Genomic DNA, 121,896 nt, shown 5'->3' with positions numbered 1-121,896 from the left:
ACAAAAAAGAGCTGAGAGAATTCATCACCAGCATACCTATGCCACAAGAAATATAAGAAAATATTTCAGGCACAAGGAAAGTGATGCTGTAGAGAAATCTTAATGTATACAAAGAAATTAAGAGCAATCGAGTGGTTAATATGTGGATAAACATGAAATGGTTTCTTTTTCTAATGAAAGAGATCTCTTTATAACAACTCAGGAAACAACAGATGTTGGCGAGGATGTGGGGAAAGAAGAACCCTCCTGCACTGCTGTGGAGAATGCAAACTGGTGCAGCTGCTCTGGAAAACAGTATGGAGGTTTCTCAAAAAAATAAAAATATAGAACTACCCTATGACCCAGCAATTGCACTACTAGGTATTTATCCAAAGGATACAGGTGTGCTGTTTCGAAGGGGCACGTACACCCCAATGTTAATAGCAGCACTATCAACAATAGCCGAAGTATGGAAAGAGCCCAAATGTCCATCGATGGATGAATGGATAAAGAAGATGTGGTATATATATACAATGGAGTATTACTCGGCAATCAAAAGGAATGAAATCTTGCCATTTGTAACTACGTGGATGGAACTGGAGGGTATTATGCTAAGCAAAATTAGTCAGTCATAGAAAGACAAATATGCTATGACTTCACTCATAGGAGGACTTTAAGAGACAAAACAGATGAACATAAGGGAAGGGAAGCAAAAATAAGACAAAAGCAGAAAGGGAGACAAATCTTAGGAGACTCTTAAATACAGAGAACAATCTGAGGGTTGCCGGTGAGGGATTGGGTGGGGGTGGGGGTTAAATGGGCAAGGGACATTAAGGAGGGCACCTGTTGGGATGAGCACTGAGTGTTCTATGTAGGCGATGAATCGCTAAATTCTATTCCTGAAATTATTATTATGCTACATGTTAACTAATTTGGATTCAAAAAGAAGGAAGAAAAAAAGAAAGGAAACATCAAAAAAGAGAGAAAAAAGATCTCTTTAACATTCGCTGTTTTAAAAATAATAATATTATGAGATTTATAACAATATAGTATGGGGTTGAATTATGGGCTTATCCCAACCACATTAAGGTAGAAGCAAAATGTTACAAAGGGGCTACATAATTCAAATTGCTAATAACAAAGCTTTATCCATCCCCTCACTTGCCCTCTCCCGCCATTGGTGCAGAACCACCAGGAAGCTTCTCGGGCAGCGGAGGTGAAGAGACTTTAGTTCTGGAGGAGGCAGGGCCACGCCATCCAGCACCGCCTTGCTCCACAAGAGCTGTGCCAGGGTGAGTCTCGGGATGCGATAGTTGGATGGATCTTCAGCCGTCAGGCATCGGCATCACGGCGAGGAAGGGGGCTCACTTACAACCTGCAGCCTTATCCTCTTTGGAGCCTCTGAACCTGGTGGAAAACACAGTTCCGAAATGAGAGACCAGTTCCGTGGAGGGTTTGCTCTGGAGAGGACAAGGAATGTGACGTCACCCAAGGGGTCGCCCAAATCTGGGACGTCTTGAGAAAGGGCTTCTCACCTGGTGTAATAGATCCAGGTGAGGCCATAGGTGAGAAGGAAGCCAGCCCCCATGAGGGCCCCTCTGAGCAGGGTGAGGACAAGAGGCCAGGTGTTCCACGGCTCCCCAGATATCGGGGGGCAGGAACAGGAGATTCCTGGGGCAAGAGGATGGGAGTGAGTTTCCTTAAGTCCACACCTTGGTCCTGTCCACAGCCCCACCTCGGAATGCAGGTGTCCTGCGTGCACTCACCCTGCACAATTAGGTTCAGGGAGACGTGGTTGGAGCCCCACGGGTGCTGAGCTCGGCAGGTGAATTCTCCTCCATCCCCCAAGACCAGCCGGGGCAGCACTAGGACCCCGGGATCTGAAGGCTGGGAGGGGCTCAGGGTCAGGCTTCCCCGGGACCAGCTCAGCCTGGCGGGGAAGTGGCTGTCAGTGTCACAGACCAGGCGTAGGGACTGGCCCTCCTCAACTCGCAGAGAGGTGGCATTGCCCAGGGCCTCTGGGACTGGGGGACAGATAGAGTCAGAAGGGCAGGAGTGGGAGCCCCTTCTCTCCCTCTGTCCTTCCACAGACACGGGGGGTGGAATATAGTGTCTCGCAGGCAAGTGTTCCAAGCTAAGGCAAGTAAGAGTGAAGACCCATCAGGGGAAGTGAGGACAGGTACCCGGTGACCCCAGGACAGGCAGATGGACCTCTGAGCAAGAGCTGGCCATGTCTAGACCTGGCAGAGAACATCCCAGGACGTGGACTTTGGTGCGTGATGCCGAGGAGGGGTGTGGACACAGGTAGGTCTGACCACTTGCAGGGAAGATTCGGAGGCTCACACACAGGTGATGCTCTCAGCCTTTCCTCTGAGGGCCACGGGGAGCCATGGGAGGGTTTTGAGCAGGGGAGGAACAGGGTCCGATCTAGGGCATGTAGAGACGCATTTGGGCCCAACTGCAGCGGGCAGGACGGGGAGGGGACAGAGACTGAACAGAGAAGGCCGGACCAGGGTGCAGGTGGTCTCACCGTGTCCAGGTAAGAGAGACAGAGGCCCGAGGCGGGGCTGCTGCTGTGGGGGTGGGGGAAGAGAGCCGCTGTGACATTTTCAGGAAGTCCAGTTTGCAAAACTCACTGAGTCATGGGGGGTGTTGGGCGAGGCACAGAAATGTCTAAAGTGACTTCCAGGATATTGACTCAGGTTGTTCAGGAGGAAGGCCCTCCCACCAGTGGCAGGGGAGTGCACTCAGGACGATCGGGACGGGACAGAGATCTGTGAGGGTCTTCAGGGCACCAGGGGACGGGCTTACCCACGGGGTCACGCAGGAAGCAGCCAGAGGCCCGGAGCCTGGCAACAGGAAGCTGTATTTAAGATGCCTTGTGGGACCAGTGCAATGTCATGGTCACAGGAGAAGCGGAGAATCAGGAAAAGGGAATGATGGCAAGGAGGGGAGAGAGGTCAGGGGAGAGGAGGCAGCCGTGGTGACAGCACATGGTGGAACAGGACTCACAGTGATTCTAGAGAGTCCGGCCGGGGGGCGGGACCAGGGAGGGGATAAGGAGCCATGGGCTTTCATTCCATCAGACCCTTACAACATTCCCTTATCTGACCTCTGAGACATCAGTTGTGCCCCAGGTCTCTCCCACCTGTGCTATTTCCCCTGAAGATGCGGATGATCAGGTTCTGCGGAACATCTGGAACAGGAACAAATAATTGGTCACCTGCAGTATTGTGAGGCGGTCACGAGAGGGGGGGGGCCCGGGTATTCTCTCCATTTGAACCTGTGCTTCCAAGAATACTCCCCAAGTATCCCACCCGAGCCCTGCCTCCCCCACCCCCAGCACCCACTGTCCTCGGGGACCCTGGCGTCCTGGCCTGGCACTCACAGGACACGTCGAGCTGGATGGTCCTCTCTGTGCTCACGTTAGCTCCAGGGAAGGTCACTCGACAGGTGAGGTCGGTGCCGTGGTCCTGGGGCCCCGGGGTGAGGGTGAGCACCGAGGAGAAGTGTGTCCCGTGGCCCAGGGAGGTGAGGGCATCCCCGATCCAGGAGAAGGTCGGCGGCGTCCCCCTCTTACAGGCCCAGGGCACGCTACAGGTGATCTTCTTGGGCTGGCCAGATTCTAGGGGCCCCTGGATGTGGATGTCAGGTGTCCGTTTGAGAGCTGAGGGAGAAAGAGAGACAGAGACCCAGGCCCTGCGTGTGCCCCCAGAAGCAGCCTCTACACCAGGCCAGCCGTTTCCTCCCAGCCAGGATGGAAATCAGGGGGTCCCCTCCCGGGCCTGCCCTGGGGCGCTCAGGACCCATGCATGTCCTCTCCTTGACCCCACTCCTTACCTGTCACACGCACAGAGAGCCGGTTCTGTAGGAAATTATATCTCACAGAAGGCCCTCTCTCCACCCTAAAGAAGTATGTCCCCGAGTCCCTTCTCCGTGCGTCTCTGATGTCCAGGGAGCAGTCGTAGTCCCGCGGGTTTCCAAGGAGGCGGAATCGACCCTGGGTCTCCTTCTGCACTTTTCGACTTGGGTTGTTTGTGGCCACTGGATCATCCTGTGCTACACTGGCCCCTTCCCGGAACCAGTAGCCATGCACAGGGTGAGAGTCATTCCAACTATTCAGGGGATAGAGGAAATTGCAGGGCACGGAGACGCACAGACCCTCCTGCACCACCAGTGACTCCAGAACCTGCAGCCAGTATCTCCTCTCCTGAGCCCGGGACCCTGCAGGGAATCGAGGGTCAGTAGCGGCCCCCGCCTGCCTGGCCCTCTCCCCTCCGCCCACTCACCTGCCCACAACAGGGGCAGCAGCAGAGGCAACAACATCTTAGAGACAGATGTCTGGGCTTCCTGTGGGTGGAGAAGGGAAGGCAGAGGGAGGCTGAGGGGGGCCCACGGGAAGCTGGGGAGGAGCACGAGGCCTCACGATTTCGCAAACGGGGAACTGCCGCTGCGGAGCTCACCTCCCATCTGCAAGGTGCTGGTGACCCCCCGCACTCTCTCCTGGAGACCCCCACAGGAGAGACCAGGAGCAGAACGCTTCCCTCCACCAACGGGGCCTGGACCAGGACCTCTGAGAGCATGTGAGGCATGGGACACGGTGAGTCTCCTAAGATCTTCCCATCTGAGGTGCTTGTCTGAGCAGTGTTGTCTACACCAGGGAGCTAGTCAACTGCTGTCTACACCTGGAGGGTCAGAGCCTCATCCAGACCCTCGAGTGGTCGGTCCTGTGAGGTGGAGGACTCTTGAGGTCTGTGAACATCCGCGGTAGAAGGAAAGAAGGGATGCTGGGTGAAGTGAAGGCAGGAACCATTCCTTCATTCATCCATTCCCCAAATGCTTAGTGAACATCTGTGTTGGGGGAGCTGGAAACACGACACATGAGTCTGACCAGGTCAATCCGGTGACAGGGTCCCCACCCATGGTACCACTTCCTCCCTAGACGACGGTGCTGTCCCCGTGGGGTGCAGAGCTGCAGGCATCTGTGACTTTGCTATGTGTCCTGGTGGCCTACTGGTTATTTTCTAAAAATCCAAGTGCAGGATTATTTTGGACTTGCGGTAAACAGGAACAACTCTTTTCAAGTTGCAGAACTTAAAGCGGTTCCCCTTAAGGAACCACCCCCCATTTCCCCCTCCCCCCAGCCCCGGAAACCACTGTTGTACTTCCTGTCTCCAGGAATTTGACTGCTTTAGAGACCTCGTATAAGTGGAATCATTTCAATCGGCCATAACGTCCTCAGGGTTCATCCGTGTGGCGGCATGTGTCAGAATTTCTGCCCTTTTTAAGGCTGAATAATATTCCGTGATGGGTTAGAACACATTTCGTTTATCTGTTCAGCTGTTGAGGGACACTTGGGCTGCTTTTTACCTGGCTATCGTGAATAATACTGCTACGAACATGGGTGTGTAAACATCTCTTGGCCCCTGCTCTCCATCCTGCATATGCACCCAGAGGTGGGGCCACTGGACCATATGGTAATTCTAATACTAATTACACACACGCACACACACACGCACACACACACAACACACACAGGGGAGGGGGAGGGGCAGATAGAGAAGGAGAGAGAGAGAGAGAGAGAGAGAGAATCCCAGGCAGGCTCTGCATTGTCAGCGTGGAGTCTGATGCAGGGCTCGATCCCACAAGCGTGAGATCATGACCTGAGCCAAAATCAAGAGTCAGACACTCGACTGACTGAATGAGCCCACCCCGGTGCCCCCGTGTTTAACTCGTGAAGGAAAGTCCAAAGAGTTTTCCACAAGGCTGCACCATTTTTCATTCCTGCAAGCCATGTGCATGGGTTCCCATGTGTCCACATCTTTGCCAACACTGGTTTCCTTCTTTCTTCTTCTTTTAAGTAGAACATCTGTCCTAACAGATGTGGTTTAGACTTGCGTCTCGCTAGTGACCAATGATGTTGATTATTTTTTTCATGTGCTCCTTGGGGGTTTGTGTGTCTTCTTTGCCGAAGTGTCTATTCAAGTCCTTTGAAAAATTTTTTAATGTGTATTTATTTTTGAGAGACAGAGACAGAGTGTGAGTGGATGAGGGGCAGAGAAAGAGGGGGAGACACAAAATCAGAAACAGGCTCCAGGCTCTGAGCTGTCAGCACAGAGCCCGACGCGGGGCTCGAACTCACAGACCGTGAGATCATGACCTGAGCTGGAGTCGGATGCTCAACCGACTGAGCCCCCCAGGCGCCCCGACTCAAGTCCTTCGGATGACAGAGATTTTGAAGTTGTGTTCATGGTTGTACCCTGGCACCCATGAAAATGCTGGCACGTAGCAGGTGTTCCACGATACTTCCAGACGAGTCTATGAGTGGGGCTCCTTGGTTAAGCCTCCAACTCTTGATCTTGGCTCGGGTCGTGATCTCACAGTTGGTGAGTTCGAGCCCTGCATCGGGTTCTGCGCTGATGGCGTGGAGCCTGCTTGGGATTCTGTCTTTCCTTCTCTCTGCCCTCCCCTGCTTGTGCTCTCTCCCTCTGTCTCTCAAAATAAATAAGTAAATAAACTTTAAAAAAGAAAAGAAACAAATATTTTTAAAAAATAAGTCTATGAGTAAATGACTGGCTATCACTCTTCCACTCAAAACCATACAACCACACATATGCACACAGGTGCGCACATATGCACACACACACACACACACACACACACACACACACAGGTGAGTGGCATTTAAGACTGATCCTGAAGGTAATTAGGACTTGGAGAGGCAGGAATGGGGAGGGAACGGCATTTCAGGAGAAGGAACAACATAGGCAAAGTCTCAGAGTCAGGAAAACCCTAACCCGGCTGGGTGTGGAGACGTTGTAAGATGCAGGGAGAGGTAGGGACCTGGGTGGAGAGTTCAGTGGGAAAGAGACCACATCAGGTCTTCAAATCTAGCCTGTTTGCCCCCCAGTTTGGACTGTGGAGAGGAATCCTAGGTCTTCATACTGTGGAGAAAGTGGATGATAATGGTGTCCCAAGACTCAGTGTTGAGGACGGAGGGGGAGGCAAGAGACAGGTGCATTAGAGGCCCGGGGAAAAGAGGAGGCCGCAGGAACAAGCAAGGTCAGGATGGGGAGGAGACGGGAGCTAGGATGAGCTTAGAGGAAGGATGGATAAGACCAGGTGATGTAGTGGACCAGGCAGAACAGAGGGAGGTCACGGTGGAGAACCACACCCCCAGTTCTGGCCTTAGAGATGAGACCATGCCAGCCATGTGAGGGAATCCCAGCAGAGAAGAAGGTTCAAGAGGAACGTGGCAGCTCAACCTCGGCCGTGCTGAGTGAAGCAATCCTGGGGCCATCCTGGAGGAGGTGATGGTGGGATGTTGGGTGGTGAGCTGCCCACGTCACTCACCTGAGGGATTAACTGGGGGTGGTGTTGGCCTCCTCCACGCCCCCTGCAGGCCTGGCTTCTCCTTCCTGAGGAATCTCAGTCTGAGAGAAGACACCGGGGCCTTTCGGTCTGGTCCTGGGAATGCAGGGCCAACTGATTCACTCCGGTTCCCAGTTAAGGGGCTGGAGGGCGGACGAGGTGGGAGAGTGCAGGTCTGGCCCCGTAGACAGCCGTGAGCACAGCAGGCGCAGCCCGTCCCGTCCTGGACACTGTGGAATCCTCACACCTGGTTGCCCTCCCCCCTGCCCTGCCCTCTGACCTGGTCAGTCCCTCCTGCGCTGGTTCTGGGACTCGGCCGCAATCCCCACCCTCCTCAGGCCTCCCCTCCCCCTGGGGCAGCGCTCACACGAGGACGATGAGGCGAAGGAGGATGGATTCCTGGATTCGTGAGCTTGACTGCTACACCGTGTCCTCTGCTCCCGGCTGGTCTCTGGACATCGGTCCCCCAGGCCCCCCTGCGTCACCGCTGTGGCACCCCATGTGCCTGAGCCGCACGCTGCCCCGTGCCCTGGCCTTCCGGCGGCTGGACAGCGGGCTCTGGGGCTGCCTGCTCGGGGACCAGTGAGCCAAATGGCATTGAGGGATTAGGGTCCACTGTGCAGCCCCTGGACACTCACCCGGCAGAGAGAGGCTCGGGGAGGCGGGCTGGGAGCCCACCGCACTCCGAGCTCAGCAGGGGTATTCCCCTTCATCTCTCTCCTGTGCCCGAGGCAGCTCCGGCACCCCAGGGTTCCAGGGCTTTGAGGAGCACAGGGTCAGCTCCCCGGGGCCCAGCTCAGCCTGACTGGGGGGGTTGCTGTTGACACAGACGAGGTGCAGGGACTGGTCCTCCAGGACTGAAAGAGATGAGCCATTCTCCAAGCGCTGTGGTGGCGGAGAAAAAGAGACTGAGGGTCAGAATTACAAAGAAATTGATACAGGTGGACACCGGCAGAGAGGGGCAGCCTCAGACACACAGACATGGCCCGAGATCGAGACTCTGGGAGTCTCCCTTTGGGAGAGGGATCCAGGGAGAGGCACTGAGCATAAGCCCAGAGGCTGCTCAGGCCCCTTCTTTCTCTGCACTTTATCTCTGACATAGCTTTATCTCTGCCCCGATGGACTCTGTCTGGCCGGCTTCAGGCCCCAGGAAGCACAGACAGAGGGTCCTGGGCCTTCAGGACACCCGTGCACGTGGTCATTCCTGCCCTAAATGCCGCGTCCTTCCATCAGGACCCACACTGACCCAGCAAACGCTGTCCTTTCTTCGGATTTCCACTTGATACCTGTTTACTGACTTAACAAGTCATCTCCAAGGGGACTCAGTCTTACATTTTTTTTTTTTACATTTATTTAGTTTTGAGAGACAGAGAGAGACAGAGCACGAGGCGGGGGGAGGGACAGCGAGAGAGAGGGGGACACAGAATCTGAAGCGGGCTCCAGGCTCTGAGCTGTCAGCACCGAGCCCGACGCGAGGCTTGAACTCACAAACCGTACCCCAAGGGGTACCCCAAGGGGTCTTACTCGTAGAAACTCATGGTCTGGTGGGGAACAAGGACCCAGGAACAGGAGCTCCCAACACCACCTGACTCATGTTGAGGTGGTGGGGACACTGGGCTGGGCAGCCTTGGAGCTGGCAATGTAAATGAGACTGGCAGATCCAGGAGGGCCTCCTGGAGGAGGCAGCTTCTGAAGTCAAGTGTGAGAGGCAAGCAGGGGCGGCAAAATGATGACAGGGCTGGGAAGGGCACGGCAAGAAGGAGGAACAGAGAGTGCAAAGACAACCAAGGACAGAACACGTCCAAAGAACATCTAAGAGGACCTACCGAATCGGCGCTAAGGAGTGTGGGATAGAGGAGGGCCTTCAGAGAGGACACCACAGGAGGAAAGGCAGACAGTTTATTTTTACAAACTCAAAGTGGTGTGTGTGGGGGGGTGGCACCTGGGCGGCTCAGTTGGTTAAGCCACTGACTTGGGCTCAGGTCATGATCTCGAAGTTTGTGCGTTCGAGCCCCACATCTGGCTCTGAGCTGACAGCTCGGAGCCTGCTTGGGATTCTCTCCCTCTCCCTCTCTGTCTGCCCCTCCCTCCCCCCCCCCCCCAGTAAATAAATAAACATTTTAAAAAGGTACAAACTGGGGTGCCTGGGTGGCTCAGTCGGTTAAGCATCCGACTTCGCCTCAGGTCATGATCTCACAGCTCATGAGTTCGAGCCCTGCATCAGGCTGTGTGCTGACAGCTCAGAGCCCGGAGCCTGCTTCGGATTCTGTGTCTCCCTCTCTCTCGGCCCCTCCACTACTTGCACTCTGTCTCTCTTTTTCTCTCAAAAATAAATAACCATTAAACGTTTTTTTAAACATAACATAAAATAAACATTAAAGGTTTTTTTATAAAGGTAAAAACTTCCAGTTATAAAATAAGTAAATCCTGGGGATGTAATGTACAACAAGGTGATTATAGTTAACAATACCGCCTTGTGCATATTAGAAAGTTGCCGAGAGAATAGATCTTGAAGCCCTCAAAACAAGAAACAAAAAATTGTAACTATGGACGATGATGTTCCCAGTTTTACCAAGGCGATCATTTTGCAACATATACAAATAGCCAATCGTGATGTTACACACCTGAAACTAGTAAGTTGTTATATGTCAAGTTGTTATGCCTCAATAAGAAAAAAATTGAACACGTGACCCAGCTACGTAACTTTCAGGAATTTATCCCAAAGGCATAGACACACACCTGAGAAAGTGGGTACGAGTACGAGATTATCGACTGCAGCGTTTCGGTTAATAGAATGAAAGGAACGCCGTGATGTCCCGTTAGTGGAAGGCGCACGCAGAAGCAGAACCCGCCCACGTGAAGGAACACTGCGCAGTCACAGAGCAGAAGGAGGACAGTCTGTGTTGCTGACGGCAAAGGGCCCCTTAGATCCTTAGCAAACACACTGAGGCTCAGAGCAGCCTCTGGACACGAGACACTTTCCGGGAGGGAACTGGACATCTGAGGCCGACTTTGCTGGGCGTTATGAATACGTGTCCGTGTGAATAGATTAGCTGTTCAAAAGCACTCAGATAAACGGTTGGCAGGAAAATAAAAGGTGAGGGCGTCCGGAGGTGCATGATAAGGGGCAGTTCTGCCGGGCGAGTGTCGCCCTGTTCTTGCTCTCCTGATAACAGGGGGGAGGGCAGAAGTGGGGGAGGGAGGGGAGAAGGGGACAGCTGCTCACAGGGCCATGGGGGCCGGGGAGGGGGAGGGCCCCTGGGGGACCCACAAGAGGGACCCGGCCCTGCCCTTGCTCCCTGCACCCTAGTAGAGCCCCTATCCTACCTGTGCCGTTTTCTTGGAAGACAGTGACGGTCAAGTTCCACGGAGAATCTGGGACAGAAAGACATGACAGATTGGCGTCAACGGAGAGGGCTGGTGGACATTGGCCCTCAGTCCCCACGGGAGCTGCAGAAATGGGAAGAGGGTGGAGATCCTCCCGACCCCCTCCCAGCCCACATGCCAGGACCCGACACCCAAGGTCCCAGGCCCTGACCCCCCAGCCAACTGCCCTCAGGACCCCATCAGGGATCCGGTGGCCCTGGCCCGGTTCTCACAGGACACGTTGAGGTGAATGGTCCTCATTGTGGTCACTCCGGTCCCAGGCAAGGTCACCTGACAGGTGAGGTCGGTGCCGTGGTCTTGCAGCCGTGGGGTGAGGGTGAGCACAGAGGAGAGGTGGGTCTTGGGGCCCAGGGCGGCGAGGGCCGCTGACGTCCAGGAGAAGATGGGGGGCGTGCCCCACGCACAGGCCCAGGGCACAGAGCAGGTCAGGTTACTGGGGCGTCCAGACTCCAGGGTCCCCGAGATAAGGATGTCAGGTGTCTGGGTCAGGGCTGGGGGGAGATGGGGAGACACGGGGATCAGGAGGAGGGTCCGAGGTGCAGCCTTGAGAGAAGCCTCAAGCTTTGGTCCAGCCCCTGCCTCTGAGCCCCAGCATGCACTACCCCCAGCCCCTCCCGGGTTGTCCTGGGACCCCCAACCTTCCCCTGTGGCCTCTCCCACAATCTGCTCCTTACCTGTCACACGCACGGAGAGCTGGTCCCGTGTGTAAGTATATCTCACAGAAGGCCCCCTCTCCACCCTAAAGACGTATGTCCCCGAGTCCCCTCTCCGTACATCTCTGATGTCCAGGGAGCAGTCGTAGTCCTGGGGGTTTCCCAGGAGGCGGAATCGGCCCTGGGACTCCTGCCGCACTTTTCCATCTGGGTTGTTTGTGGCCACTAGAACATCCTGTTGTACACCGGCCCCTTTCCGGAACCAGTAGCCGAGAGCTGGGGTAGACTCAGACCAGCCTTCCCGGGGATAGAAGCATCTGCAGGACACTCGCACACACAGGCCCTCCTGCCCCTTTGCGTCCTGCACTTGCAGCCTGTAATCCCCCTGTGGCCCCCTCCCGGCCCCCCTCTGGCCCTCGGCTCCCTCCCTCCCCCAGAGCAGGGCCAACAGCAGCAGAAGCATGTCTGGGCTTGGAGGTGCCGGGTCCCCGGGGAGCCTGTTTCTCCGGGTTTGTCTCTCAGAAGCTAAGAGCTGCAGGACTGAGAGGAGGCCCCGACAGGAAGGTGACAGTGATGTCAGAACAGTGGCCCTCGTCAGAGAAGGAACCTCGCACGCAGACGCTGTCAGGGCCGGGACAGCCCTTGGGAATCAGCCATCCACCACCACATCTCCACTGCTGGGGACCCTGGGCCTAGAGGCCAGAGAGGGTGAGAGCCTCGCCCAAATTCACACCCTGTGCAGGGCTCGAGCCCCATCTCCCGCCTTCCTGCCAATGCCCCTCCCTTCTGGGGTCATTTTTTTGCAAAGTGAAAAAGGGTTCCTTCCTTTGGGCCAGACCACCTGAATCACAGGCCGTACATGTCTGTGGAAGTCAGTGCTGCTGGTGGGGCGGGGCGGGGGGCATCAGGACCTGGGAGATGGGGGAGGCTAGAAGGGGGTGTGAGGAGGCCCACTGTCCTCCCTCCCTCGGAATCCACGTGGTGGGCATCCCTTCCCTGCTCACGAGGTCACACACTAGCCCCGGGCACGGCCTCAAGAGTCACTGTAAAACAGTAAGTGTCCAGCACCTGGAGCTCTCTGTGACAAGTAACTGTAATTCTGTGATTATATGTGCTTTGTGTGTTTCAAAATTCCATTTGTAGATGCCTACATATTACACTTGTATATTTGGGGTGTGTGTGAATTAAGCCTTTGATCTTTATGAAGTGCCCATTGTTTTTAATGTTTGTTTGTTTATTTATTTATTTATTTATTTATGTTTATTTTTGAGACAGAGAGAGACAGAGCATGAACGGGGGATGGTCAGAGAGAGAGGGAGACACAGAATCCGAAGCAGGCTCCAGGCTCTGAGCTGTCAGCACAGAGCCCGACGCGGGGCTCGAACTCACGGACCGTGAGATCATGACCTGAGCTGAAGTCGGACGCTCAACCGACTGAGCCACCCAGGTACCCCGAATGTTTATTTAGTTTTGAGAGAGAGGGTGCCCACACGAGAGGGGGAGGGGCAGAGAGAGAGGGGGGCAGAGGATCTGAAGCAGGCTGGAACTCACAAACCTTGAGATCATGACCTGAGCACAAGTAGGACGCTAAACTGACTGAGCCACGCAGGCGCCCTACAAAGTGCCCATTCTTAATGCCTTTTGCCTCAAAGACTCATTCATCTCATTTTAGGACACCAACACCAGCTTTCTTTTGTTTAGTGCTTGCGTGGTGCATGGTATCTCTTTCAACATCTTGTCATTTCAACCTTTCTGAATCTTTCCATTTTATTTTTTTAAGCTTATATATTTGAGAGGGAGAGAGAGAGAGAGAGAGATACCATGCAGGGCGGGGCAGGGAGAGAGGGAGAGAGAATGCCAAGCGGGCTCTGCCCTGTCAGCACAGAGCCTAATATGGGGCTTGAATTCATGAACCATGAGATCACAACTTAAGTCAATTTTGGAAGCTTAACCAACTGGGCCATCTAGGTACCCCTACATTTTATTTTATTTTATTTTATTTTATTTTATTTTATTTTATTTTATTTTATTTTATTTTATTTTATTTTATTTTTATAATTTTTTTTAACATTTATTCATTTTTGAGAGACAGAGAGGGATAGACCATGAGCAAGTGGAGGGGCAGAGAGAGAGGGAGACACAGAATCCAAAGCAGGCTCCAGGCTCCGAGCTGTCAGCACAGAACCTGATGCGGGACTTGAACTCACAGACTGCGAGATCATGACCTGAGCTGAAGTCAGATGCCCAACTGACTGAGCCACCCAGGCGCCCCTACATTTTTTTTTTAATTAATTTTTATTTTATTTGAGAGAGAGGGGATGCACAAGCAGGGGAGAGGGGCAGAGAGAGACAGAGAGAGAGAGAGAGAAAATCCCAAGCAGACTCCAGTGCAGAGCCCGACATGGGGCTCGAACTGATGAAACTGTGAGATCATGACCTGAACCGAAATAAGAGTTGGACGCTCAACTGACTGAGCCACCCAGGTGCCCCTGAATCCTTACATTTTAGTTGTGTTTCTCTAAACATGTGGAGGCAGTCTTTCATTAACTTATGTTGCCTTGCATTCTCCAAACACATAGGGAGAAGTCCATTTTCCTTCTGAGAGGAGATGGGGGGGGGGATTTGACCGGCCAGGACACACTACTTACTGTCCAGTGGGAAGCTGGACAAGACACCAGGACACTAGGAAACTAGAAGGAATTGGCAGAAGGGATACGACCAGGACTCTCAAGGTGACTACAGGAGTGGGGTCTTTAAAGGGACAATTTCAGATAAAATGAGGTCGCTAGGGTGGGCCCTAATCCAGTATATCTGGCGTCCTTATAAGAAGAAGAAATTGGGGCGCCTGGGTGGCTAGTCGGTTAAGCGTCTGACTTCAGCTCAGGTCATGATCTCACGGTTCGTGAGTTCGAGCCCCGCGTCGGGCTCTGTGCTGATGGCTCGGAGCCTGGAGCCTATTTCGGATTCTGCGTCTCCCTCTCTCTGCCCCTTCCCTGTTCACACTCTGTCTCTGTCTCTCCCAAAAATAAATAAACATTAAAAAAAATTTTTTTTAAGAAGAAGAAATTGAGGGGCACCTGGGTGGCTCAGTTGGTTGAGCCTCCGACTTCAGCTCCGGTCATGATCTCATGGTTCATGAGTTGGAGCCCTGCACTGGGCTCTGTGCTATCAGCAGAACCGGCTTCGAATCCTCTGTCCTTCTCTCTCTCTCTCTCTCTCTCTCTCTCTCTCTCTCTCTCTTTCTGCCTCTCCCCTGCTTGCACTCTCTCTCTCAAAAAAAAAAAAAAACACACATTAAAAAATGTTTAAAAAAATAAAAAGAAGAAGAAGAAATTGAGACACAGACACACAGAGGGAAGACCAGGTAAGTTCACAGGGAGAAGACGGCCATGTACAAGCCAAGGAGAGAGACCTCTGCTGACACGTGATCTCAGACTTCCAGGCTCCAGAACTAGGAGACAAACAATTCCTCACTTGTATGTCTTGATCTCTGAGTACTCGGTGTTGATGCCTTCCTGTTCCCGAGGCTTCAGCTTGGGAAATCGGAGGAAAGCATAGTGGAGTTCCTGTTCTTCTCCTGAAATGGGGCTAGTCCCAGCAGAAGCTGGGGGGTCTGCAGGGATGTCTGTCAAGACCCGGTGCCAATGCGCCTGAGTGGAAAGAAGAGGAGGAATTTGGAGCCAGTCAGCAGGGTCTGGGAGAAAGCAGCCAAGGGCCAGAAGGGGATGGGCCCTGATGGAATTTTTATCATTCACCCATTCATTTATTTTTGAATGTTTAATAATTAAGGTTGGCCAGTCCTTAGTCGGTGTTTATCTTAACTGCATTATGTTTAAAAAAAAATTTTTTTAATGTATTTATTTTTGAGGGAATGAGAGCAGGGGAGGGGCAGAGACAGAAGGGAACAGTGGGCTCCACACCGACAGCAGAGAGCCCAGTGAGGGGCTTGAACCCATGACCTGTGAGACCACAACCTGAACCAAAGTCAAAGTCAGGTGCTTAACCAACTGGGCCACCCAGGTCCCCTACTTTTTTTTTTTAAAGGCTGGGAGAAGATATTATTATCACATTCATCACACAAATAGTAAAACCAAGGCTAAGAGAGATTATATACATACATTGTCCTAAAGACACCTATCTATACAAATGCACCACTGGGGCTCCTGGGTGGCTCAGTCAGTTAAGCATCGGATCTTGATTTGGGCTCAGGTCATGATCTCAGGGTCGTGAGATGGAACCCAGTGTCAGCAGGCTTTGTGCTCAGCACAGAGCCTGCTTAAGATTCTTTCCCTCCCTCTCTCTCTCTCTGCCCTTCCCCTGATCACTCTCTCAAAATAAAGTAAAATAAAATAAAATAAAATAAAATTAAATTAAATTAAAATAAATTAAATTAAATTAAAATAAAATAAAATAAAATAAAATTAAAATAAAATTAAATTAAATTAAATTAAATTAAATTAAATTAAAATAAAATAAAATAAAATAAAATAAAATAAAATAAAATAAAATAAAGGCACCATTGAGCCAGGACTCAAAACCAATTCTTTCCAATGATAGTACCGTCCTTTGTCCAGCCAGTGTGTGAGGTGCAGTGTGTGGGGTGACAAAGCAGATAATAGTTCTTGGTACCACACAGCTTATGGTTTCCTAGGAGAGGCAATTACTAAACAAATAGAAAACAAATATGTTCCAAGTTCTACATCTGGGTTAGGAGACATTTAGAAATATGAAGCAAGGCAGGGATGACATATCCCGTTTCTGGACAAGCTCTAGAAGGTGGAGCAGAGGTCAGTTCCCGCAGTCAAGATGGCAACCAGACACCCTCGCCCACACCTGCTCCCTGCCCGTGACACCCCCAGGAGACAGCAGCAAGAAACAAGTTCTCACAGGGGCGCCTGGGTTACTCAGTCGGTTGGGCGTCCAGCTCTTGGTTTCGGCTCAGGTCATGATCTCGAAGTTCGTGAGTTCGAGCCTTGCATCTGGCTCCTCGCTGACAGTGCAGAGGCTGCTTGGGATTCACTCTCTCCCTCCCTCTATGCTCTTCCCCCACTTGCAAGCTCTAGCTCTCTTTCTCTCTCAAAAATAAATAAATAAGCTTAAGAAAAAAAAAAAGAAAGAAACAAGCCCTCACACAGGCGCTGAGAGAGGCAAAACGAGAAGTAATTCTCGGATTAAGAGGAAACTGTTGGGCATTTCTCTGGTCTCTGGGGACACAAGAGGGAATAAAACAATAGCTACAAAACAAACCGCTCTTAGGACTTACTCGCTAGAGGAGGTAACGACTCCGACTGTAGTAACGAACGCTGTGCTTACCCCGTGCCAGCTAGTGTTCTAGACACTTCTTGTAACTACCCTCTATACTCTTAACATTCCCATGTCACCAAAAATAAACGGAGGTGTGTGCCACTTGCCCAAGGTCACCCAGTTTGTCCGTAGGGAAAGATGGGATTTGAATGCAGGAGTCCAGCTCCAGAGTCCATACTTTGAACCACTATACTGTACTGACTACAAGAGACGTTCGCTTAAAGGAAAAAAATTGAGAATTTGAAGGTAAAGAAATGGAAGATATATGTCGTGATTCACAACAAGATGGGGATTTAGCTCATGTTAAGGGTTCCGTTCCCCAAGATCCACCAAGGAGAAACAAGACGGGGAATTACGTAAACTAAACTTTTAAAATGATACGGGGGGGGGGCGCACCTGGGTGGCTCAGTCAGTTAAGCGTCCAACTCTTGGTTTCGGCTCAGGTCAGGATCTCACAGTTCGTGGGATCGAGCCCCATGTTGGGCTCTGTGCTGACAGCATGGAGCTTGCTTGGGATTCTCTCTCTCTCCCTCTCTCTCTCTCTGCTTGTGCTCTCCCTCCCTTTTGAAGTAAATAAATAAACTTAGAAAAAAGATTTTGTGTGTACTTGTTCTACCAGTTATGGAGAGAAGAGTTTGAAATAATCAGCTACGATTGCCAGTATGTCTATTTCTCCTTGCTGTTCTATCAGTTTTCAAGTACACTTATTTTGATGAATGGTGCTCTGTTATGGAAGGAATACGTGTTTAGGATTTTTGTGTCTTTTCATGAAGTGATAGAAACCAGATAAATTAGTAAATATTGCATGATTCCTTTGTTTGTTTTTAGTTTTTTTTTTAATTTTTTTTCAACGTTTATTTATTTTTTGGGGGACAGAGAGAGACAGAGCATGAACGGGGGAGGGGCAGAGAGAGAGGGAGACACAGAATCGGAAACAGGCTCCGGGCTCTGAGCCATCAGCCCAGAGCCTGACGCGGGGCTCGAACTCACGAACCGTGAGATCGTGACCCGAGGTGAAGTCGGACGCTCAACCGACTGAGCCACCCAGGCGCCCCCTAGTTTGTTTTTTTTTAAATGTTTATTCACTATTGAGAGACAGAGAGGGAGCATGAGCAGGGGAGGGGCAGAGAGAGGAAGACACAGAATCCGAAGCAGGCTCCAGGTTCCAAGCTGTTAGCACAGAGCCTGACACGGGGCTAGAACTCACAAACCGCAAGATCATGACCTGAGCCGAAGTCGGACACATAACTGACTGAGCCACCCAGGTGCCCCTGCATGATTCCTTTTATATAAAGTCCCAGAAGGGACAAAAGTAATCCACAGTGATAAAAATCAATGATTTCTGGAAAGGTTGAACTGACTGGGCAGGGGAACAAAGGAATTTAGGGACATGATGGAAATGTTCTACATCTTTTTTTTTTAATGGTTTATTTCTTTTAAGTTTATTTATTTATTTTGAGAGAGAGCTAGAGAGAGAGCAGGGGAGGGGCAGAAAAAGAGAGAGTCAGAGAATCCCAAGCAGGTCATAGCACGGGGCTCAGACCCATGGGGCTCGAACCCATGAACTGTGAGATCATGCCCTGAGCCAACCCAAGAGTCAGACGCTTAACCACCTGAGCCTCCCAGGTGCCCTGGAAATGTTCCACATCTTGATCGAGAACATGGTTACATATGCTCTCAACATTCACGTTTGTCAAGGGGCACCTGGGTGGCGCAGTCGGTTAAGCGTCCGACTTCAGCCAGGTCACCATCTCGCGGTCCATGAGTTCAAGCCCCGCGTCGGGCTCTGGGCTGATGGCTCGGAGCCTGGAGCCTGTTTCCGATTCTGTGTCTCCCTCTCTCTCTGCCCCTCCCCCGTTCATGCTCTGTCTCTCTCTGTCCCAAAAATAAATAAAAACGTTGGGAAAAAAAATTAAAAAAAAAAACATTCACGTTTGTCAAAATTCACATTCAAATGGGTGCGTTTTATTATACGTAAAGTGCATATAATAAATGAGGTTGATATTTATCTACCATTGACAGTGGTAGATTTGAAGGATGCAAAATGGGAGTGATGCGCAAAGTGTGACTTCGGGGTGCCCCAGTCTCTACCCTAGGGCTCGAGTCACCACTTCCCTACTCAGTGGGTCTGACCCACACTAAGCTAGGGCCCTTACGCTTCTGGGTAACCAACGCCACAAGAAAAAGGCTAATATTCCAGGGGAATGCGATACTCTGACATAGGAGGCATAAATACCCCCCAACGAGCAACCGGATTATATCCACACTCCATCAGAAGCAGAAGGATTAGAGCAGTTGAATCAATAATTTAAAACTGGAACTGGAGCAAGTGTTGGATGTTAAGAGGGAAATGCTCGATTATTCGCTGAGGGCGGCTTCCAAAAGGCATAGGCTGGATAGGAGCTCGTGGTCTGACACTCACCCCAGAGCCTGAGTCACCGGCTGGCTTCAAATCCATGATTTGCACTGGCTGGGCTGCTCTCTTCCTGAGGGTCTTCACTCTAAGGGAACAGCCCCGCGACTTTCAGCCTGGTTATTTGGGGCGTGCAGCGGGCAGACCATCCCCTGCATCCCACGAAGAGCATAGAAGGAGGCAGGTGAGTGTGGGTCCAGTCTCCAAGTGCTTCCCCTAATCCAAGAGCTGGACCGGGGGCTGGGAAGAGAACCCAGGCTTGGCCCGATTGGCTACGGGATGCTTCACTCCACCACGCAGCCTCCTTTCCTGGCTCTTGGAGTTCCCAGCAGCCCGAGTTCCTCTAGCTCGGGCTCTCTAAGATTCCAGGACCTCATGCCCTTTCCACTCCAGGCCTCTCCCTCCATCCCTGGAGCCCACTCTCACCTGAAGATGAGACAAAGACAGAGAGAAAGTAGCAGGGTCATGATGCCCGCTCCCCCGACGACTCCCAGGACGCCACTGGCCCTGGGTTCTGGCTTATCTGCAGAAAATTTGAGTTCTGTGTAAGCTCCAGTTCCAATACATGACATCCTGTGTCCCCCCGCCACCCATCACATGGCATTCCATTGCCCTGTGGACGCTGGACCGGCCCCTTCCCCTAGCCTCAGGACTAAAGATCTTAAGCCTACAGCTGCTCCATTTGGGGCCTTAGGTGCCTTCCTGCCCCAGCCCCATCTCTCTGAAGCTCTTGGGGGCTGAATTTTGTCCCCTGCCAAATTCCTATGCTGAAGTCCCAGCCCTCTGGTACACCCCTCCACCCTCACAATGTGACTTTCCTTGCAACAGGGTCTTTACAAAGGTAATCAAGTTAAAATGGGATCGCTAGGGTGGGCCCTAACCCAATATGACTAGTGTCCTCATAAAATGGGGATATTTGGACACAGACGCGCACCCAAGAGGGTGCCAGGAAAACATGAAGGCGGAGAAGGGGTGATGCTTGCACAAGCTGAGGACCATCAAAGATTGCCAGCAAACACCAGAAGCCAGGGGGAGGCTGGAACAGTTCTCACAGTCTCAGAAGGAACTGATCTGTGGACACCTTGATTCTATCCAGAACTGGGAGAGAGTAAATCTCCACTGTTTGAACTGCCCAGTGTGAGGGACTTTGTCACAGCTTCCCTAGCAAGGGATGTAGTGCAAGGACCAAGCTCCTAGTCCTCCAGGTAACACCCCCCACCCACCGCCACCTTCCCACAGCCCCCAGACCTGGCCGCAGCACCAGGACGGCGGTGCTCTGGGCCCCGTGCTCATTCCGGGCCTCGCAGCTGAGTCTGAGGTCAGAGCCCAGCGGCCCCCTGAGGCTCAGGGAGCTGTTGGCCCAGGGCCCCTCGGAGCTGGAGGTGACGGTCAAGGAGGCGTCGCTGTGGTTCCCCTCCAGCAGCCCCTCCCCCAGCCGCCAGCGCAGGGTGGGGGCCGGCCGGGCTCGGGCGGAGCAGGTGCAGCCCAGCGCCTCGCCCTCCCAGGAGCAGGAGGGGCCGAGCAGCCGCGGGGGGCCTGTAGGGGGGGGAGGGGCAGGGTCAGCGGCGCCTCTGCTCCCCAGGCCCCGGGCGTCCCGCCCCCCCCCCGGGGGTCCCCACACTCACAGACCACAGAGAGACGCAGGGAGACGTGCTGGGAGCCCAGCGAGTTCTGAGCTCGGCAGGTGAGGACTCCTTCCTCCGCAGCCCCGACTTGAGGCAGCTCCAGGATGTGGGTCGTGCACATGGGGGTGGCATTCAGGGCAGGGGACCCCCGGAACCAGCTCAGCTCAGCGGGGGGGTTGCCGGCAGCAGCACAGAGCAGCCGCAGGTCCTGGCCCTCCCGGATGAGAAGGGACGAGGTGTTTTGCAGAGTCTCTAGGGCTTTGGGGGAGAGAGATGCAGAGAGGGAGAGAGGAGTTGGGTGAGGCCGGTGACTCTCTCCTCTTGTGATGTCCACACTCGCTCTGAGGAGGGGACTGGCAGAGTCCAGGCAGCAGGCCTGCAGTCGAGGCCAGGATGGTTTGCCCGGGAGCTGCCCCCACCGTCCAGCAGATGGAGGCCCGAGGGCTGACACAGGGGATACATATGGGGCACAAACATTAACTTCAGGGAGTCCAAGTTTGTGCAGGCCTCTGGCAGGCCCACCGCTCCCTTTGTCTGAACTCAGTGTCCGGCTTCTTGTGTGTGTCTCAGGCCTGTTCCTGGCCAGCAGAAGCTTGAGAGCCAAGTAGGGCTGTCCTGACAGAGCCCGGGTTTCCACCCCAGCCCCGGAGAAAAGAGGTTCTTTCCTACCTATTCTGTTTCCTTGGAAGATCCTGATGGCCGTGTTCTGTGGAGCATCTGGACAGAAGGATGAGGCTGCCTCGGCATTCATGGCAACGGAGGAGTGGGTGGTGGGCCGTTCCCCCAGGACCCGGGGCCACAGATAAGGGGATTCCCTTCCCGCTTAGCTACCAAGACCCCATTGTTAAACCACAGCCTAGCTCTGCCCTGGCCCCACCCCTCAGGCACCTGGGTGCTCCTGGCCCTCCACTCACAGGTGACATTGAGCTGGACGGTCCTTTCCACCATCACACCAATTGCAGGGAATTGCACTTGACAGGTGAGGTTGGTGCCGTGGTCCTGGGACCGTGGGGTGAGGGTGAGCACTGAGGAGAGACGCGTCCTGGGACCCAGGGAGGTGAAGGCGGCTGACGTCCAGGAGAAGATGGGGGGCATTCCCCGCTCACAGGCCCAGGGCACAGAGCAGTTCAGGTCCCCGGGGCGGCCGGACTCCAGGGTCCCCGGGGTAAGGATGTGAGGTGTGTGGGTCAGAGCTGGTGAGGACAGACACAATGTTGGGGCCCCTCGGTGTTTTGTCAGCCCTCCCCGGTGTCTTGTCATGCCCGTCTCCACTCCACACCACCCCCAAAAGGCACAGAACCTTCATTTTTCCATCTCTGACGCCCCACACCCTGGGGTCTTTCCCTGGGCCCCTCCCATACCTGTCACATTCAGAGAAAGCATATTATATAGATAGGAGTGTGTTTCGACATGTAAGAAGTAAGTCCCACTGTCCCCCATGTTGACATCTGTGATGTACAGGGAGCAGTCCTCGGTCTGGGGGTCCCCAAGGAGGAAGAACCGGCCCTGGGTCCTCTCATGCAGCTTCCTGTCTGGTTTGTTTGTGGCCACTGGAGGATCGTAGTAAACATCTGCCCCTTTCTGGAACCAAGATATGGAGATGAATCCAAAGCTAAACCAGGGCAAAAAAAATTTGCAGCGCACGTGGACACACAAGCCCTCCTGGACAGTCACGGACTCCTGTAGCTCCAGCTGGTGGCCCAGAACCCGAAGCAGGGGCCCTGGAGAGAGAGGGAAAGACTCAGCTCGGAGCTTCGATGCCTCCCCCAAATGGGGTTCCCTCTCCCCTCGGTTCACTCACCTCCACACAGCAGCAGCAGCAGCCACAGCGGCATCCCTCTGTCATGCCCTGGGACAGTTTGCCTTCTGTGGCCCCTCTGACAGAGAAAGGAATCCGTGGGCTGTGGGAGGACAGAGGAAGTTCAGACAGGAAGCCTGTGGTAGGTACAAGAGGCCACAAACCTAGAAAAGGGAACTTCAGACTCACAGTCAGCTGTGATTAATCTTTGAGATAATCTGGTCCCCTTTCTGCGTGGGGCAGGCGGGTCCTGAGACTCAGAGGAGGCAAGGGTCTTGCTCAAGTAAGGCAGTAAGGAAGGACAGGAGCCCCCAAGCCCTGCCTCCTGGGCTCATGCCCAGTTGTCTGTAGCCGAGAGCTGTTAACTGGACAGAAAGCTGGTCCTGAAGTCAGGTGCGGCCGCTCACCGCTTGGAAATAAATAATAGTCATGTAAACCAGTATAACTAAAACGAACATAATACTGCATGTTAACTATACTGGAATTAAAAGAAAAGAAAAAAAAATCAATACTCGAGAGACGAGTCGATGGTGCTTTATTCAGGAAGCTGGCAACCTGGGAAGACGGCACAGGAAAAGGGAGGGGAGCTGAGTGCAGGAGAAGCAGGTGCCCAAGTGGTTGGTCATGGACCTGATACATGACCCTGAACAGACTGGCTGGCATCCACGGCAGCTGTCTTCGAATGGAGTCCCGCCTCTCTTCTGGGAAAGTCTGGTCCTTCACTCCTCAAGGTCAGTGAGCTGCAAACCTCAAAGAAAGCAAGCTAGTTCTGGTACAGATAAAGGGTCTGAAGTCAGCAAGCAAGGAGTGCATTAGCTTGAAGCAAGTTCACCCTTCCAGCAGGTCGGAGTGTTGTTACAATCCCACCTGGCCAGCCCCTCCGGAGAGTCAGAGCCTCGGGACCCTCATGGAGGTGCCCTCCTCGGGATGGGTCTCAGGCTAGCCTACATAGTGTCAGAGGTATGAAAGAGTCCTCATCTGGACAAGTAACACACACCCTCACTTAAATCGTTCATTCATTCATTCACTCACAAACTATCATAGAAAAAAAAAAGGACAGATTTGAATCAGTCCTGACCCTCAACTAGTTCAAGCAGTGGGGGAAGACAGACAAGCTTGAGCTTTATATGAAGGCAATGGGGAGCCATGGAAGGTTCTTGAGCAGGAAAGGGGCAGGATCATATAGTAATCAACATGGTCCCTCTGAGGCCAGTGTAGGGAAGAGCCGGAAGGGAGAGGCTGGAGGCCAAAAGGTCAGAGAGGAAACTGTTGTGACTTTGGGGAAAAGGAAAACCCAAGCCCACGTGGAGACAGCAGCCTTGGTAATGGAAGCAAGAGTGATTTAAGACACTTTCAGGAACTGAAAATGAAAGACAGGTGCGGTGGGTGGGGGAGGGACTACTGGAGTGACTCCCGGAGCCCCACCCCAACTTCACCCTGACTTGGAGCTCTGAGACCCCACCTCTGCCCTGAGCAGCAGAAACTCCACTTGCATCACTGCCCCAGAGCAGAGTCTTTCTTCCCTACCTGCGCCATTTCCTACCAGGGCCCAACAGCGAGATTCGTATCAATATTTGGACCAGAGAATGACAACATGTTCTAATTCAATGGTGGGAAGGGGCTGGTTTTAATCCTTTGTTTGGATCCACAGAGGGGTGGTGAGGGGAGGCTGTCCGTGGGCTTTCTTCTCCTTCCTCAAGCCAGGTCTCTGGCCAGGCATCAAGTCACATGGGCCCTCGGGGACCCAGGTGTCCTGACCAGCAACAGTAGTAGGTGCTGAGCCAGGTGGTGGCTGGAGCTTAGCTAAGCGAGATACCTAAGTAGGCAATTGAAGCAACAATGAGTCAAAATGAAAGGTAACAACAAGGCCTTTAATCACACACTGCGATGGTATATCGTACAAGCAAGAAGATAAATCAGAGAAAGCACCCCCCGCTTTCCATTTCCTCCCCCCCCCCCAGAGAAAGGTGGTTGGGTGCTAAAGGGAAAAAAATATGATTGTCAAGGAAAAAATTATTTGTGACACTTATTAAGGAAAGGTAAAGACTGTATTTGGGGCCACAGGAACCACCACAATGGGGTGTGGCAGGAGGGGAGAGAGGCCAGTACCCCACTCTGAATACAGTAAGGAAAAGTGGGAATTTATCACCAAGGAGTAGGGGGTGGGTCAGTGGAAGGAGAATTACTGAGAGGAAATGACTGCAAGGGATGGGGGTGGGGAGCTAGGGGTGGAAAGTGCAGAGTCTGGGTGGGGAAAGTGTCTTCAAGTTTTCCTCCTCCTTCCCCCATCAGGAGGCCTCAGTAGAGGCACCTGAAGAACCCAGATAAAGAGAGGTAGGAATGAAGGCAGCTGGCCTAGGGTGCAAAGCATATGACCAACCAGAGATGTCTGAGTCCTTGATGGGAGGAACTCCCTTCTGGGATTTTGATGCACTGGCTGTCACCAAGTCTGGAGTGGGGAGGGCAGCTTCCCAGCCCCCCACCCCCACCCGCAGGGGTCTGCCCTCCAGGGAAAGCCTTCATATTTGCCTATGATCAGGCCTGGAAAATCACATACATGCTTTAACCATGGGTTGACCTTCTTAGATGGTTCTGTCCATCACAGACCTAGGGAGGTCACCTGATGTGTAGTGCTGGGGTTGTGATCTTGGGATCTGAAGACATGAATGAGTACTCAGGGGTGGGGGTCTTGGGGTCTGGGGAGGAGAGAATCATCCTCTTATGCAAGCTTCTGGCAAAGTGCTAATTATATTCTGAATTGACTCTGCACTACATGTTAGAAGGGTGTAGGCTTGGGGTATCTGGTACAAGCTGGAGAAGAGAAAAAGACTCAGACCCTGGAGTGTGATCCTGGGTACAACCTCTACAGTGTCCTCTCCTTCTATGAGCCTCAGGGCTCTGTACATCTTCCCCACCCTCTAGATAAGGAGATGAGTTCCCATCTCTGGGGTTCTTTCCTGGGGAGCTTTGGCTGTTTGTCATGTTCAGAGACAGTCTCATATATTGGAAGCCATATTTCTCTATCCTTTCCTTTTTTTTTTTTTTTTTTTTTTTAGTAATCTCTACACAGGGGTGGCTGGGTGGCTCAGTCAGTTAAGCATCTGACTCTTAATTTCCGCTCAGGTCATGATCTCACAGTTCATGAGTTCCAACCCCCTCATTGGGCTCCTCACTAAGAGTGCGGATTAAAGAAGTAATCTCTACACCCAACATGAGGCTCAAACCCACAATCCCGAGATCAAGAGTTGTATGCTCCACTAACTGAGCCAGCCAGGCGCCCCCATATTTCTGTATCCTAAACTATTTCCACTCGTCTGAATTTGGGGAAATCTGATGCTCAGAGACCAACTGGGGGCCCCTCCCAGAGGAGGTTCTCACTTTTTGGTTTTGATAGGGTCTGTGGCCAGAGAAGGATTATGATGTTTTTCGGATCTGAAGGTGGGTGTGGATGGGTCAAAGTCGGTCCAGAATGGGATAGGAGGCACAGGCCTCCTTCACTGTCACTGATGGAAGGATACAAATCATACTTACACCATCCTCCGGGGACCATGGTAGCAAGCAGAGTGTCTGACCACAGCCCCACTCAGACCTCTTCCTCAGACCTCTCTTGCCCTCACAGTTGTGGCCACCACAGCAGCATTGGCATCTCTGGGATGCAGAGAATAGTCTAGATAGATTCCCTTAACACTTTATGATTATCCTCTCCCAGCTTGGAGGGGGAGGCATCTGAGGGATGGTAGAAGGGAGGGATGCTTTCTGGATTCAATGGATGGTTTCTGTCCCCAGCTTCTCCCTTCAACAGGGAGACCTCTCTCTCCCTCAGGCCACTGCAGAGGAAGTGAAAGTGGAGCCCTTAACTCTCTGAACCACATTGTGTGTGTGGGGGGGGGCAGGGGGTTTCCTTCCTCCTGTGCCCCAGAACCCTGCCTCTCAACTTCTGAAGACCAGTCCACTTCCTTCAAGAGAGATGTGGAGTTTAAATGTCTGTTTTCCCCAGATAGGTTTCTGGGAGACCCTCTTTTTTTTTTTTAATGTTTAGTTTTGAAAGAGAGAGAGCTTGAACAGGTTAGAGAGAGGGAGACAGAGGATCTGAAGCAGGCTCTATGCTGCCAGCAGAGAGCCTGATGTGGGGTTCAAACCCACAGATAATGAGATCATGACCTGATATGAAGTCAGATGCTTAACCGACTGAGCCTTCCAGGTGCCCCCCTTGGAGACCCTCTTATGAAGATGGAGGAACAGAACACCAAGACACTCCTGAGAACAAATCCTCTCCATGTCGGACCCACCCTGGAGACCTCAGGAAGTACTGGCTGAACTGTTGAATTCGTCTGCAGGGATAGAGGTTGGGACTGAGTCTGGAGCCCTGACTCCAGCTCCAGACTTGAATCTGTAGCCTGGGTTCAGGGTGAGGTAGAACTTGTGACTGGGTCTTTACCTCTTCTCACATTTCCCTTGAGCTCTGCACATCTCCCCTTTCCCCCCACACTCTTCCAGGTGCCACAATTCCTCTCCTCCATGGAGGCTCACTTAGCCTCCCAGTCTCCCATGGACAGTGCTCCATCTCTGAGGTCACAGAACTCTTCCCAATCTAAGCAAGGTCCCACATGTGCCTAAACACTTTGAATGTCTTCCTTGGCTCCCAAAGACAATGCCTCAGTCAGCTCCTGATATCCCATTCCTTCATTTATCTGACAGACACAGAGGCATATTTTTAAACCATCTTTCAGGATTTGGGACACAGCTAGAATCAGGAAAGGGTGGTGAGTCTTGTTCTTAGAGTCCTCCAGAGCTCCATTTGGGTATTGGCCAGAGACTGAGTGAGAGAGACAGAGAGAGAGAGAGAGAGAGAGAGAGAAAAGAAGAAGAAGAAGAAGAAGAAGAAGAAGAAGAAGAAGAAGAAGAAGAAGAAGGAGGAGGAGGAGGAGGAGGAGGGGGAGGAGGAGGAGGAAGAGGAGGAGGAAAGAGGGACATGTGGAGAGGAAGAGGGAGAGAGAGACAGGAGGGGGGAGGGAAAGAGAAGGGAGGAGGGGAAGGGGGAAGAAGAGATCAGCTTATTGGGGAGAGAATCCCTTCCTGTCTGTAAGAGGTGAGGAAGAGAATAAAGGTTTATCCCAGACGAGGAGGGATCTCTGAAGAGATTGGGGGTGGAGTTGGCCCCTAGAGGCAAGAAACCAAGGGCATGTGAGCAGTCCCACACGAAGGGTATGACTGACCCTAAGGCCTTACTTTTCCGGCGGTGTCAAGGAGTCTAGGAAGGGCAAAGCTAGACTGGAGCGGGGGTGGTGGGCACCTATCCCGTTCAAATCCTGTCCGCAAGCCTCTCAATTCTCCCAGCACCTGCCCACCGGGGAGCGCGCTCTCCCGCCCAGACAAAGCTGGATGTGGCGCTGTTCGTGGTGCTGAAGCAGGATTCGGTCCCGAGTTCAGGAATATCTGGGCGGTGTGGAAGGGTCTCAGTCCAGGAAAGCTGCTGAGTCAGGACTGGGCCCACCTAGGAGTGAGAAAACCAGGGAGGAGCCGGCCCCTCTCCCTCCTCCTTATGTGCCCCGGAGAATGTCTAGTGGGCTCTGCCAAGCCGCTGAAATCGAAGCTCCTAGCAGCCCATCTCTAGACATCGTGTTCTGTGAGAAAAATAAAGGCCCCTTGGGGCGCCTGGGTGGCTCAGTCGGTTAAGCGGCCAACTTTGGCTCAGGGCATGATCTCAGGATTCATGGGTCCGAGCCCCGCGTCTGGCTCTGTGCTGATAGCTCGGAGCCTGCTTCAGAGTCTGTGTCTTTCTCTCTCTCTTCCCCTCCCCTGTTCATCTCCCCCCCCCCCGCCCCCTCAAAAATAAATAAACATAAAAAAAGAAAGAAAAGTAAAACCTTATTTATTAAGGTTCCTGAAAGTCTGCCTCGTAATTTAGAGCAAAATGCATTCCTCATTGATACATTATGTGGAAAGTGGAGATGATTCTTCCAATTCTATTTGAAGCCAACATGACATGTTCCAATGCATTTAAATCTGCAGACACCCCATAAGAGTGCCTGGTATGATGGACTTTTTTTCACTTTTGCTAATTCAAGATTAGAAAAGTAGTTTTATATTTATATTTTCTTTATTTTGCGTTGGTGTGATTATAAACAACTTTTCCCATCCATTTCTTTTTTAAATTTTTTTGTGTTTATTTATTTTTGAGAGAGACGGAGAGAGACAGAGCACGAGCAGGAGAGGGCAGAGAGAGGGAGACACAGCATCTGAAACAGGCTCCAGGCTCTGAGCTGTCAGCACAGAGCCTGACGTAGGGCTCAAACTCACAAACTATGAGATCATGACCTGAGCTGAAGTTGGACGCTTAACCAACTGAGCCACCCAGGCGCACCGCCCCCCCCATAGACTATTTTTTAGAACTATTTTTTAGAACTATTTTTAATTTTACAGAAAATTGAGCAGATGGTACAGAGAGTTCCCATATATATCCACGTCTCATCACGGTCTCCCCTATTACTAATATCTTGCATTAGCATAATACATTTGTTACAATTAAGGACTCAATATTGATACATCATTATCAACTAAAGTCCATAGTTCAAACTAAGGTTCTGTTAGTGTATTGTACAGTCTTATGGGTTTGGACAAAAGCATAATATCATGTATCCACCATTACCCTATCTTACATACATGTTATCATATACGCATGACATATACTCATCATATATAACATGCAAATATATTTGTGTATAATAAATACATTTTGTATAGTGTATTTATATATAGTACCCAGGTTTTAATAAGTTTCGATAAATGTATTCACCCCCCCCATCAAGATGTAGAATATTTTCATCTCTACACACATTTCCATCATACTGCTCCCTCCCTGAGGCAGCCTTTACTGATTTCTATCGCCATAGCTTAGTTTGGGTCACACTAGGACTTCATAAGATGGAATCATATTGTAGACTCTTTTACATCTGGCTTCTTGTAATGCCTGCATGCTATCGTATACATCAGGGGGTCACTTGTTTTATTGCTGAGTAGTATCTCAGGAGCAGGGAACCCAGAATCTGCTGCTTCCTATGTCTGCCCTCAAGTTCTAGAGAACTGTTCCCGGAGCTTCTGCATACCTTGTACGGTCCATCCTGCTCCTCTGGGGCCTCAGCAGGCATGTCCTCTGGGCTTTATCTCTCAGTCTCTCTTGCTGACAGCTCCACTTCCCCCAGGCCGGGTGAGCATCTGGTGGCTCCCATCAGAGCTGCTGGGAAGAGTCTGGCTGGGGTGTGAAGAGACCTGCAGCCTCGGTGATGTGGTCTGACCTGGGGGTTCTGCAGAGACACCAAAAAGTCCTGGAGAGGCAACACCCACATGGTCTCCACGTAAAATTTGCGGGCACCCTCAGGTAAAGGTCATTGTGCTAGACAGTGAGAGTAGTCAAGGCTCAAACTCAGAAAAATCAAACTCTACTACTAAGAAAAAGAAAGAAAAAAGAAAGAAAATACCAGGAGATTTGGACTAAGCTTAATGAAATTTATGATGACGACGAGTGTTGTGATGTAGTAACTCAGGTTAAGGAGGCAGCTCAATGAGACAACAATCAAGAGGGGCTTCCTGGAGGAAGAGGGACTTAAGCAGAGTAAGATGGACAAGTAGAAGTGTACATCTGATGATTCTGGAGTAGAAAAGCATGCTAGGAAGAAGGAAGAACAGAGCAAAGACAGCTGTGGATCGAAATGGCCTTGGATTTTCAGGTTGTGGAAATTAATCCTGTAAGGCAAGAGGGAAGGAGTGTGTGTGGAAATGTGGAGGGCAGAGGTGAAAAGAGGAAAACTTGGCAGGATATAAATATAAGCATAAATATAAATATGTGTGTTTATACACACATACATTGTGTATTATATATACGTTATATATAATCTCAGAGTTGGGAATGACAGCATTAGAAGTTGACTTATAAACTAAACTACAGGGGTACCTGGGGGGCTCAGTCAGTTAAGCATTCAACTCTTGATTTCAGCTCAGGTCACGATCTCACAGTTAGTGGGTTTGAGCCCCACATCGGGCTCTGTGCTGACAGCTCAGAGCCTGGAACCTGCTTCGGATTCTGTGTCTCCCTGTCTCTCTGCCCCTCGCCTGCTCACACTCTGTCTCAATCTCTCAAAAATAAATAAACATTAAAAAAAATTCAACAAGTCTTTCTTGGGGGCCTCCTGGCTCGCTCAGTCGGTGGAGCGTGCAACTCTTGATCTTGGGGTTGTGAGGTCTAGCACCATGTTGGGTGTAGAGATTACTTAAAAATAAAATCCTTCACTTTTTTTTCCTTGGGCACATCATAGGAACCTAATATTTGTTGAATGAATGAAATAGAATATTTTTCTCCAGTGACAGCTCATTCTTATTACGTAAAAGCACTGTTTCGAACATTTTGAATATGATCATTGTAGAGGCTGCTTTTAGGCAACAGCAACAGAATAGAGAAAGGGCCCACAGAGACCAACAGAGCATCAACTGAAAACAACCAGGCCCACCAGGCTGATGGGGTTTGGCAGTGGTGGTGTGGGTCCAGAGCTGATGGCCAAGAAAGAATTCTTGAGACGTCCTTGGTGCAAAAAGGTGACTTATTAAAGGACAGGACCCTTGGGCAGAAAGAGCCACACTGGGATTGTGAAGAGTGACTGATTATATACTATGGAATTGGGGGAGGGAAGACAAAAGGGAGGCCTCCAGGACTTTCATGTGCTAAAGAGGACTCCTAAGATAAGGGAGGCCTTGCTATTGTTAAGCTAAGGTTGTTTTCCCTCCTGTAGGACGTTAACTTTTGGACAGTAGGGGGTTCCTGGAGAAATGTTCTACTCTGTATCTGCCTCAAGTATTTGTCAATGGGCTGTAGGTTATGAGGAAATCTAATTTTACCTCCCATTTCCTTCTTGCCTTTGTTCCCCACATCACTATGGAGAGGAGGGTGATGTTGGGGCTCCAGGGAACTGAGTCTATGGGTTTCTGGAAGATTGCCTTTTTCTTGTAATTTACTAAGACATAGGTAAACTGACGGAGACTCCTGTCCTGCATGACTGTGCTCTCTATCAGTTAACCATTCATTTCCTCCTTTCCTTTGTTCTTGGGCAGCCGGGAGTCCCTGAGGGATATCACACATATCCCACCTGGCAGGGTGTTTGTGGGGTGAAGGCTTGCCTTCTGCTCCCACATCAAGGTGACCCACCTCAAAATATCCATAGGCCCTAACTAATCAATGGGTTACTTACAACCAGGCACAGTTACCAAATACCAAAAGGGGTTTCCCCCTTAAAATTCTTTTTTAATGTTTATTATTTTTGAGAGAGAGAGAGACAGAGAGCAAGCAGGGGAGGGGCAGAGAGAGAGAGGGAGACACAGAATCGGAAGCAGGCTCCAGGCTCTGAGCTGCCAGCACAGAGCCTGACGCGGGGCTCGAACTCACGAGCCGGGAGATCATGACCTGAGCCTCTCAACCGACTGAGCCACCCAGACGCCCCAAGGGTCTTACCCCTTTAAATACAGCCCCCTCCCACTACCTCCCTGCAGACAGTGTCTCCCTCACTGTCTTTCCCCAGTCCCCTTCTGGTGTATTCATTAAACTTCTATTTCCTTTGTTCTGCCTTGGGTGGATTCTTTCACTACCCATGCCGCCGCCGGCTCTCACACAAATCGGGTTAGGTACCCCGCCAAAAGCACAACTTTATGAAACAAGAAACTGAAGAACAGAGGGGTTAACTAACTTGCCCAAATCTGAACAGCTGGCTTCAAACCCAGGGAGTCCAGCTCCAGAACCTTTGTACTGAATTATTATACATACATTATACATAATACATAAATGATGTGGAAATGTTGGGGTTTGGAGCTGATCACCAAGAATTCTTGAGATGTCTTTGGGGCACAAAAGGGTTTTTATATTAAAGCACGGGGACAGGACCCAAGGGCAGAAAGAGCTGCATTGGGGTTGTGAGGAGTGACTGATTACATACTTGGGAATTGGGAGAAGTAAAGATTGGGGAAGTTTCCAAAAGGATTTTCATATGCTAAAGAAGATGTGCGGGATCCCGGAAGTCTTAGCTACCGGCAAGCTAAGATTGTTTTTCCCTCTAGCAAAGCAGTAACATTAAAACAGTCGGGAGTTCCTAGAGGAACATCCTATTCACCTGTCTCAAGTATCTGTCAATGGGCTGCAGGTTATAAGGAAATTTAATTTTATCTACTTTTCCTCCTGCCTTTGTTCCCCACAACAGCAAATGCCTACAGAACTTTGTAAATAAATAATTAGAAAATGGGGACTGAGAAACAGAAAGAGAGGAATTCCTTCTGAACACTAGGTCTGGCTTTGTCTCTCTCTTTCTGTCTCTACCATTTTCTTACCACAGCTGCAGCGCACTGGGGAATGGCTCCTCTCTGTCAGTCCTGAAGGGCCAGTCCCTGTGTTTGGTCTCCGTGATTGTCAGCAACTCCTGCCAGACTAAGCTGGACCCTTGAGAAGCAAGCCCCCAGCCTACCCAGTCCTCAGAGCCTGGGGTCCCAGCTGCCTCCAGGGGAATCTGGTGACGGATGGAGAGTTTGAGTGCCAGACTCAACACCCTCTGGGATCCCATTTGCCTCTCACCATTAGCATCTCTGTTGCAGGGTGAGTTGTGGTAGGGAAGAGGGAGCAGAACACCTGGATTTTGAGCATTTATTTTTCATTTTTTAAAGCTTTCTTTAAAATTGTTTATTTCTTAAGATTTTATTTTTAAGTTGGGGCGCCTGGGTGGCGCAGTCGGTTGAGCGTCCGACTTCAGCCAGGTCACGATCTCGCGGTCCGTGAGTTCGAGCCCCGCGTCGGGCTCTGGGCTGATGGCTCAGAGCCTGGAGCCTGTCTCCGATTCTGTGTCTCCCTCTCTCTCTGCCCCTCCCCCGTTCATGCTCTGTCTCTCTCTGTCCCAAAAATAAATAAACGTTGAAAAAAAAAAAAAGATTTTATTTTTAAGTAAACTCTACACCCAGTGTGGGACTGCAACTCACAACCCAGAGATCAAGAGTCGCATGCTCCACCAACTGAGCCAGCCAGGCACCTCCTGAGTGTGGAGTTTTAAATCAGTGTGAAAATACAAAGAAAAGGCATTTTTCGGGATATACAATGCCAGTTTCTCGTAGAAATACATATACAAACAAGTAAGTAATACATCTGCCAAGGTGGGATGGATCCCAAGACTTGGTGAGGTTGCAAACGCCCTCCCTGGCTGTACGGAATGGAAGTCTTTGGAAAATGGCGGCCTCCGGTATCATAATCCTCATGGACGCGGCCATGTCCTTCCCTTGACAACCGCTGTAAGAAGACGACCCGCCGAATAGACTGTAGTACGCCATGATAACTACTGGCAGGGCGTGGCCTCACGGCTTCTACTGAGCCTGCGCACCATTCAATCCCCGGCGCGCCAAGAAACGCCCACGGGAATCGAACCCAGGCCGGAAGTGGCCCAGCGCGGCCATTTCGCTTAGGTTGTTAACTGGGTCTAACCTGTCCGTCGCCTGCGTGGGACGCTGCGGTGATTTAGGATGTCAGCAGTGGACGTCCTGTGGGGCCAATGAGGGGAACTCGGCTTGCGGTGAGTGTGACGGGCTCGGGGGACGAGTGGCGAGGGTCTGCGAGTGATGGGGTCTTTAGTGACGGGAGCTGTGGGGTAGGCGGCGGCTGCTAATCTCAGTTGGGTGATTGGCTCGGTCATTGTCAGTCTTTGCGTGTTTTCCGTGTGTGTAAGTATTTGGGGGGAACTTAGATTCCAAGTGTGTTTTAATACCAACTTTTATACTGTTGGTCCTTGACAGTCGTTCATTTGAGGACGGCGAACTGGCTTCTTGGACGGGCCTCAGGTGGCACTGGGGACGCTGGGGGAGTGACTCCCTGGAGGCAGTGATTGATGCAGGGGCAAGCGGCTTCAGGGATTGGGGGACTTGGAGGGTCCCATTGTAACATCGGGGACCAGTGTACTTGGGGACCTATAGAAACCAGTAGAGTGGGGCGCTGAGGGTAGCTTATGGGACCCTATCGACTGGAGGCCTAGGGAATGTTATGGGGGTTTCCAAGGTTTCTCCTTAGGGCCCTGTGGACGTGATCAGGGTCAGAAATTGGCAGTGGAACAGATGGATGAGGATCTCCTGTTGGGATGCATTAATTGGAAGCCGGTGTTGGGGATTATTCCGGGTCCTGTGCAACTCAGTCCCTGGGAGAGAGACATTTCTTGGCAGCCTGTGGAGCCTGGCTGTGACCGTGTTGTGTCGGGGGAGGCATTAGGCGACCTTCTGGCCATCCTGTGGTTCACTCTTCGGGGATTTCTGGAGGTCCTTGCTGTCATGACTGCATTTGGGTGTGGCGTTGGAAGGCAATTTATTATGTATTGTCAAGACATGGTAGGTGATCGGGGTCCTGATGCATGTCTGCAGGTTTTGGGGTGAAGGTAGGGGTGAAGTGCAGTAAACTTACTTTATTTTGGGAGGGAGAGGTAGAGAGCAAGCAGGGGAGGGGCGGAGAGAGAATCCCAAGCAGGCTCTGCTCGGTCAGCGTGTAGCCGGATGCTGGGCTCGAACGCAAAAACATTGAGATCATGACCTGAACCGAAACCCAAGAGTCAGGCGCTTAACCGCCTGAGCCACTCAGGCGCCCCATAAGTACAATAAATTTAAGTCTTATCTTTGTTAGAAAAGTCCGGGCTGGGGCGCCTGGGTGGCGCAGTCGGTTAAGCATCCGACTTCAGCCAGGTCACGATCTCGCGGTCCGGGAGTTCGAGCCCCGCGTCGGGCTCTGGGCTGATGGCTCGGAGCCTGGAGCCTGTTTCCGATTCTGTGTCTCCCTCTCTCTCTGCCCCTCCCCCGTTCATGCTCTGTCTCTCTCTGTCCCAAATAAATAAATAAACGTTGAAAAAAAAAATTAAAAAAAAAAAAAAAAAAAGAAAAGTCCGGGCTGTCTAGGGTGTTATGGATGGGCACGGAAATGTCCAGAAGCTTAGACACACCAGCGTGGCTGGCTCAAAGCCTCAGCTCTCTGAAGGCAACGGGAGCTAGAGATGGATGGTGTTTATGGAAGCTGACCGCGTAGGGGACCACGTGGGACAGAGGCAGCTGTGTGCAATTTAGGAGGCACAAGAGAGGGGCACCTGGGGCGCTCAGTCGGCTAAGCATCTGACTTCGGCTCGGGTCATTATCTCACGGTTGGTGAGTTTGAGCCCCGAGTCGGCCTCTGTGCTGACAGCTCGGAGCCTGGATCCTGCTTCGGATTCTGTGTCTCCCTCTCTCTCTGCCCCCTTCCCCGCTCACTCTCTGCCTCCCTCTCTCTCTCAAATATAAATAAACATTGAAAAATATATGTTAGGGGCGCCTGGGTGGCGCAGTCGGTTAAGCGTCCGACTTCAGCCAGGTCACGATCTCACGGTCCGTGAGTTCGAGCCCCGCGTCGGGCTCTGGGCTGATGGCTCGGAGCCTGGACCCTGTTTCCGATTCTGTGTCTCCCTCTCTCTCTGCCCCTCCTCCGTTCATGCTCTGTCTCTCTCTGTCCCAAAAATAAATAAACGTTGAAAAAAAATTTTTTTAAAAAAAGAAAAATATATGTTAAAAAAAAAAAAAAGGAGGCGGAGGAAAGTCTGGTTCTCTTTCGTTCCTTCTGCGGACTGAGTGACCGCAAGGCAAATTATGTAACGGCACTCAGCATCAGTTTCCTCATCCACAAAATGGGTATAATCGTGATGGTAGTGTTTAGTTGACAGGGTTACATGCAAGTAGAACCAGGTACCTGATAACCTTACTTGCTGATTTTTTTTTTAATATTTTTTTAATCTTTATTTATTTTTGAGAGACAAAGAGAGACAGAGCATGAGCGGGGGAGGGGCAGAGAGAGAGGGAGACACAGAATCAGAAACAGGCTCCAGGCTCCGAGCTGTCAGCACAGACCCTGATGCGGGGCTCGAACTCACGGACCGCGAGATCGTGACCTGGCTGAAGTCGGACGCTTAACCGACTGCGCCATCCAGGCGCCCCTTACTTGCTGATTTTTATCCAGCGTTCACCGCATGCCGCGCAGGTGCTGGAGGCGTCGTAAGCCTCATCAGCATGTACCAGTTTCCCGTCGCCTGTGATAAAAACTTGCATTTCCATTTTGGAAATTGCAGTTAAAGTAACATCTTCATATTCTCACAGCTAAAAGGTGGCAGAGCTACAATTCAACCGTCCTCTAGAGCAAACTCTTACTGTGATTAGGATCTTGGGGCGCCTGGGTGGCTCAGTCGGTTAAGCGTCCGACTTCGGCTCAGGTCATGATCTCGCGGTCCGGGAGTTCGAGCCCCGCGTCGGGCTCTGTGCTGACAGATCAGAGCCTGGAGCCTGCTTCCGATTCTGTGTCTCCCTCTCTCTCTGACTCTCCCCCCATTCATGCTCTGTCTCTCTCTGTCTCAAAAATAAACGTTAAAAAAAAAAAAAACCTGGGATCTTCTGAGCTTTTATTCCATAGCAGTGGGGTTTTGGAGTGGTGGTGGGGGTTCAGAGCTGACGGCCAAGAAATCTTCAGCGGCGCCTGCGTGGCTCATTTGGTTGAGCGTCTGACTTCGGCTCAGGTCGTGGTCTCCCGGTTTCCCGCGTCGGGCTCAGTGCTGACAGCTCAAAGCCTGCAGCCTGCTGCGGATTCTGTGTCTCCCTCTTTCTCTCTCTCTGCCCCTCCCCCACTGGTGCGTGCATGCACGTGTTCTCTCTCTCTCTCTCTCTCTCTCTCAAAAATAAACGTTAAAAAAAAAATCTTGAGACAGATGTCTTTGATACACAATGGTGATTTTATTAAAGCATGGGAACAGGACCCGTGGGCAGAAAGAGCCTCACTGGGGCTGTGACAGGTGACTGGTTATATACTATGGAGTTGGGGGAGGGAAAGGCAAAAGGGAGGTTTCCAAAAACGATTTTCATGTGCTAAAGAAAAGAAGACTCATAAGATACTAGAAGCCTAGCTGTTGTTAAGCTAAAGTTGTTTTTTCTCTAGCAAAGCATTAACATTAAGACTGTAGGGAGTTCTGGGAGGAATGTTTCACTCTGGCCTCTATGCACTGCAGGTTATAAGGAAATTTAATCTTATTTACCGTTTCCTTCTTGCCTTTGTTCCCCACATCTTTATGCAGGGGAGGGTGATGTTAAGGCTCCAGGAGACTGAGTCTGGGTTTCTGGAGGTTAGGCTATTGATAAAATTGTCTTTTTCTTGTAATTTACCAAGACTTCTGTAAACCCACGGGATTCCTGTCCTGCTTGACTGTGACCTTGGTCAGTTAACCAGGTCAGTTAACCATTCGTTTTCCCTTTTCCTTTGTTCTTGGGCAGCCACGAGTGCCTGAGGGATATCACATGTATCCCACCTGGTGGGGTGGGGGTTGCGGATGTTAGCTTGCCTTATGATCCCACATCAATAGTATCTAGCATAGGGGCACCTGGGTGGCTCAGTCAGTTAAGCGTGGCTCAGGTCATGATCCCAGGGTCGTGGGATCGAGCCCCGCATCAGGCTCTGTGCTGACAGCTTGGAGCCTGCTTGGGATTCTGTTTCTCTCTCTTTCTCAAAATAAATAAATAAACATTAAAAAAAAAATTGTGTCTAGCACAGTGGCCTTCCCCGAAGGACTCTCGAAAATACTTGCATGGAGCAAATGTTCGATGAATGACTGTGTGGGTGTTCCCTCTCCAGGACTTCCCGGTGGCTCTGCAGAGCCCCCGGATCAGACCACACCAGTGACACTGTTGGTCTCCTTAGAAGCCCAGCCAGACTCTCCCCCGCGGCTCTGACTGAAGCCTCCAGATGCCCACCCAGCTTTGGGCTCCCGGGAAGAAAGGACTTGCCCACAAGAGAGACCGAGAAGTGAAGCCCAGAGGAGACATGACTGCTGGCGAGGATTTGTCCCAGAGGTCCCAGGCCCTGGGTTCAGAGGAGCAGGATGGACCATGCGAGGTAAGCAGGAGCCACTCCAGGGACAGTTTCCAGAAATTGAGGGCCGATACAGAAAGCAGCAGATTCTGGACTTTGTGTCGCTCAGACCATGTGCCTCCGCCTGCAGAGAGCGGGCCGCGGGGGCTGATGTCCCCTCGTTCACAGGCCGTCTGTATCGTAGAGGAAACCAAACCGGGCTGATGGAGGGGAGGCTTGGCCCTGGGGCAGAGGAAGAGGAAAAGGTAGCTCCTGATGCGGGTGAGAAGCCCCAGCCACTGGCAGGGAAATGCGAAACTTCATCCACCACTGGGTGTGTCCGCATGTTCTCAGCCGCTTGCCCCCTACCTGACTTGTCTTTACCTGCTGGCAGGGGTTTGCTTGGTTTCCCGTCTCCGCACGGGTCACAGGAACATAGGATACTGGAGCGAGAACTGCCTTCGAAGGACACGTGTGGGTTTTCCTGTTTTCAAGGTGAATAAAAATGCCAGAGAATAGTGTTTCTAAGTTGCCCCAGATATTAATATTTAATATATGGAAATAAGAAAGAAAGATTCTTGGGTATACTCAGGACTTCCTAAATTACAAGTTAGTCTGTGTATTTAAAGACATTGGGTGTGTTTTTTCTTTTTAATTTTTTTTTTAACGTTTATTTATTTTTGAGACAGACAGAGCATGAACGGGGGAGGGTCAGAGAGAGAGGGAGACACAGAATCCGAAACAGGCTCCAGGCTCTGAGCCATCAGCCCAGAGCCCGACGCGGGGCTTGAACTCACGGACCGCGAGATCATGACCTGAGCCGAAGTCGGCCGCTTAACCAGCTGAGCCACCCAGGCGCCCCATGACATTGTGTGTTTTAAAACAGTAATGGATGGCCATAATAATAAACCGTGTGTCACTGCCTTGTGATGGGTTTATAATCAGTTACAGAGAGATGTCCTGTTTTTTAAGTATAGTAAATGCATGGGTTATTACCACTGTGAACCAACATACTGTGAGAAGATTATATATTTCAATTATGTTTAAAATCCACTCCACCTGACAGAAACATTTGATACTAGAAAACATCGAAGAACATTAAAACTATTAAAAATAAATGCCGAGTAAAAATCATTTAAAAATTAAAAGATATTGCCGCAGATATTTAAAAGTCATTCTTTTTTTTTTAAAAATGTTTATTTTTTGGGGCGCCTGGGTGGCTCAGTCGGTTAAGCGTCCGACTTCAGCCAGGTCACGATCTCGCGGTCCGTGAGTTCGAGCCCCGCGTCAGGCTCTGGGCTGATGGCTCAGAGCCTGGAGCCTGTTTCCGATTCTGTGTCTCCCTCTCTCTCTGCCCCTCCCCCGTTCATGCTCTGTCTCTCTCTGTCCCAAAAATAAATAAACGTTGAAAAAAAAATTTTTTTTTAAATGTTTATTTTTGGGGGGACCTGGGTGGCTCCGTCCGTTAAATATCTGACTTCGACTGAGGTCATGATGTCGGGGTTCCAGGGTTTGAGCCCCTCATCGGGCTCTGTGCTGACAGCTCAGAGCCTGGAGCCTGCTTCTGATTCTTTGGCTCTCTCTCTGCTCTCTCCCTGCCCCTCCCGTTTGCACTGTCTCTCTCTCAAATACATAAATAAAAACTTAAAATGTTTATTTCTTTTTGAGAGTGAGAGCATGAGCAGGGAAGGGGCAGAGAGAGGAAGACAGAGAATCCCAAGCAGGCTCTGCACTGTCCACACAGAGCCTGCTGTGGGGCTTGAACTCCCAAACTGTGAAGTCATGACCTGAAATCAGGAGTCAGACGCTTAACCTACTGAGCCACCCAGGTGCCCCCGTAAAAGGCATGCCAAAAATGAAAAGGTAAAACACCCAAAATTCACCCAGAACTGTCCAAGATCTTTGTTGTGTGACTGTGTTAGTTTGCTTGGGCTGCCGTCACGAAGTGCTACAGCCTGGGTGGCATAAACAACAGAAATGTATTTTCTCATGATTCCAGGGGCTGGAAATGCAAAGTCAAGACGTCAGCAGGGTTCTTCCTTCTGAGGCCTCTCTCCCTGGCTTGTAGATGGATGGCTTCTGACTGTCCTCGTGTGATCTGCCCTCTGTGGGGGTCTGTGTCTCATTTCCTTTCCTTTTTTTTTTTTTTTTCTTTTTTCTTTTTTTCCCTTAATGTTTACTTATTTATTTTGAGAGAGGGAGAGAGGATCCAAAGCAGGCTCCTCACTGGGGAGGAGCTCGATTTCATGAACTGAGATTGAGACCTGAGCTGAAGTCAAGTCAGCTGCTAAACTAGCGGCTTAACCAGCTGAGCCACCCAGGTGCCCCTTAATCTTTTATCAGGACCCCCAGTCATACAGGATCAGAGCCCACTCTACTGACCTCATTTTAACTTGGTTACCTCTTTTATTTATTTTTTTGACTGTTTCTTTATTTTTGAGAGAGAGGTAGAGACAGTGTGAGCAGAGGAGGGTGGGGCAGAGAGAGAGAGAGAGAGAGACACACACACGTACGCAGAATCCGTAGCAGGTTCCAGGCTCTGAACCCACAAACCACGAGATCATGACCTGAGCCAAAGTCAGACAGACAGACAACCAACTGAGACACCCAGGCTTTTATTTTTTTTTTTTTTAATTTTTTTTAACCTTTTTTATTTATTTTTGAGACAGAGAGAGACAGAGCATGAACGGGGGAGGGGCAGAGAGAGAGGGAGACACAGAATCGGAAGCAGGCTCCAGGCTCTGAGCCATCAGCCCAGAGCCCGACGCGGGGCTCGAACTCACGGACCGCGAGATCGTGACCTGGCTGAAGTCGGACGCTTAACCGACTGCGCCACCCAGGCGCCCCTTGAGACACCCAGGCTTTTAAAAGACCATGTCTCCATGGTACTGGGGGTTAGGACTTGGCCATAAGAATTTTCTTGGGTGCGGGGAGCTTGGAGGGGAGACACAGTTAAGCCCATAAACGGTGACAAACAGTACATCGTAGGTAAATGCCTTTCCTTTTGCCTTGATGTGTGTTGAACTGTTAAGAGCAGGATTGAAAGCGTGTTCAAGTGGGTGTTATGACACGTTACTTCATATCGGCTCATTTCCTTTTAGATGATGAAAATAATTTTGCCGGCTTGCCCTGGTTTTCGTTTTGCCGTTTCAGTAGATCCTCCCGTTGCTAATTCAGATTTTCACTCAGCTTCTGTTCGTCTTAGGCTATTTGCCAGCAACATTCGCATAGTCTTTTCATCGTGGTCTTCCCTCGGCTTCTGCCAATATTGTGTTGTTATTCTCTACTTTTTAAGCCTGTTAATCTGATCAAAAATAAATAGATGCCACGGCTGCTTTAATTTGTATTTTTTACGTTGTTGCTTTATTGGTCTTTTTAAATTGGAGTGTAGTGACACAATGTTACGTTGGTAACAAGCGTACAACATATTAAATTGACAAGTGCTATCATCTGTCACCACAAGTGTTCGCTATGCTGTATCTTTTATCCTTGAGACTCACTGGTTCCATAGCTGGAAGCCTGTACTCCCCACTCCCCACCTTTGCCCATCTCCCCATCCTCCTCCCCTTCGGCAACCACTGGTTCTCTGTTTATGGGTCTGTTTCTGCTTTGCTTGTTTATTCGTTTTGTTTTTTAGATTCCACATACAGGTGAAATCATACGGTATTCGTCTCTGACTTATTTCACTTAGCACAAGACCCTCCCGGTCTATACACGGTATATACACACACGTATGTCTAACATTTATACGCACACCGCATCTTCTTTATCCGTTCACCTGTTGATAGATACTTAGGTTGCTTCCATATCTTGGCTGGTGTTAATAATGCTGCAATAAACATAGGTTACCTCTTAAAAGACTGTGTCTCCAAATACAGGCACACTCTGAGGTACTGGGGGTTAGGACTTCGACAAGTCCTAACCTTTTCAAGTCAGTGTTTCCATTTTCTTTGGGTAAATATCCAGTAGCGGAAATACTGGATTGTGTGGTGTTTCTATTTTTAATTTTTAGGGGACCCTTCATGCTGTTTTCCACAGTGGCTGCACCCATTTACATTTCTACCCACAGTGCGTGAAGGTCCTTTGGTCTCCACATCCTTGCCAACACTTGTTACTGTCTTTTTGTTTTTTTGTTTTGTTTTTGTCTTTTTACATGAAAGTTATTGTCAAATTGGTTTCCATACAACACCCAGTGCTCATCCCGACAGGTGCCCTCCTCAATGCCCATCGCCCACCCTCCCCTCCCCCCCCATCAACCCTCAGTTTATTCTCAGTTTTTAACAGTCTCTTATGCTTTGGCTCTCTCCCACTCTAACCTCTTTTTTTTTTTTTTTCCCTTCCCCTCCCCCATGGGTTCCTGTTAAGTTTCTCAGGATCCACATAAGAGTGAAAACATATGGTATCTGTCTTTCTCTGCCTGACTTATTTCACTTAGCATAACACTCTCCAGTTCCATCCACGTTGCTACAAAGGGCCAGATTTCATTCTTTCTCATTGCCAAGTAATATTCCATTGTATATATAAACCACATCTTCTTTATCCATTCGTCAGTTAATGGACATTTAGGCTCTTTCTATAATTTGGCTATTGTTGAGAGTGCTGCTATAAACATTGGGGTACAAGTGCCCTTATGCATCAGCACTCCTGTATCCCTTGGGTAAATTCCTAGCAGTGCTACAGCTGGGTCATAGGGTAGATCTATTTTTAACATTTTCAGGAACCTCCACACTGTTTTCCAGAGCGGCTGCACCAGTTTGCATTCCTACCGACAGTGCAGGAGGGTTCCCGTTTCTCCACATCCTCGCCAGCATCTATAGTCTCCTGATTTGTTCATTTTAGCCACTCTGACCGGCATGAGGTGGTATCTCAGTGTGGTTTTGATTTGTATTTCCCTGATGAGGAGCGACGTTGAGCATCTTTTCATGTGCCTGTTGGCCATCTGGATGTCGTCTTTAGAGAAGTGTCTATTCATGTCTTCTGCCCATTTCTTCACTGGATTATTTGTTTTTCAGGTGTGGAGTTTGGTGAGTTCTTTATAAGTTTTGGATACTAGCCCTTTGTCCAATATGTCATTTGCAAATATCTTTTCCCATTCCATCAGTTGCCTTTTAGTTTTGTTGATTGTTTCCTTTGCTGTGCAGAAGCTTTTTATCTTCATGAGGTCCCAGTAGTTCATTTTTACTTTTAATTCGCTTGCCTTTAGGGATGTGTCAAGTAAGAAATTGCTGTGGCTGAGGTCAGAGAGGTTTTTTCCTGCTTTCTCCTCTAGGATTTTGATGGTTTCCTGGCTCACATTCAGGTCCTTTATCCATTTGAGTTTATTTTTGTCAATGGTGTAAGAAAGTGGTCTAGTTTCATCCTCCTGCATGTTGCTGTCCAGTTCTCCCAGCACCATGTGTTAAAGAGACTGTCTTTTTTCCATTGGATGTTCTTTCCTGCTTTGTCAAAGATTAGTTGGCCATACGTTTGTGGGTCTAGTTCTGGGGTTTCTATTCTATTCCATTGGTCTATGTGTCTGTTTTTGTGCCAATACCATGCTGTCTTGATGATTACAGCTTTGTAGTAGAGGCTGAAGTCTGGGATTGTGATGCCTCCCGCTTTGGTCTTCTTCTTCAAAATTACTTTGGCTATTCGGGGCCTTTTGTGGTTCCATATGAATTTTAGGATTGCTTGTTCTAGCTTTGAGAAGAATGCTGGTGCAGTTTTATTGGGATTGTATTGAATGTGTAGATAGCTTTGGCTAGTATTGACATTTTGACAGTATTTATTCTTCCAACCCATGAGCATGGAATGCTTTTCCATTTTTTTGTATCTTCTTCAGTTTCTTTCATAAGCTTTCTATAGTTTTCAGCATATAGATCTTTTACATCTTAGGTTAATTCCTAGGTATTTTATGATTCTTGGTGCACTTGTGGATGGGATCAGTTTCTTTGTCTTTCTGTTGCTTCATTATTAGTGTATAAGAATGTAACTGATTTCTGTACATTGATTTTGTATCCTGCGACTTTGCTGAATTCATGTATCAGTTCTAGCAGACTTCTGGTGGAGTCTGTCGGGTTTTCCACGTATAATATCATGTCATCTGCAAAAAGTGAAAGCTTAACTTCATCTTTGACAATTTTGATGCCTTTGATTTCCTTTTGTTGTCTGACTGCTGATGCTAGCACTTCCAACACTATGTTAAACAACAGCGGTGAGAGTGGACATCCCTGTCGTGTTCCTGATCTCAGGGAGAAAGCTCTGAGTTTTTCTCCATTGAGGATGGTATTAGCTGAGGGCTTTTCATAAATGACTTTTACGATGTTTAAGTATGTTCCTTTTATCCCGACTTTCTCAAGGGTTTTTATTAAGAAAGGATGCTGGGGGCGCCTGGGTGGCGCAGTCGGTTAAGCGTCCGACTTCAGCCAGGTCACGATCTCGCGGTCCGTGAGTTCGAGCCCCGCGTCGGGCTCTGGGCTGATGGCTCAGAGCCTGGAGCCTGTTTCCGATTCTGTGTCTCCCTCTCTCTCTGCCCCTCCCCCGTTCATGCTCTGTCTCTCTCTGTCCCAAAAATAAATAAACGTTGAAAAAAAAAAAAAAAAAGGATGCTGAATTTTGTCAAATGCTTTTTCTGCATCGATTGATGGGATCATATGGTTCTTATCTTTTCTTTTATTCATGTAACGTATCACATTGATTTGTGAATGTTGAACCAGCCTTGTAGCCCAGGAATGAATCCCACTTGATCATGGTGAATAATTCTTTTTATATGCTGTTGAACTCAATTTGCTAGTATCTTGTTGAGAATTTTTGCATCCATATTCATCAGGGATATTGGCCTGTAGTTCTCTTTTTTTTGCTGGGTCTCTGGTTTGGGAATCAAAGTAATGCTGGTTTCATGGAATGAGTCTGGAAGTTTTCCTTCCCTTTCTATTTTTTGGAACAGCTTCAGAAGGATAGGTATTATCTCTGCTTTAAATGTCTGTTAGAATTCCCCAGGGAAACCATCTGGTTGGTTATTGGGAGACCACCATCTCTTATTTGTGAGAGATTTTTGTTAACTGATTCAATTTCTTCGCTGGTTATGGGTCTGTTCAAGTTTTCTATTTCTTCCTGTTTGAGTTTTGGAAGCGTGTGGGTGCTTAGGAATTTGTCCATTTCTTCCAGGTTGTCCAGTTTGTTGGCATATAATTTTTCATAATATTCCCTGATAATTGCTTGTATCTCTGAGGGATTGGTTGTAATAATTCCATTTTCATTCATGATTTTATCTATTTGGGTCATCTCCCTTTTCTTTTTGAGAAGCCTGGCTAGAGGTTTGTCAATTTTGTTTATTTTTTCAAAAAACCAACTCTTGGTTTCGTTGATCTGCTCTACAGTTTTTTTAGATTCTATATTGTTTATTTCTGCTCTGATCTTTATTATTTCTCTTCTGCTGGGTTTGGGGTGTCTTTGCTGTTCTGCTTCTATTTCCCTTAGGTGTGCTGTTAGATTTTATATTTGGGATTTTTCTTGTTGCTTGAGATAGGCCTGGATTGCAATGTATTTTGCTCTCAGGACTGCCTTCACTGCATCCCAAAGCGTTTGGATTGTTGTATTTTCATTTTCGTTTGTTTCCGTATATTTTTTAATTTTTTCTCTAATTGCCTGGTTGACCCATTCATTCTTTAGTAGGGTGTTCTTTAACCTCCATATTTTTGGAGGTTTTCTAGACTTTTTCCTGTGGTTGATTTCAAGCTTCATAGCATTGTGGTCTGAAAGTATGCATGGTACGATCTCAATTCTTTTATACTTATGAAGGGCTGTTTTGTGACCCAGTGTGTGATCTTGGAGAATGTCCCATGTGCACTGGAGAAGAAAGTATATTCTGTTGCTTTGGGATACAGAGTTCTAAATGTATCTGTCAAGTCCATCTGGTCCAATGTAACGTTCAGGGCCCTTGTTTCTTTATTGATCCTGTGTCTAGATGATCTATCCATTGTTGTAAGTGGGGTGTTAAAGTCCCCTGCAATTACCACATTCTTATCAATAAGGTTGCTTATGTTTGTGAGTAATTGTTTTATATATTTGGGGGCTCCCCTATTCAGTGCATAGACATTTATAATTGTTAGCTCTTCCTGATGGATAGACCCTGTAATTATTATATAATGCCCTTCTTCATCTCTTGTTACAGCCTTTAATTTAAAGTCCAGTTTGTCTGATATAAGTATGGGTACTCCGGCTTTCTTTTGACTTCCAGTAGCATGATAGATAGTTCTCCATCCCCTCACTTTCAATCTGAAGGTGTCCTCAGGTCTGAAATGAGTCTCTTGTAAACAGCAATTAGATGGGTCTTATTTTTTTTTTATCCATTCTGATACCCTGTGTCTTTTGGTTGGAGCATTTAGTCCATTTACAATTCAGTGTTATTATTGAAAGATATGGGTTTAGTGTCATTGTGATGTCTGTAGGTTTCATGCTTGTAGTGATGTCTCTGGTCCTTTGTGGTCCTTGCAACATTTCACTCACAGAGTCCCCCTTAGGATCTCTTGTAGGGCTGGTTTAGTGGTGATGAATTCCTTCAGCTTTTGTTTGGGAAAACCTTTATTTTTCCTTGTATTCTGAATGACAGACTTGCTGGGTAAAGGATTCTCGACTGCAGATTTTTCCCGTTCATCACATTGAAGATTTCCTGCCATTCCTTTCTGACCTGCCAAGTTTCAGTAGATAGGTCTGCCACTAGTCTTATGGGTCTCCCTTTATAAGTTAGAGCGTGTTTATCCCTAGCTGCTTTCAGAATTTTCTCTTTATCCTTGTATTTTTCCAGTTTCACTATATGTCATGCTGCAGAAGATCGATTGAAATCACGTCTGAAGGGAGTTCTCTGCGCCTCTTGGATTTCAATGCCTTTTTCCTTCCCCAGATCAGGGAAGTTCTCAGCTATGATTTGTTCAAGTACACCTTCAGCCCCTTCTCTCTCTTCTTCTTCTGGAAGTTCTCTGTTTCTCCCCTCATACTCCTGGATTTTTTAATCTTTTTCTCAGCTTCCTCTTTTTCCATAATTTTGTCTTCTAATTCACCTATTCTCTCCTCTGCCTCTTCAATCCGTGCTATGGTCGCCTCCATTTTATTTTTCACCTCATTTATAGCGTTGTTTAGCTCCTTGTGACTATTTCTTAGTCCCTTGATCTCTGTAGCAATAGATTCTCTGCTGTCCTCTATGCTTTTTTCAAGCCCAGTGATTAATTTTATGACTATTATTCTAAATTCTTGTTCCGTCGTATTGCTTAAATCGTTTTTGATCAATTCGTTAGCTGTCGCTACTTCCTGGAGTTTCTTTTGAGGAGAATTCTTCTGTTTTGTCATTTTGGGTAGTCCCTGTGGTGGCTCCAAACTGCAGGGCACTTCCCCTGTGCTGTGTGGAGTAACTTGTGTTGGTGGGCGGGGCTGCAGTGAGACCCGATGTCTGTCCCCAGCCCACCGCTGGGGCCACAGTCAGACTGGTGTGTACCTTATCTTCCCCTCTCCCAGGGGCAGGACTCACTGTGGAGTGGTGTGGCCCCTGTCCGGGCTACTTGCACACTGCCAGGCTCGTGGTGCTGCTTCGATGGGATCTGGCGTATTAGCCGGGGTGGATCTGCAAGGTGCACGGGGGTGGGAGAGGCAGGCTCAGCTCGCTTTGCCTTCGGTGGTCCGCTTCGGGAGGGAGGCAGACCTGTCGGAGGGATGGATCCCCAGAAGCACAGCGTTGGGTGTTTGCGTGGTGCAGGCAAGTTCGGTGAGGGGAACTGGTTCCCTTTGGGATTTCGGCCGGGGGATGGGAGAGGGAGATGGCGCTTGCCAGCGCCTTTGTTCCCCGCCATGCTGGGCTCTGTCCTCCGGGGCTCAACAACTCTCCCTCCCGGTGTCCTCTTGCCCTCCCTGCCCTCCCTGCCCTCCCTGTTCTCCCCGCTCTCCCCGCTCTCCGAGAGCAGAGCTGTTGACTTTTAACATTCCAGATGTTAAGTCCCGCTGGCTGTCAGAACACACTCGGTGCGGCCCCTCCACTTTTGCAAGCCAGACTCAGGGGCTCTGCCTTGCCAGGCGGGCTGCCCCTCCACCGCCCGGCTCCCTCCCGCCAGTCCGGGTAGCGCACCGACTCTCCGCCCTTCCTACCCTCTTCCGTGGGCCTCTCCTCTACGCTTGGCTCCAGAGTCTCCGTTCTGCTCGTCTTCTGGCGGTTTTGTGGGTTATTTAAGCAGATGTGGGTGGAATCTACGCGATCGGCAGGACCAGGTGAGCCCAGCGTCCTCCTAGCTGCCATCTTCCTGTTACTGTCTTCTTGATACTAGCCATCCTGACAGGTGTCAGGCATATTTTTTGGGTGTGAATTAACTTTTTTCTTGCCCTTTGATTTATAATTTATGTTTATATTGTATATTTTTGTTTGTCTTAGCCTCTGGTTTTCAAATATATTTTCTAATACTCATCACCCATATACGTACATTTCTGAGACATTTGGCACTTTTTCCTTTGCAGGTGGTTTTGGTTTTATTTGTACATAGAAAAGACTGTTTTGCTAGGCTTGTAAATAATAACAGCTGTCTTTGCAAGCACCGCTGTGTGGCAGATGATGGAAATTGTGTGACACAGTCTAGGCTTCCTCTCGCTGGAAGGTCTGTCCTGTTCCCCTTACCTCTCCTCCCAAAGACCAGCTGTTACATAGACTTACACAGTGTTCCAGCTTAAAAAAGCAAACAAACAGCTGTCAGCATTGTCTCTTCTCCTTAGAGGCAATGAACTTTTACCCTATTAACTAAATATTTGGGTATTTATTTCCTGATCTTTTAATGACACTCTTACAAAGCTGTGTGATACTGAGATTTAGGAGAAACGAGGATATTTGGTCTTCATCCATGGTTCCTGGCTCACAGCCCCCCAGATCCTTGGAATTTTCCTGAGCCCTAAGCAGCAGGGGCATCTTCTGTCATAATATTTGGTCTTGTCTTCAGTTCCTGGCCAAAAAACCAAACCTTTTAGAGCCATGACCCTGGTGTGTGTCAGCCCCTGTCCACCACTATTGGGTTTATACAAGTAAGGGGAATTTTGGAAATCCCCTAAGGATGGTGGTTGCCAAGGGAACCAGCCCTGTGATTGGAGGGTCGGGGCTTCCAGCCCCACCTCTTCACCTCCAGAGATGGGGGAGGGGCTGCAGGTGGACTCAGTGACCCAAGGCCAGTGATATACTCCAAGTCAATCACAGCTATGTAATAAAGCTTCCAGAAACACCCAAGAGTGTGGGGTTTGGGAGCTGCCAGGTGGGGTGGAGGTGCCCCGAGAGTGGCTCACTGGAGGGGAGCATGGGAGCCCTAGCCTCCTTCCCCCACACCCCCTGTCCAGGGCATGTCTTCACCTGGCTGTTAATTCATATCTTTTACTATCTTTATAGTGAGGGATCCAATGGAGTAAATGGGTTTCCTTAATTCTTGGAGCTGCTCTAGCATGGTTTTTTGTTTTGCTTTTTTTTAATGTTTGTTTATTTTTGAGAGAGAGAGAAACAGCATGAACAGGGGAGGGGTAGAGAGAGGGAAACACAGAATCCGAAGCAGCTTCCAGGCTCCAGGCTCCAAGCTGTCAGCACAGAGCCCGACGTGGGGCTCGAACTCACAAACCATGAGCTCATGACCTGAGCCAAAGTCAGACGCTTAACCCACTGAGCCACCCAGGCGCCCCTTCTCTAGCATGTTAATTGAGCCCAGGAAGGGGGTCATGGGAACGTCTAATTCCAGCCCCCCTTGCTGATCAGAAGCACGGGTGATAGCCGGGGCTTCCAGGAGAGTGCCCTCACCTGTGGGATCTGACACCACCTCCAGGTAGATGGCGTCAGAATTAAGTTGAGCTGTAGGCCACCCCACTGTAGGGATCCCGCCTGGTGGTGTGAGGGGATCCCCCTTCCTCCACCCATACGGTGGAACTTGGTCCAGAAAAAAAAAAGCACTACCTCAGAGTCTGCTCGGGTTGCCATTGAGCATCTTTATTTTTTTAATTAAAAAAAAAAAAGTTTAATGTTTATTTTTGAGAGAGAGTGAGTGGGGGTGGGGCACGCGCGCGCACACACACACACACACACACACACACACACACACACACTATCCAAAGCAGGCCCTAGGCTCCAGGCTGGGTGCCATCAGCACAGAGCCCAATGTGGGGCTCGAGCCCATGAACCTGAGATCATGACCTGAGCTGAAGTCAGAGGCTTAACTGCCTGAGCCACCCAGGCGCCTGGCATCTTTTGTGTTCTTCCACCCGCAGCACTCATGTGCATGCCTTCATGCCTACTCTTCCTAGAGGTCAGCTTCTGCTCAGAGTAGTATTCCCTGTTTTGTTTTGTTTGAAAGTTTGTTTATTTTTGAGAGAGACTCCCAGGCAGGCTCTGCACTGGCAGCTCGGAGCCTGACGCGGGGCTCGAACTCATGAACTGTGACGCTCAACTGACTGAGCCACCCAGGGGCCCTCACAGTCCCCGTTGTAAAGGGAAATCGCTTCTCCTGTGTGGCTCCTTTACCCACACAGAACACGGCGCCTCTGACTCTCCTGGTCACCAAATGCGTGGAGATTTTTCCCCACAGCCACTCATTTCCCTGTGACACCAGCTGGGTGTCCTGCAGTTTGTCAGCAGAAACTCCTGGGATGCCACGATTTGGTCACAGGCAAGGGGAAGCTTTGCTGCCACGATTTGCAGACTGGGGAGACCACAGCTTTCGGCTGTGAACGGAAAGCCCACTCCAGAGGGGAAGGTTTAGGCTTAAATAGGCAAAACCTGCAAGTTTGTCCCCTTGTCGAGGGTGGTCAGACCCCAGACTTCAACCTCAGGAGCAGACGACAAGCAGGACCCAGCCCTCCGTTTCCGGCAGTGGCTCCAGGGTGTGGCGGCTGAGGAGGAGCACAATACCATGTGTCTTCCCGTGAGTTTTGCTGAATTTTGTGCGGGCCCATCGCCACAGGCTGTGCTGACTTTTATTCTTCAGGGTCATCTGGCCTGGTGAAAATTTCTGTTTTCTCTCCCTTGCCATGAGGGAACCCATCTTGTCCGTTAGCTGTTGCTGTCTGATTATTGGGGTCTTTTGTTCTCAACGTTAAAAAAATTTTTTTTTCTTGGGGCGCCTGGGTGGCTCAGTCGGTTGAGTGTCTGACTTCGGCTCAGGTCATGATCTCGCAGTTCATGAGTTCAAGCCCCAGGTTGGGCTCCGTACTGACAGCTCAGAGCCTGGAGCTTGCTTCAGATTCTGTGTCTCCCTCTCTCTCTGCCCCTTCCCCACTCATGCTCTGTCTCTGTCTCTCAAAAATGAATAAACGTTAAAAAAATTTCTTTTTTTCTTTAAGTGTATTTATTTTGAGAGAGAGAGCAAGCATGAGTAAGAGGGGGGGCGGAGAGAGAGAGGCAGAGAGAGAATCCTAAGCAGGCTCTGTGCTGTGAGCACAGAGCCTGGCGTGGGGCTCAAACTCATGAATTGTGAGATCATGACCTGAGTAGAAATCAAGAGTCAGACGCTTAATCAACTGAGCCACCCAGGTGCCCCTTTTGTTATCAAATTGAACTCCATTCTGGCACTGTCTAACCATAGATAGGGTCAGATCCCACAGGGTAAGGGCTCACCCTACAAGGCAGCCCCTCTCCCCCAACTTCAGATGCCAACCAAAACTCCAGTGGCCTTCGGAGGTTCCTAGGATCCCCGCCTTGGGTTTAGTTAATTTTCAGGAGTAGCCCTCAGAATTCAGGAAACCATTACTACGATACCCGTTTGCTGCAAAGGATATTAACTAATAAGAATCAACAGCCAGATGAAGAGATCCATCAGGTGAGATTCCAAAGGAGCTTCTGTCCCCAGTCAGCGGCCCCGAAGGGTGCCCTGGGGACTGGATCTGGTTCCACAGTCGGGAAGCTGTCCAGACCCCGCCCTTGTGGGTGTTTATGGAGGCTTCATGACACAGGCAGGGTGCACGAAATCATCGGTGATTGGCCATTTTCCACCTCCAGCCCCTCTCCCCTCCCTGGAGGTTGGGGGTCAGTTCTAACCCTCCAGTCACTGCTCTGGTTCCCCTGGCAACCAGCCCCCCATTCCTAAAACTCACCTCATCAACATAGTAAGAGACACCTTTATCACTCTTCCTCACTTAAGAAATTTCAAGGGTTTGGGGCACATGGGTGGCTCAGTCACTTGAGTATCAAATTTTTGCTCAGGTCATGATCTCACAGCTCATGGGTTTGAGCCCCACATCGGGCTTTGTGCTGACAGCTCAGACCCTGGAGCCTCATTTGGATTCTGTGTCTGTCTCCTTGCCCCACCCCTGCTTGCACTCTCTCTTTCTATCAAAAATAAAATCAACATTAAAAAAAGTTAAAAAGTTTTCAAGGTTCTTTTGTTTGTTTTTTTTAATTTACATCCAAATTAGTTAGCATATAGTGCAACGATGATTTCAGGAGTAGATTCCTTACTGCCCCTTACCCATTTAGCCTCCCACAACACCTCCAGTAACCCTGTTTGTTCTCCATATTTATGAGTCTCTTCTGTTTTGTCCCCCTCCCTGTTTTTATATTTTTGCTTCCCTTCCCTTCATCTGTTCTGTCTTAAATTCCCCATATGAGTGAAGTCACATTTGTCTTTCTCTAATTTCGCTTAGCATAATACCCTCCAGTTCCATCCATGTAGTTGCAAATGGCAAGATTTCATTCTTTTTGATTGCCGAGTAATACTCCATTGTATATATATACCACATCTTCTTTATCCATTCGTCCATCGATGGACATTAGGGCTCTTTCCATACTTTGGCTGTTGTTGATAGTGCTGCTATAAACATGGGGTGCATGTGTCCCTTCGAAACAGCACACCTGTATCCCGTGGATAAATGCCTAGTAGTGCAGTTGCTGGGTCGTAGGGTAGTTCTATTTTTAATTTTTTGAGGAACCTCCATACTGTTTTCCTGAGTGGCTGCACTAGTTTGCATTCTCATCAGCAGTGCAAAAGAGGTCCTCTTTCTCCCCGTCCTTGCCAACATCTGTTGATGCCTGAGTTGTTAATGTTAGCCATTCTGACAGGTGTGAGGTGGTATCTTTTTTTTTTTTTTACAAATTTTTTTAAATATATGAAATTTATTGTCAAATTGGTTTCCATACAACACCCAGTGCTCATCCCAAAAGGTGCCCTCCTCAATACCCATCACCCACCCTCCCCTCCCTCCCACCCCCATCAGCCCTTAGTTTGTCCTCATTTTTTAAGAGTCTCTTATGCTTTGGCTCTCTCCCACTCTAACCTCTTTTTTTTTTTTTTCCTCCCCCTCCCCCATGGGTTCCTGTTAAGTTTCTCAGGATCCACATAAGAGTGAAACCATATGGTATCTGTCTTTCTCTGTATGGCTTATTTCACTTAGCATCACACTCTCCAGTTCCATCCACGTTGCTACAAAGGGCCGTATTTCATTCTTTCTCATTGCCACGTAGTACTCCATTGTGTATATAAACCACAATTTCTTTATCCATTCATCAGTTGATGGACATTTAGGCTCTTTCCATAATTTGGCTATTGTTGAGAGTGCTGCTATAAACATTGGGGTACAAGTGCCCCTATGCATCAGCACTCCTGTATCCCTTGGGTAAATTCCTAGCAGTGCTACAGCTGGGCCATAGCGTAGGTCTATTTCTAAGTTTTTGAGGAACCTCCACACTGTTTTCCAGAGCGGCTGCACCAGTTTGCATTCCCACCAACAGTGCAAGAGGGTTCCCGTTTCTCCACATCCTCTCCAGCATCTATAGTCTCCTGATTTGTTCATTTTGGCCACTCTGACTGGCGTGAGGTGATATCCGAGTGTGGTTTTGATTTGTATTTCCCTGATGAGAAGCGACGTTGAGCATCTTTTCATGTGCCTGTTGGCCATCTGGATGTCTTCTTTAGAGAAGTGTCTATTCATGTTTTCTGCCCATTTCTTCACTGGATTATTTGCTTGGTGAGCTTGGTGAGTTTGGTGAGCTCTTTATAGATTTTGGATACGAGCCCTTTGTCTGATACGTGATTTGCAAATATCTTTTCCCATTCCGTTGGTTGCCTTTTAGTTTTGTTAATTGTTTCCTTTGCTGTACAGAAGCTTCTTATCTTCATGAGGTCCTAGTAGTTCATTTTTGCTTTTAATTCCCTGGCCTTTCGGGACGTGTCAAGTAAGAAATTGCTACAGGTGAGGTCAGAGAGGTCTCTTCCTGTTTTCTCCTCTAGGGTTTTGATGGTTTCCTGTCTCACATTCAGGTCCTTTATCCATTTTGAGTTTATTTTTGTGAATGGTGTGAGAAAGTGGTCTAGTTTCAACCTTCTGCACGTTGCTGTCCAGTTCTCCCAGCACCATTTGTTAAAGAGACTTTTTTCCATTGGATATTCTTTGCTGCTTTGTCAAAGATTAGTTGGGCATACGTTTGTGGGTCTAGTTCTGGGGTTTCTATTCTATTCCATTGGTCTATGTGTCTGTTTTTGTGCCAATACCATGCTGTCTTGATGATTACAGCTTTGTAGTAGAGGCTGAAGTCTGGGATTGTGATGCCTCCCGCTTTGGTCTTCTTCTTCAAAATTACTTTGGCTATTTGGGGCCTTTTGTGGTTCCATATGAATTTTAGGATTGTTCTAGCTTTGAGAAGAATGCTGGTGCAATTTTGATTGGGATTGCATTGAATGTGTAGATAGCTTTGGGTAGTACTGACATTTTGACAATATTTATTCTTCCAACCCATGAGCACGGAATGTTTTTCCATTTCTTTAAATCTTCTTCAGTTTCCTTCATAAGCTTTCTATAGTTTTCAGCATACAGATCTTGTACACCTTTGGTTAGATTTATTCCTAGGTATTTTATGCTTCGTGGTACAATTGTGAATGGGATCAGTTTCTTTATTTGTCTTTCTGTTGCTTCATTGCTAGTGTATAAGAATGCAGCTGATTTCTGTACATTGATTTTGTATCCTGCAACTTTGCTGAATTCATGTATCAGTTTTAGCAGACTTATGGTGGAGTCTGTTGGATTTTCCATGTATACTATCATGTCATCTGCAAAAAGTGAAAGCTTAACTTCATCTTTACCAATTTTGATGCCTTTGATTTCCTTTTGTTGTCTGATTGCTGATGCTAGAACTTCCAACACTATGTTAAACAACAGTGGTGAGAGTGGACATCCCTGTCGTGTTCCTGATCTCAGGGAAAAAGCTCTCAGTTTTTCCCCATTGAGGATGATGTTAGCTGTGGGCTTTTCATAAATGGCTTTTATGATGTTTAAGTATGTTCCTTCTATCCCGACTTTCTCGAGGGTTTTTATTAAGAAAGGATGCTGCATTTTGTCAAATGCTTTTTCTGCATCGATTGACAGGATCATATGGTTCTTTTTTTTTTATAAATGTGATGTATCATGTTGATTGATTTGTGAATGTTGAACCAGCCCTGCAGCCCAGGAATGAATTCCGCTTGACCATGGTGAATAATTCTTTTTATATGCTGTTGAATTCGATTTGCTAGTATGGTATTGAGAATTTTTGCATCCACATTCATCAGGGATGTTGGCCTGTAGTTCTCTTTTTTTACTGGGTCTGTCTGGTTTAGGAATCAAAGAAATACTGGCTTCATAGAATGAGTCTGGAAGTTTTCCTTCCCTTTCTATTTTTTGGAATAGCTTGAGAAGGATAGGTATTATCTCTGCTTTAAACGTCTGGTAGAACTCCCCTGGGAAGCCATCTGGTCCTGGACTCTTATTTGTTGGGAGATTTTTGATAACTGATTCAATTTCTTCGCTGGTTATGGGTCTGTTCAAGCTTTCTATTTCCTCCTGATTTCTATTCCACCCACACAGGAATGCTTAGGATGCTTAGGAATTTGTCCATTTCTTCCAGGTTGTCCAGTTTGTTGGCATATAGTTTTTCATAGTATTCCCTGATAATTGCTTGTATCTCTGAGGGATTGGTTATAATAAGTCCATTTTCATTCATGATTTTATCTATTTGGGCCATCTCCCTTTTCTTTTTGAGAAGCCTGGCTAGAGGTTTATCAATTTTGTTTATTTTTTCAAAAAACCAACTCTTGGTTTCATTGATCTGCTCTACAGTTTTTTTTAGATTCTTTATTGTTTATTTCTGCCCAGATCTTTATTATTTCTCTTCTTCTGCTGGGTTTACGGTGTCTTTGCTGTTCTGCTTCTATTTCTTTTAGGTATTCTGTTAGATTTTGTATTTGGGATTTTTCTTGTTGCTTGAGATAGGCCTGGATTGCAATGTATTTTCCTCTCAGGACTGCCTTCGCTGCATCCCAAAGCGTTTGGATTGTTGTATTTTCATTTTCGTTTGTTTCCATATATTTTTTAATTTCTTCTCTAATTGCCTGGTTGACCCATTCATTCTTTAGTAGGGTGTTCTTTAACCTCCATATTTTTGGAGGTTTTCTAGACTTTTTCCTGTGGTTGATTTCAAGCTTCATAGCATTGTGGTCTGAAAGCATGCATGGTACGATCTCAATTCTTGTATACTTATGAAGGGCTGTTTTGTGACCCAGTATGTGATCTATCTTGGAGAATGTCCCATGTGCACTTGAGAAGAAAGTATATTCTGTTGCTTTGGGATACAGAGTTCTAAATGTATCTGTCAAGTCCATCTGGTCCAATGTAATGTTCAGGGCCCTTGTTTCTTTATTGATCCTGTGTCTAGATGATCTATCCATTGTTGTAAGTCGGGTGTTAAAGTCCCCTGCAATTACCACATTCTTATCAATAAGGTTGCTTATGTTTGTGAGTAATTGTTACATATTTGGGGGCTCCCGTATTCGGTGCATAGACATTTATAATTGTTAGCTCTTCCTGATGGATAGACCCTGTAATTATTATATAATGCCCTTCTTCATCTCTTGTTACAGCCTTTAATTTAAAGTCTAGTTTGTCTGATATCAGTATAGCTACTCCAACTTTCTTTTGACTTCCAGTTGCATGATAGATAGTTCTCCATCCCCTCACTTTCAATCTGAAGGTGTCCTCGGGTCTAAACTGAGTCTCTTGTAGACAGCAAATAGATGGGTCTTGTTTTTTTATGCATTCTGATACCCTGTGTCTTTTGGTTGGAGCATTTAGTCCATTTACAATTCAGTGTTATTATTGAAAGACAGGGGTTTAGAGTCATTGTGATGTCTGTAGGTTTCATGCTTGTAGCGGTGTCTCTGGTACTTTGTCTCACAGGATCCCCCTTGTAAGGCTGGTTTAGTGATGACGAATTCCTTCAGTTTTTGTTTGTTTGGGAAGACCTTTATCTCTCCTTCTAACTGACAGACTTGCTGGATAAAGGATTCTCGGCTGCATATTTTTTCTGTTCATCACATTGAAGATTTCCTGCCATTTCTTTCTGGCCTGCCAAGTTTCAGTAGAGAGATCTGTCACGAGTCTTATAGGTCTCCCTTTATATGTTAGGGCACGTTTATCCCTCGCTGCTTTCAGAATTTTCTCTTTATCCTTGTATTTTGCCAATTTCACTATGATATGTCATGCAGAAGATCAATTCAAGTTACGTCTGAAGGGAATTCTCTGTGCCTCTTGGATTTCAATGCCTTTTTCCTTCCCCAGTTCAGGGAAGTTCTCAGCTATTATTTCTTCAAGTACACCTTCAGCACCTTTCCCTCTCTCTTCCTCCTCTGGAATACCAATTCTGCATAGATTATTTCTCTTTAGTGCATCACTTAGTTCTCTAATTTTCCACTCATACTCCTGGATTTTTTTATCTCTCTTTTTCTCAGCTTCCTCTTTTTTCATAATTTTATCTTCTAGTTCACCTATTCTCTCCTCTGCCTCTTCAATCCGAGCTGTGGTTGTCTCCATTTTATTTTGAAGCTATTTATAGCATTTTTAAAAGCTCCTCCTGGCTGTTCCTTATTCCCTTGATCTCTGTAGCAATAGATTCTCTGCTGTCCTCTATACTGTTTTCAAGCCCAGCGATTAATTTTATGACTGTTATTCTAAATTCACTTTCTGTTATATTGTTTAAATCCTTTTTGATCAGTTCGTTAGCTGTCGTTATTTCCTGGAGATTCTTTTGCTGGGAATTCATCTGTTTCATCATTTTGGATGGTCCCTGGAGTGGTGCAGGACTGTGGGGCACTTCCCCTGTGCTGTCTTGAGTAACTTGCGTTGGTGGGCGGGGCCGCAGTCTGACCTGATGTCTGCCCCCAGCCCACCGCTGGGGCCACAGTCAGACTGGTGTGTGCCTTATCTTCCCCTCTCCTAGGGGCGGGATTCACTGTGGGGTGGCGTGGCCCGTCTGGGCTACTTGCACACTGCCAGGCTTGTGGTGCTGGGGATGTGGAGTATTAGCTGGGGTGGATCGGCAAGGTGCACGGGGGTGGGAGGGGCAGGCTCAGCTCGCTTTTCCTTTGGTGATCCGCTTCAGGAGGGGCCCTGCAGCACCGGGAGGGAATCAGACCCGCCACCGGAGGGATGGATCTGCGGAAGCACAGCGTTGGATGTTTGCGCAGTGCAAGCAAGTTCCCTGGCAGGAACTGGTTCCCTTTGGGATTTTGGCTGGGGATGGGTGAGGGAGATGGCGCTGGCGAGCTCCTTTGTTCCCCGCCAAACTGAGCTCTGTCGTCCGGGGCTCAACAACTCTCCCTCCCGTTGTCCTTCTCCAAGCAGAGCTGTTAGCTTATAACCTTCCAGATGTTAAGTCCCGCTTGCTGTCCGAACACACTCCATCCAGCCCCTCCGTTTTTGCAAGCCAGACTCAGGGTCTCTGCTTGGCCGGCGGGCTGCCCCTCTGCCCCGGCTCCCTCCCCCCAGTCCGTGTAGTGCACACTGCCTCTTCGCCCTTCCTACCCTCTTCCGTGGGCCTCGTGTCTACACTTGGCTCCGGAGAATCCATTCTGCTAGTCTTCTGGTGGTTTTCTGGGTTATTTAGGCAGGTGTAGGTGGAATCTAAGTGTTCAGCAGGATGCGGTGAGCCCAGCGTCCTCCTACACCACCATCTTCTTCCTCAAGCCTTTATCGTGAGGTGGTATCTCATTGTGGTTTTGATCTGTATTTCCCTGATGATGAATGATGTGAGCATTTTTTCATGTGTTGGTTGGCCATCTGGATGTCGTCTTTGGAGAAGTGTCTATTCATGTCTTTTGTCCATTTCTTCACTGGATTATGTTTTGGGTGTTGAGTTTGATAAGTTCTTTATAGATTTCGGATACTAACCCTTTATCTGATATGTTGTTTGCAAATCTCTTCTCCCATTCTGTCGGTTGCCTTTTAGTTTTGTTGATTGTTTCCTTTGCTGTGCAGAAGCTTTTTGTTTTGACGAGGTCCCAGTAGTTCATTTTTGCTTTCCTTTCCCTTGCCTCCGGAGACGTGTTGAGTAAGAGGTTGCTGTGGCCAAGATCAAAGAGGTTTTTGCCTGCTTTCTCCTCAAGGATTTTGACGGCTTCCTGTCTTACATTTAAGTCTTTCCTCCATTTTGAGTTTGTTTTTGTGTATGGTGTAAGAAAGTGGTCCAGGTTCGTTCTTCTGCATGTCACTGTCCAGTTTTCCCAGCACCACTTGCTGAGGAGACTGTATTCCATTGGATATTCTTTCCGGCTTTGTCAAAGATGAGTTGGCCATATGTTTGTGGGTCCATTTCTGGGTTCTCTATTCTGTTGCATTGATCTGAGTGTCTGTTTTTGTGCCAAAAATTTTTTCAAGTGTTTTAAGAGCTCTGTGCCAGACAGCTGGAACTAACCCCAATATCACAAGTACGTAGTAAGATTGCAGGGTATTTCTAAAAAGTTTTAATCCCCCCAAATACAACATGAAGTGGGTGGTTAGTGGAGAGCCATGTACATCATGGGGAAAAATCATTAAGAACAGGTCTGCAGGTGACCTCTTTCCAATAAGGAGTAATTTCGCATTGACCTGGGGTTTGATGTTACAGGTATCAGTGTCATTTGAGGATGTGACCATGGACTTCAGCAGGGAGGAGTGGGAGCAGCTGGGCCCCGCCCAGAGGTGCCTGTACTGGGATGTGATGCTGGAGATCTGCAGCCACCTCCTCTCCCTGGGTGAGCACCCCTGCCCACCCCCCACCCCCCCACTGGAATCTCGGACAGACCTCGTCGAGATTTCCCTCCTTGTTGTGGGACACAGCAGGGCAAATGAAGTATGTTATCTGTTTGCCTTTGATTTGTCCCCGTCTTGTCGTTCCTTTAGGGACCTTTCGAATAGTACTTAGTTCCTAAGTAAAAGATGTTGACTTTTCTGAGGAGCCGATGCAAAGCTTCACTGAATGGCCTGTAAAGCCCAAGACCACATCCAAATCCGATATTCTTTCTCACGAACAGGGTACCCCATTCCCAGGCCGGAGATGATTTTCAGGATGGAAAAGGAACAGGAGCCATGGATAAGGGAGGCTCAGCTCCCACATCAGTGGCGTCCAGGTGAGTGACTGTTTGTTACCTGGCAGACGCGTGGACATCTCTGGGGGGGGGGGGGCATTATTCAACCTGCCACCCTACCCATCCCCCGGTGGGTGGACCGCAGGCCCCGTGCTCTCCCGGTTTCTACAGCTAACGCTGTGATGGCCGTGGGGGCAGGCGTAAGAATTTCTCAGAGGTGACGACACAGGAGCGGGCTTCCCTGATGCCTGGACACAAGCATACTTAGTGTGACTAAGTAAACCATAGACTCTTCTGATGGGCTACAGAATCGGTGCTCTGGCGTCAGAAGGCTCAAGGACCCACCCTTGTATGCCTCACTTGCCAGCGTGGCCTTGATCAGGTTTCTCCTGGCCCATGTGATAGGCCATTGGGCTGTTTCTTGTTTTAACATCATTTAGCTAATACCGAGTTAGAGTATCTCCTCATATCCATCGTGATCGGGCTTTCCGTCTGTACGTTGCTTCTACATCTTGTTCGGTCCTTTTGTGTCCATGGAGTTTTTGTAAGGCCCTTTTTCTTTTTTATTTGCCCCCTGAATTCACTGGGTTTGTCTTTTCTATGGTGGATATTCTTCCTTCTTTTCCCCTAGTTGTGGCTCCTCCCCCTCAGAGCCCCAGGCTTACCCTCGGGTCATCCCTTCATATGGTAATTCCCTTGAAGGGCCCTTCTCTTCACGACACCAAGCCTCAGGGTTTTTTTTCTGGTGATCTCTAGATCAACCCCTCCAGTTCCTGTGCCTAAACCCTTCTCTTACCTTATTCAGAGGTGTGGTGGACAATTCCTGCGGGATGGCTCACTTCTCTTATTTGCTGGAGATCAGAAATTGGAGTCCTTACCAAATCAAACATTTTTCTCAGCCTTTTACATTTTGTCAGATTCTTTTTTTTTTTTCTTTTAAGTTTATTACAGCAGGGCACGTGGGTGGCTCAGTCAGTTAAGCGTCTGACTTCGGCTCAGGTCATGATCTCATGCTCATGAGTTCGAGCCCCACATCGGGCTCTGTGCTGACAGCTCAGAGACTGGAGCCTGCTTCGGATTCTGTGTCTCCTCTCTCTCTGCCCTTCCCCTGCTCATGCTCTGTCTTTCTCTCTCTCAAAAATAAATAAAAAACATTAAAGTTTATTAGAGCCAGTGAGTGGGGAAGAGCAGAGAAAGAATCCCACGCAGGCTCCGCACTGTCAGCTCAGAGCCTGGAACCTGCTTCAGATTCTGTGTCTCCCTCTCTCTCTGCTCCTCCCCTGCTCACACTCTGTCTCTCTCTCTCAAAAATAAATAAAAGCATTAAAAAAAATAATAAAGTCAGACACTCAACTGACTGAGCCAGCCACCCAGGCGCTTCACGTATTTCTACATTCAAATGTATCTAGAGAGTTTCATTGCTTGTGCTGTACCTAGTGTTCCTATTTTCTTCTCTACTACAGAGATGGATATACATCAGTATAGACAGTATATACTGTCTGTAGGATGATCCTGTCTGTGTGGTCTGATTGATCTCCACTTTCCGTACTTAATCTTCGTTATGTCAGTATCGAGCATGAGGAAACCATTCAGGATATAAAAATTATTGAATTTCTGAAGATAGGCAAAAAATAATACTTTTTTCTATTTTGGAAGGAAACAAAATACCTGCTGAGGTAAATTCAAAGACACCAAGATTGGGGCACCTGTGTGGCTCAGTCGGTGAAACGTCTGACTTCGACTCCCTCTCCTTTGCCCCTTCCCTGTTTGTTCTCTCTCTCTCTCCTATGTCTCAAAAACAAAGACACCGAGATCATCATTAGAGTGGGTAACAACATGAGATGTTAAAACCATCAGCCTTTTGGCATTAATGTTGTCTGTTTAGTGGAGGCCAACTCAAAAAATACATATCAGGATGAAGGGTGTAGGGAGTGACTGCTTGTGAAGGTCCAAGGTGATGGCATCAGCCCAGAGGAGTGGCATTGGGGGTAACGTGAAGGACACGGTACTTGTAACTGTTCTGCATGGCAGCTGTGAGCTCTAAAGCTAAATTGGGGTAGAAGAGGTGAGAGTATGCTTGGATTTGGGAATAAATTAGACTTTTTTTGGAAACAGCTTTGTGGGGGGTTTTTTGTTTTTTTTTTTTTAATATTTGAGGGAGAAAGAGAATCCAACTGGTGGAGGGTTAGAGAGAGAGGGAGACACAGGATCTGAAGCAGGCTTCAGGTTCTGAGCTGACAGCACAGAGCCCAACATGGGGCTCAAACCCACAAACCATGAGATCATGAGATCATGACTTGAGCCAAAGTCAGACGCTTAACCGACTGAGCCACCCAAGTGTTCCTATTTGTTTTTTAAATGTTTATTTATTTTTGAGAGCGAGTGACCAGGAGAGGGGCAGAGTGGGGGGACAGAGGACCCGAAGTGGGCTCTGTGCAGAGAGCCTGATGCAGAGCTCTAACTCACAAACTCTGATTCTGTCACTTGAGCCGAAGTTGGGTGCTTAACCGACTGAGCCACCCAGGCGCCCCGGAACAGCATTATTAACGTTAAGCTGTCTTGGAGAATTATGGACAAGCTTTTCAGCATAGTGCTGATATTTTACATTGAGCATCTTCAGTAGTGATGTACATTTCATTGGGTTCTCCAAGAGTTTTATGATCTGAATGAACCGTTCAAAATGGTCAAATCACTGTCTGGGAACTCAAAGTAGAATGTCTTCAGAAAACGTGAAAGCCAGTGTTTAGGTAAAATTGCTATAGAAGAGCACAAAATGAAAGAAAAAACCAAATAGCCTGATATAAAAAGTCAGGGACTCGAGTAGACGTTTCTCCAGAGGTGACATATGAGTGGCCAACAAGTACATGAAAAGATGCTCAGTATTAGGGTGAGGCAAAGCAAAACCACAGCGGTAACCAACTCACCCGCTAGACTGGCTACTGTTAAAAAATCAAAATAGTAAGTGTTGGCAAGGATGTGACCCTCACACTGTTGTTGAGAATGTAAAATGATGCAGCCACTATGGAAGACGGTACGGTGATTCCTCAGAAAACTAAGCCTGGGGGCGCCTGGGTGGCTCAGTGGGTTAAGCGTCCGACTTCGGCTCAGGTCATGATCTCATGGTTCATGGGTTCGAGCCCCACGTCAGGCTCTGTGCTGACAGCTCAGCGCCTGGAGCCTGCTTCAGATCCTGTGTCCCCTTCTCTCTTTGCCCCTCCCCTACTTCTGTCTCAAAAATAAATACACATTAAAAAATTAAGCATAGAATGACCATATGATGCAGCCAGCAATTAATTCCACTTCTGTATATATATCTGGGAGAATTGAAAGGATCTTGAAGAGAGATTTGCACACCTGTGTTCACAGTAGCTGAGAAGTGGGTGCAACCCAGTTGTCCATTGATGGGTGAACGGATTAAGAAAATGTGTGTACACACCATGCGATGTGATTCAGCCTTAAAAACAAAGGTAAATCTGACCCATAATATGATATGGATGATTCTTGAGGATATTATAAGTGACAAACAGACAAATACTGTCTGATTCCAGTCACAATAGGAGGTTAGGAGGTGTCTAGAGAGAGTCCTGTTCACAGAGACAGAAGGCAGGATGGTGATTTCCAGAGGGGGGAGGGGGAGCTGCCACTTCAGTGGCATCACGTCTGTCGCAAAATAAAAGTTGTGGAGGGGCGCCTGGGTGTCTCAGTCAGTTAAGCATCCGACTTCAGCTCAGGTCTTGATCTCTCGGTCCATAGTTCATAGTTGGAGCCCCGCATCGTGCTCCGTGCTGACAGCTCAGAGCCTGGAGCCTGCTTTGGATTCTGTGACTCCTTCTCTCTCTGCCCCCCCACCTCTCATGCTCTGTCTCTGTCTCTCTCTCAAAAATAAATAAACATTAAAAAAAAAAAACATTTAAATAAAAGTTGTGGAGAGATGGGTTACACGACAGTGTGAGCATGTCTGACAGTGTTGCACTTAGAAAGGCTGAAGGGGTAAATTTTACACTATGCATTTTTTTTAACCACAGGTTTTTTTAACAGTTAACGCTAAAGACAAAAAGCATTCTCATTTTTTAAAAAAGTGAATGATGAGTGAGGTTTGGGGACAGGACAAAGGTCTGAGATACAGTTTCTCCAGGGGACTGACAGAAGAAATAAGATACGATGTTCTCTTCACAGTCAGTATTTAAATCTCAGGGCAGATGAAGGAATAATAAAATGCCGTCACTCTTTTTATATTTTTTTTTTTTAATTTTTTGATGTTTATTTTTGAGAGAGAGAGAGCATGAGTAGGGAAGGGGCAGAGAGAGAGGGAGACACAGAATCCGAAGCAGGCTCCAGGTTCTGAGCTGTCAGCACTGAGCCCGACGCGGGGCTTGAACTCACAAACCATGAGATCATGACCTGAGCCGAAGTTGGACACGTAAGTGACTGAGCCACCCAGGCGCTCCTTCCTTTTCTGTTCAGCATCTCTTGCATCTTGTGTTCTATACTAGTCAACTGGATGAACGATGACTCCTGTTCTTGGTGGATAAAAAACAGTACATTAGGTTAGCGTAAGGCTGAAAGTTCTACAGAGAGAGCAAGGTTCAGTATAGTAATTTCTAGAATACTTTTCTCTCCTGTGAAAAGTTCAAAAGGCAGATGAGCAGGAAGCCTCGCTTCTTGTATTCTCCGGGTGTCTAAGGTTTTCCCTAGCTGTTGCGCTGTGCTTTAGGACACTGTCCATGTGCGTGACTGGTGGAGTCTTTTGGGTTTTCCACGTAGAGTGTCCTGTCATCCGTGAAGAGTGCAAGTTTGACTTCTTTGCCAAGTTGGATGCCTAATATTTCGTCTTGTTGTCTGATTGCTGAGGCTCGGACTTCCAACACTATGTTAAACAGCAGCAGTGAGAGTGGACATCCCTGTCGCGTCCCTGATCTCGGGGGAAAGCTCTCAGTTTTTCTGTCGATGTGCGCGACTGAATGTGCACTGCATCCCAAGGCAGGTTCTGTGAGGCAGAAGGGGGGTGCGGGGTATCGAGAAGCTGTGGTCTTTCCCCCCGGGGCCGGAATTGGTGCATCATGTCGTATGCGTATTCCATCAGCCAAAACTGTCTCCCGGTCACATCTCATCACAAAGGACGTTGAGAACTGTTACGTAGCTTGGCAGGCATGTACCTGGTCACGGTTAACTTCTATGAAAGACGGTGACACAGACTTTGGGGGACAGCTTGCTTGTCCACTCTTCCAGTGTTCCTTTCCTGGCTTGTAAGTTCATTTCTAGGTTCAAGCAAACAGATTTCAGCTTCCTGGAGAGTTGCCTTTGGGCAGCACTACCCTCTTGCTCCTTGGCCATGTCAGGGCTGGTGCCATCTCCGTTTTCCAGACGACACGCAGGGCGGGTGGACTCCCCAAATCCACCTTGCTTCTGACAAGCGGGGGGAGACGGGGGATGAGTCACGACTTAGATCCGAAAGCTAACGAAGAGCTGGCCGCCGAGCCCCTCCGGCCCGCCCCGGCCGTTGCCCCGTGCTGCCCGTGTCTGTGTTTCCTGGAGTCGTCCATAGGTGTGCGTATCTGTGGGTCTCTGGACCGTCTGCCTGCGGGAGTGGAGCCAGGCTGCCCTTGTTCGAATCTGACTCCCGCCAGAGCTCAGCGAGGTGACTGTGGTCAGTTCCTTATGCTGCACCTCCTCCTCCGTGAGACAGGGGTAGTAAGTACCGTTACGCGTGGAGGGGTGTGAGGGTTGAAGGAGTTTCTGTGGCACGATGTCGCACGGTCTGGCACGCGGTTGTGCCGTCCGCAGACAGGCTGACACGCAGTAAAGTCTGTGGCTGTTTCCTCGTCATCAGCAGCCTCGCCCCCGTCATTATCCTGCGACTTGCAATTTCTGTGTTCGGTCTCCATCCGCTCCTCTGACGTGTCCTCCTTCCTCTGTTAACTTGTGCCTACCTCTTCATCTTTTTCTCCTTCTAGAAGGGGAGTTTGGACTCAAAACCTCACGACAGAAAATTTTTGAAAAAGCTTCATTTCGCGACGGTAAGGAACTTGCGGCCCCGGGAGGCGGGTCAGGGTGCTCCGTCTTGGGAGATGTGAACCCCACAACGAGGGGTCTACAGAAGCAAGCGAAACCTTCGCGGCACGGGGCTCTCCTCAGTAGGGAAACACCGGATATAGAGAGAGACCGCAGGTGTAAAGACCCGGGAAAAATTGCTCCTGTGAGGCCCCATCTTGTTTCTCCACAAAAAAGGCCTCCTAAACGTGGCTCATTTGCGAAAAGTTTGAAGCCCAACCTAGAAGGAAGTCCTCAAAAGCAAAGCGACGGCACAGAACCCCTCGATGGGACTGTCAGCTCTGGCCGGCTACTCCCCCATAGCCCTTCCGGTCCTGGCTACAAGAACGTTCGTCCAGGAGTGAACCTGTGTGAAGGGAATCCACATACGAAAGTCGGCAGCCGTAAACCGCCACACGCACAACATCGAGTTCATACCTGGGAGAAACCCGATAAATGTGCCGAATGTGGCAGGGGCTTCGGCCAGAAGCCACCCCTCGAGCAGCAGAGATTCCACAACGTGGAAAACCTCCAGGAGAGCGGGAAATGCACGACGAGCCTTGCCCCGCGGCCAGACCTCGGCGCGTATCTGCCCGCTCACGCAGGACACGTTCCGTACATATGTAAAGAGTGCGGGAAAGTCTTCGCTCAGAGGTCGGAACTGACGACACACCAGAAAAGCCACGCTAGACAGAAGCCCCACAAATGCCAGGAATGTGGAAAAGCCTTTTTCCAGGCGTTATCTCTCTTCAGACACCAGAGAACCCACACTCGAGGGAAGCTCTACGAGTGCAGCGAGTGTGGGAAAGGCTTCTCCCAGAAGTCCACCCTCGCCATCCATCAGAAAATCCACGCCGGCGAGCGGCAGTATGCGTGCGGCGAGTGTGGGAAGGCCTTCACCCAGAAGTCCGCGCTCAGCCTGCACCGGAGGATCCACTCGGGGGAGAAGGCCTACGCGTGCCTCGCGTGCGGCCAGGCCTTCGTGCAGAAGGCCCACCTGACCGTGCATCAGAGAAGCCACACCGGAGAGAAGCCCTACAAGTGCAGCGACTGCGGGAGAGCCTTCATTTGCAAGTCGCAGCTTGACATACATCGCCGCATCCACACCGGGGAGAAGCCGTACGAGTGCCGTGACTGTGCAAAAGCCTTCACGCAGAAGTCACACCTCAACATGCACCGGAAGATCCACACGGGAGAGAGACAGCACGTGTGCCGTGACTGCGGCAAGGCCTTCACCCAGAAGTCCATCCTCAACATGCACCAGCGCACCCACACCGGAGAGAAGCCCTACAAGTGCAGCGACTGCGGCAGAGCCTTCACCTCCAAGTCACAGTTCAGAGAGCACCAGCGGGTCCACACGGGCGAGAAACCCTACGTGTGTGCCGAGTGTGGGAAGGCTTTCAACGGCAGGTCCAATTTCCACAAACATCAGATGACTCACACGAGAGGCAAGACCTTTGCCTGCCACACATGCGGGACCGCCTTTGGCCAGAAATCAGAGCTGATGGCACACCGGAGAACTCACGTCGGACAGAGGCCTCACGAATGCGGGGACTGTGGGAAATCCTTCAGTAAGAAACCACAGCTCCAAGTGCACCGGCGAATTCACACGGGAGAGACGCCCTATGCGTGTCCTCAGTGTGGGAAGGCCTTCAACAACAGATCCAATTTTAATAAACACCAAACAACTCATACCAGAGACAGACCTTACGAGAGCAGTTACTGCATGAAAGGCATTACCCAGACATCCGTTCCCAGTATGCATCAGCAATAACATAAAGTGAAACAAAGTCTAAATTTCTCGAAGGAAAAAAAAATCTCCGTAGAGTCTGATTCAATTGTATGTTACAGAATCCACGATTCAGAAGGACCCCCGGAATGCGCTGCATTGTTGCCAAGGTACACCTTGTTTTATATGAAGGAAATCACTTAAGAACATTTAAGAATGAGGGGAAGTGTCCATATTCGTACTAACCTCGTCAAGGATTATAAAACTCTCTTGGGAAGAAACCCGGACTAACCTTGAGAAAAGTGTCTCTGTAGAAAGTAGTACAAGAGGGGCGCCTGGGTGGCTCAGTCGGTCAAGCATCCGACTTCGGCTCAGGTCACGATCTCGCGGTCCGTGAGTTCGAGCCCCGCGTCGGGCTCTGGGCTGACAGCTCAGAGCCTGGAGCCTGTTTCAGAATCTGTGTCTCCCTCTCTCTCTGCCCCTCCCCCGTTCATGCTCTGTCTCTGTCTCAAAAATAAATAAACGTTAAAAAAAAAAAAAAGTAGTACAAGATAAAATTTTGCCAGATTTTTTGATAAATGCATAAATGTGATTTTGTGATGTATACTGGTCTTCACGGGGCACCTCTTCTCTTACACGACTAGCCCAGCTCTCCCCTCCCCACTTCTTTCCACCCCCACCACTTCTGGCGAGCATCTCTGTAAATAACCAGCGTCAACCTTTCGGTGTGGACTTTTTCCCATTTTTATACAGCCTCCTGGTCACTTCCCCAGGGTCAGCAAACTGGCCGTTGGCCACCCGGGTTTTTTAAATAAAAATTTTACCAGACACAGCCACGTTCATCTGTTTGTGTATGGCGGGCGTGAGTAACCCGTGGCGGAGCCCACGTGGCCCGCAAAGCCGAGAATATTTACCCTCCGGCCCTTACAGGAGATTGCCAGCACCTGGTGTCCGCACACACTCATCCCTATGCTCATAATCCTACACCTGTGTCGGAGCTCTGTCCTTGGTTCCGTCCGTATCAGATCCTGTCACAGGCGTGTGTGCCTCGTTCTTCTCGAGCTGCGACACGTCCGTTCGGTGGCTGCACCATATGCTGTAGGGTGAACACGCTCTAACATATTCAACCAGCCTCACAGGTTTTACTCTTCCCCACTTTTTTTTTGCTACAAGAAAGAATAGCATAGTGTTGTCGGACACAGGCCCAGGAGCCAGGCACCTGTATCTGATCCTACGTCAGTTGGGCAAGTGTTTAATTCCTGGGTTTCAGAAGGACGATGCCAACGTCCCTTTGTGAGAAGTAAACAGGTCCGTGTTAAGCACTTGGAACCAACAGATGCGTGGAAGTGAAAGGCGGGGGATTAAGGCCGGTGGGGAGAAGTGAGTAAAATCAGCTCTCCTTAGTAAGAAACCAGGTGGGAGCTCTGGTCCCGGGGATTCTGTTCCAGCCTCCAGCAAACCCTCGGCTTGGCACTGGGGCTCCTAGGGCTGTGAAGTTGATGTCCATGGGGAGGCTGGTGTGGACGGGCTGTAGCTCCTTGGAGAGCAGCCTGGAGCCCTAGGAGTTCATGCCGTCTGCAGCTGACTGGGGCCAAAAAGCCAGGATGGGGGGGGGGGGGGCAGCCACACGAGCCCAGGACTTCAGGACCGCCCAAGACAGAACATTCTACCTCCAACCCCAGTTTACCTCTGGTGGCTCTGCTCCTGGCAGAGGTCCCAGCCCTCCGGCAAACAGTGGTGGCCAGAGAACAGACGGGGCGGTAAGAGGAGCGTCTTTGCAGCCTTACAGGGGGGAGGGCAGGGAGGCCAGGTGGCCTGTGCCCCCCACACCGTGGAGGGACCTGCGGCTCCCTGTGGGCTCCTCAAGCAGCAACCCCCTCCCTGGCAGCCATGTCCTCATCCTCATGATTCCAGCCCCGGTGGGAGTTGGGGAAGCCGTTTATCCTCAGGTAGCGAATGGGGCACGGGGCAAACATGCCTCCAAGGAAGCCACAGTAGGGGAGCCTGGAGAGGCAGAGAGAGTTGGAAGCCAGGAGTTCCAGGCAACAGGGCCCTGGCCCTGGCTTTCTATCCCTAAGCTTTATTTCTGCGTTCCGCCTTCTCCACTCGCCCCGGTGATAACCTCTCCCCTGACCCTTCGGGTGTCCCCTTCCCTGATCTTGCGGTCGCCCTTCCTCTGCCTCTTCAGACGGGTCCTCGACCCCTGGGATATCCCCTCCCCTAAATCCTGACAGGCCCACCTGATGACCACTTGATGGCCCTTTCTCCCCAGATCCCTAAGAACACCCTTTCCTGCCCCCTGGCCAGCCCCTCCTTTCATACATTCCTCTTCTCTGGCTTTTGTCATGACCCCCTCTGTCTACCACTGGACCCCTGTGACACCTGCATCCAAAAGGAAGGTTCTTCCCTGTCTACCAGGATTTTCCCCGCCCCATCGTCCCAGAGTCGGCCCCAGGGATCAGGGCCTGGACCTTACAGATGGGCAGGGCGGCATCCAGGGAAGCGCACGGTCTGGCCAACCGTCCCCCACAGGTGGCCCCCTCCCTCCATCCACTCATAGCTGGACTTGTCTATACCAACAGACTCAAGGGTGGGGAAGATGTCACAGATGTAGAGGCCACTGTCATCCTCTGGGAGGAGGTTCACATGGTGGAAGGAGGCAGTCTTATTCCTCTGTGCGGCCTCCCAGAAGCCCACACTGTGCAGCCTGCCCAGCGCTGAAGGCGGTATTGCGTACCTGGGATGGACGGAGATGCTCAGTGCTCCCTCACCAGCAGGCAGGAGCATGCCCCCACCTGCCAGGCCCCTCTTCTCCCCTTTCCAAGTACCATTCTCTTGCCTGGACTCTCTTCCCACCAGAGCTGGCAAACCCAGACCCGTCCACAAGGGCACGGTTCAAAGATTCCCTCCCATGGAAAACTTTCCTTGGATTCCCACCCCCCATCCTGGGCAGGGTCACTATCTTTAGCCTCCCAGCTCTGCCTCCTTGGCCATGTTCAGGGTTCTCAAGGATGATCCCCTGCAAGAGATCATCTGAGGGAGGCAGAGATTAGGGTGAGCAGGGACCACCTACATTTAAGTTGTTTATTTTGAGAGAGAGAGAGAGAGAGAGAGAGAGAGAATGCACAAGTGGGACAGGGGCAGAGAGAAAATCCCAAGCAGGCCCCACGCTGTCAGAATAGAACCTGACTCGGGGCTCAATCCCACAAACCGTGACATCATGACCTGAGCCGAAATCAAGATTCAGACGCTTAACCAACTGAGCCACCAGGCGCCCCCATCATGACCACCTTAATCATTACCATCACCGTCATGTTCATCATCAGCGCTAATTAGCACTGTCAGCACTATCTTCGTCATCTCCAACACCATTGACACAGTCCCCTCCCTCCATCACTAATCATCACCAACGGAATCACCATGATCATTAGCACTATTGTTACTGAGCACCTACCATGGGCCAGGCCTTGGCCTCGCAGCTTTATAATGTCATTAACTCAACGAATCCCTCCTGCAGCCCAGTGATGGAGGTGTTATTATCATCCTTGTCTCATGAATGAGAAAACCGTGGTGCAGAGAAGTTCCCCAAGTTCATACATGATTATGCTAAGTGACAATGTGATGGGTGGATGATGGATGGGTGGACAGACGGATGGATGGACGGATGGACAAACGGACGGACGGACAGATGACTGGTCCCACACTCTGACCACACAAGTAGTAATGGGCAAGGCTGGGATTCAAACAAACATCTAAGGGACTCCAAACCCAGTGCTTTAAGTGACCGCTTGGCTTCAGTGCCCAACCTGGCCAGCCCTGGTCTCAGGGAGACTCAGACTCGGCAGGACTGAGCCTTTCAGAGAGTCATTTAAGCTGATCCCGCCCTCGGCCAGTCTGTAGCTCAGGCTCTGACTTCCCCCAGTTCAAGTTCTCCTTGGCTCATAAATCCAGCCCCACAGGCACTCTCTGGCCCAGACGCTGTCAGCCCAGAGACTGAAGACTTCAGTGTTAACTCCACAGCCACGTTCAGACCCATCTTCTCGCCTCCGACCCTCCCCTTTCCGACTGCACCTGATTCACCATGTGTATGGCACTCTGTGGGAAGGGGTGCGGGTGGAAGGGCAGGTGCTGCTGGTGCCAGACTTGCCTGTAGTAGGGCACCGCAACTGTGTGCAGCCACGTCCAGCAACCAAGTGGCCAGTACTGGCCTCCCAGCTCCAACCAGCAGGTTCTTTCCCACCACCTCCATCGTCGCCTCCACCATCAGGTTCTCTGGGATCGTCCCCTTCAAGGGGCCATCTGAGAGTGGCAGGGATGGTCAGGGCCCTGTCCCACAACCCCCACAACCTAGCTGGATTCAATCATGTCCCCCCAAAACCACGTCCACCAGAGCTTCGGAATGTGACCTTATTTGGAAACTGGGTCTACACAGATGTAGACATTAAAATGCGGAAGTATCGGATTGGGGTGGACCCTAAATGCAACGACTGGTGTCCTCATAAGAAGGCCATGTGAAGACCTGGAGAGAAGACGGCCATGGAGGCGAAAATTAAAGTGATGAGCATACAAGCCAAGAAAAGCCAACAGCCATCAGAAGCTAGGGGAGGGACATAGGATGGTTTCTCTCTCAGCATCCAGAAGGAACACCCTGCTGACATCTTGACCTTGGACTTCTGGCCTCCAGAACTGTGGGAGAGTAACTTTTTTTTTAAGGTTTATTTATGATAGAGCAAGTGTAAATGGGGGAGGGGCACAGAGAGGAGGACAGAGGATCTGAAGGGGGCTCTGCACCGACAGCAGCGAGCTCGATGCGAGGCTTGAACTCACGAATTGTGAGATCATGACCCAAGCCGAAGTCAGACGCTTAATCGACTGAGCCACCCAGGCACCCCAACTTTCTATTAAGGGTGCCTCCCCTGGGATGGTTCTCAGACCACCCACTCTCCCTACACTTAGACTGCCCTCCTCGGTTCCCTTTCACTGAGGGGGTTCGAGGGGTGACCCACCAGCCCCCCGCTGTGGCTCCTCCCCCTCTCTCTAGCAGCCGGTATTTTTGCCAAAGACGCCACACCAGTATCTCCTAGCCAAAATGCCCTTCTTACAGCTGGACCCTTCCCGAAACTCCCGACCCAGATACAAGTTGAGAACTGATGACTGTTTAAAGACCCTAAGTTCTGGGGCGCCTGGGTGGCTCAGCCAGTTGTGCATCCAACTTTGGCTCAGGTCATGATCTCATGGTTCGCGAGTTCGAACCCCACGCTGGGTTATGCTCTGACAGTGCAGAGCCTGCTTCGGATCCTCTGTCCCCCTTTCTCTCTGCCCCTCCCCGACTCTCCCTCTCTCAAAAATAATACAATTTTTAAAAAATAAATTTAAATTTTGTTTTTAATTACAAAAAAAACAAAGACACTAAGTTCTGGGGTGGGTGGTTCTGATGCAGCAACACATGATCAGCAAAAACTCTCCATCACCTCTGGGGCCACCAGCCCCGTAACTTCTGCTTCCAGGTCCTGCCCTGCTCCCCAGGGAGTCCTGCCGGCCAGAGGCAGGGCTGGGGAGTGTGGGACGCCCCAACAAGCTTACTGATGTAGGGTGGGATGAGGGGGCAGCTGGGCAGGTCCTCCTTACTGGGGTCCACAGGGGGGATCTGGCTGTGGATTCTCTCTCCTGCTTGCTCTCTCTCTCTCTGCACCCCACTTCAAAATAAACTTAAAAAAAAAGGGGGGTGGAGGAAGAAACGGATCAAGAGTAAAGAAACAGAGACTAACTCTGGGCGGTAACACTTAAATGGAGCCCTGGAGGACGAGGAGGAGGTGGAAAGGTCCAGAGGTGGGCAGGGGGAGGGTCAAGGGACATTGAATGGTTACACACAGGCCGGTGTCCTTGTCAGTCAGTCCACAAGCACGCTTTTAGATGAAGCAAAACATTATCTCATTGGATCTGAAATGTGGGGCAAGACACGAACGTCATCAGGGACAGAAAATCCTTAAAATTTTGGAGCCCTGAAACGAGAGTCCAATTTCAGCTGCAAACTCTCTGTTGTGGGACAGGCAGAAAGAGCTACCCACTGGCAGAATTTCTCTTCAGCTTTCCAGCTGGAAAGACAGCTTACAAAGGAGCGTTGTTGATAGAAAACCACTCCTGGATTCGGACACCCCTCCTTTAAGCAAAGCGAGAAGAAACAAAACCCCCAAACATGGCGGAAAAGCATCCCATTCACACATAGAAGACAACGGATCGTCAAGTGCCTCGCGGGAACCTCAGCTGGATTTGGTGCTGCCCTTTGGGACCAAACCCAGTGTCTGAAGCATCCTGGTAGACTTGCCCCAGCAGCCATTTATGAATGTATTTGCTGGGCTCAAAACAGCAGGGCTCACCTAATGCCTGTTTCCCAGCTGGGAATGCTGCGGGTGTGGACGGTGCCCTAGTCCTGCCATGCTGGCTGGTGTCCAGCTGCTATGTAAACCGAGCAGGTGCCAACAGAGACTTGGAGGTGACTGTTTCCCCTTTCTAGGCAGGGGGTCAGCGAACTTGTAGGAACGAGGAGTTTTCCATGGTATATGTGCTCTTGGGAGCATGATTATTATTATTATTATTATTATTATTATTATTATTTTTAATGTTTATTTATTTTTGAGAGAGAGACAAAGAGCAAAAGTAGGGGAGGGGCGGAGAGAGAGGGAGATACAGAATCCAAAGCAGGCTCCAGGCTCTGAGCTGTCAGCAACAGAGCCCGACGCAAGGCTCGAACTTACAAACCGCGAGATCATGACCTGAGCCATAGCCAGACGCTTAACCGACTGAGCCACCCAGGCACCCCTATTATTATTTTTTTTAATGTTTGTTTATTTTTGAGAGAGAGAGAGCACGAGTGGGGGAAGAGCAGAGAGAGAGAGTGGGGGAGGACACAGGATCCGAAGCAGGCTTTGCGCTGACAGCGAGCTTGATGCAGGGCTCGAACTCACCAACCGCGAGATCACGACCTGAGCCGAAGCTGGATGCTCAACCGACTGAGCCACCCGGGCGCCCCAGACATGATTCTTCACACAGGATTCGGCTGCATCTGGTGGTTTCTGTGGAGCCCGCAACTAAGCCAGCGTGGATACGTACCATCTGATGTCAGAACACCCAGACCCCCTCAGACCCACATTTCCACACCTCCTCCTCCTCCTGCGGGACAGGAAAGGCTGCTATGGGAAGTGTGGTTTGTCTCCTGGAGTGCCCAGTAAACATAACCCCTCCCTCTCCACAGGCACTGTAGAGCCTGCGAGTTTTGTAGACTATGAGCCATCATTTTCTCATTCCTCGTTTTATCACAATCCCTATTGCAAGTACAGAGGTTATGACTTAAGACAGGGTGTTACTGTTATTTGGGCTCTTGGTGGCAAAAATTTAATTGTGAACAATGATTTCCTTTATTTTTATTTTGAGAGAAAGAGAGAGACACAGAGAGGGAGGGAGAGAGAGAATCCCAAGCAGGCTTCATGCTCAGCAGAGTCCGACTCGGGGCTCGATCTCACGACCGTGAGATCATGACCTGAGCAAAAATCAAGAGTCAGACGCGTAAACAACTGAGCCACCCAGGCGCCCCAACTAGGAGTAATTATTTTTTTAATGTTTATTTTTGAGAGACAGAGACAGAGACAGGGACAGAGTGTCAGCTGGGGAAGGGCAGAGAGACAGGGAGACACAGAATCCAAAAGAAGCCTCCAGGCTCTGAGCTGTCAGCACAGAGCACGACTCGGGGCTTGAACTCAGGAACCGTTGAGATCATGACCTGAGCCGAAGTCAGATGCTTAACCAAGTGAGCCACCTAGGTGCCCCTGAACAATTATTTTTTTTTTTAAAAGAACTTGGCAGCATAACTGTGTGACTATAGGTGTGAAAGCCTAAGAGTGTGTTCCTGTTACTTCTTCAAAAAACAGAAAAGGATCCATTCCACTAGTGTTGAAAGGTGAAACAGCTAGGATAAAATCAATTGCATATGGTTTCCCAAAGTTACGTAAGATTTCAAGAAAAAAAGTCTGACGTCTTAAACGGCAACCTTCACGCATGTTATGTGACTCAAATTAGCACACCCACATTTTCCAAGTGGCAGGTTTCCAAGTTTCATTTAATAAGATGTATGTGCGTTTGGAGAAAGCAGGCTCTGTCTGGCTGCCATGTTGTGTCTGTACATCCCTTAAGAGCCTATTATGACCCAGGAGACCCAGAGTCTCCCCCAAGGAGTCTGGACTCTCTGGTTCCGCCCAGGAAGTAGTCCCTTCCTCCTGGAGGGTTCCTAACATACTCCCCGCCCCTAGCTCTGTTTTTGGAGTCAGGCTGAGGGGGGCTGTGGTTTGAGGATGACAATGCCTAGCGCTCTCTCTGCCCCAACCCATGTTCATCAGGTCCCTCTTTCACGAAAAGGGAGAGGGCCTCCGGCCAACCTGTCACACACACTACTGACCCTCCCAGGCCCACACTCTCCAGAAAACACATGGCCAACCAGAGGGAGGATGCTGAAACCAAGCCGTCCGGAAGCCCCTCATTGCCAAGAAACTCTAACATTAGAAATGTGGTTCTTCTGTAAGAACGAAACCTATTTTCTTCTTCACGGGTAAGTTCTCTTTTGGGCTGGATCTGATCGGCTCAGACATACATGCCCCAGACCAGACTGTGTTCGCTCTAAAGCAACCCCTGAGCTTCCTGACGTACGTCCAAGAAGGTGGGAAACGTATCTGTATGTACAGACCCTGTTTTGTCTAAAAGAGGTCTTCAGAGTGGGGGGTAGACACAACTCCCCACACAGGACTGTACGTCTACTCTACTCCTCGAAGGTGACTCCTGGTCCATGTCGGGACATCCTGTATTCAGAACAACCAAAGCATTACAGCTTAGAGGAGCTAATTAAAAAAAAAAAAAAAAAAAAATTAACTGGAATGTTTTCAGGGACAAAGTTTTCAAGTGACACCGAATAAAACATTCAGGTAAAAAAACTAATGATCCCCATTAGACATGGTGTGCATTTTTCTCTTAGGTACTTAAAGCTTATGTGAATCGTGTCATAAAATAGTCATTCTATTAACAAACAATCCCCATCTCCTGTCACCTCATACAATGTATAATGACTTCTGGCTCTGAGTGACAAGAAAAAAATTTAATGTTGAAAAATGTCAGATGTCAATTTAAATTTTTAAAAATATTTGTTTATTCATTTATTTTATTCTATTTTTTTAATACATTTATTTTTGAGACAGAGAGAGACGGAGCATGAACGGGGAAGGGTCAGAGAGAGAGGGAGACACAGAATCTGAAACAGGCTCCAGGCTCTGAGCTGTCAGCACACAGCCCGATGCGGGGCTCGAACTCACGGACCGCGAGATCATGCCCTGAGCTGAAATCGGCCGCTTAACCGACTGAGCCACCCAGGCGCCCCTCTATTCATTTATTTTAAAAGAGAGAGAGAGAGGGGCGCCTGGGTGGCGCAGTCGGTTAAGCGTCCGACTTCAGCCAGGTCACGATCTCGCGGTCCGTGAGTTCGAGCCCCGCGTCAGGCTCTGGGCTGATGGCTCGGAGCCTGGAGCCTGTTTCCGATTCTGTGTCTCCCTCTCTCTCTGCCCCTCCCCCGTTCATGCTCTGTCTCTCTCTGTCCCCAAAAAAATAAATAAACGTTGAAAAAAAAAAGAGAGAGAGAGAGAGTGCATGCGTGTGCAGGGAACGGGCAGAGAGAAGTCCAAGCAGGCTCTGTGCTGTCAGCGCAGAGCCAGATGCGGGGCTCGATCCCACAACCCTGGGATCACGACTTGAGCCGAAATCAAGAGTCGGACATTCAACTGCCTGAGCCACCCAGGCACCCCAACAATTTCCCCTAATCTAAACCAACACTAAGCTTTTAGGGTTTATAAACTAATGTAATCCACAAAGGGAGTCCTGACCTTAATTGAACACTAACCCAGTGTGGATCCATTTCATCTTCAAAGCCACCCTTTGACTTCACAGATAAGGTCACTGAGGTCTAAAGTCACTCAGATGTAAGAAAAGAGCATGAATCTGAGTCTAGGCCTGTGTGTGATTCCAAAGTTCTTTCCACTGCCTGGTTGAGGGTGTCTTGGGGGCTGAAGGTGACAGAGGTCAGGAAAGGCTTCCCCAAAGAGGTAGCATTCTGCGTAGTTCCAGAAGGGTAAGTAGGCATTCAACACCAATGCCAAGTGATGGAAAGGCACTCTAGGCAGAGGGGGAAGGAGTCACCAGAGAGCTTGGCACGCGTAAGTAGCGGAGGTGATGGCAGCCAGATCTACGGAGCACCTACTGTGGCCCAAGAGCTGTTACAAGTATTCATCAAGTGTGCCCTCTTCTCAACCTCAGGACTACTGACATTTTGGGCATGTTAGTTCTTTGCTATTGGGGCTGTCCTGTGTGTTTGAGATTTATAACACTGCTGGATGCCAGTATGCCTCAACCCCAGGTGTGACAACCAAAACTGTCCCTGCCAAATGTCCTCTGGGGGCCAAAATCATCTCAGATTGAGAACCACTGCTCTCATCATGTGAAGGCTGTACCATTATTATTTCTACCTTACAGGTGAGAATATGTAAGCTGTCCACAGTTACACAACCAGGTTGGTAATCCCACGATCAGAACCAAGCTGTTCTGTCTTTAACCACAATACCACGTGGCAAGTTTCCTGCCTGGGCTTCATGCTCACTGGGGTACAGATCACAGTAGGGGACAAGAAAGGAGAGGTAAGCCAGCAACAGCTCAGCACGGGCCTTGAGTACCTTGCCTGGTCTGTACGAGGCCTTGTGCCTAGACGCTGGGACCCAGATGCAAATCCAACCGAAGCCCTCTTTCAAGGAGCTCCCAACCCAAAGAGACACTGAAACAGTCACAGTCACAGCCCAAGGTGACGGGGCCTCTGACAAAGTGAGCCTAGAGGTGGCTTGTTAACGCAGTGCAAGGTAGGATGGGTCCCGCAGTCTACCTGGAAAAAGTACATCCACATGGCTACTCGGATGACAAACAGGAATCAGTGTGGTGGGGAGGAGGGGTGAGGGAGGGAGGGTCTTCAGGAAGAGAGGACAAAACGTGCAAACACCTGGCAGAAAAGTTACTTCGCTGGCGATTGTGGGGGACCTGCCAGAATCTCGGGGATGGGAGAGGCTAAAAAGTCATCAAGGGCATGGTTGCAAACACCAGGCTGAGGGATTCGACCTTACCCTGCAGGTGATGAGAGCTAGTCATCTGCCCTCTCCAGAAACCCCCAACACCAACTTACAGTCTTTTCCACTGGAATATTAATTAACATGTTGCAGCAAACAAAACATAAAAATGTTTGCAAAACATCCGTGAGGAACCTCTGCCCAAACTGTGCCAGCTTGCTGGTGAATGTGGCCACTAAGGGCTACAGGGACTGGTCCCATTCTCAACACTCCCAATCACTGCCACCCCAGGGAAGTGACATAAGGGACCAGCACACCCCCACCCCAAACACTTATTAAGCACCAAGCACTGACCTTCATGCTTTATATGATGTTTTTAAATATACTTTTTAATGTTTATTTTTGAGAGAGAGGAGAGAGACAGAGCACAATTGGGGCAGGGGCAGAGAGAGAGAGGGAGACACAGAATCTGAAGCAGGCTCCAGGCTCTGAGCTGTCAGCACAGAGCCTGACACAGAGCTCGCACTCACGAATCGCAAGATCATGACCTGAGCCGAAATCGGTCGCTTAACCGACTGAGCCACCCAGGCACTCCCAAGCTTTACATGTTAACTCATTTACCTCTTTATCCCAACAACTGCTTTATCACCCCCACAGAGGACACTGAGGCACAGAAAGGTTCAAGGTCGCATGACTAAGCAAGTGGCGCAGGCTGTCTTTCACATCCTCTTGCTGCCAATGACGTCTAGTCTTGAGGGTAATCCTTGTTATTAACTTCTCACTCAAAAGTATACAGGTGATGTTGAGATCTACTCAAACATTTAATTAGAGAAACTTGCAAAGTAGGAGACTAAAACCAACACAGAAACACCTGAATTTGTATACTAGTTTGGGGGCAGAAAAATGAATGTACACACAGAAGAATACCACTCAGGCCAGCGTTCCTCGGCTTTGGCACTATCGTTTCAAACTGGATAATTCTTTGCAGTGAGAGGCCAGCCTGTGCACCCTGTGTTCAGCACCACCGTTGGCCTCTACCTACCAAACACCAGTCCCACCCTTGCCCTGGTCCCTGGTTGTGACAACCAAACACGTCTCCAGATAGTGCCAAATGTTCCCTGGGGCACAAAACCACCCCAAACTGAGGACTGGCTTAAAAACTGTCAGTTTTGAAACTCTTCATCTCCTTTCTTGAAAAGAAATATGAGGCTTGGTCCCCAAAGAGAAGCCGACCTTGATTACGAGAATTAAATGGGAGGAGAATAATGAAAGTTTACTGTTTGGCGCATACACACGTGCCATATTAACTCATTTATGTTCACAAACAGCCTGTGGGGCAGCCTCTGTTGTTAGGCGCACTTTATAGAGGAGGAATGTGAGACGGTACGTGCCGAGCACATGCTAATTGCTCAGCGAGCGCAGTTCTTTCCCCCATGTCCTGGCTAGCGGCACTTGTAACCTCTGGGTTCCCGCAGCCCCTGACATCTGGTCCCTCCACATCAAGCTTCATCACCCTCAACTCCCCACCCAGGCATGACACTCGTGTGTCCCCGAGGGCAGGACCCGGCACACAGGAAGCCTCAGGAAATCACTAACGTAGGAGCCCGATAACCAGGGTTCAACCCTCGCGACAGCTTCAGATACTCAAATGTGCCCCAGCACCCGGGAGAGTGCTCGGTTTTTTGCTTTCGGAGGCTTGTGCCCTCGGAAACCCTCCGTGTCTTGGGGCTCACCTGTCCTCCATCTCGAGCTCTGCCTTCAACTCCACAAGGCTGGAGGTGCGCGCACTCGTCCGTGCGCTACACCTGAGCGTAGCTGCCCACTGGGTTCCGCCCCCAGCCCGGTACCCGCGTGGGGAACCGCAAACCGCCCGTCGTCGGCTCCGCGGACGCACGGCGCCCCCAGCCCGCACCGCCGCGGCTCTGGGAACCCGCGCGCACCCACTCCCACGCCTGCGGGCGGAGCGCGTAAAAGCCCACTTCGTGCACCCTGCGCCGGGCGCCGCAGCCCAAGCCTTGCAATGTGCGGTTGCACGCGCGGCCTCTCCCTTGCGTGCCCTTATCCCTCTCTTCCCCCCACCCCGACAACTCTCCAGTCGCACCAGAAATTCTATCATACTTCCATAAGAGCAGAAAATCTGGAAAGCATTCATTCCTTCCCTAGAATAAAGTGCACAGTGCACGGCGGCACACAGAATTCAGACGGCCCACCTGTTTTTGCGCAGGCGCAGACGGGGGACGTGCCGGCCTGGCCGGGAGCACTCTGGGAGCCTTGGGCGGAGAGCGTGACGTCACGGCGAGGTTGGCAGCGTGTGCGCCCAGCTGGTCTCGCAGCTGAAGGCGAGGCGGGCCAAGCCGCCGCGCCGGCACCTGGGAGTCGTGGGCGGGTAAACCCAAAGCCTTCTGGGAATCGTAGTCCCTCCACAGGCTTCCGCGTTTTCTCGGAGCCTGGACTTCCCAGCGCGGGTTCTACTCACGTGAGTTTCCCCTCCTCAGCGGGCCGATCTCCGCTCTTTGTCGTGCTGCGGTGTAGGAGTTGAGGGTCTCCATCTTACCTTCCCACGCATTCCGGTAGGCATCCCTGGAGAGATGGCACCGCTCTCCGCGATCCTCCAACGCCTGTGTCCCGTGCCCCTGCTGACCCGCTTTGGAGCCTGTCTAGGTTCTGATTCCTAGCTTCCACCCTCAACCTGAGGGCGGTTCGAACGCAGCCTCCTCTGCCCTGATTACAATCTAGAGTGATCAGGGCTGGCCTGGGGGGTGTCAGGCGGCCATGAGAGCCCAGAGGAGGCGCCAGACCCAGCTCAGGTTTCAGGAAAGACTTCAGAGCAAACAAAGGACCTCCAAATTACCATGCCCAAACAAAGTTGCAGATTCTCTGGACTAAACCTACGCCTCTCGCAGTATTTCCCTATTCTTCCCTCTTTCCCACGTCCTCCCCATGAAATGGTCCCACTATCCTTGCAAGTGCTGAAGGCAGAACCTTGAAGTCAGTCCTCTGTTTCTCTCATCTATTGCCTCGTTCAACCAAGTCTCGTGTGAGTCCACCCTACTCTATTTCCAGAAGAGATCCAGAATCTGACCACTTCTCTCCACTTCCACTGCCTCTACTCGGCCCTTAGCCACATTACGGCTCATCTGGACCATTGTAGGAGCCTCCTCACTGGTCTACCGGTGTCTGCCCTCGCCACTCTCCACTCTCTGTTCCCACGCAGCAGCCTGAGGCATCCTGTCAAAATATAAATCACATCCTATCACTCCACAGCTTTCAACCATCTAACGGTTCTCAGCTGATTCAGAATAAAATCCAACCTTTTCACCCTGCCAGCCTCCAAGCCCCCGATCTTCTCTTGTCCTCACCCATAACTCACTTTCCAAACAACTGAATATAGGCCCTTCCCTTCAGGTCCTTTGCCTTTGCTATTAACTATCTGGAACATTCTTCCCACCCTGATCTAATTGCCTGACTCCTTCTCATCCTTCTGGCCCCAGTTCAGAGGATAATTCCCTCATATTACTCCTTATATTTGTCAAGTGTCTTGGTTATTTACTTATCATGGGTTGGCTCCTCCCCTAGAACGTCGTGCCTGCAACCTTTCCTATTTTGTTCACTGCTGTTCCAGTATCGAACGCATTTTGGGTAGATGGGAGGCAATGAATGGATACCTGTTGAATGAAGGAATGAATGATGAAAAGCTTACGCTGAGACTTGAAGATGCCAATCCTGCACATGTGCTGGGAGAGGGTTCCAGGTAATGGGTATATGCACTCTGGGCGCTATCCAGGCAGGCTTCCCGGAGGCATCGACCCCGCAATCCGGAAGCCGCACGTAACCTGCCTCCCCTCTCTCCCTGTCCAGGGGCAGCCAACTCCTCCCCGCCCGCCCGGAACCCGCGATGCCCGCCCCGCAGTGCGCCTCCTGCCACGTGGCGCGCGCCGCCCTCCGCCGCCCGCGCTCCGGCCAAGCGCTGTGCGGCGCCTGCTTCTGCGCCGCCTTCGAGGCCGAGGTGCTGCACACGGTGCTGGCGGGCCGCCTGCTGCCGCCCGGCGCCGTGGTGGCCGTGGGCGCCTCCGGCGGCAAGGACTCCACGGTGCTGGCGCACGTGCTGCGCGAGCTGGCGCCGCGCCTGGGCGTCTCGCTGCGCCTGGTGGCCGTGGACGAGGGCATCGGCGGCTACCGGGACGCGGCGCTGGCGGCCGTGCGGCGCCAGGCGGCGCGCTGGGACCTCCCGCTCACCGTCGTGGCCTACGCCGACCTCTTCGGGGGCTGGACGATGGACGCCGTGGCCCGCAGCACGGCCGGCTCCGGCCGCAGCCGCGCCTGCTGCACCTTCTGCGGGGTCCTGCGGCGCCGCGCGCTGGAGGAAGGGGCGCGCCTCGTGGGAGCCACGCACATCGTGACGGGTGAGCGCGGGCGCCGCAGCCGAGGGGCGCGGGGCGGGCGCTGCAAGGGGGCTGGGCGCGTGCCCAGCAAGGGGTGAAGCAGACGCCGGGGGTGCCCGAAGCGGGGGATCTCCACGAGAAGGGGGTGCGCACGCCCGCTGAGGGTGCGTGGGCAGAGTGTGCGCGCGCCGGGGCTGGGCGCGGCAAGCCTTGAGTCACTGCCTTCGCTTTGGCCGTGGAGGGGTGCAGGGGTGCTCTCCGGGGGCTGGGGCTGTGTTCCCTGCAGTTTTCAAAATGACATTCTCTGTGTCCCTTCACAAAAGGAGGCGAGTGAAGTGACACCACCCATCAGAAGCCATCTGTAGTCCGAAACGCAACTCTTTAGACCCCCCTTCTCTGTCGGCCTCCTCTCTGAGAACTTGAGAACTTACTCTCTCCCAACCGTTGCTTCAACACGTGATTGTTGACCATCTCCTCTGTACCAGACGCTTTGTAGCCTCGAGCAATACCTAACCTCGGTTACCTCATCTGTAAAACGGGGTTATTAATAATATCGAGGTCCCAGGGTCGTTGGGAATAAAGTGAGTTCTGTGTGAGGCACTTAGACCAGAGACTGGTGCAGTCAGCAGACCTTACAGAGATGTTTGCGTCCTGATGCTGCCCAAGACAGCCTCTGCCCCTGCCCTCCCATCATGTCCATAATTATAACCCGGTAAATGCTGCTAAGGAAAAATCACACAGACTTTGCCAGTTTATAACAGGAGGACCCAGTGAAGGGGGAAGCCTGGAGTTAGGAAGTGGTTCCTGAGTGAGCCTGACCTGAAGGCCGCCTGAGTAACCAGTGAAGGGGAGACCCAGTTGTTGGGGTCTGAGCAGAGGAGGTGGCTGGTGCAAAGGCCCTGAGGAGGGGAAGTGTGGCCAACTGGAGAAGCCCCAAGAAGACCAGTGTCTGTCGGACCAGACAGACTCAAGTATAAGACGACAAGATCCAGAATACGTAGACGTTTATGGTGACTGTTGAGTAAATACTGCAGCTCTCGCTGGCCTTCCTGCACGCGGTGATCCGCATTCCCCGGCACTGGGACAGCAGCCTACTTGACAACCTCCACTGACCGTTAGAGGCCGCTTTGACTTCTCCGGTGCCGGTGCCGTGTGACGTACACCTTCAACTGAGACTGAAAAGATATTTGTAGCATAAAGCACTTCTACTACCCTCCTGAAAAAGCAGCTGGCACAGGGCCTGGTTGGCGATAAGTGGGTGGCAAATGAGGGCACCCCGGGTTGCCTCCTGGAGGCCTGTGTGTCCCCTCTCCTTTCTCACTGTGCCCACCGCCCACCTCAACCGGGCTGTCGCGCGGTGCCCAGGGGTCTCCATGGCCCTGTCCGGCCCTCCCTGCTGTTCTCCACGCACCCCCCCCCCATCTCTCTCCCGGTCCTGGCATCCTGCAGTGTCTGGGGGTGGGGTGGGGGTCTCCAGCCCGGGTCGCCCACTCTGTGCCGCTCTCCAGGGCCCCTCCCCGTCCGTCTGGGTCCCTGCTGCCCCACGGCGGCGCCCCCATCTCACCGGCTCCCCGTCTCTCTCCCCCAGGCCACAACGCCGACGACATGGCGGAGACCGTGCTCATGAACTTCCTGCGGGGCGACGCGGGGCGGCTGGCCCGGGGCGGGGGCCTGGGCTCGCGGGGCGAGGGGGGCGCGCTGCCGCGCTGCCGCCCCCTGCAGCTGGCCTCGCAGAAGGAGGTGGTGCTGTACGCGCACTTCCGCCGCCTCGACTACTTCTCGGAGGAGTGCGTCTACGCGCCCGAGGCCTTCCGCGGCCACGCGCGCCACCTGCTCAAGCTCCTGGAGGCGGCGCGGCCGTCGGCGGCGCTGGACCTGGTGCACTCGGCCGAGCGCCTGGCCTTGGCCCCGGCCGCGCGGCCCCCGCCCCCCGGCGCCTGCTCCCGCTGCGGGGCGCTGGCCAGCCGCGCGCTCTGCCAGGCCTGCGCCCTCCTGGACGGGCTGCAGCGCGGCCGGCCCCGCCTGGCCATCGGCAAGGGCCGCGGGGGGCGCGACGAGGAGGGGTCGTCGGGGCCGCCACCCCCGCCTCCCAGCGACCCCGGCTCTGCGCCGGGCCCCGCCGCCGGGGGGTGCGGGGCTGCCTGTAAAGAGCGCTGCGAATAAACCCAAGGGACCTCCGCCCGGGCTTCGGTGCGAGGCTGGGAGGGGGACGGACGGGACCGGTCGCCGTCGACCCCGCAGAAGCTGGGGGCCGGGACTCCTGGGTCTGAGGGAGGAGGGGCTGGGGGCCGGGACTTCCGGGTCTGAGGGAGGAGGGGCTGGGGACCCGAACTGGGTCTGAGGGAGGAGGGGTTGGGGGCCGGGACCCCTGGGTCTGAAGGAGGAGGGGCTGGGGATCAGGACTCCTGGGTCTGAGGGAGGAGGGGCTGGGGGTCAGGACTCCAGGGTCTGAGGGAGGAGAGGCTGGGGGCCGGGACTCCTGGGTCTGAGGGAGGAAGAACAGGGGCCAGGACTCCTGGGTCTGAGGGAGGAAGAACAGGGGCCAGGACTCCAGGGTCTGAGGGAGGAGGGGCTGGGGGCCAGGACTCTCGGGTCTGAGGGAGGAGGGGCTGGGGGCCTGAACTGGGTCTGAGGGAGGAGGGGTTGGGGGCCGGGACCCCTGGGTCTGAAGGAGGAGAGGCTGGGGGCCAGGACTCCTGGGTCTGAGGGAGGAGGGGCTGGGGGCCTGGCAAAGGGGCTGGAGGGGCCAGTACTCCTGTGTCTCAGAGCCGGTAGGAATTAGGGGGCTGCTTGCCTCATACTCTGCCAGGTTCTGGGCATGCTCAGGAGAGTCTAACGCTTCTGTAGGACCTACTATGTGTCGTGTCTGCCTGTTGCACCATAAGCAAAACCGCTTCACTTGAGGGACTCTCATTTCCAGTAACCTTGATGTTTACCTTTGAGCAAACAAAGGTGGGGGGGGGGCGGGTGGGCAAAAACCCCTCATTCCCGGCACCTGGTTGGCTCAGTCAGAAGAGCATTCGACTCTTGATCTCGGGGTCGTGAGTTCGACCTCACGTTGGGTGCAGAGATTACTGGACAAAAAAAAAGAAAATTTAAAAAAGAACTCTCCAAGGTGCCTGGCTGGCTCAGTTGAGCAACAGACTCTTGATTTCGGCTCAGGTCATGATCCATGAGCAAGGAGCCTGCTTGGGATTCTCTCTCCCCCTGTGCCCTTCTCCTCTGCTTTCGTGCACGCGCGCTCTCTCTCTCTCAAATAAAAAACACACAAAAAAACAACTATCAGTCGTGGAACTTCTAGTATTTGGGAGAGAGGCAGGCATAGACAAATCAGTATGCAATCTGACCTCTGATGATGTGAGCTATGTATGAATAACAAAGAGCTTAATGCAAAAGTGTGAAGGGGGTGCTGTTTCAGTTTGGGAGGTCAGGGCCTTTTTGAGAAAGTGACTCGGGAGAAGACCAAAATAAAGCAAGGGAGGTTTCCAGCCACGACAGAGTATATCATGGCAGAACGTTTTCACTGAGGCCACCTGGAAAAGCAGCCAGGATCCCACAGAAAAGAGGCTCATTCTGCTGGAGGGGCCAGAAGCGGAAGCAGGCAGAAAACAGGGTAAAGAGGCTGGGGATCTGAGCAGAACTTTCAACGGTGTCATGGGACCGGACACAGAATTGGAGTGCAGAGCTATGTGGGCAGGGACTGGAAGGGCCAGAATCTGGGGGGAGGGAACAGTGTTGAGTCAGCCCGACACCTGCTCTTGTCCCCTGGGCAGCCTCATGAAACAGGATAAACACAGTCTGAAGTTCAGGGTCTCCTAAAAAGTAGAGGCCCAGTAAGCACCCGTTAGGACCCAAGTAGGGTTACAAATTTGAAGTAAGGGTCACCCGGAAGTAGGCCCATCCACAAAAACACCAGAACCCAGCTTCAAACACAATCCCAGAGCGGATTAAGAAGATTCCCGACTCCGAGGGCGCTTGGGTGACTCAGTCGGTTAAGCGGCCGACTCTTGATTTCAACTCAGGTCATGATCTCACTGTGAGTTCAAGCCCCACATCAGGCTCTGTGCTGACAGTTCAGGGCCTGCTTGGGATTCTCTCTCTCCCTCCTTTTCTCTGCCCCTCCCTCCCTTCTCAAAAATAAATAAACTTTTAAAAGTGCAACAGCAAATATCAACCCGCTGGAAAGTGAGGAGAGGGAGTGTTTTCTGGACAGGGTGAGGGCAGAGTCAGCCCTGAGGGGCAAGGCATCCAGTGTTCTGTGAGAAATGCACTGTGTCTCTGAAGCTGAGTCCCCAGGATGAGTGGATTTTCAGAGGGTGACTAAGGAGAAGCTTGGACGTGCTCTGGCCAGCATCTCTGTCCCCTAGGACAGAATATCACGCCAGTCAATCCCCTGACTTCTGATCTCTGCATCTGAGGCAAGTCAGGGAACTGCCTCCAGGGGGCGCTCCGCCCATCCTGCCAGACCTGGGGACCTCCCAGCCCAAGGGTTGGTGCTGTCCATGGTTCTGGAGCAAAGCTGGGTGAGTTCAGGAAACCCCAACTCTGCCAAGGACCCCAATCCATAGGTGCAAGGTCCCGAGCTCTAGGCTAGCAGGGCACCTAGGTCGCAGCAATTTCTGAAAGTCCGGGGCCTTCTTAGGAAGGAGAAGCCAGAAGAAGGGGTGGAGTGGACTGGGCTCATCTCTGCTTTTCCCCTCAACCCTCTTGTTGCCTTAACATGCTTTTCACCTTGTGGTGTCTGCTGGCGGAGGGACAGGGAGGGACAAGGTCTTCTCTGGGGTTCCAGGTTATGTCATGCTGCTGGCCCTTGGACCACACTTTAAGAAGCAACCCTGTGCCCGGATCTCCCTCCGAGCAGAGGATTAGGAAAGAGATGGAGATTCACTGGAGGTCCTCACGTGCTGACTCAGGGTTGTACCTTTCTACATATTGCCCCGTTGAACCCTCACAACCAATCCTAGAGAAGACTGGCTAACAATTCTCCTCATCCAGTGGGAAACTGAGACTTGATGTGATAAGCCACCTTCACAGGGTCTCACATCACTGCGAGATCACTGTACGTTTGGGGGCTGGGGTTGTGATCCACACAAACCTGACACCATAGATAGTGACTCCTGAACCCACTGTACCCTGGTCCCGGGAAAGCAGATGATGCACACTTTATTTATAAGGGATGGAGACCATCAGACAATAGTCTGGGACTGATGGTGACAGCAGACAGCAGAAGGAGAGACCACCATGGGGTGGGGGGAATCTAAAGGTATCAAGATCGTGTCTCCAAGGACCAGTCCCCATGTCATCTTCTAACAATTTCGGGAGACTCTGCCCTAGTGGACATGCCACATGCTCGCTATTAGTGACAGAGTGGATTTCACTTAGCATTTGCCAGTGGAATGTCCCTAGAAGAGGAAGTTCTCCTGTGAACTTCATATTTTAGAGAAGCTACTAAGCTTGTCAGGCCTCCACTAAGAATTAAGATCTCGGTGCGACCTATAGAGAGGGTAGTTTTTGAGAATGTTAAGTCAGCTATAACGGAGCAGGGAACTGGGGAAGAAGCCGGGCATAATGGGGAAGAATGTGCAGAGATTTAAAACAAAACAAAAACCGGGCACCTGACTGGCTCAGTTGGTGGAGCATGAGGTTCTTGATCTTGGGGTTGTGAGTTCAAGCTTCGTGTTGGGTGTAGAGATTACTTTAAAATCTTTTTTAAAAACCCACACACATCATCTTACACCTGTCAGAATGGCTAAAATCAAAAGCAAGAGGGGTGCCTGGTTGGCTCAGTCATAAGAGCATGTGACTCTAGATCCCAGTGTCTTGAATTTGAGCCCCACGTTGGGTGTAGAGATTATTTAAAACAAGATAAACATCAGAAAAAAAAAAAAACAGGGGTGCCTGGGTAGCTCAGTTACTTAAGTGTCCAACTCTTGATTTCGGCTCAGGTCATGATCTCATTGTCATGAGATCGAGCCCCATGTCGGGTTCGACACTAGGCATGCAGCCTGCTTGGGATTCTCTCTTTGCCTCTCTCTCTGCCCATCCCCCACTTGCATTGTCATTCTCTCTCTCTCTCAAAAAAAAAAAAAAAACCCAAAAAACAAAAACACAAGAAACAACAAATGTTGGTGAGGCTGTGGAGAAAAAGGAACCCTCATGAGCTGTTGGTGGGAATGCAAACTGGCACAGCCACGGTGAGAAGACAGTATGTAGGTTCCTTAAAAAAAATAAAAATAGGGGCGCCTGGGTGGCGCAGTCGGTTAAGCGTCCGACTTCAGCCAGGTCACCATCTCGCGGTCCGTGAGTTCGAGCCCCGCGTCGGGCTCTGGGCTGATGGCTCAGAGCCCGGAGCCTGTTTCCGATTCTGTGTCTCCCTCTCTCTCTGCCCCTCCCCCGTTCATGCTGTGTCTCTCTCTGTCCCAAAAATAAATAAAAACGTTGAAAAAATAATTTAAAAAAAAAATTAAAAATAGGAGCGCCTGGGTGGCGCAGTCGGTTAAGCGTCCGACTTCAGCCAGGTCACGATCTCGCGGTCCGTGAGTTCGAGCCCCGCGTCGGGCTCTGGGCTGATGGCTCAGAGCCCGGAGCCTGTTTCCGATTCTGTGTCTCCCTGTCTCTCTGCCCCTCCCCCGTTCATGCTCTGTCTCTCTCTGTCCCAAAAATAAATAAACGTTGAAAAAAAATTAAAAACAAAAATTAAAAATAGAACTACCATATGATCCAGTAATTCTACTGAGTATTTACCCCAAGAATACAAAAACCACTAATTCCAAAAGATATACACACCTTGATGTTTATTGCAACATTATTTACAATAGGCAAATTATGGAAGAGAGAAGTGTTCATCCAGAGATGCGTGGGTAAGAAAGACGTGGTATGCATGCACAATGGAATATTGCTCAGCCATAAACAAGAATGAAATCTTGTCATTTACAACAACATGGATGGATCTAGACGGAATAAAGCTAAGCGAAGTCAGTCAGCCAGAGAGAGACAAATACCATATGATTTCACTCATATGTGGAATTTAAGAAACAAAACAAATGAACAAAGAAGAAAAGAGACAAATTGAAAAACAGACTCTTAACTCTAGAGAACAAACAGATGGTTACCAGAGGGGAGGTGGGGGAGATGGGGGAAATAGGTGATAGGGATTAAGAGTACACTTATCCTCATGATGAGCACTGAGTAAGATATAGAACTGTTGAGTCACCACATTGTACCGGCTGAAATTAATATAACATTGTATGTTAACTATACTGGAATTAAACTAAAAACTAAAGTAAAATAAAATATAAAGGAAAGGAAAAGAAAAGAAAAGACAAAATAGAAAAGAAAACCCACAGGCCCAAAATGGCGTCACTTAAGTTAACACATACCTAACTTCAGTGTCAACCTCATATAACCAAGGCACAGAGTCGCAAGTGCACCTGCTCCGAGGATCCCAAACAGACTGGGTTGGCCACTTGCTGCTGACAAAATCTGAAGGCAGAGACATAAGCGGAGGTGGGACAAGAAAGGGATTTACTCCAGTGAGGCCAACCCCGGGGAAGACGCAGGACTAACGTCTCACTCTGTCTCCAGAGTGCTGAAAATATTCATAGGTTTATATAAGGAAAATGTGGGATGAAGGGCAGTGGGGACATGTGGCTGGGCAGTAAAGGTCAGGTTGATCACGGTCTTGGGATTAGTCATGCTGGGTCTTGCTGGCCCAGGGCAGTCTTTTTATTGCTTGAGGCAGTAGTTTCAGTTCCCAACGAGGGATGCTTTGCCTGCAAGGTCTTTTGCCTGAGTGAAGAAATACGCTGGAAAGAACTTAATTAGAAAGTACAGACCAAGGTCAAAGTGGAGATGATTAAAGTCCTTGTTCTCTCCCAGAAATACAGTCTTAACCTCATTTGTTCAGAGAGCTCCTCCTTCTACTTTCCCCCTTATGGGGCCAAACCGCCCCGCAGATTCTTCTGGGGCTTCGCTGTAAACGTTCACGTCTTTTCAGTGACACCGGCCCCTTCAGGGGGTTAGTCGTCTGGATCCTAAGCATTGCCTTCGGTCTCTCAGTAGATGCGGCAACGTATGAAACGCAATTACGTGCTTGTCGATCTCATGTTCTTCCGGCTTGCTAAGCTCTCTTGTTCGTTCTCATCATTTGTATGTAGACACTGAACTATTTTATAGTCAGGAATTTTTTTAATCATTTATTTTTTTAAATGTACATCCAAGTTAGTTAGCATATAGCGCACTAATAATATCAGGAGAAGAATGCAGTGGTTCATCCCCTGCATATAACACCCAGCGCTCATCCCAACAAGTGTCTTCCTTAATGCCCCCTTGCCAATTTAGCCCATCTGCCCTCCCACAACCCCTCCAGCAACCCTCAGTTTGTTCTCTGTATTTAAGAGTCTCTTATGTTTTGTCGCCCTTCCCATTTTTGTATTATTTTTGTTTCCCTTCCCTTATGTTCATCTGTTTTATATCTTTTCCTTATGTGAGTGGAGTCATATGGTATTTGTCTTTTTTTGACTAATTTCACTTAGCATAATACCCTCTAGTTCCATCCACATTGTTGCAAATGGCAAGATTTCATTCCTTTTGATTGCCAAGTAATACTCCATTGTGTGTGTGTGTGTGTGTGTGTGTGTATACACACACGCTATATATATATATATATATATATATATATATATATGTATATATATATATATTCTTTATCCATTTATCCATCAATGGACATTTGGGCTCTTTCTATACTTTGGCTATGGACAATCAGTGCCAATGAGTTGGCCACAAGGACCTCTCCATCCCCTAAAGGAAGACGAGGTCATCTGCACAAGAAGACCCCTTATCTTTACCCCACACACAGGAGGAGAGCAGTCTTGCCTGAAACAATCCTTTCCTGTAGCTGATAACTTTCTTGCTCGCCTCCTTCTAGAAAAACTTTTCTTTTGTACGGCAATCAAAAGCATAGTGTCAGGCAGTTGGGATCAGAAAAGCTTGTTGAAGGCACCTGGGTGGCTCAGTTGGTTAAGCATCCAACTCTTGACTTCAGCTCAGGTCATGATCTCACAGGTCGAGCCCCGCATCTGGCTCTCAGTGTAGAGCCCGCTTTGAATCCTCTGCCCCTCCCTCACTCGCACACTCTCTCAAAAATAAACATTTTTGAAAAAGAATAAAAACTCAACCGAGGAAATCTGGGCATGTAATTGGCTCTAATCAAAGGCTCATGAGTTTGGCAGTGTCCCTTCCAGTAAGGAGATGGGTGCCCTGAGGAGTTGTAAGTAGCAGAAGGTGTTTAAAGGCAGGAGGGTGGCATGAGGAAGTATTCTCAAAACAAAGGAAGGATTTTTCCCCCCAGATCGGGCCATCTTTTGGGGGGAAGATCTTACCCTGCAGGTGACCTCACCAGTGCTGATCAGGAAATTTCAGACCGACTGTTTAAAGGTCACATTTCTGGGAGAGGCTGAAACCACAGTGAGTCTTGGGTTTGCTGTTGTGGGGGCAAGTGCCTCCACTCGGGGCCCATTGTTTCTTTTCCAACAGGAGATAGCAGGGGTTGGGGGGGCGGTTGGTGGACTTCAAATGCCAGGGGTGGGGGCAGATGTTTGTGATGTATTGTCTAAGCCTAGGGAGCCTTGAATGGGTTTGTGGAGAAGACTCAGGGTCAGCTCTCTGGCTGTTGGACGGATCCCTGTGGGGGCCCATAAATGAGCCAGGGAAGGGACTGGAGGTCAGGAGGTGATGGAATGTGCTGGAAGAATGGACAGATACAAGTGGGACGCAGAGAAGACCCCACAGAGATGATAAGATGCTGTATCGTGAAACCAAAATGCAGGCTGAGGGGCTGGTCTTTCCCTGGGGAGGCTTTGAAGGAGAATGACACCAGCCGGTTGCTACTGTGTGCCGGGGCGGTCACCCTCAGCCCCAGGGTAACTTTCCAGCAGGACCTTTCTGTCCAAAGAAGACAGATCAGGAGCGCCTGGGTGGCGCAGTCGGTTAAGTGTCCGACTTCAGCCAGGTCACGATCTCGCGGTCCGTGAGTTCGAGCCCCGCGTCGGGCTCTGGGCTGATGGCTCGGAGCCTGGAGCCTGTTTCCGATTCTGTGTCTCCCTCTCTCTCTGCCCCTCCCCCGTTCATGCTCTGTCTCTCTCTGTCCCAAAAATAAATAAACGTTGAAAAAAAGAAGACAGATCAGTAGGCACTGAGCCCCATGGTGCGATAGGACCTCTGTTGGCTGATTTCTCTGTGTTAATTTCTTTACTGTTCACAACCACCTTTAAGGCAGAAGGCATGATCTCTGATTTACGGAACGGGAAACTGGAGCACGCAGAGATGAAGCGACTTGCTTGACAGGCTACGCTTGAGCCCAAATCTGCTCTACCCGGGGACACCCGGACAGTCCTGCTCCTTTATATCGCCACAGGGCTCCACGCGCTTCATCAGTTGGCGCCTGACTTCTCCTCTCCCCGCAGGGGCTGGGATTCCTGGCTCCAGGCGGCCCTCACTTGCTCGTCCTGATCTCCGAGTACTCACTGGTGCCGGTGGCCTCCTGGTCCTGAGGTTCCCTCATCTTTATCCCGGGAAAGCTGAAGGAGGCGTAATGGAGCTCCTGCGGCTCCCCCGAGGGAGGGGCATCCCCGGCAGGGGTCGTTTGATCTGGGGGGCTGTCTGGCCAGGGCTTCTTCCTGGAACCCTGAGTGAAAGAGAAACGAGAGAGTCGGAGAAGGAACGAGGCAGACGTGGTCCCCCTCAAGGGAGGTTGGGCTAATGGGACATTTGTTCATTCATCCTCCTATTCACACACATTTCCTACGAACCCAATGATTCACTCATCCATTTATTTTTTTAAGTTTACTTATTTATTTTGAGAGAGAGAGAGAGAGAGAGAGAGAGCAGGGGAGGGCCAGAGGGAGTGAGAGAGAGAACCCCAAGGTGATAGTGTGGAGCCCGATGCTGGGCTCAAACTCACGAACCGTGAGATCAAGACCTGACCTGACCTGACCTGACCTGAAGTCAAGAGACACCTACCCGACTGAGCTACCCAGGTGCCCTTCACTCATCCATTTAAAATTCTGTAACGCTATGACTGATTAGGCCATACTGAAGGCTTACTAATTACATTTAATTCACACACACACACACACACACACACAGTATGAATGATACTTATTATTCCCATTTTACAGACATGGTAGACTGAGGTGGGAGGCCCAAGATTACTCATCTAGTAACAGACAGAGCCAGGAACCAAACTCAGGCCTGTTGTGTTATTGGAAATAAAAAGAGGAGAAAATATGTGAACAAAAATAGTGGAGGTAAAATTGAATTGAAGAGAGGTAAACCATTCCAGCTGAAAGGGCCCACAAGCGCAAGAAAAAAGACCAGGGAAACCTCACACCCCAATACAGTATAGTAAGTTTTAAGAATATCAAAACCAGGGCACCTGGGTGACTCAGTCAGTTAAGTGTCCGACTCTTGGTTTTGGCTCAGGTCACGATCTCATGGTTCGTGAGTTTGATCCCCGCATCAGGCTCAGCACCGCTGGACGGAGAGCCTGCTTGGGACTCTCTCTCTGCCCCTCTCCTGCTCTCCCTCAAAATAAATAAATAAACTTAAAAAAAAAGCTTTAAGAAGAAAAAAGAGAATATCAGAACCACAGGGAAAGTGTAATGTGTTTTCAGTTTGGGTTTTCTTGTATTAAGACTTCTGAGGACTTGTGGGTTTGAGAAAATTTATTTAATGCTCTGATCAACTGAGCTCCACCAACCGAGCCAGCCAGGCACCCCAACCTAGGATCCTTTACAAATTTTTTTAATTTTAGCTTGTTTTATTTTTTATTTTTTAAAATTTACATCCAAATTAGTTAGCATATAGTGCAACAATGATTTCAGGAGTAGGTTCCTTAGTGCCCCTTCCCCATTTAGCCCATCCCCCCCTCCCACAACCCCCCTTTTTAATTTTTTAAGTAGGTTCCACACCCAACGTGGGGGCTGGAACTCACCACCCCAAGATCAAGAGTCACATGCTCGTCCAACTGAACCAGCCAGGCACCCCTGTGATACTTGTTAAATCAAAAAAAAAAAAAAACAAAAAAAACCCTGTTAAAAATAGTTCAGTGTCGGGGCGCCTGGGTGGCGCAGTCGGTTAAGCGTCCGACTTCAGCCAGGTCACGATCTCGCGGTCCGGGAGTTCGAGCCCCGCGTCGGGCTCTGGGCTGATGGCTCAGAGCCTGGAGCCTGCTTCCGATTCTGTGTCTCCCTCTCTCTCTGCCCCTCCCCCGTTCATGCTCTGTCTCTCTCTGTCCCAAAAATAAATAAACGTTGAAAAAAAAATTAAAAAAAAAATAGTTCAGTGTCTACATACAAATGATGAGAACGAACAAGAGAGCTTAGCAAGCCGGAAGAACATGAGATCGACAAGCACGTAATTGCGTTTCATACGTTGCCGCATCTACTGAGAGACCGAAGGCAATGCTTAGGATCCAGACGACTAACCCCCTGAAGGGGCCGGTGTCACTGAAAAGACGTGAACGTTTACAGCGAAGCCCCAGAAGAATCTGCGGGGCGGTTTGGCCCCATAAGGGGGAAAGTAGAAGGAGGAGCTCTCTGAACAAATGAAGGAACTGGCTGGTGTTCAGTCTTTAGTCACTTACTGCCCACAATCCGTGCTCCACGGACCTCTGTTTACCAGAGGCCAGAGTCTGAGTGTGCTTACTTTCCCCATCACTGATTCAGGGGAGTGAGTCATTTGTTGAAATATGGGATCTTGGGGCGCCGGGGTGGCTCAGTCGGTTAAGCGTCCAACTCTTGATTTCAGCTCAGGTCATGATCTCATGGTTCACGGGATGGAGCCCCGCATCGGGTTCTGCACTGACAGTGCGGAGCCTGCTTGGGATTCTCTCTCTCTCTCTTTCTCTCTCTCTGACCCTCCCCCACTCATGCTGTTGCGTGTTCTCTCTCAAAATAAATAAACATGAAGAAAGAAAGATTCTCTCTCTCTCTCCCCCTCTCCCTCACTTCTCTCTCTCTCTCCCTCACTTGTGCGTGCGCGCTCTCTCTCTCTCTCAAGTTAAAAAAAAAAAAAGAAATCTCTTAGAAGAAAAATACATCCGCAGAGAATGCATGAGATCAGGTGTTTCTTGTTCTGTATCTAAAGTCTAAAAGGATGAGTTGATTTTTGAAGGAAATGACACTATATTTGCATCAAATCAGCTGCCTTGATTCAGCAGCCATGGCAATGCTTTTAATTTTTAATTTTTTAAATATTTTACTTATTTTTTTTAATTTTTTTTAACGTTTATTTTATTTTTGGGACAGAGAGAGAGCATGAACGGGGGAGGGGCAGAGAGAGAGGGAGACACAGAATCGGAAACAGGCTCCGGGCTCCGAGCCATCAGCCCAGAGCCCGACGCGGGGCTCGAACTCACGGACCGCGAGATCGTGACCTGGCTGAAGTCGGACGCTTAACCGACTGCGCCACCCAGGCGCCCCTATTTTACTTATTTTTGACAGAGAGAAAGACAGACTACGGGCAGGGGACGGGCAGAGAGGGAGCCACAGAATCCCAAGCAGGTTCCAGGCTCTGAGCGGTCAGCACAGAGCCTGACGCAGGGTTCGAACTCATGAACCGCAAGATCAGCCGAAGTGGACGCTTAACCGACTGAGCCACCAGGCGCCCCAAAGCTATGACAATTTAAAACAAGATATCAGAAACTTTTCAGACAGTATCCATATCTCTGTAAAAGAATGGTTCAGCAGGCTTATGAATCATATCTAAGAATGCTCCAGCTACCAAACCAGCAAGACTCTAAATGACATCTAAGACCAATCTGTAATTTTTTTAAATGTTTTCATTCCGCATATCAGCGATAAGTGATCAGAAAATGCACTTTTAAAAAGATGGCATTTATAACAGTAACAAAACTAGTATTAAGGAAGAAAACTGACAAAAGGTTCGCAAGATGTGTTGAAGGATTTCTACATCTTTCTTGGAAAAAAAAAAACTTAGACTAATAGATAACCTGTTTTTGCGGACAAGGAGACTTGAGTTTATAAATAAGTATATTCTTCCCAAGTTGATCTACAGATGCAATGTCATTCCAGCCAAAACACTAACAGGAGTGTTTTTTGGAACTTGATAAACCGATTCTAATATTTAATAGAACAGCAAAAGTCCAGGTATAGCCAAGACACTATTTAAAAGAAGATTAAGGAGAGGATCCTGCTCTATCAGACAGTAGGACTTAGTTTTGGGTCTGTAGATTCTATTGCCTCTATAGACAGTTCTGACTCAGGGACAGTAAAATCGACCACTGGAACAGAATAGAAGGCCACAGACAGAGGCCACGCATGTATAGACTTCTGATGTCTGACAGAGTAGAGGGCAGATCAGCAAAGAGGAGAGAGAGACATTATTCCGCACGTCGAGGAGGAACATACATAGATCAAAACTGCACACCACACACAAATCAACTCCGGGTAGATTAAGGCTTCACATGTCCAAAGGAATACGTAAAACTTTTAGTAGAAACTATACTTGAATATCATTCTAATCTTAGGAGAACAAAGACTTTTTTAGGGGCACTCGGGTGGCTCAGTCGGTTAAACGTCCGACTCTTGATTTCTGCTCAGGTCATGATCTCGAGGTTCCTGAGTTGGAGCCCCGCGTTGAGCTCCGCGTTGAGCTCCGTGCTGACAGTGCGGCCCCTCCCCTGCTCATGCTCGCGTGCCCTCTCTCTCTCTCTCAAAATAAATAAATAAACTTTAACAAATAGTTAAAAAAATTAAAATTAAAAAAGAAAGATTGTCTTAAATGAAACCCAAAAGGCATTCAACAGAAAAGAGAAGATCAGGGGCACCCAGGTGGCTCAGTTGGTTAAGCCACCAACTCTTGATTTCGGCTCAGGTCGTGATCTCATGGTTTGTGAGTTCGAGGCCCACATCGGGCTCTGTGCTGACAGGGAAGAACCTGCTTGGGATTCTCCCTCTCCCTCTCTCTCTCTGCCCCTCCCCTGCTCTCTCTCTCTCTCTCTCTCTCTCTTTCAAAATAAATAAATAAATAATTTAAAAAAAAAGAAAGCTATGTCAATCTATCTTTTAAAAAAAAGAACAGAGAAGATTAGTGAATATGGTTATATTGCAATTAAGAACTTATGTTCATCAAAGGTCACCTTTAAAAAGTGAAGACAAATTACTCACTGGAAGATATTTACAGTGCATATAACTGAAAAAAAGAAACCAGTATGAAAATGTATAAAGCTCTCCAATCAATTCAGTAAGAAAGTCAAACACCCTACGGGCTGCAGGGAAATGGGCTGCAGATGAGACCAGGAATTTTATTTTTTTAACATTTATTTTATTTTTGAGAGACAAAGAGAGAGAGAGGGCAGGGGAGGGGCTCTGAGAGAAGATCCAAAGTGGGCTCTGTGCCCAATGCGGGGCTCGAACTCTGAACGGTGAGATCATGACCTGAGCCAAAGCCGGACGCTTAACTGACTGAGCCACCCAGGCGCCCCGGGACCAAGCATTTTAGAGAGGAGGTGTTCACATGCCACCGAAGACAGAGATTTTCATGCTCCTTGACAGCTAATGAAATGCAAATCAAAACCATAGCGAGAGAGTGAGATGACCCAAAAAATCGAGAAGACCAAGCACGGAGACTGTATAGGTCAACAGGATCCAAGAGGCACAGATGGGTGTACACATGGATGCGATTGCTTTGGAAAACCATTTGTCATGATAGGAACACTCACACACCCTCTGACCTAGTAATTAAATTCTTACATAATGTTGCCAAAAAACCAAAAAAAACGAACACTCGTATGTGAATCCAATGAGAGCTGGAGCAACTCAAATGTCCAGCAAGACGAGCTTAGGCAATAGACACGATCATAAAACGAAACACCGTAAACAGGTAACTGCAGGTAACAACAGGGATGAATCTCCAGGACCGAATTTGCAGGGTGGATGAGTCCACAAAGGGAGCCGGAGAAGCGCGCACAGAGGGTGCCACCCTTTGTAGGTTCAGAAATAGTTACACGAAACAGCGCGTATCTCAGGTATACACACATATAAGGGGTAACAGTGGCAACTGGGTTCATCGTTGCTCATCATATTATGGACAAAACGAGTACGTGCAAGCAAACAATGCCCGTTCCAGGGACTGGCCGTGAACAACGCATTCCGGATAACTCCATGCAGGGCAACACGGCCCCAGTTTCATAAAAGGGCAGAAGGGACATGGTGGACAGGGGCGGAGTGAGAGACAACTGCAGCCCCCGCCGGCAAAGACACCCCAAACACGACGAAATGCAGTGGTGTTGTGGGATGTGCCCCTCGAGACGGGGCTGGACACGGAGCTCTGGGGACGTAGAGGAGGGAGGCGTGGGCGTTGGCAGGGAAGGAAATGGCAAAGCTTTCCCAGAGCAGAAGATGGTGATACGTGAAGTGGGGTGACGGAAATGGGGACAGAAGGGCATTTCTGGTGGGAGGAGCTGTACGTGCAAAGGGTCCAAGCGGTAGGGGAGACCGCGAGAAGGCCAGTGTGGCTGCACCATAGCCGGACCAGGGCTGGAGTGGCCATCAAGGGACACCTCCTGAAGGACTTCAAACATGGGACAAGGAATGTGACTTGATTCTCAAAGCACTGGGAACAAGCATCATTGAAACTCCAGAAGGGCTGGAAGGGAAGTAGGGAAGAGTGGAGTGGGGAAGTCACCTCCCAGGTGACTGCTCAGGTGACCAGGCTGGGGCAGGGGCGGGGAAATGCTGAGGAGCTCCGTGTGGAGTCCCAATGGACAGGTCCAGAGCCCCCCACTGCACGAGAAGACCCCGGCATCACTCACCCAGGCGACTGTACCCATGACAGGGTCTTCATTAGCCATGGCCTCTTGACTCCGTGACGCTTGCTTCCTGCGGGCTTTCACCCTGAAAGGAGAAAGCAACACACTGCAGCCACGAAGGCTCCCGTGGGCAGGCTGTCTGCTCCCCGGCCAATCCGCTGAGGTATCCGGTCTGGAACCAGACAGGCCAGGAAGCACTGCATCCCCCTGGGTGACCAGAGGTTTGGCCAGACTGAACTTCCATCACGAAAGATCCGTCTAACACAGAAAAACTTGTACACGCCGGGGCACCTGGGTGGCTCTGTCGGTTAAGCTCAGGTCGTGATCTCGCGGTTCGTGAGTCCGAAGCCTGCATCGGGCTCTGTGCAGACAGCTCAGAGCCCGGAGCCTGCTTCGGAGTCTGTGTCTCCCCCTCCCTCTGCTCTCCCCCTGCTCGTGTTCGGTCTCTCTCTGTTTCTCAATAATAAATAAACGTTAACATTTTTGTTTAAGTCCAGAAGAGGCAAATCTAGAGAGATGGAAAACAGACTGGTGGTCCCCTAGGACTGGGGGAGGATGGGGACAGGATGAAAATGAAGGAGTGCATTTCTTCTCTCGAGCTGCCCTACTCAGCCCTGTACTTCTGGGATGAGGGACCTCCCCGCACAGACTTACACCCAGAAGACGAGGAGACACAGACACAGGCACAGCAGGGCCATGGCTCCGGCGCCTCCCACAGCTGCAGTCGCGGTTTCTGCCAGGGAGAGCGACTTCCCTGCGGAGAGAGGGAGACCGAATTGCAGGACTCAGTCTCTTGCCTTCCTAGCTCCTTGCAGAACTCACTGAAGGGCCTGCTGAGGCCCGAGATGGACCACCCTGTCCCACCAATCGCCCCCCGCCCCACGCCCACCCAGACCGTCTTCTCCAGGATGCAGACTCCTTCCCCACCCCTACCCCCACCCCCACCCCCCACCCCCGGCTCTGCCCACCCTTCCCCACAGCCCCCAGACCTGGCAGCAACACCAGGACGGCGTCGGTGCTCTGGGCCCCGTGCTCATTGCGGGCCTCGCAGCCGAGTCTGAGGTCGGAGCCCAGCGGCCCCCTGAGGCTCAGGGAGCTGTTGGCCCAGGGCCCCTCGGAGCTGGAGGTGACGGTCAAGGAGGCGTCGCTGTGGTTCCCCTCCAGCAGCCCCTCCCCCAGCCGCCAGTGCAGGGTGGGGGCCGGCAGGGCTCGGGCGGAGCAGGTGCAGCCCAGCGCCTCGCCCTCCCAGGAGCAGGAGGGGCCGAGCAGCCGCGGGGGGCCTGCAGGGGGGGGAGGGGCAGGGTCAGCGACGCCTCTGCTCCCCAGGCCCCGGGCGTCCCGCCCCCCCCCCGGGGGTCCCCACACTCACAGACCACAGAGAGACGCAGGGAGACGTGCTGGGAGCCCAGCGAGTTCTGAGCTCGGCAGGTGAGGACTCCTTCCTCCGCAGCCCCGACTTGAGGCAGCTCCAGGATGTGGGTCCTGTACATGGGGGTGGCATTCAGGGCAGGGGACCCCCGGAACCAGCTCAGCTCGGCGGGGGGGTTGCCGGCAGCAGCACAGAGCAGCCGCAAAGCTTGGCCCTCCCAGATGAGAAGGGATGAGGTGTTTTCCAGAATGCTGAGGGCTTTGGGGGAGAGATGTAGAGAGAGGAGAGACACTGAGACAGCCGCTGGAGACCGGCAGTCTCCACGTCTCCCTCCGTCCCAGGATCTGGTTGGCATCTCCCTCGCCTTCCCTGGCCCACTGACTTGGGTCCAACAGGGCTCAAAGGCTGGGCTTTACGCCCAAAAGAGGTTGACCTCAAGTGTCCGGGCTTCACATCTTCAGAGAAGGCTCGGTGCCCCCACTGGGACACGCCTGGGCTGTTTGGTGGCCTCAGTCAGTGAACTCGGCAGGAAACAGGATGGAGGAGGCTGGGGCGGGAGGGGAGGAGGAAAACCACAGCAGTGCCCCATAGAGGTGAACAGAGTGTGCCTGAGCACGCCACTTTTGCACCCAGGCAAGGTGGAGGAGGGAGGGTGGTGATCTTTATCCGTGCTCTTCCCTTATCTGGTCCCATTCCAGCTACGATCCCCATCCCACATGGTGGAAGCCGCCCCCCCCATCCAAGGCCAGGTCCCAGCCCCCAAGAGGACAGTTCTTTCCTACCTGTGACATTGCTGAAGATGCTGATGGTGAGGTTGTGGGGGGCATCTGGGGTAGAAAGATACGGCTCTGCTTCAGAGGTGAGGATTGGGATGGAAGCTGACCCAGCACCCACGGAGGGGTGGGGAGCACTGGGAAGGGGTGGGGTGCACTGGGAAAGGGTAGGCAGCACTGACAAGGTGGGGAGCACTTGGAAGGGGTGGGGTGCACTGGGAAGGGGTGGGGAGCACTGGGAAGGGGTAGGGAGCACTGGGAAGGGGTAGGGGAGCACTGAGAAGGGGCAGGGGAGCACTGAGAAGGGGTAGGAAGCACTAGAAACAGGTAGGGAGCACTGGAAAGGCATAGGGGAGCACTTGGAAGGGGTGGGTGCATTGGGAAAGGGCCGGGAGCATCAGGAAAGGGTGGGGAGCACTGGAAAGGGTTAGGGAGGACTGGGAAGGGGTAGGGAGCACTGAGTAGGGGTAGGGGAGCACTAAAAAGGGTAGGAAGCACTAGGAAGGGGTAGGGAGCACTGGAAAGGCATAGGGGAGCACTGAGAAGGGGTGGGGAGCATTGGGAAGGGGTAGGGGAACACTGAGAAGGTGAAGATGGCCATCCTTGCTCTCTCTCCTTGCCCCACACCAGCTCAAACCCCACTACCCTGGGGGACCCTGCCCTCTCCCCAGCACTCACAGGAGACATTGAGCCAGATGGTTCTTTCCACGGTGGCCTGAGCTTCTGGCAGTTTCACCTGACAGGTGAGGTTGGTGCCATGGTCCTGCGGCCTCGGGGTGAAGGTCACCACCGAGGAGTGCAGGGTCTCGGGGCCCAGCGAGTCCAGAGCAGCCCCCACCCAGGAGAATGTGAGAGGTCTTCCCCCTTCGCAGGACCCCGGCAGGCTGCAGGTCAGCTCTGCGGGCCAGCCAGACTTGAGGGGCTCCGGGAAGTGGATGTCGGGTTCCTGTGTCAGGGCTGAGGAGGAGACAGGGAGGTGCCCGGGCCCCAGGGAGGTGGGGACCCACGGGGTGACCCTGAGAGGGTCCGGGCCTCAGGGCCCAAGCTGACCCCGGGCCCCGTTATCTCTTCCAACCGTCCCAGCCCCAAGACCCGCAGCAGGGAATGTTCCGGCGTCCTGTGCCTGCTCTGAGAGGGGGTGTCCACATCCCAGAGCCCTCCCCCGGGGTCCCTGCTGTACCTGCCACCCGCAGAGTCATCGTCGTATGTGTGTAAGTATATCTCACGTCTTCTCCTCTCTCCACTCGGAAAAAGTAGACTCCCTCGTCACTCCTCATGGCGTCTCTGATTCTCAGGGAGCAGTTGTAGGCCCAGGGGTCCCCGACGAGGCGGAATCGGCCCCGGGCCTCTGTCCTCACCGCTCTCTGTGGGTTGTTTGTAGCCACCGGATAACGGTTGCTTGAGGTGTCCCTATCCTGGAACCAGTATATGTAGAGCATCGTCCGGGAATACCGCCACTTCCAGGGGTAGGAGAAGGAACAGGGCACGTGGACACACAGACCCTCCTGCACGGTCACGGATTCCTTCACTTGGAGCTGGTACTCCTGATCCTCCCCTGGGGGGGACACGGAGGCTCAGCCGGGGCTCCAGCCTCTCCCACCTGTGCCCAGCCCTCCTCCCGAGGCCCACTCACCCCCCAACAGCAGGGGCAGCAGCAGCAGGGGCACCATGTCTGCACCGGCCAGGGCAGGAGCCCGGATGCAGGTCCTTCTGTCAGGGAGGGAAATGCCCCAAATGTGGGGTGAGGCCAAGGAAGCCCCAACAGGAAGCCGTGTGTGACAGAGCTGTGGTCACCACGGAAGGGGAACTTGGGCAGCACAGGCCGTGGGGGGTAGGGGGGTGCGGTGAGTTGGGAACTAAGAAATTATCTTGTCTCATCTCTGCATCTGACACAGCCCGTGAAAATACCGAGGGCCCCGGAGGCTGGGGTGCTCACCCAGATGTGAATCTGAGGGTGGTCACCCGGCCAATGCCATTTAAGTCAAGAGTGAGGTGAGCGAAGGGCAAGAGCAGCTGGGAAAGAGAAACAGGGAGCTTGTGGGCAGCCTCAGCCCCTTCCCCCAGCCCTTTCTCTTCCCAGCTCCCCATCAGCCTGTGCAACCAGGCGGGGGCTGCTTCGAGGAGTTTCGTGCAAGACCAGTGGGTCCTAGGTCCTCCTCACGCCCTACAGTCCCTTTCACCAAACCTGGGGCCCTCCGAGCCCCAGCCCCGGGACTTCAGCAGTCACGGGTGGGCGGGGACGCCCAGCCACTGCTCAAAGAATTTGCTGAGCCTACCAGGAAGTCAGCAGGACTCAAGCAACAGGAGGAAAATTTGCAACAGTTGTAATAGTCCACAAAGCACCTTGCCCAGGAAATACAATAGTTAGGAACTGGACGCTCCGAAAGAACAAAGGACGCCAACTGAATGACTTCTCTGCAGCCTTAAAGGATTTCCAGGCTGGGTGGAGAGGAGGGTCTGCAAAGGAAAAGGAGAAGATTGCCAGAGCGAGAGCCGCATGTCCCCCTGCAGAGGGGAGGCCACGAAAGAGCAGCGCCTGTCCTTTGATGGCCACGACGAGTGGGACCAGATGCAGAACCGGGGGGATGACGTGGCCACCTCGGAGCAGGAACTGGAACTGATTAAAGAGAGGGAAAGGGCAATTCGGCAGCTGCAGGCTCACACTTTGGACGCCCGTCAGAGGTTTAAAGATTTGCCCGTGATGATCCGTGACCAAGGAGACCCCACTGACGGCACGGAAGCCGACGGAGAAGGCCCAGAGGTGCGTGCAGACAGAGCCACGCCGGTCAGTTTCCGCAAGCTGCTTACGATCAGAAAAGAAAATCTCGCAAGAACGTCTGTATTCTGGTGCTTGTCCTGTTGGTTATCACTGTTCCCTTGGTACTTAGTATCTGACAGATTTATACATGAAGCCATTGCCTCGGAGCTACCCTCTGCTTAGCTGTAGGGGGTCCTTCTGGAACAGACTGATCCGGGGAAGAGAGCAGAGGCCGGATCGTCATAATTGAGTTAGAAACTAGCTACCCACTAGACAGTGTGTATCAATTTACACACACACTCTATTGATTTCTCAAATTAGGAGTTAATTTACGTGCATTTTGCTTGCTCTTGTATTCTGAGTGCCCTTCATCCCAAGGGCTTACTGGAATTTCCGTTCTAGATATTCTTGTTTTGACAGGTGACACCAGGGTCTTGTAATACCGCCCTTTTAGTGTAAACGAGATTCATCTTTTTACCAACAACTGGGATAGAATTACTCTCTGGGACCCAGGATCTCAGAGTCTGGCAGAAACTATATAATAAGCTAGCACTTTTCATTATGGAACCTTTTCATTTGAATTTCTTTATCTGCTTTGAAAGATTTTTAGCAATGTGTTTAACTGGAAGGCAGTTTCTTTTCTCTTTTAAGAAACGTTTATTTCTTTATTTTGAGAGAGCACGAGTGGGCACACGAGCAGGGGAGGGGCAGAGAGAGAGAGAATCCCAAGCAGGCTTCCCTGAGCTGAGAGCTGGACACGGGGCTTGATCTCACGAACCTTGAGGTCATGGGCTGAGCCGAGATCAAGAGTTGGTCGCTTAACCAACTGAGTAGCTCAGGCACCCCTGAAGTTTTCTTTTTTTTTTTTAATTTTTGTTTTAATGTTCATTTATTCTTGAGACAGAGACAGAACGTGAACAGGGGAAGAGCAGAGAGAGAGGGAGACACAGAATCCGAAGCAGGCACCAGGTTCCGAGCTGTCAGCACAGAGCCCGATGTGGGGCTCGAACTCACGGACCACAAGATCATGACCTGAGCCGAAGTCGGATGCTCAACCGACTGAGCCACCCAGGCGCCCCTGAAGTTTTCTATATTATCTGCTGGTGTCCATAGCAGCTCACCCATATGCACACTTCACTTTCTGAAGTGGTGAATTTAGTTAACACTAAATTTCTCTTGGGGGACCACACAATGTTCCATCGTAAAGTATGGGCACCAGCCTTAGAACAAAGCCCTGCGGGTAGCGTTTGGCTGACAAATCGTACCGCAGAACATTGTCCCCGTCTTCTATAATCAGAGAAAATGGCCAGCACTCACTCCCACGATCCTCTTTTTCCCTAGAAGCTCCTCTCCCATCACCGCTTAGCCTTCTCGATTCTTACCTCGATCTTCTTGTGGTGACCGATTTCTTCTTTCCGTGCAGATCTATAGAGAGTGTTCGGTTAAGTATTCTGATGCGCCCGGGGCTTCCAGAATGGAAGAGACCCACCTCTGCTCTAGAGGAGGGTGGAGTCTAGTTGAAGTAAATACAAGGGAAGCATCCTGAGGGGACAGACGGAGCAGAAGGAACACCTCCGCCACTGGAGGAGGGAAATAGACGCGGTAGGACCAGAAGGTATTGCAAGGATGGATTTCTGTTATCCCGTGAACATTGGAGTCGATGCCAGTCGCTCTTGGCATTGAAGATCCAATGAACAAAAGCGTGTGGCTTCTCTCACGAAGCTTGCAACTCCGTAACGGGAAAGGACAGGACCCGAGATGATCCGTAGTCGCCTTCATCTAGAACAGGGGTCCGGAATGCAGGCATGTGGCCAAATCTGGCCAACCACTTTGTGTATGAGTCTGACTTACCCATCCGGTCGTGGCCTATGGCTGCTTCTGTGCTACAGTAAGAGGTGAAAAACCGTATGCGGAAACACTATGGCTGCAAATATTGGCCCTGTCCCTTTAAGGAAAATTTTGCTAAACTCTGATAGAAAATCAGATGAGGAAGTGGTGAGCCCCGGGGGAGAGGGGAGGGCATCTTCTGAGAGAGATCCTTCCGAGGAACCCATGGCGATAAGGCGACATTTGAGCACAGACCTCAAAAAAAAAAGGAAACAAAAAAACCCTCCGGGGTTCATCTGCCTCAGTCTGGATAGACAAGGGAGATTTAGACTCAGCATGCTTTTGGAAGGCAAACAGGAATGGTGTGGAGGGGTTTCATCTTGTTGCTGCTGCCTGGGGTTCTGTGGTCCCGGTGCACGGTGAATATTGCCATGGCCATGAAAAGGCCGACCTTTCCACCGTAAGGATTGTTGGGCATTTGATGGCAGGGAGATTCGCAAAGCTATGCTGAGGTGGGCTTAACATTTTGTCCTTGTGGGGCACCTGGGTGGCTTGGTCGATTAAGCGTCCAACTTTGGCTGAGGTCATGATTTCATGGTTCGTGAGTATAAGCCCCAATTCCCAATCTCTCTCTCTCTCTCTCTCTCTCTCTCTCTCTCTCTCTGTATTTCTCGCTTACTCCCCACCCCCCTCCCCCCCCAAAAAAAACTAGTCCTTGTGAACCTGGCAAGAAAGTAAAGAGTCATTTTTGTAAATAATACTGGTTTGGAATAGTGGTATTAGACTTATGTTCCTAGGAACATATGAAGAGATTACTTTCTCCTCCCATGTTTTAGACTAAAAAAAAAAAAAGAAGAAGTTTCAATAAAACATTGCTGTCTTGGGGCACCTGGGTGGCTCAGTCGGTTAAATGTCCGACCCTTGATTTTGGCTCAGGTCATGATTCCAGGGTGGCGGGATGGAGTCCCGTCACACTGAGCCTGGAGCCTGCTTGATATTTTCTCTCTCTCCCTCTGCCCCTCCCCTCTGATCATGTTTAGTCTCTTAAAAAAAAAAAAAAAAGATTGCTGTCTTGTAATTAATCCTTTCTAAAGAGAGAAAGGGGAAAGTCCTAGAGATTCAGTGTGACTCACCCTCCAGCTGAAAACCACTGCTGGTTCTGGAAAAGGATCATTTACCATTTCCTTAAAACCATTCAAGTGCAGGCCAGGAAGGAAGGCATTTCCGGACCCAAATCCAGGGGAGGGGGGGAAGCAGGGGAAGGCTCAGGGTCAAAGCCCTTCTGCCCTGACGGGTTTTGGGAACACGGCATCCTCAAATGATTGTCTGCGGATCTGAGGGTCTTGTGGGACAGTGATGGCCCAGGCCGCGCAAAATGACGGATCAAGGGAGATCGGGACCCCACTGGGCAGGGACACCCCAAATCTGTGACTTTAGCAGAGAAGCAGCATTACCCTGCTGCCATGAAGGTCACGAGGCTCTACCTTTCAGGGACCCTTTCTGAAAGCACTGGGAGGGGCTCAACCTTGATAAAGCGTTCCTCAAATTGCACCATGATCATAAACACTTTAGACATTCCCGTAGCAAGCTGTAGGATTGAAAGTCAAGTTCTTGGGGCTCCTGGCTGGCTCAATAGGAAGAGCGTGCCACTCTTGATCTCAGGGTCATGATTCTGAGCCCCACGTTGGGTGTAGAGGTTACAAAAATCAATACATAGAAACCTAATACATATATATACACACACACACACATATATATATATATACGCCAGAGAGGTATCGCAAACGACTGATGAAAGGAGTCTCTAATGCTTGTGAGATATCTTATTTTTGGATTTTGAGCATTTTTGCTTTTGCAATTTGACATGGTGCATTTTTTTTTTTTTAAATTCATATGTGGGGGCCCCTGGATGGCTCAGTGGGTTGAGCCTCTGGCTTCAGCTCAGGTCATGATCTCATGGTTCATGGGTTTGAGACCTGCATGGTAAATCTGCTGACAGCATGGAGCCTACTTGGGATCCTCTGCCCCCTTCTCTCTCTGCCCCTCCCCAACGCACCCCTCCCCCTGACTTCAGCTCAGGTCTCGATCTCACAGTTCAGCAGTTCGAGCCCTGCATCAGGCTCTGTGCCGACAGCTGTCAGTCTGACAAATCTCAAGCTGCGATGACCAAAAAGACAAGAAACAAGTGTTGACAAGGATGTGGAAAAGAGAGAACTGTTGTGCACTGTTGGTGGGAAGGAATGTGAATTGGTGCAGCCACTCTGAAACGCAGTCCAGAGGTTCCTCAAGAAATTAAAACCAGAACTACCACATGATCCAGCAATGGACTTCTGGTCTGTATCTGAAGGAAATGAAAGCACTCACTCAGAAACATATGTGCACCTGTGTGTTCATTGCAGCAGCATTTACAATAGCGAAGATCGGGGGGCTCCTGGGTGGCTCGGTCGGTTCAGCGTCCGACTTCGGCTCAGGTCATGATCTCCCAGTTTGGGAGTTCAGACCCCTTCGTTGGGCTCTGAGCTGACAGCCCAGAGCCTGGAGCCTGCTTTGGATTCTGTGTCTCCCTCTCTCTTTCTCTGCTCCTCCCCTGCTCATGCTCTGTCTCTCAGAAAGAAATAAAAGTTAAAAAAAATTTTTTTTAAGGGTGCCTCAGTGTCTTAGTCGTTAAGCATCTGATTTCGGCTCAGGTCATGATCTCACGGTTTGTGAGTTCAAGTCCCACATCAGATGAACATGAGCCCTGCTTCTCTCTCTCTCTCTCTCTCTCTCTCCACCCACTCTCTCTCCGTCCCTGGTGGGATTCTCTCTCTCTTCTCCTCTCCTCTGTCTCTTCCCCTTGCTTTTGTGCCCTGTCTCTCTCAAAAAAATAAAATAAAATAAAAATAATATCTTTAAAAAATATTTTTAAATGTGTGAGTAAATCGAAAAATATGTCATGTTAATGGGTTTAAAATAATACTGTGTAAAAGTCAAGTCTACCTAAATTCATATGCAGAATCAGAGCCATATATCAACCAATCCCCCGGAGTGATTTTTGAAGAACTTGATATTTTCATTATAAAATTTATATTGGAGTAGGGATCCGTGGCTGACTGAGTCAGTAGAGCATGGGACTCTTGATCTCGGGGTTGTGAGTCTGAGCCCCACATTGAGTGTAGAGAATACTTAAAAATGAAAATATCTTGGGGCGCCTGGGTGGCGCAGTCGGTTAAACGTCCGACTTCAGCCAGGTCACGATCTCGCGGTCCGGGAGTTCGAGCCCCGCGTTGGGCTCTGGGCTGATGGCTCGGAGCCTGGAGCCTGTTTCCGATTCTGTGTCTCCCTCTCTCTCTGCCCCTTCCCCGTTCATGCTCTGTCTCTCTCTGTCCCAAAAAATAAATAAACGTTGAAAAAAAAATTAAAAAAAAAAATGAAAATATCTTTAGGGGCACTGGGTGGCTCAGTCACTTAAGCGTTGACTCATGATTTGGCTCAGGTCATGATCTCGCAGTTCCTGGGTTCAAACCCCACATCGGGCTCTGAGTTGACAGTGTGGAGACTGCCTGGGATCCTCTCTCTCTCTCTCTCTCTGCCCCTCCCCTGGGTGCACTCGCTCTCTGTCTCTCAAAATAAATAAACATTTGAAAAAATAAAGTCAAGTCCTGAGACCTAAGTCACAGTTCTTACTAAGACTCATGAAAAAAACATGCATCTGCACACACCAGGGGGGTTTAAAGTTGAAAAGCCTGGTTTTATCCAGTGTTGGACAGAATGCAGGGGACCCCGACCTCTTCAGACCCTGCTGGTGAGAATGTCAATGAGCACGGTCGCTTTGCAAAACTGCCTGACAGGACGGCGGGTCCCCTTAGTCCACAGTTTCACTTTGTGTGGTTTCAGTTCCCCTGAGGTCAGCTGCGGTCTGGATGCTTTTTCCATAGGACAACCAGAAGGTCAATGGCAGCCTAGCGCTACATCACAAGCCTACCTCATTCCCCTCGCTTCGTCTCAGAAAGTAGCGCTTGATCATCTGCATCGTCGCATCCAGAAGAAGGGTGAGGACAGCACAAGTGGAAATTCTGAGAGAGAGCCTGAGAGATCACATTCACATACCTTATAGGACGGTATATTGTCACCACGGTTATGCTTTGTTATTACTTTACTCCACTGGTTCATATCTCACTGTGCTTCGTATGTAACTTTACGATAGGTTTGTAGAGAGAGAAGAAACATAATATATATAGGATTGTTGGTTCAGGCATCCCCTGGGGGCCTTGGAACATACGCCTGAGACAAAACACCCTTGGGTTGAGTGCTGGGGATGTGGGGAAGAAGCTTTTGTTCTCACGCTGAGGGAAAGGACATCAGCTTGCCTGTGACAATCACACATCACCCTCAGGAAGCCTCCCACGTATCATGCTGGGTTGGCAGCTTTGGGTTCTCTGCAGTGAGTAAGTGTGAGAGATCCGGTCACCTTCTGTGGATGTTAAATCTGAGAAGGATGAGGGGCGCCTGGGTGGCTCAGTCAGTTGAGCAATCCAACTCCCGATTTTGGCTCAAGTCGCGATCCCAGTGTCTCCGGATTGAGCCCCGCATTGGGCTCCGCGCCGACCGTGGAGCCTGCTTACGATCCTCTCTGGGCGCCTGGGTGCCTTGGGCACGTAAGCGTCCGACTCTGGCTCAGGTCACGGTCTCACGGTTTGTGGGTTCGAGCCCCACGTCGGGCTCTCTGTTCTCGGTGCAGAGCCTCCTTCGTGTGCTCTATCTCCGTCTCTCTGCCCCTTCCCTGTGCTCTCTCTCTCTCTCTCTCTCAAAAATAAACATTAAAAAAGAAAAAGATTCTCTGTCTCTCTCTCCTGCCCTCTCCCACTCTCTCTCTAAGATTAGAAAAAAAAAATTTTTTTTAATAAAAAAAGTCTGAGCAGGGTGCGGGATTTGCTGTGCTGGTTTGTACCACAAAACTCAAATCTGCCGCTGTAGCATAAAACTGAAATAAGACAGTCAGGTGCAGCACAAGTTGCCAGCATTTCAGCGAGACAGAGACACTGGGAACGGAGTGGTAACCCCCGTGCCTGAGCCTATGGTGCCGGGCGGCCGGGCCGAGGTAGGGGGAAGCGGTTCTCAAGGGCTCCAACCACGACAGCTGTGCACCACGGGCAAGAAGAGAGAAAACCCAGGGGGCTGTGCCTGCTTTCTCGCCTGGTTTCCACTGGGCGGCATTATCCGTCTCCTGTTCCCATTCTGTCTGTCTTGACCAGGTTTATAGAAGGCTTTCGTTTGGGTACGGAAGGCAGAACACAAAAACGGCCATTCTCGCCGTCTTGACCTTTTTGTTTTATTCTTTTGTAAAGTTATTTATTTTTGAGGTGGGGGAGGGGCAGAGACGGAGAGGGAGAGAGAGAACCCCAAGCAGGGTCCCCAGTCCGCACAGAGCCCAACACGGGACTCAGTCCCATAGCCTCCAGATCATGACCCGAAGCGAAATCAAGAGACGCTTAACCGACGGAACCACCCAGGTGCCCCTGGACCATTTTTTTTTTTTCAACGTTTATTTATTTTTTGGGGGACAGAGAGAGACAGAGCATGAACGCGGGAGGGGCAGAGAGAGGGAGACACAGAATCGGAAAGAGGCTCCAGGCTCTGAGCCCAGAGCCTGACACGGGGCTCGAACTCACGGACCGCGAGATCGTGACCTGGCTGAAGTCGGACGCTCAACCGACTGCGCCACCCAGGCGCCCCTGGACCATTTTATTTTATTTTTTTTAAATTTTTTTTTTTAACATTTATTTATTTTTGAGACAGAGAGAGACAGAGCACGAACGGGGGAGGGTCAGAGAGAGGGAGACACAGAGTCTGAAACAGGCTCCAGGCTCTGAGCTGTCAGCACAGAGCCCGACGCGGGGCTCGAACTCACGGACCGTGAGATCATGACCTGAGCCGAAGCCGGCCGCACAACTGACTGAGCCACCCAGGCGCCCCTACCCCTGGACCATTTTAAAGTATACACTTCAAGTGGCACCAGCGTGGTTCAGCGGGTTAAGGGTCCCACTTCGGCTCAGGTCATGATCTCACGGCTCGTGAGTTCGAGCCCCGCGTCGGGCTCTGTGCCGACAGCTCGGAGCCTGGAGCCTGGAGCCTCTTCGGATTCTGCGTCTCCCTCTCTCTCCGCACCTCCCCTGCTCGTACTTTCTCAAAAATAAGCAACTGTTCCAAAACATAATAATACATGAAGTATACACTTCAACAGTATTCAGTACACTCAGCCTGTTGTGTAACCATCACCGTCGTGCATTTCGAGCACTTCCTCAAGTTCCCAAACTGAAACTCTGTACCCAATAAACACCAACTCCCCATTTCCCCCCTCTCCCAGCCCCTGACAGCCGCCATTCTACTTTCTGTTTCTGTGACTTTGACCACGGTCCATGTACCTCACATTTTCTGTCTGACTTCTCTCCCTTAGCATAACGTCCTCGAATTCACCCACGCCGTGGCACGTGTTCGAAAGTTCCTCCGTTTCACGACTGAATCAGGTCCCATCGTGTGTATACACCTCATGTGGTTTATCCATGGAGCCACGGATGGACGCTGGTCGGCTGCCAGCTATTGAGGGAGAAGGAGCTGTGAACACCGATGCACAAAGATCCGTCAAAGTCCCTGCTTTCCATCCTCTGGGCATCTGTCTGCCTAGAAGGGAAATTGCTGGATGGAGCAAGGTTAGAACTTTGAAACGTGCACACGGGGGGGCGCCTGGGTGGCTCTGGTGGTTACGCGTCTGACTTCGGCTCAGGTCATGATCTCAGAGTTAGTGAGTTCGAGCCCCACGTCGGGTTCTCTGCTGTCGGCAAGAGCCTACTTTGCATCTTCTGTCCCCTTCTCCCCCTGCCCCCTGAGCGTTCCCTCTCTCTCTCTCTCTGAAAACAAATACAGAAACTCAATAAAGGCTGGAAAAATTAAAATACTAAAAGAAAACGTGAACATGGTGATGGGGATGTGAATTCACGTGACTATTCGGGAGAAGGCTTTCATGATATTCTCTGCAGCTGATTACACGCCTACCTCGTGATGGAGCTAGCGTACCTTCTTTTTCAGTGAAACTTTCCTATCGGGGGCGCCTGGCTGGCTCAGTCGGTGGAGACTGCAACCTTAGGGTCATGAGTTCACACCCCATGTTGGGCATGGACCCTACTTAACCAAATTTAAAAAATCATATAAATAAATCATCACGAATAAAAGCCAAACCCCGGGAACAAATGCAGTCACTGTATTTTAGAATAAACAGACGGCAGGATGTCTAACCTACGATACTAATTAAAAGCAAAAACTGGGGTGCCGGTGTGGCTCCGTCGGTTAAGTGTCTGACTCTTGATTTCGGCTCAGGTCATGATCTCATGGTTTGTGGGTCTGAGCCCTGCATTGGGTTCTGGGCTGACACTGCGGAGCTTTCTTGGGATTCTCTCTCTCCCCTCTCTCTCTCTCTATCCCTCCCCTGCTCTCTCAAAATAAATAAATAAACATTAAAACAAGCAAAAAGAATACCAAAACCAAAAATGAATTACTGATGCATGGAACAACATGGATACACCTGAAAAACTTAAAGCTGAGAGAAAGAAGTCAGACCCTAAAGCTTGTGTAGCATCTGAGCCCCCATTCGTAGCGCACAAAAAACGGGCGCTGCGGATCTGCAGGGACAGAAGAGGGGGAGGCCATACAGTTGTAAATGTGTGACTTGAAGGGGCCTAAGACGAAGCCCAGTGCCTTCAGCTGGGCACTCAAGGCTCCAACATTTCTCACCCTGCCTTCTCTCCCACGGTGATCCTGTCTCTGGTGCTTCTGGAACTCCTGCCACGTGGCGGGCAAGGGGCCCTCCCCTTCATCTGCCAGGGCCGTCTCAGGTCTTGGCACATCTCCACCCTGACTGCCCGCCCACCGCTCACCCTCCCCACCTTAGTGGTGGAACCTGACCTCCAGGAGGAAGTGGAAAGAATCTGTAGGTTGAGCTTGGTGGGGGAAGCAAGGGTGTTGACACAGGTAAGCACTGATCGAGTTGCACTCTTTAGATTTGCATATTTTACTCTATTTAAGTTAGGCCCCCAAACACAATGAATAAACGAAAAGTCTTGGTTAGAAACTGTTCAACAAAAAAGAGAAGATTAAAACATAATTTTGCTCTAGAAATTTCTATAGACATTAAATGATAAAATCAATTGTTATGTCTCACTTTTAATCAAACTCGTATATACAATTTTTTATTTTTTTAATGTTTATTTATTTTTCAGAGAGAGAGAGAGAGAGAGAGAGAGAGAGACAGTGTGAGCAGGGAGGGGCAGAGAGCGAGGGAGACACACAGTCAGAAGCAGGCTCCAGGCTCTGAGCTGTCAGCACAGAGATTGACTTGGAACTCGAACCCACAAACTGAGATTATGACCTGAGCCAAGTCAGACGCCCAACGAATGCACTGGGCCACCCAGGCGCCACCGACTTGTATTTATAATTACACGTGATGTTCTGGGGGTGCCTGGGTGGCTCAGTCGGTTAAACGTGCCACTCTTGATTGAGGCTCAGCTCAATGACCTCAAGGTTCATGAGTTCAAGCCCTACATCGGGCTCTGCACGGCCAGTGCAGAGGCTGCTTGGGATTCTCTCTCTCCCTCTCTCTTTCTCAAAATAAATAAATAAACTTAAAAAATCCTGTGATATTCTCTTGCAATTATTATGGGGTAGGCGTCTTTCGGGTGGGAAAGACGTGCTCCTGACTCCACCGTGCATTGACGTCTACCCTGAGCAGGAAATCTGGGAGACCAGAAAGTCGGGGGTTAGGCAGGTAACTTCTGGGTCATGAAAATAAGCCTGAATGAAGCTCATTCCCTTCGCAGGGGCAGGGCTGGGGATGGAGAGGAGGAGGGTGGGAGGGGTGACCCCAGCAAGGAGGAGCAGGCTGAACAGGAGACACCCACAGGCGCAGACGGGGGAGAGGGGGCGCCCGTGGGGTGTGTACCAGTCAGATGGTTCGTTTCCTGTATCTTGTGACTTTGGACGTGTTAAAAATCTTGCCATCCCTGGGGAGACGGCCCCTCCAGGCCGGGCCGGGTCTTAAAGGTAGCAGAGGGCTCAGTCCCTTCAGAGCAAACCAACCAATCCCCAGCCCGTGTCCCCCAAGCACCCCTTTTCTCTCACTCCCACGCCAGGCCACCGTTCCCCCTGCCCTAAGAAACCCAGGACAGGAACCAGACACCTAGAGCCACCCCTCTAGGCCAAGGCCCCCCCAGAATGACTCAGACTAGCTGGTCCCGAGCTGCCCTCCCGGCCTGGCCTTTCCCACAGGTCTCTGTCGTCTCTGGCGAGGCTTCCCTGCACCTGCTTCTGCCCCTGGGGCCCTGAGTGGCACGGCGTGTCACAGCCCCTGCTGAAACCTAAGTAGTCCCTTCTTCCGATGGCGTGGCCTCCCCACATTGTCACTCAGTCCGCTCTCCAAATTAAGCTCCCAGGAACTGAGCAGGCTTGAGGTGAGAGCTTCCAGGAAGAAGCTGACCACGAGGGCCCCATATCTGTCCCTCTGGGCTCCAGGGCCACACCTCAGTCCCGTCTCCAGGAGGAGGGAGGCTCGGTCTGGGCTCTCAGCCCTGCTTCCTGGCGGCCTCCACGCCTGCAGGGACAACATGGGTCTCAGATCAGAGAGTCGTCCCTTTCATTCTAACTCCAGGCGGGTGGGACAGCTGCGTGCCACCTGGAACTCAGGGACTTCCTGGAGACTGCCCTGGGCGGGGGGGGGGGGGGGGGGGGGGGGAGGGGACAGGCCCGCTCACCTGGTGTAGTAGATCCAGGTGAGGCCATAGGTGAGGAGGAAGCCAGCCCCCATGAGGGCCCCTCTGAGCAGGGTGAGGACCAGGGGCCAGGAGCCCTCTCGCTCGTCAGTCACACAGTTGCAGGAAGACGGGCTTCCTGGCGAAGCGGGGGACAGAGGATGAAGTCCTGCCCGCAGGCCCCAGGCCCTTCCACATCCCAAACACCCGGCCAGGCTGTCCACCCCCACAACCCGTGTTGCGACTCACTCTGCACAGAGAGGCTGAAGGAAATGTGCTGGGAGCCCAGCGGGTGCCGAGCCTGGCAGGTGAATTCCCCTTCGTCTCCAGCCCCTACGTGGGGCAGCTCCAGGACCCCGGGTGCGGAGGGCTGGGAGGGGCTCAGGGCTCTCCCCTCCCGGGACCAGCTCAGCACGGCAGGGGGATTGCTGTCAGCCACGCAGACCAGCCGCAGGAACTGGCCCTCCAGGACCGGCAGCGACATGCCGTTGCACAGCGTCTTGGGGACTGGGTAAGAGATTCACCACAAGGCCGGTGGAGCCGGGACGTGAGTCCCTTCCGGATTGTGCCCGCAGAGCCAGAAGTGGAAAGACAGGGCCATGCCACAAGGGCTGATGGCGGGGCTACTCGTGGCTGATTAACGACCCTGGCGGTCCAGTCAGGCCACCAGAAAGAAGGGGGGCTGCGCTGAGGTGGGGAGGGTGAGCCGTGGGCGGGCAGCTCCCGTGGAGATGTGCCAAGACTTGAAGGCCTGGCACGTGAGGGGAGGAACACCTGCGCCTGGGCAGGGAGAACCAGGACAGACACCGTCCCCACGGATCCCGGTGGGAGAGAAGGCGGGGTGAGCCTTGAGGGCCGGACTGAGTGCCTTGAGCTTTGCCCTGAGGTTACTGGGAAGCAGTAGGGGCTATAAAAGCAGGGGAAATGCAGAATCAGCACTGGGTCTAGAGAGATCCTGCTGGGGCCAAGCGGGGAGCGCAGGGGAGAGATTAACCAGGAGGCAGGGAGGCCGAGGAGGAGGCTGAGGCGAGGGTTCAGGGTCCAGGAGCAGACTGGAGCCGGGTCTGGGGCCAAGGGCAAGAAGAGGGGAATGATTTGGGAAGTGAGGTCCTCGAGACTCCCCGACTCGTGGGGGGGATGCTGGCAAGGAGGGGACTAGAAAGTTGTGGGAGGCACCAGGATAGGGTCAGGATAGGGACGGGGGCACAGGTGGAGACAGGGACAGAATGAGCAAGCCCACGAGCGTGGAGACAGAGAGAAACAGGGGTCCAGGCTGGAGCTGTGGGGAAGGGGAACATGGAAGGGTCCACCAGATCAGAGAGGGAGGAGAGCAGACAGCAACTCCGGCCCAGGGAGCAGAGCCTGGAGAGTCAGAAGGTGGAAGGGAGGCTGCCAGGGAGAGGGGGAGGGGAGGGGAGGCGTGGGAGGGGAAGCGAGGGGAGTTGGTGCCTGATGGACACAGTTTCGGTTCTGTGAGCTGGAGGGAGCCCTGCAGACCGGTTGCACAACACCACGAATGGACTGGACATTGCTGAGCTCTACCCTTAAACACCCGGAAGGTAGTGTTACCTGTGTCTGTTTCACTACAAGTAACACAGACTTTGGGGCGCCTGAGTGGCTCTGTGGGTTGAGTGTCTGACTCTCGATTTCAGCTCAGATCTTGATCCCAGGGTGGTGGGATCGAGCCCCGCGTAGGGCTCTGGGCTGAGCTCGGAGCCTGCTTGAGATTCTCTCTCTCTCTCTCTCTCTCTCTCTCTCCCTCTGCCTCTCTCTCTCTCTCTCTCGCTAAAATAAAACTTAAAATGAAGTTAAAAAACCACAGACCTTAAAACTAAGGAACATTGGAGAAGGTCAAAAGGAACCAACGTCCAGTTATAGAACAAATAAGTCACGGGATGTAACGCGCAGGCACGGAGACCGTAAGTAATAGCGGTACCCCAGACTTGAAAGCTGTTGCGGCGCCTGGGTGGCTCAGTCGGTTAAGCGTCCGACTTTGACTCAGGTCACGATCTCACGGTCCGTGAGTTCGAGCCCCACGTCGGGCTCTGGGCTGATGGCTCGGAGCCTGGAGCCTGTTTCCGATTCTGTGTCTCCCTCTCTCTCTGCCCCTCCCCCATTCATGCTCTGTCTCTCTCTGTCTCAAAAATAAATAAACGTTAAAAAAAAAAAAAAGAAAGCTGCTACGAGCACAGATCTTAGATTTTCTCACCACAGGAAAAAAGAACAGTAACTACGTGTGATGAGGGATGTTAACTGAACTTGCTGTGGTGATCATGTCACAATACATGTCACAATACAAATCATGTTGTATAGCTAAAAACGAACACAACAACACAACGTTATGTGTCGATTAGTCCTCAGCCAAAGTAAAACATAAACAATACATACAAACCAGAGAAAAGAAGAGGCAACGGCCAAAAGCAATACAGGATCCACGATGGGAGACGCTGGTGAGGTGGGTGGGGGGGCAGACCCAGACCACAGGGCTGAGGAGTGGGCGAGGGTCTCAATCCCCAAGCCCTGAACCCTGAGCCCTGAGCACCCAGAGACCCAGTTCCTATCACAGCCCCAGGGAAGAGAGGATCTTTCCCGCCTGTGTTATGTCCCTGCAAATTGTGGGTGGTCATCAACTGCGGTGTGGCTGAGAGGGGTGGGCTTTTGCCCTTTGTTCCAGAAGCCCCGTAAGTGAAAACCTTGGACGGGGTGTTCAGACTTCCTCCAATGTCCTCCGGGAAAAGGATCCCAGGCCTGGATCCCTCTTTCCCCCATTGCCCTCTGGGACCCAGCCCTCCCTCCAGCACTCATGGGAGACAGTAAGCCAGATGGTCCCTTGCTGGGAGCTGAACCCCCACCCCCACCCCAGGCCAGGCCCCAGCCCCCAAGAAGACAGTTCTTTCCTACCTGTGACATTGCTGAAGAAGATGCTGATGGTGAGGTTGTGGGGGGCATCTGGGGTAGAAAGATATGGTCCTGCTTCAGAGGTGAGGATTGGGATGGAAGCTGACCCAGCACCCCCAGAGGGGTGGGGAGCACTGTGAGGGGGTGGGGAGCACTGAGAAGGGGTAGGGGCGCATTGGGAAGGGGTAGAGACACTGAGAAGGTAGGGAGCACTTGGAAGTGGTGGGAGCACTAAGAAGGGGTAGGGAGCATTGGGAAGGGGTGGGGGAGCACTAGGAAGGGGTAGGGGAGCACGGAAAAGGGGTAGGGGAGCACTGGAAAGGGGTAGGGAGCACTGAGAAGGTGGCGATGGCCGTCCTTGCCGTCTCCCCTCCCTCTACTCCCAGAACTGCTCAAACCCCACTGCCCTGAGGGACCCAGCCCTCGCCCCTCAAGCACTCACAGGAGACATTGAGCCAGATGGTTCTTTCCACGGTGGCCTGAGCTTCTGGCAGTTTCACCTGACAGGTGAGGTTGGTGCCATGGTCCTGCGGCCTCGGGGTGAAGGTCACCACCGAGGAGTGCAGGGTCTCGGGGCCCAGCGAGTCCAGAGCAGCCCCCACCCAGGAGAATGTGAGAGGTCTTCCCCCTTCGCAGGACCCCGGCAGGCTGCAGGTCAGCTCTGCGGGCCAGCCAGACTTGAGGGGCTCCGGGAAGTGGATGTCGGGTTCCTGTGTCAGGGCTGAGGAGGAGACAGGGAGGTGCCCGGGCCCCAGGGAGGTGGGGACCCACGGGGTGACCCTGAGAGGGTCCGGGCCTCAGGGCCCAAGCTGACCCCGGGCCCCGTTATCTCTTCCAACCGTCCCAGCCCCAAGACCCGCAGCAGGGAATGTTCCGGCGTCCTGTGCCTGCTCTGAGAGGGGGTGTCCACATCCCAGAGCCCTCCCCCGGGGCCCCTGCTGTACCTGCCACCCGCAGAGTCATCGTCGTATGTGTGTAAGTATATCTCACGTCTTCTCCTCTCTCCACTCGGAAAAAGTAGACTCCCTCGTCACTCCTCATGGCGTCTCTGATTCTCAGGGAGCAGTTCTTGGCCCAGGGGTCCCCGACGAGGCGGAATCGGCCCCGGGCCTCTGTCCTCACCGCTCTCTGTGGGTTGTTTGTAGCCACCGGATAACGGTTGCTTGAGGTGTCCCTATCCCGGAACCAGTATATGTAGAGCATCGTCCGGGAATACCACGGGCTCCAGGGGTAGGAGAAGGAACAGGGCACGTGGACACACAGACCCTCCTGCACGGTCACGGATTCCTTCACTTGGAGCTGGTACTCCTGATCCTCCCCTGGGGGGGACACGGAGGCTCAGCCGGGGCTCCAGCCCCTCCCACCTGTGCCCAGCCCTCCTCCCGAGGCCCACTCACCCCCCAACAGCAGGGGCAGCAGCAGCAGGGGCACCATGTCTGCACCGGCCAGGGCAGGAGCCCGGATGCAGGTCCTTCTGTCAGGGAGGGAAATGCCCCAAATGTGGGGTGAGGCCAAGGAAGCCCCAACAGGAAGCCGTGTGTGACAGAGCTGTGGTCACCACGGAAGGGGAACTTGGGCAGCACAGGCCGTGGGGTGGGGGGA

The 121,896-nt window shown here is 50.7% G+C and overlaps 8 protein-coding genes and 1 non-coding gene across 22 annotated transcripts; 4 read left to right on the top strand and 5 right to left on the bottom strand.

Moving 5' to 3' along the window:
* Positions 1–955: 955 nt before the first annotated feature.
* Positions 956–5,516, bottom strand: LOC124510831 (sialic acid-binding Ig-like lectin 14). Of its 2 annotated transcripts, XM_047077500.1 has the most exons (8): positions 4,443–5,516; positions 4,269–4,329; positions 3,820–4,203; positions 3,368–3,646; positions 3,128–3,175; positions 1,746–2,003; positions 1,515–1,650; positions 956–1,386 (listed from the first exon to the last, which is right to left on the bottom strand). In XM_047077500.1, the coding sequence occupies exons 1-8, from the start codon at positions 4,569–4,571 to the stop codon at positions 1,344–1,346; spliced, it is 1,338 nt and encodes a 445-aa protein (XP_046933456.1). In that variant the 5' UTR covers positions 4,572–5,516; the 3' UTR covers positions 956–1,343. The 2 variants fall into 2 exon arrangements, with proteins under 2 accessions (XP_046933456.1, XP_046933457.1); XM_047077501.1 differs by lacking the exon at positions 4,269–4,329 and having other exon boundaries at positions 4,443–4,536.
* A 1,317-nt stretch (positions 5,517–6,833) lies between these two features.
* LOC124510836 (sialic acid-binding Ig-like lectin 8) lies at positions 6,834–12,676 on the bottom strand. 2 transcript variants are annotated; one of them, XM_047077515.1, is made up of 4 exons: positions 11,412–12,676; positions 10,950–11,228; positions 10,678–10,725; positions 6,834–8,235 (listed from the first exon to the last, which is right to left on the bottom strand). In XM_047077515.1, the coding sequence occupies exons 1-4, from the start codon at positions 11,851–11,853 to the stop codon at positions 8,147–8,149; spliced, it is 858 nt and encodes a 285-aa protein (XP_046933471.1). In that variant the 5' UTR covers positions 11,854–12,676; the 3' UTR covers positions 6,834–8,146. The 2 variants fall into 2 exon arrangements, with proteins under 2 accessions (XP_046933471.1, XP_046933470.1); XM_047077514.1 differs by lacking the exon at positions 6,834–8,235 and having other exon boundaries at positions 9,759–10,725.
* A 2,091-nt stretch (positions 12,677–14,767) lies between these two features.
* Positions 14,768–22,687, bottom strand: LOC124510826 (sialic acid-binding Ig-like lectin 5). 4 transcript variants are annotated; one of them, XM_047077489.1, is made up of 9 exons: positions 22,534–22,687; positions 22,094–22,453; positions 21,647–21,925; positions 21,402–21,449; positions 20,733–20,990; positions 20,356–20,643; positions 19,534–19,630; positions 19,117–19,195; positions 14,768–15,040 (listed from the first exon to the last, which is right to left on the bottom strand). In XM_047077489.1, exons 1-9 carry the CDS (start codon positions 22,565–22,567, stop codon positions 14,861–14,863), a joined length of 1,623 nt encoding a protein of 540 aa, XP_046933445.1. In that variant the 5' UTR covers positions 22,568–22,687; the 3' UTR covers positions 14,768–14,860. The 4 variants fall into 4 exon arrangements, 3 of the variants coding, with proteins under 3 accessions (XP_046933445.1, XP_046933447.1, XP_046933448.1); XR_006961764.1 differs by having other exon boundaries at positions 15,020–15,040; positions 19,117–19,347; XM_047077491.1 differs by lacking the exon at positions 14,768–15,040 and having other exon boundaries at positions 19,103–19,347.
* Positions 22,688–33,580: 10,893 nt separating this feature from the next.
* On the top strand, positions 33,581–68,928 carry ZNF175 (zinc finger protein 175). 2 transcript variants are annotated; one of them, XM_047077467.1, is made up of 6 exons: positions 33,581–34,118; positions 38,219–38,479; positions 60,318–60,444; positions 60,724–60,819; positions 66,323–66,424; positions 66,732–68,928. In XM_047077467.1, the coding sequence occupies exons 2-6, from the start codon at positions 38,330–38,332 to the stop codon at positions 68,579–68,581; spliced, it is 2,325 nt and encodes a 774-aa protein (XP_046933423.1). In that variant the 5' UTR covers positions 33,581–34,118; positions 38,219–38,329; the 3' UTR covers positions 68,582–68,928. The 2 variants fall into 2 exon arrangements, with proteins under 2 accessions (XP_046933423.1, XP_046933424.1); XM_047077468.1 differs by lacking the exon at positions 66,323–66,424 and having other exon boundaries at positions 33,583–34,118.
* Positions 48,983–49,108, top strand: LOC124511950 (small nucleolar RNA SNORA28). The gene has a single exon (XR_006961991.1). It is a non-coding gene; the product is annotated as a small nucleolar RNA SNORA28 (small nucleolar RNA).
* Positions 68,929–77,090: 8,162 nt separating the features above from the next.
* LOC124510832 (cytoplasmic tRNA 2-thiolation protein 1-like) lies at positions 77,091–86,237 on the top strand. 4 transcript variants are annotated; one of them, XM_047077505.1, is made up of 3 exons: positions 77,091–77,243; positions 83,536–84,080; positions 85,648–86,237. In XM_047077505.1, the coding sequence occupies exons 2-3, from the start codon at positions 83,573–83,575 to the stop codon at positions 86,220–86,222; spliced, it is 1,083 nt and encodes a 360-aa protein (XP_046933461.1). In that variant the 5' UTR covers positions 77,091–77,243; positions 83,536–83,572; the 3' UTR covers positions 86,223–86,237. The 4 variants fall into 4 exon arrangements, with proteins under 4 accessions (XP_046933461.1, XP_046933459.1, XP_046933460.1 ...); XM_047077503.1 differs by lacking the exon at positions 77,091–77,243 and adding an exon at positions 82,096–82,247; XM_047077504.1 differs by lacking the exon at positions 77,091–77,243 and adding an exon at positions 82,117–82,153.
* An 8,051-nt stretch (positions 86,238–94,288) lies between these two features.
* LOC124510825 (sialic acid-binding Ig-like lectin 5) lies at positions 94,289–105,024 on the bottom strand. Of its 2 annotated transcripts, XM_047077488.1 has the most exons (10): positions 104,904–105,024; positions 104,669–104,745; positions 104,216–104,590; positions 103,714–103,992; positions 103,045–103,089; positions 102,263–102,520; positions 101,883–102,173; positions 101,548–101,647; positions 100,897–100,978; positions 94,289–94,746 (listed from the first exon to the last, which is right to left on the bottom strand). In XM_047077488.1, exons 2-10 carry the CDS (start codon positions 104,703–104,705, stop codon positions 94,555–94,557), a joined length of 1,659 nt encoding a protein of 552 aa, XP_046933444.1. In that variant the 5' UTR covers positions 104,706–104,745; positions 104,904–105,024; the 3' UTR covers positions 94,289–94,554. The 2 variants fall into 2 exon arrangements, with proteins under 2 accessions (XP_046933444.1, XP_046933443.1); XM_047077487.1 differs by lacking the exon at positions 104,904–105,024 and having other exon boundaries at positions 104,669–104,813.
* Positions 105,025–105,047: 23 nt separating this feature from the next.
* On the top strand, positions 105,048–106,500 carry LOC124510845 (syntaxin-12-like). Its single transcript, XM_047077524.1, has one exon. It carries the CDS (start codon positions 105,533–105,535, stop codon positions 105,974–105,976), a length of 444 nt encoding a protein of 147 aa, XP_046933480.1. The 5' UTR covers positions 105,048–105,532; the 3' UTR covers positions 105,977–106,500.
* Positions 106,501–113,730: 7,230 nt separating this feature from the next.
* LOC124510833 (sialic acid-binding Ig-like lectin 14) lies at positions 113,731–121,885 on the bottom strand. Of its 4 annotated transcripts, none has more exons than XM_047077507.1 (7): positions 121,692–121,885; positions 121,239–121,613; positions 120,737–121,015; positions 120,298–120,345; positions 117,646–117,903; positions 117,400–117,535; positions 113,731–114,214 (listed from the first exon to the last, which is right to left on the bottom strand). In XM_047077507.1, exons 1-7 carry the CDS (start codon positions 121,726–121,728, stop codon positions 114,157–114,159), a joined length of 1,191 nt encoding a protein of 396 aa, XP_046933463.1. In that variant the 5' UTR covers positions 121,729–121,885; the 3' UTR covers positions 113,731–114,156. The 4 variants fall into 4 exon arrangements, with proteins under 4 accessions (XP_046933463.1, XP_046933464.1, XP_046933462.1 ...); XM_047077508.1 differs by having other exon boundaries at positions 113,731–114,196; positions 121,692–121,884; XM_047077506.1 differs by lacking the exon at positions 113,731–114,214 and adding an exon at positions 115,996–117,239 and having other exon boundaries at positions 121,692–121,883.
* Positions 121,886–121,896: the final 11 nt, after the last annotated feature.

This window comes from Lynx rufus, unplaced genomic scaffold (genome assembly GCF_022079265.1).
Source record: "Lynx rufus isolate CCGP_SWC_20201006 ecotype Redwood Valley unplaced genomic scaffold, mLynRuf1.p SCAF_16, whole genome shotgun sequence".
Taxonomy (NCBI): domain Eukaryota; kingdom Metazoa; phylum Chordata; class Mammalia; order Carnivora; family Felidae; genus Lynx; species Lynx rufus.
This window is presented reverse-complemented; position numbering and strand designations above follow the sequence as displayed.

Coding starts and splice junctions, on each gene's coding strand:
- LOC124510831 (XM_047077500.1), bottom strand. CDS start 4,571: ATGCCTCACATGCTCTCAGAGGTCCTGGTCCAGGCCCCGTTGGTGGAG. Junction 4,330..4,442: donor CAGCACCTTGCAGATGGGAG/GTGAGCTCCGCA, acceptor CTCCACCCACAG/GAAGCCCAGACATCTGTCTC. Junction 1,387..1,514: donor ACCTGGATCTATTACACCAG/GTGAGAAGCCCT, acceptor GTTTTCCACCAG/GTTCAGAGGCTCCAAAGAGG.
- LOC124510836 (XM_047077514.1), bottom strand. CDS start 11,853: ATGCTTCTGCTGCTGTTGGCCCTGCTCTGGGGGAGGGAGGGAGCCGAG. Junction 11,229..11,411: donor GCTCTCCGTGCGTGTGACAG/GTAAGGAGCAGA, acceptor ATCTCCCCCCAG/CCCTGACCCAGACACCTGAC. Junction 10,726..10,949: donor CATTCACCTCAACGTGTCCT/GTGAGAACCGGG, acceptor TTTCTGTCCCAG/ATTCTCCGTGGAACTTGACC.
- LOC124510826 (XM_047077489.1), bottom strand. CDS start 22,567: ATGCCGCTGTGGCTGCTGCTGCTGCTGTGTGGAG. Junction 21,450..21,646: donor CGTCCAGCTCAATGTCACCT/GTGAGTGGAGGG, acceptor CCTTCTGTCCAG/ATGCTCCACAGAACACGGCC. Junction 19,196..19,533: donor TGTCTTTGTCTCATCTTCAG/GTGAGAGTGGGC, acceptor CTGTTCCCTTAG/AGTGAAGACCCTCAGGAAGA.
- ZNF175 (XM_047077467.1), top strand. CDS start 38,330: ATGCCCACCCAGCTTTGGGCTCCCGGGAAGAAAGGACTTGCCCACAAG. Junction 60,820..66,322: donor CCCACATCAGTGGCGTCCAG/GTGAGTGACTGT, acceptor AGTCGTCCATAG/GTGTGCGTATCTGTGGGTCT. Junction 66,425..66,731: donor AGCTCAGCGAGGTGACTGTG/GTCAGTTCCTTA, acceptor TTCTCCTTCTAG/AAGGGGAGTTTGGACTCAAA.
- LOC124510832 (XM_047077502.1), top strand. CDS start 83,331: ATGAATGGATACCTGTTGAATGAAGGAATGAATGATGAAAAGCTTACG. Junction 83,429..83,535: donor GTGCTGGGAGAGGGTTCCAG/GTAATGGGTATA, acceptor CTCCCTGTCCAG/GGGCAGCCAACTCCTCCCCG. Junction 84,081..85,647: donor AGCCACGCACATCGTGACGG/GTGAGCGCGGGC, acceptor TCTCTCCCCCAG/GCCACAACGCCGACGACATG.
- LOC124510825 (XM_047077488.1), bottom strand. CDS start 104,705: ATGGTGCCCCTGCTGCTGCTGCCCCTGCTGTTGGGGG. Junction 101,648..101,882: donor CGTCCTGGTGTTGCTGCCAG/GTCTGGGGGCTG, acceptor CTCTCTCCGCAG/GGAAGTCGCTCTCCCTGGCA. Junction 100,979..101,547: donor TGTCTCCTCGTCTTCTGGGT/GTAAGTCTGTGC, acceptor TTCTCCTTTCAG/GGTGAAAGCCCGCAGGAAGC.
- LOC124510845 (XM_047077524.1), top strand. CDS start 105,533: ATGTCCCCCTGCAGAGGGGAGGCCACGAAAGAGCAGCGCCTGTCCTTT.
- LOC124510833 (XM_047077506.1), bottom strand. CDS start 121,728: ATGGTGCCCCTGCTGCTGCTGCCCCTGCTGTTGGGGG. Junction 121,614..121,691: donor GCTGCCCCTGCTGTTGGGGG/GTGAGTGGGCCT, acceptor TGTCCCCCCCAG/GGGAGGATCAGGAGTACCAG. Junction 117,904..120,297: donor CTTCTTCAGCAATGTCACAG/GTAGGAAAGAAC, acceptor TCTCTTACCCAG/TCCCCAAGACGCTGTGCAAC.